Source organism: Aulonocara sp. 'chitande type north' Nkhata Bay, linkage group LG3 (assembly GCF_057382095.1).
Source record: "Aulonocara sp. 'chitande type north' Nkhata Bay isolate Kocher_YH1m ecotype deep benthic linkage group LG3, A_spYH_male_GT1.1, whole genome shotgun sequence".
Lineage (NCBI taxonomy): Eukaryota > Metazoa > Chordata > Actinopteri > Cichliformes > Cichlidae > Aulonocara > Aulonocara sp. 'chitande type north' Nkhata Bay.
The window spans coordinates 51,840,893-51,942,735 of record NC_141346.1 but is presented as its reverse complement, the minus strand read 5'-3'; the positions used below and the strand labels follow the sequence as shown (position 1 = coordinate 51,942,735).

Sequence of the window (101,843 nt, the reverse complement as noted above, 5' to 3'; positions counted from 1 at the left end):
GATATATTTAAATGTTTACAGTTGTGAACTCACAACGTATGAACCCTGCTTCTGGGTCCATTAAGGCTGTTGTGTTTTTAACATGTTTTAGTGCTTTGTATCTTGTTCTATTTAATCTGAACAACCCTAACAAAGAGCAGTGATCACTGTCAGTCCTCCTGTTTTTTATTACCACTAATTATTTTAAAGCTCAGTTTTTAAAACCTTACGATGTAGCTACAGCCCAGCCCATGCAGCAGTCTGTTAATGACTAACCTCATATTGTGGATAGATTATCTCAGTTGTTCTCCTGACTAAAGTTTTGTCCATTTACAGCATCCTGCCGTGTGATTGCATTTGTCCCTGACCATTGGGAACCCTCCTGTTAACTTTTATTGAGTGGAAAAAAGTTACATTCATCCTCCAGCTTAACTGTGTTTATATTATGCTAACCATAGCTGTGTAGCTAGCCAAAAAGTAGCACATCATTATATACCAGCTAGGCCAACTTCAGTAATCCTACAAACGTCACTGCTGTTTAGTTTTCTGTCTTCATTTATGTCGGAGGTGATAGCTAGCTGTACATTTTAATTTCTCAAAAATCCCTCAGTCAGAACATGGTATATCATCTTTAGATGGAAACTAGTGAGCTAACTCAATGCTAACCTCATAGATTCTGTTTTGGTAGAATCTAGTGGATGTTAAAATTAATTGTTACACCTGATAGAGCAGCCACACTGTTCATTTTATTACAGATGAAAGGATTTAGACAGTTTTTAACTCTCAGTGATGCCGCAGAGTTTGTTTGACTTTGGGACCTGAAGTGGAGTTTGGATCCAGAAACGGCTAATGATGTCAGACTTAAAGGCCGTATTTTCTTGACTCAGTTTTGTTCCACCTCTTTGCTCTCCGACTACCTACCTGGACTTGGTCAGGATTGAAGTCCATTTGTTGCATTCGGATGTTCAGGACTGAGGATTAACCTGTCAGAAATTTGAGCTAACATTAGGTCAACATTTGACACCAACCGAAAGGGTCATTGTAGATGATATCTGACTGCTTCATCTTCTTCGATCAGACAAATCACTGACATCACCTGCCTAATATTGTGGTAGTTCATCTTTTGCTGCCAACGAGTGAAATGGACATGCATGCAGAAGTCGCAGTAACCTACAGTACCAGTAGAAGGAGTTATTTTATTTCAACCACACAAGAAAAATAATCACGAGAAAGCAACACTGTTACAGCAGGAAATGCCGTTGTGTTTTATGGAAAGGACCCAAAATGCAGACACGGGAGAAATGAACTGGTGTCTAAACAAAAAAAAATTGCAGCTGATACAAAAAACAGAAAAACAAGGCAAAGCAAAACAAGGGTGAAACTAAACTGAAACTTAAATTGGGATAATGACGATGGGCAAGAACATGAAACTGGACAGTAACATGTGAGAACGTAACTATGAAACAAACCAAACACGAAACAGAACATTAACATTAACAAAAACTCTCAGACCTGACATGAAAACAAACAGATGACCCAACAAAGAACAGAAGGAGACAGAGGACTTAAATACACAGAAGGGTAATGAGGGAAGTGGAAACACCTGGAGAGACACAGCTGATACAAATGAACATGACGCCACAGGGGGAAGTAAAACAAAACACACTCAACATGGAAACACTGGTCTCTTCAGAATAAAACAGAAAACATGGAGAGACGTACAGGGAGTGCAGAATCATTAGGCAAGTTGTATTTTTGAGGAATAATGTTATTATTGAACAACAACCATGTTCTCAATGAACCCAAAAAACTCATTAATATCAAAGCTGAATGTTTTTGGAAGTAGTTTTTAGTTTGTTTTTAGTTTTAGCTATTTTAGGGGGATATCTGTGTGTGCAGGTGACTATTACTGTGCATAATTATTAGGCAACTTAACAAAAAACAAATGTATACCCATTTCAATTATTTATTTTTACTAGTGAAACCAATATAACATTTCCACATTCACAAATATACATTTCTGACATTCAAAAACAAAACAAAAACAAATCAGCGACCAATATAGCCACCTTTCTTTGCAAGGACACTCAAAAGCCTGCCATCCATGGATCCTGTCAGTGTTTTGATCTGTTCACCATCAACATTGCGTGCAGCAGCAACCACAGCCTCCCAGACACTGTTCAGAGAGGTGTACTGTTTTCCCTCCTTGTAAATCTCACATTTGATGATGGACCACAGGTTCTCAATGGGGTTCAGATCAGGTGAACAAGGAGGCCATGTCATTAGTTTGTCTTCTTTTATACCCTTTCTTGCCAGCCATGCTGTGGAGTACTTGGACGCGTGTGATGGAGCATTGTCCTGCATGAAAATCATGTTTTTCTTGAAGGATGCAGACTTCTTCCTGTACCACTGCTTGAAGAAGGTGTCTTCCAGAAACTGGCAGTAGGACTGGGAGTTGAGCTTGACTCCATCCTCAACCCGAAAAGGCCCCACAAGCTCATCTTTGATGATACCAGCCCAAACCAGTACTCCACCTCCACCTTGCTGGCGTCTGAGTTGGACTGGAGCTCTCTGCCCTTTGCCAATCCAGCCACGGGCCCATCCATCTGGCCCATCAAGACTCACTCTCATTTCATCAGTCCATAAAACCTTAGAAAAACCAGTCTTGAGATATTTCTTGGCCCAGTCTTGACGTTTCAGCTTGTGTGTCTTGTTCAGTGGTGGTCGTCTTTCAGCCTTTCTTACCTTGGCCATGTCTCTGAGTATGTCACGGCCCAGCGGCACGAGGGAACAGAGATGGACACAGGTGCAGAAACCAACCCGGAAGCGAGACAGTAAGGGAACAAAGGATTTATTTCCGCCCCCAGGCAAACACAAGCAAAACAAAAACGACGCCACCACACTAGTGGCGCGTAGGATAATCTAAGATAACTAAGGGTGACCTAGACACCTCTAGGAGACAGCTGAACAGCAGAGGCATCGGGGAGGTGGAAACAGGACTACGTAGGGGCCGGGGCATTGGTTTCAGGTGGAGGGGACAGGTGGAGCGGAAGGCCCGGAAGCGGTCGAGACGTGGGGAGGCAGGCAAGTGAGTGGTGGGCCGGCAGGCAACGTCGTATCAGCAGCAAGCGGCCCAGGTCCAGGAAAGCGGGAATGAGGGAGACAAGACCTCCACTCCAGGTGCTACCTATGGGGATAGCAGATGCTCAGGCGATGAACGGTTGAGTGCACAGGTCTGATATACTGCTGGAATAATTGCTCACAGGTGGTCAGCCAGGGAGGAGCAACCGAACTCCGCCCAAAGGAGGAGGAGTCGCCGTTGGAGACCTGCAGGTACCCACCCAGACCATGACAGAGTATTGCACACCTTGTGCTTTTGGGCACTCCAGTGATGTTGCAGCTCTGAAATATGACCAAACTGGTGGCAAGTGGCATCTTAGCAGCTGCACGCTTGACTTTTCTCAGTTCATGGGCAGTTATTTTGCGCCTTGGTTTTTCCACATGCTTCTTGCGACCCTGTTGACTATTTTGAATGAAACGCTTGATTGTTCGATGATCACGCTTCAGAAGCTTTGCAATTTTGAGACTGCTGCATCCCTCTGTAAGATATCTCACTATTTTTGACTTTTCTGAGCCTGTCAAGTCCTTCTTTTGACCCATTTTGCCAAAGGAAAGGACGTTGCCTAATAATTATGCACACCTGATATAGGGTGTTGATGTCATTAGACCACACCCCTTCTCATTACAGAGATGCACACCTAATATGCTTAATTGGTAGTAGGCTTTCGAGCCTATACAGCTTGGAGTAAGACAACATGCATGAAGAGGATGATGTGGACAAAATACTCATTTGCCTAATAATTCTGTACTCCCTGTAGACATGACACTCAAGCTTGACAACATGGACACAACACAGACATGAAACTCATGATAAACTGGAAAGGAAACATGACACATAAACCAAGGAGACATAGATGATAATATTGGCTAAACTAAAACTCAACTAGACCCTAAGTAAGAATAACACAAGAACTCACATACTAAACATAAGAAAATACAAAATACAAAACAAACTCAAAATGCTGGGTCACAGACCCAGCCCCTGACAAACACATTTACACGTAAATACATATTAGCCATCTAGCTTAAACATTTCTGGAACAGAAGGAACTTACACTTACTTTACACTTTTGCTGCTCATTAGCAACTTCTTGGCTGTGACCAAAAACTTAGCAAGAGGTCCTTTAAGCTCTGCCAGTTATGAAGTCTAGCCTCAATTAATCAGATTTATTTATCCAGCACATCCTACAGGTGTTTGATCGGCTTGAGATCTGGGGATTTTAAAGGTCAAGTCAACACCTCAAACTCGTTATTGTGCTACTCAAACTATTTCTGAACTATTTTGGCAGGGTACATTATCCTGCCGAAGTAGGCCACAGCCATCAGAGAATACAGTTTCCATGAAAGGATGTGTATGGTCTGCAACAATGCTTAGGAAGGTGGTACGTCTCAAAGCAACATCCACATTAATGACAGGACACAAGATTTCCCAGCAGAACATTGCCAAAGCATCACACTGCCTTCATTTGCTCTCTTCCTTCCCATAGTTCACCTGGTGACAGGCAGAGATGGGCAGTAACGCATTACTTGTAATGCGTTACTGTAATCTGATTACTTTTTTCAAGTAACGAGTAAAGTAAGGGATTACTATTGCAAAAACGGTAATTAGATTACCGTTACTTTCCCGCAGGAACGCTGCGTTACTGCGTTACTAAAACCGTGATGTTTTTGTGAGAATGTCTCATGACAGTGACGTAAGCGAGTGCGACGTTCGTGACAACAGCTGTGTGCAGATCAACAATGGATCATATATCGAGTGCGGGAGAGAGTATGAGCATGCAGTGTTTAAAGCGTGGAAGTACTGACCCTACTTTGAGTTTGATTCCATAAAAAATGACAAAAACATTAGTGTCCGTTGTGCGTGGGAAGAAAACTTATTTTTACAGCGGAAAAAACCCTAAACAAGCTCCGAGTGCACAACGACGTAATGGGAAACTCACAGAGAAACTCGCGGATTCTTCCACTGACCGCTGCGGCACACCTGCACCAGGGTAAACCTCCGCCTACTCTACTCCTGCTTTACAGGTGAAAATAGAGCAACAGGACCGCTAGTCTTTGATTTTATTTATTTTCTGCTGTGTTTTACTTGCATCTATTTGAAAGACTGAGTGTAAACACAAAAAATATTTTATTTTATGTGCTGGAATGTGCAGAAAATAGGTTTAAATGTTAAACTAATTTCTTCAAGTCAGAGAATGTTGCATATAATTAAATTTTTGCTTGATGCATAAAGTTAAAAGATTAAAACTGATAAAATAAGTTTAAAAAAAAGACACGTTTCCATTTGATTACATTTTGTATGATGAATTATGCAGAAAAAGTAGAATTGGGCTGAAAGATCTATCGCTTTATCACCTATTCATGTTGTAAATCGTGTTTTTAAAAAGTAACTAAGTAATTAATTACTTTTGAAAATAAGTAATCGGTAGAGTAACGGGATTACTTTTTTGGGGAAGTAATCACTAATTAGTTACTGATTACTTTTTTCAAGTAACTTGACCAACACTGGTGACAGGTGTTCTCCAGGTAAGCAAGGCACCACCTGGCTGTCCATGTGATATAATAGAAAATGTGATTCGTCAGACCAGACTGTGATTGTTTGCTTAGCCAAGGAGACTCAACATGCAAGGTTTCTTCAGAGTTTAAAGTCAAAATACACAAAGGATGTTTTACATTTAAGACACAAACCCTTCTTACATTGCTTCGTGGTCCAGTTCTGATAACCAGGATCAAGATGGCACCCTGACTGATCTGCGGCTATGCAGCCCCATACTCAAATGAATGTGATGCACTGTGAAATCAGACACATTTCTATCAGCACCCGGATTAGCAGTTTGAGGTACAGTAGGACATCTGTTGGATGGGACCAAAAGGACCAGCCTACACACCCCACATATATCAGTGTGCTTTGACCACCTGTGAATCGTGACAAGAGCTGCAGTTTTGCAGATGCTCTGACCCAGTTGTCTATCACAATTTGGCCCACAACTCAGACTCACTCAAATACTCACACTCGCCTATTTTTCTTGCTTCTAACACATCAACTTTGAGAACAAAGTGTTTACTTGCTCCCAAATATTGTGACACTCACACGTATCACTTCACCTGTTAGTACTTATAATATTATGCATGATCAGTGTATATTATTAATACAAATAGCAGACACTTCCATTTTCAATATGATGAATTATAAACAAATTATTATGTATGTTTTTTTTAGATGCAGATGTTTTATGCAGCCTCAAAGTTGATTTGAACCAGAGTTTTAAGTGAAAAATTTCATTTGAAAAGTGACGTTTTTATATGATACTGGGACAATCAGTGTGGAGGTTGAATGTTCTTCTTGTATTCATGTGTAGGGTAATAGATTAACTCTAGTTTATTTCTTTAATTTGGCACCAGAACAACTACATTTATTTATTATCTAGAGTTAAGCTGAATTCTCTGACACACACGATACTAACTGTCACTAACAGTCACTCGGGTTTGTGTTATCACTGGATTGAACGTGCACTCACATATAAAGTCAAGCTTTGAAGGTCTTTCAATTTTTATTGTGGTTTATCTTCAGTAACATATGATTTACAAAAAAATCTTATAGAACATTTTGTTGAGAGAAGAATTTAGAATACAGTAAAATTACAAAAATCATTTACCAGCAGAAAAATCAAAACAATGTTATTGTGATTATGACGCCCCCCCCCCCAACAAATAAAACAGAAACCACAAATGCAGGTATTATATTTTATCTGCACACCACAAACAGCACAAGTAATCTATGAAAGAAAGAAATGTTCAAATCTGAATTTTATTCTACAGTTAATCTCAAAAGAAGAAAATTGTGTCTTAATAACAAATGAAACACATCCAGTTTTACTGTTGTTTGTACCACTGTAGCTGCACACTGTAGTACGCACATTCACTCCAGGTCTGATCTCTCTGACTTGACCGGTTGTGCAGGTTGACAGTTGAAGAAGCAAAAATGAGCTTCTCTGTTTGAAAACCCTAAAAACAAGAAACGTATTAAAAAAAAAATATTTCCACTGATGGATTTTTCCTTAAGTAAAATCTAACTGAACAGTATTAACTCACCTTTGCATCTGCTCTGGAAGGGATTGCTTGAGGCTCTGCAGCATAGAAAAAAAAATATTAACATTCAAAGTTCTAGAAGAAGTTGTGAGCTAAAAACAAAACAGTTGTTACCTGAAGATTCACAGCCACAGTTATTGCTCATACACAGTAAGAAAGCCAGCAGTACACTCAGGATGGAGGTAAATGCAAAGGCGCCGCTCCAGAAAGTCCAGAAAGAAGCACGATTATCTGCATAAAGTGACACATCAGAAACAGATTTGCATCCATTAGTTTTTTTGGTTTTAGAAGTGTGAATTGGAACAACTTTCACTAAGCTCAGTCATAATGGTATTTACCTTCAAAGTCCAGTTTTGTCCCGCTTCCAAACAGTATGTGTCCACATGAGGCAACAGCACAGTAGTAGGTTCCAGCATGAGACACATTTATACTCTTCACTGGCAGGTTATAAGTGCAGTTGTATGTTTGTTCGTTCTTCTCACACTGATCGTTCCTGCCTCCATGGGTGTAAAGGAGTCCTGGGTAAAAATCTCCAGAGTCTTTGAACCAGTAAACACTATGATCTTCATCACAGGTCCCAGTGTAGACTGTACAGTTCAGAGTCACAGAGCCTCCTGGCTGGATGGTCTCAGATGCTGACTGCTGCACTAAAGCTTTGATGTTTAAACCTGAACCATTTACACTGACAGTAGTGCCTTCTGCAAATTCTAGGACTGAAGAAACCCACCTTGCACAGTAGTAAGAACCTGAGTCTGACTTCTGCAAGTTTGTTATATACAAGTGGTTTTTCCCTATTTCTGTATCCAGGGTGAAGCATGGATTGTTCTCGAATTCATCATGAAAAGTCCCATTTGCTTTAAATAAATACTGAGTAGAGATGGGCTTTGGTTTCTGTCCAAGACTCTGCTTGTACCAGTAGAACCTCGTTGCATCACTGGCTTCATAGAAACATTGTAAAGTCAAGTGTTCACCAACAATAGCTGATACAAACCGTCTCTCTTGCTTATGAGTTACGGAGAAATTCTGGTGAGTCAACTGAACTGATAGAGAATGAGACAACGCAGACACAGCATTAATTTTACAGGAAACATTTCATTAACACATGTGTATAGAGGAGCAGTCATAACCACTGATGGAATCAAAACAAATCATAACTCACCTAAATTTCCCAAGATCAGACATGTCACATAGAAAACAAATTTGGGAGGTGTCATCGTGTGCAAACCTCTGTGTTAAATGAAATGAACCTTGACTTTTTTCCACTCTTTAAAGACGAGACAGCTTTTGATTGGCCATTGCAAAGTCATGTGATCTGCCCCCAGGATGAAATATGTCTTCTGTGCATTTTACGCAGAGGGTTGTTTCCTTTGATATGATGATATAGCAACAGGTCCATAATGGTTGTGTCATGTTTGCTTTTTTAATATTTTCAGTCTAAAACTGATCATTATAAAGAGTGTAAACACAAGTGAGGACACACAGTGGAACTTATTTCTGTTCATCATTTACAGACTCAGTACATTTACAAAAGAGACAGACTAAGGCACCCGGCACTTGCTGGATGTTCGCATGATATCGATCTCTTTGTGACAGTATGACTGACACACTTCTCCTGCTGCCCAGAGGAGGCAGACAGTAACGAGGTCTGTATACACTTTTTTGATGCTGTGAAAACTAAAAAGAAATGTCCACTCACTTTCATTGTAGAAGTGAGAATAAAAGCAAAGGTAACATGGTAAGTTTGGACAGGCATTTGACCTTGCAATCCCCTCACTCTTTATGTTAACATGTAGCTTCTGGAATATGTTTTTTAGCTAATTATTTAGCTGCCTGAAATGGACTGTTGGTACAGCGCATTTCAGGTAACAGTATGAAAATAACTGTTACCTGGTATTTCTTTCAGGTAGCATCTATTTTTGGTCAAACACCCAAACATTATCCTAAAAACAACAACTGGCTACTTAAGGAGGCAGAAAATAAATAGCAAAGGGGTTGAGATGCTGTGTTTTTTCAGTAGTGCCTTGTGCATCAAAAATGAGCGAACATAAATTCAAAAGCAAGATCTTTCTGGAAGCTTGTGTCATGAAAGTTTTCCACAACTCCTTCAGTCCTCAGCCTGTTCTTATATTAATGTTTTGTGAGCTGAAAACCAGGGCGTCATTGCCTTTTAGGAGAAGGAGAGATTATAGGAGTGATCACGGAAAATCAGGATGCCTGTAACTTGTAACTGGCTTACTGTCTGCAGCACTTGCAGTGAAGCTAATGCCCAACATACTGCTTTGCTTTCCCTTGAAACACATCGGTGGATGACTGAGACCCTTATATTTAAAAGCCAGTCTAGGAAAGGCCCTCCAGAATGCTGTAGAATAGCATCAGACAGAATGGCCCATTGCATTAGTAGTAGTGACAAAGACACCCCCAACATAAAGAAAAAGAAAAAGCATGCAGCAGGCTAGTCCTCATTGCCTTAGTTTCATTTCAGCAATTCAAATGTTTCTCAGCACTTTGTATGGCCCTCATGTGCTTGTATGCATGCCTGAAAATTCTGGGCCATACTCCTGATGAGATGATGGATGATGTCCTTCTTCCAGATCACTGGGCTACCAGACTGTCTGTGGTGCAACCTGGTGGTGTCAAAAGTACTGAAACATAATGTTCAAGAGGATTGAGGTCAGGCAAGTGTTGGTGCCTGTCAGTGGTATCAATTCCTTCATTCTCCAGGAACTATCTGCACACTCTCACATTGTTGTGCACCAGGAGGAACCCAGGACCCACTGCACCAGTGTAAGGTCTAAGAATGAGTCAGAGTATTTCATCCCAATACCTAATGACAGTCAGGTATCCAAAGTAACTGGCTGTCTCCTCTAATCTCTTTCTTGCTCTTGAAACTGTGCTGGGAGTGAGCAAGTATTTATGTGCCATCCTGGAGGAATTGGACTAATTGTGCAATCTTTACAGTCCATGTATCACATCATGTTACCATTAGTATAGCATATACACTCAACAAAAATATAAACGCAACACCTTTGTTACTGCTCCCATTCCCCATGGGATGGACGTAGAGACCTAAAATTCATTCCAGATACACAATATAACCATCCCTCCCAAACAGTGGTCACAAATCATTCCAAATGTGTGGTAGTGGGCACATCTGTCATATTGAGATAATCCATCCCACCTCACAGGTGTGCCACATCAGGATGCTGATCTGACATCATGAGTAGTGCACAGGTGTACCTCAGACTGCCCACAACAAAAGGCCACCCTGGAATGTGCAGTTTTTTGCGCTATTGGGGGTCTGGGGACCCAGAACCGGTCAGTATCTGGTGTGACCACCATTTGCCTCATGCAGTGCAACACATCGTCGCATGGAGTCTATCAGATTGTCAATTGTGGCCTGTGGAATGTTGGTCCACTCCACTTCAATGGCTGTGCGAGGTTGTTGGATATTCGTGGGAACTGGTACACACTGTCGTATACGCCGGTCAAGCACATCCCGAACATGCTCAATGGGTGACATGTCCGGTGAGTATGCTGGCCATGCAAGAACTGGGACATTCTCAGCTGCCATCTGCCCTGAACAATGTGAACCATGATTCATCCGTGAAGCGCACACCTCTCCAACGTGCCAGACGCCATCGAATGTGAGCATTTGCCCACACAAGTCTGTTACGGCGACGAGCTGGAGTCAGGTCAAGACCCCGATGAGGACGACAGGCATGCAGTTGAGCGTCCCTGAGACGGTTTCTGACAGTTATTGCAGAAATTGTTTGGTTGTGCAAACCAATTGTTCCAGCAGCTGTCTGGGTGGCTGGTCTCAGACGATCTTGGAGGTGAACCTGCTGGATGTGGAGGTCCTGGGCTGGTGTGGTTACACGAGGTCTGCGGTTGTGAGGCCGGTTGGATGTGCTGCCATATTCTCTGAAACGCCTGTGGAGACGGCTTATGGTTGAGAAATGAACATTCAATGCACGGGCGACAGATCTGGTTGACATTCCTGCTGTCAGCATGCCAGTTGCACGCTCCCTCATTTCTTGTGGCATCTGTGGCATTTTGCTGTGAGACAAAACTGCACATTCCAGGGTGGCCTTTTGTTGTGGGCAGTCTGAGGTACACCTGTGCACTACTCATGATGTCAGATCAGCATCCTGATGTGGCACACCTGTGAGGTGGGATGGATTATCTCAATATGGCAGATGTGCCCACTACCACACATTTGGACTGATTTGTGACCACTGTTTGGGAGGGATGGTTATATTGTGTATCTGGAATGAATTTTAGGTCTCTACGTCCATCCCATGGGGAATGGGAGCAGTAACAAAGGTGTTGCGTTTATATTTTTGTTGAGTGTAACATTATGTATTACTGCTGAGCCTGGCCAAATGTAAAACTAGTGAAAAAACAGTCAGAAAAGATGAGGACATTGCATTAACTTGCTTGTTTGCACATTGTAGAGTAATCCCACCATGTGAATAGAAGCCGTCGGTTCAGCATACGGATGACAAATGGTAAGTAAATGATGTTTATTTTAGGGCAAGCAAATTGTTGTTTATAGTAACAATTGCAGGGCTGCACAGTTTGCAGTGCATTTACACGTTTTGCAGTTTTTAATGTATTCTTTGAAAAGAGAAATGCAGTTTTGCATGTATCGTCTAACATACATAGCTGTCAGTTTGTGCCATGTGTATGCCGATCTAACAATGTATGTTGACTGGACAGAACACCACCTTGCATGTGTCAGTTGTTTCCCAGGTAAGTGATGCATACACAATCTGCGTTATCACTGGATTGAGCTTGCACACACATATAGAGTCAAGGTTCGAAGGTTTTTAAATATTTTATTGTGGTTGAGCTTCAGTAACATCAGCTTTACAAAAAAACATTTTGTCGGGAGACAAATTAAAAATAAATTGAAGTTACAAAAAACATTACAAGTGAAATTAAAAAAAAAAAAAAAGACATTGTGAACATGACCCCACAGGAAAAACAAAACCCTAAAAGTAAGTAAGTAAGTAAAATTTATTTATATAGCACATTTCACAGATAAAAATCACAAAGTGCTTTACAATAAGATCAGACATACAAGTTAAAATTAAAAGCCTGTTTGTATAAAAATGTCTTCAGCTGCTTTTTAAAGGAGTCAGTAGAGTCTAGACAGCGTAAAGACAATGGCAGAGAGTTCCACAGCCTAGGTGCCAGTGCCTGAAAAGCCCGATCTAAACAGAAAAATGGTAAGAGGCCCTGTGTTGTCAGCATCTGAGCCCTGCCGAAAGGATCAATGTACAGTCCCAATCAAAAGTTTAAGACCACTTGAAAAATGGCAAAAAATCATATTTTTCATGGTTGGATCTTAATGAGGTTCCAAGTAGCCTGAAATTTATCAACAACACGCTCTGCTACCTCACTGTGTGGAGCTCTCCCGCTGCCAGTCGTACATATCACCAACAACAACAAACATGGGACCCAGTACAATATTTAAGTCATGATTGCAGATGCAGTGCCGGTGCATCCGCCTTCCCTGCACGGCACCGCATGGAACGCCCCACCACATATGTGTTAAAAAGACCATCTGGAGATAGTGTTACTAGTTGGATCATGGTATTTGAGTCTCTGTGGTTATGGATTTGACTGGGTGTACTGTATCTTTAATTATTATTTTTTTGACCAATAAGTTGCTCAGTACATTACAATGCAGTAACCTTAGTAAGTGACACTTCTGACAAAACATTATTCACTGTCTACAGGCCTCACTTCCACTAATTAGAGTTGCTGAATTAAACTTCTACAAACTGTGTTGCTGGGGGATTTTGGTGACCGTTTTATTTTTTTTACTCTTCTCCCTTTCTATTTTTTAATTATCTGATTAAAAAAAAAAAAGTGATCTGCTGTGTGGTACACTAGTTGATGATGATGTACATTCTATTTCCCTGTTGTTTAGCTATCTGTGCATTTTACCCTGACAGTTTTGAGAAAGAACTGGACCCCACACAGCATTCAGGTGACTGTTTTGGGTTTTTTTTTTTATTTAGTGCACAGAAATGTTCCTTTGTGGTTGGGCACAAATATCTTTTCCTGGCAGTCAGCTTTGCAGCTGACTAAACACTCGACATACCTTCATCTCAGGTCGCCAGCTTCACTAAAAGGAAGGAGGCCTTGCTAACACAATTATCTCCACCTGCCCCATCAGCGTACCTGGCACAGCCCCTGAGCCCACTGCAACACCTCTGCTCTGCAGCGGAGCTAGAGACCACACCTCTGCCACAAGTTTATCAATTACTAACCAAGCTTGTAACATGGCACCACTGTCTTTTGCAAATATGGTCACTGGCTTACAAAAAAAAAACATCCCTGCACTTCTAGAACTGCTATATGTTTAAGTGTCTGTGAAGGTTCTCAGTGATCCAGGTCGTCGTAGTCTATGGAGCTTCGAAAGAAAAGTGTATGGACTTGGCTTGAAAGGAGTGAAAGAAGCCATCAATATCCACTGTCAACGACCATCTTTGAACAGAGGTAGTGGTTTACGACACCAACCGTCTGCCATCTATAAACCAGTTAAAAGATCCCTTCCTAGACGCCTTAACACCCACTCACATCCCGGGCCTTTTGACCTCAGGAAATGACATGATAGGGTTGGACTAGGCTTCACAGCGGGTTCACCGGAAGCCTTGGCTGATTGTGACCTATATCCGTTTTCACACCTTGGCTCATGTGATTAGTTAGAGAGCTTTAATCTGGCACTCGCCACCAATTGACCCTAGAACTGAAGAACCTTCTTGAATGAGAGGTGAAACATATTCAGGCAACTTAAAGTCCAGACGCTTTTCTTTCCAAGCTCTTTAGACTAAATGTGTCACAGCCCAGTGGCACGAGGGAACAGAGATGGACACAGGTGCAGAAACCAACCCGAAGCGAGACGGTAAGGGAACAAAGGATTTATTTCCGCCCCCAGGCAAACACAAGCAAAACAAAAATGACGCCACCACACTAGTGGCGCGTAGGATAATCTAAGATAACTAAGGGTGACCTAGACACCTCTAGGAGACAGCTGAACAGCAGAGGCAGCAGGGAGGTGGAAACAGGACTACGTAGGGGCCGGGGCATTGGAATGAGAGGAGATCACGGTCAGTGGGATCCAGCAGACAACCAACGATCCTCCACAGTTAAACTAAGTTGCCTTACTTGGTTTCAGGTGGAGGAGACAGGTGGGGCGGAAGGCCCGGAAGCGGTCGAGACGTGGGGAGGCAGGCAAGTGAGTGGTGGGCCGGCAGGCAACGTCGTATCAGCAGCAAGCGGCCCAGGTCCAGGAAAGCAAGAATGAGGGAGACAAGACCTCCACTCCAGGTGCTACCTCTGAGAACAAGAAGAACAGGTAAGTCATCACACGGGTTCTGGACAGGGCAATAATGCTCCACTTGACTAACATGGGGATAGCAGATACTCAGGCGATGAACAGTTGAGTGCGCAGGTCTGATATACTGCTGGAATAATTGCTCACAGGTGGTCAGCCAGGGAGGAGCAACCGAACTCCGCCCAAAGGAGGAGGAGTCGCCGTTAGAGACCTGCAGGTACCCACCCAGACCATGACAAAATGTTTGAGTGTTTCTCTGCATTACTATTCAATACATGAATAAACACTTTTCACTCTTCAATTAGCACACCTGTAATATGATCAATATGACAGAACTGACCCAGGTAAGTAGTTGGATCTCTTGTAGCAAATATGATTTAGTCATAATTGAATTAAATTGAAATAATTGAATAGCTGTATTTCATCCTAGTTATAATAAAAGTGAATATTCTGTTTCCCCTGTAGGTAGGCTGTACACCAATGGTTAAAAGGCCTGATTTCTTTGTCAATTTACTTTACTGTCATTTGTGGATGGAGTAGGTGAATGGCATTTGTCCTCCAGTACGTATGTGTGACAAAGCCAGATAAAGCACAAACGGGCCAATTCCTCACACACATCCTCTCAAACTGGCAGTCAGTGCTGCTGCTGTCCTGCATCGCATGTTTGAATCTCTATATCAAACATTTTTGTAAGGAGTCGTTAGTTTGGGGCATCTGCTGCTGTAATAAATCTAATTTAAACCTGAGTTGTCTGACTGAAATAGATTTATGTGATTATCAATGGATGTGCTGGTTAATTACCTGAAAATCACAAAGGAAAAATAATTACCACTTTTTTGTCTTGTGAAATTTGTGGAATATTATCAATGAATCCACCCCACTAAAAAGTAGATGGGCTGGTAATTTCCACTCAAAGTGCATCTTTCTAGAAGTGTCACAGCCGGGCGCGCTGGTGTGTTTGTGGAGTGGACCCAAAAGCAGACACCGGAGAAATAACCTGATGTTTCAACAAAAAGCGACCCTTTATCACAGCTAATACAAGAAAAGAGAACAACAAGGCGAGGCGAAATAAGGGCGAAACTAAACCTAAACTGGGACTGAACACTGGCACAAATAATCATGACGCCACAGGGGAAGCAAAATTAAACACAATGAACATGGAAACAAGACTTTCAAAATAAAACAGGAAACAAGGAGAGACATGAACTAGGACACACAAGCTTGATACAAGAGACACGGAGAGGGAGAGGGACACAGAGGAGAGAGACACAAGGGAAACCTACAGAGACAAGGAGGTAACACATGGCAAACGGAAAAAGACTCAAAAACAAGGAGACATTGACAATAACCTAAACTAGACTAAACTTCAACTAAGATGAACTAATAAAAACCTCAGAACTTAACATTATCTCATAAGTAATCCAAAAAAACCAACAAAATACAAAATAACTCAAAAATGGTGGGTCAGAGACCCAGCCCCCTGACAAGAAGTCTTATACATTTAATGAAGCATATTCAGAGAACACTTTTATCTTCACTAAGGATTCTTCTAGTATTAACACTCTGTAACTCTGTCACACTGTGATGGATACATTGGAGGCAACTCATGGTTCAGTGTCATGGAGAAGGATGCTTCAGCATGTGGACAGGAATACCTGGGTAACTAATCTTTCAATTGGCCGACAAACCATTCTACCACCTGAGCCACAGCAGCAGAAAGAGCATACATTTACAGTATGCCATACAGGTGAAATCACAAATGCAGTTCCTAAGTGGGAATCGCTCCAATTTAACCAGTATGAAACTACAAAAACATCTATATAACAAGATAAGACTGCAGCCATTTCAAGGAGATTCAAAGAAATAACTACATGATTTACAAATGTCCATCTTTATTTTTTTATAGCCGAGTAAACACATTCATCGTCGGTGTTGTTTCTCTGTGTTCTTGATCTCTTGGGGATTTTAATGCTTAAAGCAGCATAATGAAGGCTGTCAGCATGCTGGAAACCCTGTTGAAAATGTGTACAAAGTAGATAAGAACATGATTTCAGATGTAAACAATGGCCATAAAACAGAAGACTGTAAAAGTTTGTTGAAGAGCGCTTTAAGAAGTCATTAAAAAACATATTCACCTCCGAACTTGTTGTTGCGGCGCTTGAAAATCTTGCTTGAGATTCTGTTTGTGAAACATTGATTTAATTGAAAAGCCAACTTTAGCTAAAACCGGTCTAAGATGTAACCTAAAAGACTCCACTTACCTGTCGATTGGTGTCTGTTTCTTTTGTTTGTCTTGTACAGCAAGTATCCCAGTAAAACACTGAGGATGGAGCTGAATGTCAAAGCTCCGCTCAAAAAATACACCAAGCCCTGAGAATTAAACGTGCCTGCAACACACCAAAAACAGAGCTTTTTCTTGTCTATATCTTTAAATATTGATAAAGTGAGCAACAGGTAGAAAAGGTTACTCACCTTTAGGCTCCAGCTTGGTCCCATTTCCAAATAGTATGCGTCCACATGAGGTAACAGCACAGTAGTAGGTCCCAGCATGAGAAACACTCAGGTTACTCATTGGCAAGCTGTAGACACAGGTGTGCGTTTGTTTGCTGGGTTTGTTATCACACTGATCATTTCTGCCCAAATGTGTGTAAATGAGTCCAGGATGGGATTCGCCTGAGTCTTTGAACCAGTAAACACTGTGCTCTCCATCACAGGTCCCAGTGTGTACTGTACAGTTCAGAGTCACGGAGCCTCCTGGCTGGATGGTCTCAGATGCTGACTGCTGGACCACAGCTTTGATGTTCACACCTGAACCTTTTACACTGATGATGATGTTTTCTAAAAAGGTTAAAGTGTATGAATACTGAACACAGTAGTAAGAAGCTGAGTCTGAAACTTGCAAATCTTTGATCGTCAAGTGATATTTGCCATCTTGTGTATCCAGTGTGAAGCGTGGGTTGTTCTTGAGCTCTTCACTAAAAGAGTTGTTCACATTATATTTGAAAAAGTGAGAGATAATCTTTGGTTTTTGTCCCAGATTTTGCTTAAACCAGAACACTCTTGCAGAAACGTGAGCATCATATAAACATTTTAATGTCACTTTTCCACCAACTTGAGCTGATATGAAACGAGACTCTTGATGTTCAGATGAGAACATTTGCGACTCTGTCATCTGAACTGTAGTGGAAACGAAGAAAAAAACAAATGCACTTTCAGTTAAACGTAAAAACCTAACAACACAAAAATCTGAATCCTTAGTAATGGAACTTACCCATTTTTCCGAATAACAGACACAGAAGACAGAAGAAAAACACTGAAGACACCATTGTGGTGAGATTCTCGTGTAAAATGAAGGTTACTGATAGCTGCTCCACTTTTGAGAGGCAACAATGTGTTTGATTGGCCAGCCAAAGGTGACACAGTATCTATTGTATGGAACTCACAATCACGCGTTTAGTGCCGCCTGTAGTGGAAAATACAGTGTGATATCTGAGAGGAATTATACGTTTTTTGGAATTACAAACAGATCTAAAAGTATTGAAAGTGGAGTTTGGTCTACATTAGGTTTGTTATACTATATAAATGGGATCAAAGCAGAAGCTGCTCTGATCCAGTTGCATTTGATTTTCAAGTTTAATAATGATGTGTTTTTCATTGTAATGATTGATTGTCATTTCTAGCATATCCCATGCTGTGAAACACTTTTCATTTAAAAGATGTGATGAGTAATAATTTGAGTATACAGAATTAGGATTCCAGCAGTGAGCTCATTGTGGATAACAGTAGGGCAAACCAGAAAACAGCAGCACATGGGCCCAGAAAGAGATCATTAGGAATATCAACATGAATACATTCACACAGGATTTTGGTATTTTATGTTCAGGATTATAATATCTTTGCTCTTAAGTTGCAGGAATGCAATGTAACATTTGTAATTTATGTTATTTTACTCTTTACTCTACTGCTGTTTGAATAATGATTATCATACATCATTTTCAATAATGGTTTTGCATTCCGGATAAAAAGTTTCTGAGCTCATGAGTTGCAGCATGAAATAAACAAGACCTGTGGAAAACTACAGTTTTTGGGTGTTTACAGCAAGTGGACCTTAGATCGTGATGTATGTGTTAGCGTAACAACACATCCTGCTGAAACCACAGAGGCCGTTGCACTGACACGTCTAAACAGAAAAATGGTAAAAGGCACTCTGTTTGACAGGATGCACCCACTTTTAGCTTTCTGTGCCTGTTTGTCATAGACTCAAATGTTTACAGCAAAGACTTTTTAAATTTGTGTCAAAGCTGTCTGTCAACGATGTTTTGCCAAAACAACATGACCATTGGGATGGGATTTACTTGTTGTCATCCTTCAATTGACAATAATTTGTCAGCTCTCCTTGTCCTATTTTAACTGACTCTGCTGTCAGACCACATGACTGAACTTGGGTCACCTTTTAAGGCTACAGGTTTGTTGCTTTTCTTCACACATCAGTATCCAGGCATTCCCCATCCTCTATTAGCCATAAACAGTTTAATCTTTTTTAACAGTCAAAGCACTTTAGACTATAAGTTACATTACTGGAAGTGCTTCACTCTTTTTTATGCAATTCCACCTCAACATGGACTTTCCCCCCCTAAATCCATGCTAATGGTCCTCACTCTCGACTAGCCCTACTTGAAAAATGTTGTCCCCTAATGCATCGTCCTATTCCCCAAGTTCTTGCCTCATAAACAAATCCTTCTCTGCCCAAACAAAGCAGTCATACCAATTCAATTCAATTTTATTTATTTATTATTATTTATTTATAAATTTATTTATTTATAGCGCCAAATCACAACAAAAGTTAAAGGTACAGGTACAGAGAAAAACCCAACAATCATATGACCCCCTATGAGCAAGCACTTTGGTGACAGTGGGAAGGAAAAACTCCCTTTTAACAGGAAGAAACCTCCAGCAGAACCAGGCTCAAGGAGGGGCGGGGCCATCTGCTGCGACCGGTTGATACCACTTCATAAGAATCTGGCTTTTTACCTGCCAGTAATAATAAGCATGTCGTTTCCCTAATGCAAAATTCCAATTTGATATCTGCAAATACTTGCAATCGACATAACTGGTAAATAGTTCACATTATTCGACTGGGTATATTCTTTTGCTGAAACAACCCCTCCTAATTTCAGCATATTACCCCTGATCATTTGTTCTGCAAGAGATTCAGTAGTGACCTCTCACATGGCATACCCTCCTAAATCTTGATGAGGATATCCTGCAGCAGCAGTGGCAGCAAAAAGTAGTTGTATTGACAACAAATATTTACCGTAATCCTCCTTTACACACCCAACCCAGTACAGGCTTCACTACGATTAAAATCAGTGAAGTTGAGAACAAGAGACTTGGTGTTAGTGAGAGTATTCACCATGAGATCTAGAGAAAAGGTTAGGTGCTATCTATTTAATTATTTTTGCAAGCTAAGTTGCAATCTAAAGCAAAATGGAGGAAAAACTGAAAATACAATGTAGTTGTACTTTAGGACTTATTAATATTAAACACAGCTCAGAGCTAGTTATTACTTTATGACGGGCATTTAAATTAACTATCCTACACGAAACATGTGCCGTGCTACGTATTGGCTGCATTTTGGGGGCAATAGTTGTATAGAACTTAAAATTTGAGCATAAGTTTTTAAAATTTAGATTTATATCAATTGTGCTAATACAGTATGTCAAAATGAAAAGAATAACAGCGGATTCAGACATGTGAGTTTGTGCTGAAAAGACTGATACCAAACAAGGGAATATAAATAGCTTTTAATGGTGAAAAATGAAGGTAAAATTAAAAGTAGTCAAAAATGGCCAATTATACCCTGGAACCCAATAAATCATGAAAAATTTGGTTTAAATTTTCGGTCAAAAATTTCTTCATGAAAGTGCAGATTTGTGCAATTTTTTGTAAATTATTTCTAAATTTAAAAAAAACTACACATCTGTATGTGTAAAGAAATGACTTTCATTTTGCCATCCCATTTGATTTCCCTGCCACTCTAAGAAAATTTCTCTAGATCCACTCCTGCTTGGGACCTTTTGTATTTAGGATAACAGATTAAGTCTAGTTTCTATACTTAATTTGGCAGCAGAATGACTGCATTTCATGATCCATTCTCTTGAAGAGACAAGCTTGGCTTAATTCTCTCATACACAATAATAATAATCACAATAATGAGACATGTTATCACTGAATTGAAATGGCACACAGATATTGTCTCAAGCTTGAAGGTCTTTTAGTCTTTATTATGTTTAATGAGCTTCAAAAACATTAAATTTACAAAAAAAAAAAAAAAAAATTAAAAGGCTGTTGGCAGAGAATGAGGATTAAAAAAGAAGTGAATACTGACATTTGTCTCTCATGATTCCTTCATTATTCCATCTTTATCTTCAAACTACACTGACGTTACAAATGTGATTAACTAGCAAAAAAAATTATATTGTGAACATGACCCAACATAAAAAAGAAATACTACATTTTTAAACACCGTGTCTTCTCTGCGTACTAATGCTTTACACTATAGTACACACATTCACTCCAGGTGTGATCCTTCTGACTTCTTGATCTGTTGCGCAGGTTGACAGTTGAAGATGGAAAATAGAGTCTTTCTGCCTCTTGGAAAGCCTGGCAACAAAATACTTATTAATAAAAATATGTCCACAGATTGACTTTTGCGTAGAAAAATGGTAACTGAATAGTTACTGGTAATACATCACCGTTGCATCTGCTTTGGGGAGACTTGCTTGAGATTCTACAAGAACAACAAAAGTTTCTTATATTTATAATTCTGGAATAATTGGCAGGTTAAAAAAACCCTAAAAATTAGTTACCAGGAGATTTGCAGATGCATTTCTTGCTGATCACACACACTGAGAAAGCCAGCAATACACTCAGGATGGAGGTGACTGCAAAGGTGCCGCTCCAGAAAACATTATCTGCATGAAGTCAGACAGTTTAGACAACTGGGTGGGATCTACTGTGATTTTAGTAAACTCAGTCTTAATGTTACTCACGTTCAAAGTCCAGTTTTGTTCCATTTCCAAACAGTATGTGTCCACATGAGGCGACAGCACAGTAGTAGGTCCCAGCATGAGACAGATTCAGGTTATTCATTGGCAAATTGTAGACACAGGTGTGTATTTGTGTCTTAGCTTCTTTCTCACACTGATCATTCCCACCCCAATGTGTGTAAATGAGTCCAGGATGGGACTGAGAATGGGATTCGTCTGAGTTTTGGAACCAGTACACACTGTGTTCTTCATCACAGGTCCCAGTGTGTACTGTACAGTTCAGAGTCACAGAGTCTCCTTGCTGGATGATCTCAGAAGCTGACTGTTGGACCACAGCTTGGACGTTTGACTCTGCATCGTTAACAATAACAGTAATGCTTTCTGAAAATGTTAATCTGTATAAATAAGAGGTCATACAGTAGTAAGTCGCTGAGTCTGAAATTTGTAAATCTCCGATCATCAAGTGGTTTTTGCCATTTTCAGTATCCAGTGAAAAGCGGTGATTATTCTTAAATTCGCCAAAAAATGTGTTATTTTTTTCATATATGTAGGAGTAAGAGATGAGCATTGGCTTCTGTCCAAGAGGTTGTTTATACCAGTAAAGCCTTGCAGCAACCTCACCTTCGTAGAAACATTTCAAAATCAAGTTGTCACTCGTTTTACGTGACACAAAAGCGCTCTTCTGATGACCAGATGAGGACAGCTCTAGATCAGTCAAATGAGCAGAATTGAAATATAAAATAAAGCAAATGTAAGGCAAAAGTGAAAGAATTCAATATTCTTAGAGAGGAGAAATGAACCTACAAGCACACAACTCACCCAGAGTCCTCGATAACAGTATTGCAAAATAAAAAGCCAGCAGTGAAAAAGCCATTGTGCAGAAAATTGCTGTGTGAAAAAAAGGAAGGAAAAAACCCTCTTTTCTACTCTTTATAGGCAGGACTGTGTTTGATTGGCCGACTAACTGTGACGCTGCGCTGTATGTCCTACTTAGGAAATGCAACGTGCTCACTGGAAACAATAGTATCACGTTTTGTTTTTTCTAATAATAAATACTGACATTGTGAGATGCCTATTAAGCACAACATTTTTAAAATGGGTGAAAGAGCATTGTAACTCTCATTTACGTTTTACAGCCTAGAATAGATTAATAAAAAAGTAAAGTGAAGGTGGTGGATTTTGCAAAAGTTGCCAAATTGAATTTAATGAAAATTGGTGGATTTTTTGGGACAATATCTGTATCACTATCAAACAGGCCATTGGCCTTGGGGAAGCATATCCTTAGGAAATTTATATACAAAAACGAATTACTCATATAGTGTAGTTTGCAGAATAAAACAAGTAGTTTGTTTAAAAACTCCAGAATTTGATGTTATACTGCTGACATAATAATCTAAATGTGAACTTATATTCACTTTATATACTGATGTTTATATTGCCGTTTTTGAGTGTTTCCTTGGTCATTTTTGTGTCTGCATAATACTTAACATCCTGTCAAAAACAGTAAATGGCTGTGCACTGACAAAGGAAAGAACGTATGATTTCAGTCAGTTTCTAAAAATTTTTTTTTTCTAAGTCAGAATCAGGTCATTTCCCGCTTGTAACCACAAAGATCACACAATAGATAATACAGCCAAGTAGTTACACAATACTAAAGCCTGTCTAAGCTTAAAGAGATCTTATCTTTAGACCGAAAACCGCGATTTAAAGACCAATATCAAAAGAATATTTCTAACTTCACAAAGCATCTTCAATGAGATTCTTAACAACAACAAAAAAACATAAAGCTCTGGTTTGAATCTTTGCGCTAAAATCCGATTAGTTGGATGACTTGAACTCAAAGCTACATTACAGAGGTTGTTTGAACTTTGACAAATAGTAACAGATATGTCTGAAAAAGAAAATAATATGTGCAATTTGTCTTGTATTGGGGAAAACCTGGGGTAGTCACACAACTCTTTTTAATCCCTTTTGAGTATCTCAAATCCAACCCGGTCTTCACAGCAAAACACACCGAACTAAGAGGGAATTCATTACAATGTTCCTTAAATGTGAAGCCTAGCGTTGGTCTTCTCTTGCAGCTGGTTCAGTGAATTTAGTTCAGAAAGTGATGAAACCAGCAGTTTATGAATCTGTGAGATTTCTGCTTTCAGCACCCTGACGCATGATCGTGTATCGTGGCATGATCGTGTGATTTGTGCTTTGTGTTTACATCCTTTTACCTGCTCTTTAACCATTTACTGTTTTACAGTAGCTGTGTTTTGTGATTTTTTTTTTAGCTTTTAGTTGAGATTCTGACGTTTCTGTGGATATCAAACAGCTATATTTAAATAACAGATCTGGTGGTACATTCCAGATGTTCTCCCTCTCTCCCCCATTACTGGGGGCATTGCGTTTCAATAGATTAAGTACAGAACTAAAGATGGAGTGAAATACAAAATAAGCTTTTATCACTGTCTGTTCAGGATAAACGTTCAGAATAATCCAAGGGAAAACAGAAAAAATACAAGGAAAAAACAATAAACACAAAGTAATGAGGTTAGGGGAAATAGGATGAATGCACAGCAGGGATAATGAGACATGGGAAGTTATTCAGTAGAAGGTACGTACGACTATCAAAATAAAACAGGAAGTAACCAACAAGGGAATATCTAACACAGAGGCTGAGATTTAATGGGAGAGGCAGGGAATCAAATAAAAAAACAAAACTCCAGGAATTATTACAATTACTTAAAAACCCATAATAGTAAGATACAAGAACTAAAGTAGCCACCCTTTGCTTTGTTGACAGCACTGAAAACCCTTGGCCTTATCTCAAATGGTTTCACTTCACATTTGTGCCTTGTCAGGGTTCATTTGTGAAATTTGTTGCCTTCTCAATGTTGTTGGGACCATCAGTTGTGTTGTACAGAAGTCAGGTTGGTACACAGCTGACATCCCTATTTGACAACTGTTAGAATTCATATTATGGCAAGAACTAATCAGACAAGTAAAGAGAAATGACAGTCCATTATTACTTTAAGAACCTAAATTTGGTCAGTCTGGAAAATTCCTAAAACTTTGAATGTGTCCCCAAGTGCAGTCGCAAAAACCATCAAGGGCTAGGATGAAACTGGCTCACATAGAGAGTCAGCCAGTTTCATCGTAGCCCTTGATGGTTTTTGCGAACTTGGTTCTATGATAGGTCTTAAAGGGTTAAAAGCAACTCATGTATGTATAGATATAGACATGCATACCAGGAGCCAAGCTATTGGAGAGATTAAAAATCAACTAATAGAACCTTAAACTCAACTCTGCATTTAACTGTCAGCCAATGTAAAAATGCAAATATCAGAGTAATACTCTCTCTCTCTCTTTTTGGTACCTGTCAGTAGCTGCAAGTACTTCTCTTGCAGCTGCAAGGTGGGATAGGCCATTCAGAATCAGAATACTTTATTAATCCCTATGGAAAGTATGTATTTACAGTTGCTCCAAGACAATAAGAACAGTAACATGCTGAACATGTGAGCATGCTAACTTAAATAATACAATATATTACAAGTTTACAAAATATAAGAACTAGCTATAATAAATAGAAATAGCTAAATTATAAATATCCAGAACATAGAGAGAAACGACATGTATATGATTGACATTTTACTTTAAAATGAGAACTTTGTTATTTGTTATTTTCACTGTAGAGACCTCAGTCGGCTTAGAAGATAGAGACGACTCTGGAATCCTGTCGAGCTTGATCAAAATCAGAGGTCAGATTTACTGAAAATCTAATGAACACAATAACTCATTTCTACTTAAATTCTTGGATGACTTTGAATATCTGTGAGGTCAGGGGGAATATGTTCTTAAATTCTTGTGAACACCATAAATTAAGAACTTAGGGTTTTCAAAGTGATAGCATACATTTATATTTTAGAATTCAGTGAGCTTGACCTACAGGTCAAGGTCAAAGATCAGGTTGGTTCTAAGTGTTGGGAATGTGACTCAAGAAGAATGTCACTTGATATTTTCAAATTTATACAACACATCTAGTAGGGGGCTGAGGGATTGCACTAGTAGCCACCAGTATATTTATTTTTAGAAAAAGGTGTATATAACCATTTTACTGGTTCATCTTCTATTTGATGTGACCTATCTCATGACAACGCTCTGCTATAGCTTCAAATTGATTGCAGCAAATTCCTAGATTGGCTCTGGTACTAATCTGTATAGTACCTGAAGTAGTCACACTGGCTCAAAACACAAGATCATTGATGTTGCACTGACAGAGATACAATGAAAAAGATCTGCAGCCATAGCCTAGCAGCTTTATTTAGTCACAGTGCTGGTTTTTTACTAAATGTGAATGCATAAACTCCAACAAAATGGTTCAAAAAAAGAGAATAAAACTGAAACCTTGCAATTTGTTTGTAGTCTGGCACGAAAACTTCATTCATGCAGTTTTTTTTTACAACCTTGAGATCAAATGTTTAGTAAAACGAATATATACTGTTCAGAAATGTATATGTATTTAAAAGTAATCATTCCTCAAGTAACAGCCAAAGAATCCTGTTGGAATATGGATGGGAGACAAGCAGGACATGCATTCGCCTGATTTTCCAGTTGCAATTGTGCTAGAATGTTAGTACTGGTCATAAATTGTATTGAACAGAATGTAGAATTGTTTTGTCTGCTCGACATTGAAATGTTGAAATGTCCATATTTACTGCTTTATGCTGGAGTACACACATTCACTCTTGGTGTTGTCTTTCTGTCTTCTTGACTTGTTAAGTTTCTTAGCACTTAAAGCTGCATAATGGAGGCTGTCTGCATCTTGACAAGCCTGTCAAGAGAATATGCAAAAGTCATTTGAGATATTTCCTTTACAGAAATTTAGCATTGTTTTATGAGTAAGTAACTGGGATTTGATTTACCTCTGAATTTGTTGTTGAAGGAGTTGGTAATCGTGCACGAGGCTCTAATAGTCAAAGACAAAAAAATACTCAGATCCAAAGGCTAAAAGATAAACGTAACAAATTTAAGCTATCAGGCACAAGCAGTACCACATACCTGGGCAAAGGCAGTTGTTTCTCTTCATTGTCTTGCATACTGAGAAAACCAGTAGGAGAACCAGGATGGTACTGAATGCCAAAGCTCCACTCAAGTAGTACACCAAGACAAGAAAGTCTGCCTCACCTGCAGTTAGCCAGTCATCGGAAAGAGGTTTTTAGCTTATATGTATCTTCTCACAAAAAGTGATCAGAATTGACTGTAAATGACTCTTCAGTACTCACGGCTGAGATCCAATCTGGTCCCGTTTCCAAACACTATGTGTCCACATGAATCAACAGCACAGTAGTAGGTCCCAGCATGAGACATGTTCAGATCCTTCATTGGCAGGTTGTAGACACAGGCGTCTGCTTGTGGGTTAGTTTTCGTCCTACAATAATCATTTTTGCCTCCATAAGTGTAAATCAGTCCTGGACGAGATGCTTCTGTTTCTTTGAACCAGTAAACACTGTGTTCTTCATCACAGGTCCCAGTGTGTACCGTGCAGTTCAAAGTTACGGAGCCTCCAGGCTGGATGGTCTCAGATGGTGACTGATGGACTAAAGCTGGGTTTTTCAAACCTGTCTCCCTTACTTTGACAATGGTACCCTCTGCAAAAGTTAACACAAATCTATAGCTGCATGCACAGTAGTAAGTAGCTGAGTCATTGATTTTCAAATCTGAAATGTTCAAGTTATTTCTTCCGTTTTCTGTATCCAGTGTGAACCGTGGGTTGTTCAGGAATTCATCATGAAAAGTGATTTTTGTATCGTACACATAGAACGTAGAGATTAGCCTCGGTTTCTGTCCCAGAGTTTGCTTATACCACAAGATCCATGCTGAATCGTCACCTTCATAGAAACAATGCAAACTAACATTTTCTCCAACATCAGCTAAGATAAAATCTTTTTCTTGATAAACAGATGCCTGTGGTTGCAGATGGGTCTTCTGGACTACAATAAAAATCAAAATAAAAGCAAATGAAAAGTCAGTTCAACATATTCATTTCCTTAAGAGGTGAAAACTTGAAGAGATGTTAAAAAGAACAGAAACACAACTTACCCATTTTCCCCAGGAACAAACATGTCAGATAAAAGACAAACTTTGCAGGTGTCATCGTGTTCAAATCGTTGTGTCAAATGAAAAGAATCTTGATGCTTTCTCCACTCTGAAGACCCAAGACTGATCTTGATTGGCCAGTCTACAGTGACACTGTACGTCCTACTGTGGAAACATAATCACATGTTCACAACCACCTATGGTGTAAAGTTCATAATATCATGAGTATATATGAAAAGCATTGAGGCTCTTGACTAGTGCAGTATATGTTCACTAAGGAAAATTACATTAATGTCATTAGTTTACAGCTTAGAGACTGGTGCCACCTTAGAGTGGATTCTGCTCAGTATTTGTCACTGAAACATGAATGTTTAGAGTGTGCATTGTAATTGTCCAAACGGCTTATTAAAGCAGAAAGACCAACATATTTGAAAATTTTAAATCACAAATTGAAATCATTGCATCCCAAATACTTTTCAAATTAATCTTTTATTTCACTTTTAAATTTTATGTGAAATTCAATAATTTTTATAGAAATGCTTTTTTTGAAATGTGTTGTTTTTTCTTTGCTTTGAGCAGCAGGGAACAAAAAGCTGTGTTAGGGTAGTAAGATAGTGGTACAAACACAACCCACACACAAAACCTCCAAATGTGCATAGGTATAATGGCAGTAGTCGTAATGGTAATGCAATTCAAGTGATGTGATTTCATCAGCTGAATAGTTTTAAATTATCTGCCAAGGAACTTGGATGTTATGTTCGATTTATTTTTGTTGGTTTTTTATTTTATTTTTGCTCATTGGAACACAAATACCCCTGTTCAACTAGTCTGTTCTCTTCACTGATGTAAATATTACTCTAAATATTTCACCCAAGTAGTATTACGATACCTGAAAATCCACCACTTTTGGTGGCATGTTTAAAGGTGCTAATGGTGTATTTATGTGGGTGTGGAACTACCTTTACATCCTGCACAAAAACCACACGAGCTGCTGCACAGACAGAGACAGACTTCTTCTTTTCTGCATTCACACTGATGCAAGTCAAAGCTTGTAGCTGTAGAGCACTTGACTATTATGGCTCATCTTAAATGCTATCCAAATTGAATGAGTAGATTTTATCTTGTGTTTCCTCAGCCCAGCAGCCAGAGCTGTGTGCCTTTGTTTGTCAGATTCTAGAGATTTAGTTATGGACACTTTGTTCTACTTCTTAAACACAGAGGATCCGTCTCTCATGAAACCCTTCTGCAGCCAGTAAACATCGTCCTGGGCTTCCAACCTTCTTTTTGAATGGAAGGTTCTCTTTACATGCTTTTTTAATCGTATACCCAAATGTTAATAGTATTAAGGTGCGACAGTGGCACGCTCAATGGTTTCTGTCATACTGGTACTGGGGATGATGAGTAGAGCTGTGTTAATGTCTGCAAGATTTTCTTCTGGTAGAAGTTTGTCAGTGAGACAGTTAAGTCTTGGACATTTCTGTAGAAGAAGCGTTATTTATAAGAGGTGGTTGGGTTTCATCTATATCAGGGGTCTCAAACTCAATTTAGCTGGCCCGCTGAAGGCACAGTCAGCTTGAGGCTGTGTTGCACAAGGTTTTCCACAAGAAAACTATTGTTAAAAAATTCCCATAGTCTCAAATCTATTATCTATAACACAAAAATAAATGAACAAATTAAGAGTTAATAAGTTGTGGTTTCTTCAGTCTTCTATATTTGCTGTATTCAGATTCAAATGTCTGTATTAACAGTTCTTTAACCTTTAACCTTCTTTTGAACATGAATGGAACAGTGAAGAACATGAGCTGTTCATCTGAACGTGTCTCGCCTACTCCTTGCAGCTAGAGACCTGGCAGGGCTTCCTTTCGCATAGCCCAGCCACATTTTCAATCAATCCATCAATCACCTTTATTTATAAAACACTTTAAACCAACCACAGCTGACACAAAGCGCTGTACATTGGAACCATAAAATAAAATTACAGAACATATAAATAAAAGCCAAATAAAACAAAGAAAAAATAATTAATTAAATAACTAATTTCATTTCAACTGAAAACTAAGTCTCACTGAGATTCAAAGCCAAAGAATAAAAGTGGGTTTTGAGACGCGATTTAAAAGTGGACAGTGAAGGGCCCTCTCTAACGTGCCAGGGCGAATTATTCCATAATTTTTGAGCCACGATAGAGAGTTTCCAGGATCTCAGTACCTCCAGGAGCAGCTGGTCAGCTGACCTGAGAGACCGACAGGGCCAACCAAGCTTTAATGTCATATAGGCATGTCATGAGAGGTTTGGCCTGAGGGAGGAAGCAGTTGAGATCCTCAGTATGTCTTAAAGATGTTCATCAGTAAGTCTGGTCTTGTACTTGGACTTATTGAAGTTCAAGGTGGAGAAGAGCTTTTCGCTGAAGTACATGCTTCTAAAAAGGCACATGGGCCGCTTGAACATTCAGGAAAGCCGAAGGAAGCTAGGGGTCAGTTCTCTCAAAAAATGCCCAAGCTAGTCGGCTTTTCCACTCACCTCCCTGATCTTCACTTTGAGTTGCACTGCAGTTTAATGAGCTTCATCTGAAGCACACAAGGGGCATCATCATCAAAGGAGATGGGGCTAGCAAAAATTTGAAATGTGACTCTGTGCGTCTTGAAGTCTGCAAATCTGTGATCAAAACCTCTTGTAGCCTCAAAATGACATCAACATACTTCTCACCACTGAATGGTGTGCCTGCATCCACAAGTGCCTTGCAATGCTGGGAAATGTCAGGAACGTCTGAGAGAGCTGGGTTTTCCAAAACACATGTTTTGTGGAGAATGCTTTCTTGTTGTCATAGGCAGCACTGACAAGTTGCCCCTGGCCTTGTAAGTTCTTGTTCAGTGCATTAAGCTTATATCTGATATCAACAAGAAAAGCTAAGTCCATGAGCCATTTGGGATCACTTAGCACAGGAAAAGCCACTCCATCTTTCTCCGTGAAGGCTTTCACTTCTGCTATCAACTCCAAAAAATCTTTTCAATACGTTTCCCCTGCTAAGCCAATGTGCTTCAGTGAAGTAGAGCACATCCTATATTGTGACTCCACTTCCTCTAAAAAAGCACGGAACCCTTCAGTGCTTTAAGCTCCTGGATCTGATTTGGTTGATGCATTTTGAAATGTTTACATCACTTTGTCAAACTTCAGGTGTTTGCTGCAAAGGACCTGATGATGGATAATGCAGTGCAGAGCAATAGCCTCCTCCACACCCTCCTTACCAGTCCATTTTTCCTCCCCGTCATTGATGGCGTTCCATCAGTTGTTATTCCAACAAACCTCTTCCATGGCATCACACAGCTTGTGACATATCTCCTGAGCGGTGGTCTGGCCATGCATTGGAATTGCTGTAAGCAAGTACTCCATCACCTCAAAGCAGTCAACAACACCTCGGACATACACTGCGAGCTGAGCAGTATCGGTGATATCTGTGGCCTCATCAAGAGCAACTGAAACACTGAAACATTTGGCTTTCTCGCACAGTTGCTCTTAAATGTCACTTGACAGGTCAGAAATGCTGATGTTGGCAGAAAGGCTGATGTTGCTAAACTGACCTTTCTTTTCTGGACAGACTATATTTGCAGCCTGCAATATGCACTTTTTGACAAATTCACCTTTGTGAATGGCTTTCCTGCTTTAGCAATCATCTCACTAACCACATAGCTAGCTTTCACTGCTGCATTATTCTTTTTGGTTGCTTTCTTGAAGAAATCTTGTAGCCTCAGTAGATGTTTTAAGATTGGCAACCTGGTTGGCTTTCTCGTCTCCCTGGTATTTTGCATACACCGCAGCATGTCTAGTTGTGTAATGACGATTCAAATTGTATTTCTTGTGCACTGCAACTTTCTCTGTGCAAATATGACACGCTGCTGTGCTCAACAAAGAAATATTGCATTTCTCACTTTTCCTGATATTGTCTGTGCTCATCACCAACCTTTTTCTTCACTGCAGGCTTTGAAAAAGAAATGTTTGGGGCTATGCAATATGTACGTAATTCTACTTGGTGTCATTGTCGCATTGAAGTTTCAATCCAATGTTTAGCCAAAGCACAGGAACGTCTAAATGCATAGAGAACGTAATTTCAGCGTCTTTTTCTTGTAACCGCAGCATGGCGATCGGCGGATTAAAGCCCGGTAGCAGTCTCCTTTGTTTTTACCCTCGATGTTCATATCTTTCAGGATGACATTAACACCATGGCAGTTGTAGATGGTAGAATGTAGAGGGTTAGCAAGAACAAAAAGGCGACTGTTCACGGACTGTTATCTGTCGTGCTGTTGTTACAGGGAAAAAAAGCAGAAATGACACCGTGCTGTTGTTGATGTCATTTTTTTTGACTACTTTTACAATATATATAAATATATGTAATGTACATTGTATGAGGACTTGTACCTATGCCACCGGCATGTTGGTTAGCACTGTTGCTTCACAGCTAGAAAGTCCTGAGTTCAATTCCACCATCAGACCAGGGTCTTTCTGTGTGGAGTTTGCATGTTCTCCTTGTGTTTCTGTGGGTTCTCTCTGGGTACTCCAGCTTTCTCCCACAGTCCTACAACTTAAGTAAGCTCCAAGACTCACAAAGAGCAATAGCTTGAAGCAAATGCTTTCTGTATCAGTCTCTCACACTGTTGTAGAGAAATTTTAGCTAACTCTTCCTTACAATTTTGCTTTAGTTCATCATAGTTTGGGGTATTTGGGCATGCACTTCTCTCTTGCAAAACCTTGATTCTTTTATCATTTAGCGGTTCCGCTGTAGATTTGCTATGTTTGGGTCACTGTCCTGTTGCATAATACAGTTAAAGCCAAGCTTTAGCTGTTGGACACGCCTGACATTGACACCCCCCCCCCTCCCCCTCTCCTCAAATAATCAACACCCCTTCGACTTGACAATTATTGCCAGGTGTTTTGTGCTGATGCTATGTTTGGTTTTCAATGACAGTGGTGTTGTGCCAAACATATCCATTTTGATTTACTCTGTCTAATAGACATTATTGAACAAGACATGTTGTTTATTCTAATGCAACTTCCCAAAAAATATCCCACGCTGATGGGTTCCTTTTAAAAAGGACTTTTTTCCTGGCAACCCTTCAAAAAACCTAAACTTGGTCTGTTTTTTGTGATCATGTTCTCAAGAACATTTCGTATGCTAACTGAAAGTTTTTGGCTTTGTAGAGGTGGTCACACTTACTGATCACCTAATGAAGTGTGTTTCACTGTCAGCACCTGGCAGCTACTTCCCCTTAGTTCCTATGAAGGCAAAATCCGAGACTAGTGATAATAACCTATAGAGAAACTAAATCTCAACAACAAACTTTTAATGTTTAAACTACATGCCCAGTATTTAGAGTTGTTAAAGTGTCAAAATAATTATTGGCAGCTTTTCTGGTCACAGCCACCTCCTAATTCCACTGCTGGTCTGGGATAAGTGAGGACTGTCACATGTACTGTACGATACACAGGGAGCAACCAGATACCCAAAAGAAGTAAACACGCATTTGCTCAAGTTCTTCATAATGACATTTACTTTATTTTGTGATTAAACACATGGCAAGAATTCCAGAGCATTAAACGAAATGCATCAAAATCAAGAAATATGTGATATATTTCATCTGTCAAGTCTATAAATCACTATAAAGGAATAATATTAGGATATCCATCATGAAATTCCAAACAAAAACAAACAAAAAAGACCCAGAAACCGTTTTTAAAATCAAAATTGTACAAGTACTTCTCTGTAACAACTATAAAGAAAGCAAAAGACAGTCATTGCTTTACACTGGAGTACACACATTCACTCATGGTGTCATCCTTAAGTCTTCTTGATTGTTTTCTCTGGTTTACACGTAAAGCGGCATAATGCAGGCTGTCTGCATCGTTGTAACCCTGCTAACAAAATAATATATTAATACATTGTAACTGCTTCTCATGTGCATTGTACTGGAAGATTTGTGCTTGTGAAAGTTACACTCCAGTGATATTTACCTCTGCATTGGTTGTGTGAGGAGATGACTGTCCTACATGAGACTCTGAAGGTAAAAGTTGAAGAAAAAGTTATTTTTTTACCAAAAAAGAAAATACAGATTAAGCTTTTAACAATGAAAATACACTGTACCTGAATATTGGCTGCAGTTTCTCCCATTCATCTTGCATATCAGGAAAGCCAGAAAGCCAGAAAGAATCATGACGAATATCAAAGCACCACCCAAAAAATACACCAAACCCAGTGAGTCCACGTCCCCTGTAAAACGTGAAAACAAGTTCACAACTTTTTTTACAAAGTTAAAATAAATACTATTGAGTAAAAACAGACCATTCCTGGTAGAAAATCTGCTCACTTTGAAAGTCCAACTTTGTCCCATTCCCTGTTGGGGAGGATCTACAGTATTTTTAGTAAGCTTAGCCTTGACGTTACTCACGTTCAAAGTCCAGTTTTGTCCCCTTTCCAAACAGTATGTGTCCACATGAGGCAACAGCACAGTAGTAGGTCCCAGCATGAGACAGATTCAGACCGTTCATCGGCAGGGTGTAGACGCAGGTGTTAGTTTGTGTTTTAGTTTTTCTCTCGCACTGATCATTCCCACCTCCATGGGTGTAAATAAGTCCTGTTTGTTGAGATTCTTCTGTTTTTCTGAACCAGTAAATGCTGCGTTCTCCATCACAGGTCCCAGTGTGTACTGTACAGTTTAGAGTCACAGAGCCTCCAGGCTGGATGGTTTCAGAAGCAGACTGCTGGACTAGAGCTTTGATGCTCAAACCTTGACTCTTTACAATGACTTTGGTACCCTCTCCAAATTCAAACACAAATGAAAGACCACTTGCACAGAAGTAAGTTGCTGTATCTGTGATTTGTACGTTGGAAATTTGTAAGTGATTTATACCCACATCAGTTTCCAATGTAAAGCGTGGATTGTCCTTGAACTCATCATAAAAAGTTCCATTTTTGTCAAATTTATAGGTATTGGAAATAAGCTGTAGCTTCTGTCCCAGTAGTTGCTTGTACCAGTAATACTTTGCAGCATCACTGTCATGAAAACATCGCAAAATCAACGAGTCTCCAACATTAGCAGATATCAATCCTTTCTCTTGATGTAAATTTCTGGGTTGTTTTAAATGATTCATCTGAGCTAAATGGGGTAAAGAGCAGAATTATTTTTAACCAGAATGATACATTTAAAACATAAATAGTTGTTCTTGTTTTTTAAATAAAATGCAACTTACTAAATTCCACCAAGAAGAGGCATGTCAGATAGAAGACAAGCTTCGGAGGTGTCATCTTGTTGAAATTGCCGTGTTGAGTGAAAAGCACTGCTCTACATCCTCACTCTCTTCAGAGACAAGACTGTTTTGATTGGCCAGGAGGGTAGATGATCACATCCACCTACAGAGGCAATCTTAGCTCTATGAGAAGAATCAGTTGGGTGAAACTATTTGACGTACTTTAAGGCTTCTGACACTTTTTCAAATCACTTATAAATAATTGAGCTTTATGCAACATATTAGAATAGAAAGCAGAGTTCTTTGGCACTAGAATTAACATCATATTTTTCTACAGAATAACTGCAGTCAGTAATTATATACATGGCTTATCCTGTGAAAGTATATTTCCGGACATCAGCAACACATTGAAAGGCATCAAACAACCCGTCTGTAAAAGTGAACTAAAAAAAACACAGTTTCCAGTTTTTCATAGATTTTATGTAAAATATTGATTTAGCTAGCGTGACATTATCCATTAGATAGCAAAGTCCTATTGTAAATTCTCAAGTTAAGTCTTCTAAACACACAACTGAGCCAAGAATTCTCCAGACTTCATGTAACAATGTAAACAATGGCTAGTTAGCTATCTTAGTTCTCACCAATTCCAAAACAAATTCACTAAACCAGCGGCAAAAGAAAACCACAAATGTGCTAAGACAGAAATTTGCTTACCGGACAGGTTTCCTCCGCTGTAACCAATAGCCGCTGTAGTTCTGGATAATGGCTGTGGTAACCAGTGTTGGTCAAGTTACTTGAAAAAAGTAATCAGTAACTAATTACTGATTACTTCCCCAAAAAGTAATCCCGTTACTTTACTGATTACTTAATTTCAAAAGTAATTAATTACTTAGTTACTTAGTTACTTTTTAAAAACACGATTTACAACCTGAAGAGGTGATAAAGCGATAGATCTTTCAGCCCAATTCTACTTTTTCTGCATAATCCATCATATAAAATGTAATCAAATGGAAAAGTCTCTTTTTTTAACTTGTTTTATGAGTTTTAATCTTTTAACTTTATGCATCAAGTAAAAATTAAACTATATGCAACATTCTCTGACTTGAATAAATTAGTTTAACATTTAAACCTATTTTCTACACATTCCAGCACATAAAATAAAATATTTTTTGTGTTTTCACTCACTCTTTCAAATAGATGCAAGTAAAACACAGCAGAAAATAAATAAAGTCAAAGACTCAGCGGTCCTGTTGCTCTATTTTCACCTGTAAAGCAGGACTGTGGTAGGCGGAGGTTTACCCTGGTGCAGGTGTGCCGCGGTCAATGGAAGAATCCGCGAGTTTCTCTGTGAATTTCCCATTACGTCATAGCTACTCGGTGCTTGCTCGGAAGTTTAGGGGTTTTTTCGCTGTAAAACGAAGTTTTCTTCCCACACACAACGGACGCTAATGTTTTTGTCACTTTTTATGGAATGAAACTCAAAGTAAGGTCAGTACTTCCACGCTTTAAACGCTGCACGCTCATACTCTCTCCCACACTCGATATGTGATCCATTGTTGATCTGCACACAGCTGTTGTCACTAACGGCGCACTCGCAGTAACGCAGCGTTCCTACGGGAAAGTAACGGTAATCTAATTACCGTTTTTGCAATAGTAATCCCTTACTTTACTCGTTACTTGAAAAAAGTAATCAGATTACAGTAACGCATTACTGCCCATCTCTGGTGGTAACACAATGCATCAGAGCAACTTCCATCAATAATCGCCATCTTAGGCCCAGTTAAGGACACGTGACTGGACAGATGCCGCGTGTCATAAATTTGGGGTCACGTAGGGTCTGGTCTTGCAACTTCTGGCATCATCAAAAGGTGTAAATCAAACAAATCGTCCAATAGAGGCCGAAGCTACAGCTCCTCAGAGTTTAAAGCACCAGAGGCTGTTTAACCTTCCCATGCGCATGGCAGAAAGGGCACGCTGCCTGTGAATGTGTGTTTAATTCTTCAAAAATATATTTTTTAAAAACAAACATTTTTAGGCATGTAAATGAAATTATATAATTTCTGCTGTTCCATACTTTTATACGGTATCCAAGGTGTGCCAAAATTGGTCAAACCAGGATGATGTTTATATGTTGATTGAGGTCTTCTGGAATCTGGTCCTTTGAAAACAGCAAACAATCTTTGTGTAATAATAATAATAATGAAATAATAATAATGCTGAGCATGAATGCTGTTTTTGGAGAAAACCCTTAGGAACTTTTCAAAAGTTATGACAATATCCTTTGTTAGGGAAATGCCATCAATTTCCAGCACTTTCTGGCAAATTTGAGTGATGTCTCAAACAGTCAGGTGACTTTCCCATCTCATGCAAACAATAAAAAGCAATGAGGAAATGCCAAAAACTTGAGGGTGTCTTCAAAAGTAGTCGATTTCTGTAGACTCCCTGTTAAAATGCCCAATTTAACTGATGTACAACATTTTAAAAAACAGTTTCATGGTACAAAACACTGCATTTTTTTCTCCTTAGATAATTTGCTGCTTTATAATAACTATATGGGGAAGACATTTGCTTACTTTTTAGGCCTAAAGTTTGGACAGATGCCCTAAGAGTGGCCAACAGGCCTCTGTAGTCTATACAAGGTCTCATCTCCACGTTTGTCAAAGAACTGCAAAGAATTCTATTGGCTGACATTTGACATAATGCCTTCTCTCTTTGGATTGTTTTATGGTCTATAAAGGTTTATTGGTTATTTGCATGTGGTCTTTAGGGCGTGCATTTTAACACCTCAGAGGTAAATTAGATAATATACCCACAAAGTCCATTTACTTTGTGGTTTAATGCAGTTTTCTTTAAGACTGACTCCCCACTAAAGTACTTACACCTCTTCATTCTTCTGAAACCCACAAAGACCACTACAGTTTAACTTGGCTAACATAAGTCTCACTGAAATGATTGCTTGAGTTTGACCTTGTGTTTACAGAAGAAACTATGACGGGGTGGAATTTTTTGTGAACACATTTTCTTAAGCATAATAAATCTATGCACATGTGTATGCATAAAAAGAGGTGTGACTATATTGAGTGACAGGTATTTATAGTTTTTTCTTGTTTAATGTTTACTTCAAGATTTTGGGTATTCAGTTTGTTCAACCCCTTAGACTTACTAAGCTGGTAACTCCTGTTAAGGTTCAAAATATTGGGGATGGAGACAAGAGAAAAAAACCACAATAACAACACTGGTCCGGCCGGGTTGAGTCAAACGATGATTTTAATGAACACACGCGTGGGAGATGGACACTGATGCAGACAGCCTCAAAATCTCAAAATGGTGGAGCATTGCTCAAACTTTTATAGCCTCTGGTGCCTCCACCTTATCATAAAAAGCCTAAACATTCACATGCTTTCTCTCACACAGCGCCTGAGCTACGACCTTGGCTCCCTGTTTATCTGCTCCTGCTGAAATGGGGCAGAAAACTCCAGCACACTCTGTTCTCTTCTACTCAGACAAATTAGACAATAACCTTCTGCGAACAGTATTTCTTATAACTCAGCAATATAATGCATCATAAAACAATATCATTCATTCACAACAAGTCAGCAATTTAATGTAATGCAAATCAGTTTAACTAATGTAATAGTTATCAGCTTCTTCTAATTCAGGAGAATAATGCAAACTAAAACTACATAATAATTCACAATCTTTAATTAGGGGTATAACATGGCATAAAATAATATTATAATCTAACAATTCCCCCTGATGAGGTCATTAGAATAATGACCTCACAAACACCCTTCAATTCAGTGTGGCCGGGTTCATCTCTTCTCACTCCTGAGGTCCTTTGTCCCCCTGAGGGGCGAACCATATGTGGGATGACCTCTGTGTTTGCGCAATTCAGATGCAAGAAAAACTATGATTCCAACAGTAGCAGGTCCAGATGACACTCTCCTTGTCTCCCACTGCTTTCAGCCTTTATTCTATTGCTGCAGCTACCAGTGTCGTCCAGTTGGGTGATCCTCTGCTCTTCATTCTTCAACCTTAGGGGTTAGACAACCCTTCAGTCGTAACACAGATCAGGGGATTATTCTGCCCCGATTTCAAACAACGATCTGTGTATTCTCCAGAAAAAGGAACAGGAAGGTGTCCCCTTTTTGCCCAAAAGCCTCTCGAACTTCGTTGGTCTGGTGTTCCCGGATTTCCGCCAAACCCTTCATGGTTATTGCTGTGTTTATGGGATCCATCCTTTTGTGGTGACTAGCTGGAGCCCAAACGCCATGACCCTTGGACCCAGTTAATGTCTCGGCAGTCACTGTGTCTGACTCTGCTACGGAGGATCCTCGCATCTCTGTGACCTCGTCTGGTGTCTGTTCCTTTCTCTGTAAGAGACAGAAAACCAAAACACCCCTCTTCCTAACCCTAATAATTGAATGTTGTTATCTACTGACCTTCTAGTGATTCAGAATTGGTCTAAACATTCAGAATGTCCCAGGGACTTATTCTAATCATATCTTATGTGTGTGTAAGCGTGTTTGCATTTAGCACTCTGCACTCAAGGCATTTCCTACACTTTATCAGTCCGGACAGTCACGCCGAACGAAGCTTCTGACCTTCAAAAGGCCGAGTGCCAACTCGTTATAAGCACATTTGCAAGGTGTGTCTGAAAATTATTGAAACCCCTCTTTTTAACAAAAGACAAAAAATTAACAAATCTTCTAAACGCTATTCAGTTCATTTCAATGAGTAATGATTAAACATGAAAGTGATAGTTTATGCTTTTTCACTGATTCTCTAAAAGGTCCGTCTTCTCGGACCGCTATTAGCTTAAGCTTTACCATTCCTAAGGTATTAAAGACACAAATGAAGTTATAAAATGTTCAAATAATCCTTGTTTGATGTTAAAGCTCAACCTTCCCCTCCTTTTTTGACACATTCCAATGTGTCAAATCAACGGAGCTAGAACATTCAAAAAAAAAAAGTTAGGCAGCTACAAAGTTTCCCAGACTCTTAAGGTGATCCGCGTGTAACGTTCTGACTCAGGTATTTAATATTTTAATAAATCTCGTTTAATTAACTGCCACTATTTAAACTAACTTTAAAGACATAATTTAAGAAAAGATCACAAAGAATAACATGATATCAGTGTTTTGTAAGCGCGTGCGGCCCTCCATGCTCGAAGCCTTTTCCCTCAAAAGCTCTACTCTCTGGTCTCTGGTCCAAATATGTGTTTTGATGTTTTAAAAAACATGGCAACATCCAAAATACCAAAGTAATCCACACAAGCCAGTGGGTAACATCACTGTAACACACAATCACTGCTTCTTAAACCAAGAAGTCTTGAGTTCTATGTCTTTGTTATACAAGATAAGATTTGTAAGTTATGTAGAATTTAAAAAAGACCATTTTGGTGTGTTTATGAGGACAGGCAGCTAATGGGGAAAAACTAAGATTTAAGACTTACCAAGTCTTGTATATCAGTTATTTCAGTCATATCAGGGTGGAGTGCTGAATTGCCAGCTAATGTTAGCAAGCTGTATTCATAAATTGTACAGGTGCAACACAAAGACACAGATATCTTCCAAACAGTCAGCAGGAAAGAAAATAACCCAAATAAGCATCTTGTATGGTGTGTAATATATTTTATTTGTCAGAAAATTCCATTAAAACCGTGCAAAATACACCAGCACAGCAAGAAGGCCCTTCATAGAGATCATGCTACTTTTGGCAGATCATTTATTCACAAGTAGGTAGCTCCATTTTAATTTTTTCTAACTTTTGCAATTTCAGAGAAATACTCCATTCATCTCTCCTCCTGGAATCGAACCGGAAATCTTTCACCCGTTGAACACGTAAACCACTACACTATGGAAAAATAGCCGTGCTGCAAACTTTCAGCAGAGTTAGTTCAAAAGTGCTAATTGCATTAACCTTGTTGTTTTAGCCAGTATACGGCTGCAATGGTGGAAAGGTAGTGGAGGCTTCCTGTTTGCAACTACACAGACACAAAAACAAAAGAGCAGATGGTTTGTTTTTGTTGTTTGTTTTATCTTTGAATTTGCTCACCCAGACATATAGAGATTTAACTTTATGACTTTTTTTAAACTTCAGACCTTAATCTAAGCTATAAAAAGATTCTTAAATATGTAACCACAATATGAAAAGATAAACAGATATTCCCCAGTAGAGAGCACTCATTACATTGTACATTGTATTTCTTGTGACATAAACTGGCTTATATTTATGGTGATGTGGCACAGTGTGTTATGCACATGTTCAGAAAGGTTGTCTTCGTAAAGTAACATGTTTTCTCACTGTTTTTCTTACCCCTGAGAATCAACAAGTATACTGATAATGGAAATGTAGCACCTTTGTAACCAAGGCTTTGTACTGATTATCTTCACAACAGATCTCAAAACACACGCTAACAAAACCACATCTTACGCTGAAACAAAGTCTAGATGAAACAGGTTCAAATCTGCTGCCTTACACTGGAGTACACACAGTGATTCATGGTGTCATTCATCTGCCTCCTTTGCCGGTTGGACTTTTGTGTCTGTACGGCAGCATAGTGAAGGTTGTCTGCATCTTGGTATCCCTGGTACAAAAATACACGAGTCAATAAATGTTACAGAAAAAAAATCAAGTGCTACAGTGTAATATATGTATTGGTAGCTGTTCAAAAGATAATTTGATATATATCAAAAAATATAGTCACCTCTGCATTAGCTGCATCTGAACATCTTGCTTGTGACTCTATTGTGAAACACAAAAAATATAAAAGCCTTTGTCTGTAAATACACGCTGTTCAAGAAAACAATATTATAGTTTGGTACTTATATAATGTGTATCCAGTCTTACTAACAAATCAAAGCACTTTACACTGTAAGCCGCATGTGCCCTTTCATACACCCTTGCAACTGTTTTTTGTGCACTATATCTAACCATGTTTGGACTGACTGCAAGTGTAAGTGACTGGTTACCTTTATTCATCTTCCACACTAGAAAACCCATTAAAAGACTCAAAGTGGTGGTGAATGCCAAGGCTCCACTTAAAACATGCACAAGAAAGTCAGGAAAGGTCACCTCATCTGTAGAGAACCAAACATCCATCAACCATCAGTGTTGTTAATATGTTTCCATTAAAAGCTGAATGAGAGAGTATTAAAGACTGTTTAGCAAATGTGAGACAGGCTACTAGAATGCCACTTACCCTCCGAGCCCAGCTTGGTCCCATTACCAAACAGTATGTGTCCACAAGAGGCAACAGCACAGTAATACATCCCATTATCCGACAAATTCAAGCTTTTTATTGGCAAATTGTAGACACACGTGTTCGTTTGTGTATTAGTTTTCCTCTCGCAGCGATTGTTCCTGCCCTCATGGGTGTAAATGAGTCCTAGATGGGATTTTTCTGAGCTTTTGAACCAGTAAACACTGTGTTCTTCATCACAAGTCCCAGTGTGGACTGTACAGTTCAGAGTCAAAGAGGCTCCTAGCTGGACGGTTGCAGAAGACAGCTGATGGACTGAAGTTTGAAGGTTCAAATCTGAACCCTTCACATGGATTGTGGCGCCCTCTGCAAATTCAAACTTGTAAGCATAGCAGCTTATGCAGTAATACGTTGCTGAGTCAGACATTTGTAAATTCGAGATTGTCAAGTGGTTCTTTCCATTTTTACTGTCCAAAGAAAATCGTGGATTGTTCTTGAAATCCTCGCTAAAAGTGCCATCTTTGTCATGTTTGTAGAAGCTAGAGATGAGCTTTGGCTTTTGTCCCAGGGTTTGTTTGTACCAGTAAAACATAGCTGCAACGTCACCTTCGTAGAAACATCGCAAAGTTACATTGTCCCCAACATTAGCTGATATAAAGCCGCTCTCTTGACGAACATTTGAGGAGAGCTGAATATTAGTTACCCGGTCTGTAAAGAGAACACCATGAATGTTTGCACTTAAAATCACAATAAAAGCCTAATCACTCTATAAGTGAGATTTAATTTATATTTTTAAGAATTTAAGGTATTCCCAACTTACCAATTTTCCAGAAGACCAGGCAAATCAAAGCAAAATTCAGAGATGTCATTGTGATCAAAAGGTCTTGACCAATGTAGAAAACCTCCATACGTCCTCTAGTCTTAGAGACAAGGCTCCGTTTGATTGGCTAACCAAAAGTGACTCTGAACTACTTTTGAAACAGGGTACAAAAGTTTAACGCCCCCTTCATTATGAATTTTGGTTCTCGCAGCAAGAGATATGGAAAACAATACCAGAGTTATAGTATTACATTATTTTAACCATTAAAACCCCAAAAATCAATAATGTGAGTGAGAGCAAACTTGGCCAAGGTTAGGATGTTTCCGGTTAGTGTGAAAATTAATTTAGCGCTACTTATTGTCTTAAGAACAGTGAAATGAACCAAGATCTGATTGAAAGACGCCACAGACATTAGTTATTGTAGTGACTGTGTGTATGCCATATCTGGTGATGCAAGTTTTCTTACTTCAGTGAGCCATATCCTTTTTAAATGCTCTATGAAAAGATCATATTGCTTATTTTTAACTTCCCGTCATTCATACATTTGGATATGTTTCAGTGTTTCTCTTGCTGGTCCCACCTTCACATTTCTAATTGTCTAGCATGCTTAGAGAGAAATGCTGCATCATCAAAATTCGATTTTCTAGGCTTCTGTTCTGTTAGTAGTTTATATACATCTTTTCATTGTCTTTTCGGTTGCAATAATATGAGTGGCCACTGGGGAAAATTAGGGCAATAATCGTAAATGGACTGGTTCTTGTATAGCGCTTTTCTACTCTTCTGGGCACTCAAAGTGCTTTACACAACTTGTGCTTTTACACCCATATTCGCACAAGCACATTTTCCTAGGTGCTTTCTAAGTAACATTCACACACACACTCATACTCTGATGCATGCAATTTGGTGTTAGTATCTTGCTCAAGGATATTTGGCATGCAGACTAGGGGAAGCCTTCTGATCAGTAGATGACCTGCTCTACCGCCTGAGCTACAGCCACCCCCACATGAGGGCATCATGTGACTTACTCACAATACAACCATCAATGTCCACCCAATGGGGGCCATAAATGGACTTGCTGCAATCGTTGAGATATATGAATCTGAATCAAAGTGGTGCGTTTGGTGATAAAAAAAAAAACTTAAATAACATGAAAAATCCAGAAAATTAATGGAAAATCTGTGAAAATCCAATTGCCCAGACCTGAAACTTGCTGTTTAAACATTAACAGCAATGTCATGAAAGTGACGCTATCCCACACTGAGAGCCATGAGTTGAAGCTTACATGTTGACTAGATGTAAATTAAATAATATCAAGCGTACATTCCTTGAAAAGACTCAAGGACTGAACATTGCGCGATAAAAAATTTAATTTTGAGTATAGGAGAGAAGGAAGTACTGCAGCTGCAAACAGATCTGCTTTCGTCCCCATCACTGACTTTTCCACCCTGGTGACACATTGGTAGGTGTAGTGGTTGGTAGTTCACTCTTGTTGTCTCTGACACAGCTGCCTCCTACAGCTACTGTCACTTTTATTGAACTCTCACTCACTAAGTCTCAGTCATTTATGTTAATTGGGATCATACTGGATCTCAATACAGTTCTTCTGGTTAAGGAGGTCAAAAACGTCCTGCATCCGTATTCACTGTCCTCTAGTAAAGGCTAAAAGCCAAAAAAAAGGATATTAAAAAAGCAGTGGGGCCATGGACATAACGGTTTTTGATATTTGGTTCATGTTTTAGCCATAAGGAAATGTTTATATTGCACCAAATTACATTTATTTTTATTTACATTTCATTTACATTTATTTTATTTTTCATGTCTGTCATAGAATTGTGTTAGTTAAAATGTGTGTGAACCTTACTGACTGAAAGGCCACAAGAGCTTGGGCTTCACTGGTTTTGTGTGGGTAAGAAGCAATATAGTTATAGAGTGCATCCTATTTGAATAAAATGAATAAAACAAAGACAATGTGATTGATTGCATTTTGATTTATTTTAGTATTTTGATGTAGTCTACTGAAGAAACTTGAGCATCATTAATACTGCATGGCTGCAGTCCATAAACACACTGCAGACACTTCCTGTCTGAAACCAGAAAGACAAAGTGAGCTAGGTGTTCTTCAAAGTACTTTGAAAGTCAGTCATTTGACTGTTGACCACACAGAAGCTACATACAGAGTCTCACTTCTCTGGTTTCAGGTGTGCAAACAACACCAAATGGAACAACATTCTGCAAATGCAGTTGTGAAAGATGTATGACATGTCTTAAATTATCAGAAGATTATCACTGATAAATTGTTTCCTGTCATGTTCAGCGTAACTGCATATTTAGAAGTTAAGTGCCTGCTTACCACAACACTGCTATGAGAAGGCACAGGCCTGCTGTTTCTGTGCGTGCAGTCTCATCTCTGAAGGCCACACTTAGAGACTGCAGAGACGTTCTGTTTATGATCCTTTTGCATTACTGAGTTTGTAATATTTGTAATATGAGCTTGCTAGCTTATGTTCCTCACAGTTCTACTGGCTTTTATGTAGCAATCTTTCTCTTTTACCTTTCTTTATCTCTGGCTTGTAGTTCTCTTCTTACCATACACAATATATTACAACAATGCTTCAACAATCAACAAATCGAAAAAACAAACAAAAAACAAATGCTTTAAAGACACAGTTTTTCTTACAGGACAACATGGCTACAAATGAAATTCCAGGTTTACTGTTTGACACTGGAGTACACACATTCGGTGTTTGTGTTGTCTCTTTGTCTCTTGGATCGGTTGACCTTGTGGTCCCTCAAAGCAGCATAATGGAGGTTGTCTGAATCTTGGTTACCCTGATAATAACATAACAATTTCAAATTAGTACTTTATTAATCTTTATTGCCACTACAACATAATGGCACATTGCTAAGGACATCTACACACCTGGAAGAATAAATGCATCATCAAATGTGCTGCTTTACATTCAGTAGCAGGCAGGTGCAGTTGATGGTGGGAATCTCACAGTTCATACCAGACTTCATTTGCAATATGTATACATTTATATTGTGTCTCACGTCTCCTTGTACCACAGAAATGTGTCAAAGTTGCCAACTCTCTGCTGACCTAATAACTGCAGAGTTTCAAACCTCCTCTGGTATTTACATCAACACAAAAACTGCACCGGGAGCTTCATGGCATGTTTTGTTATAGCCGAGCAGCTCTTCTGGTTCTAATGTTTAGATGGCCCAGTACTTTTGTCCATATACAGTATTACTGATATCTTCCACTTTGTCAAACTTGATAACTTCCAATGGTTGGTCATTATGTTGATGGAAGCCATAACTGTATCTACCAATGTTTCCTCTTATTTGTTTTTAAAGATTATTTTTAGTAAACATAGGTCCAAACATAATTTTCTGTTGCTTAAGATAGTAGAAATGCAAAGATTGCAACATCACAAACTAGAAAACTGGTGTACCCTACTTCTGTCTATCTACATACAGTTAGACTGGCAGATTAGTACTCACTTCTGTATTTGGAGTTGAGGCATTTGCAGATCTTGCTTGAGAGTCTGGTTATGAAGGTTGGAGACAAAGTTGCTTTTTAAGTCTTTATGACTGTATATGCTACCTAAACATGGGTGAAAAGTAACCACAGCCTACCTGAACTTTGGCGTTTCATTTTGATATTAATTCTCAGTGCTGCATATGACAGCATAAGCAGCAGGATAATGGTAAATATCAACGCTCCACTCAGGAAATACACCAAGACAACAGAGTGCTCATCTGCAAGTTAAGATGAGTAAAGCAAACATTTTTGAACATGCTTTGTGTGTAAAACAGTCACAGTCATGCAAATATGAAACGGATTTTGTATTGCTACTTACGCTCTAAGTGGAGCTCTTCCCGGTCTCCAAACAGTATGTGTCCACATGAGGCAACAGCACAGTAGCTCGAAGCATCAGAGAGATTAGGACTTTTCATGGGTAAGTTGTAGAAGCAGGTGTGTGTTTGTGTCGTAGGCCTCTTCTCATACTCATCACTCCTGACTCCGTTGGCATAAATGAGTCCAGGATGAGATTCGACAGAATCCTGGAACCAGTAAACTCTGTGGCCTCCATCATAGGTATGTTTGTGTATAATACAGTTCAGAGCAGAGCCTCCAGGCTCAATGGTTTCGGATGGAACCATCGTCTCAGACTGATGGAGCAAAGTTTGGATGTTTATCCCTGAACCCTCTACACTGACAGTAACACCTTCAGAAAATTCAAAATCGTATACATAGATACCAATGCAGTAATAAGTAGCTGAGTCCGAAATCTGTAGATCTGAAATGATCAAGTGATTGTTACCATTTCCAGTGTCTAGTGAGAAACGAGAATTGTTTTCAAACTCACTGTAAAACGTGCCATTTTTTTCATGTTTATAAAATTTAGACACAAGCTTTGGATTCTGTCCCAGAGATTGTTTATACCAGTAAAACATCACTGCGTCTTCTTCGTAGAAACATTGCAAAGTCACTTTGTCACCAACGCTAGGTGACACAAAACCACTTTCTTGACGCACATAAACTGAGGATTTCAGGTTAGTCTTCTGAGCTGAAGAGGAAAAAAAACACTGATTTTAAAAGATTGTGTATATCAGTATATATATGCGTTCTATACAGCTGTATTTAGAAGAGACAACTTACCTACACTACCCAGTGCCAGGCATGTTAGACACAAAGCAAACTTTAAAGGCATCATCGTGTCCACATCGTATCCTGTTGAATGTACTGACTCTCACCAAGCTCTTTATTCCTCTGAGTGGACTGCATTTGATTGGCTAACGAGAAGTAACGCCTAGGAGCATCAAGACTTGTGATGTTCCACACCGATTTCTGTCCCTTTAATTTCAACTTAAATGTAATCAGGTACACTATGACATTGCTTTAACTATTGTTACTTTCATTACTTGATGTTCTGTAAATTGCTGTTTTTGATCACAACATATCAGAAAATGACAAACTGTAACAATGAATGGTACGTTAACTATTTTCATGTATTGCACCTCTGCATAATTATACCCCTGCATTATCTTCTCCAGTAACAAAAAAAGTCTTGGTCCATAAAGAAAAATCTGATTTTATATTAAATGTATTAGCAACAGCTGGGTGTGTCTATGTTAGCTAATTGTGGGCAACACTTTCTTTTAATACTCTGCACAAGTGCCAGCGCTAACACAGACAGAAAACCTGAAGAGGTAACCAATGAGTCCTAGAAGAATATGGTAATATGAATATGAAAACCGTTATGTCAAGATAACATTAGTAAATATATAAAATATATATTTTTTACATTATGCAAATTTTACAGGGGTATTCACTGCTTCATATATGAAGGACTCATGTTTAAGAGCTGATATATGGGGCGGAGCACAAATAGATTTGCTGGGAGTCATTAAAAGAAGCTCAGGCTAATCTCTAAATAGCTGATATTTGCAGTTGGTGGTAATGTTTACTTATATTATACATGCACAGAGTGTGCAGTATGCACAAATGTTAGCTATTAAAATGACTATTAATAATATTAGCTATTTTATTAGTACAGGGCACTTGCTCATCAGGGAAACTGCAAACAAACTATTGTAATTACCAGATTGTTGTCTTTTTTTAACTACCTAAAAGAGTAATTGGTAAGCCGAGTTAAACTGTGTGGCTGCAATGTACAAAAACAATGCAGAGACTTCCTGTTTGAGACCACAAAGAGTGCAAAGGGTCCTACAGGAGTGCATGGCTGAAGTATACTGACAGCTATGTTTTTGCCTATCAACCACACAGACGCTAAAAAAAGACTCCCTCAGCTCTGCTGTGCGCAGACGACACATTTAGAGTAAACAACCTGCAAAGGCTTTCAGATGCCATCGATACATTTAGGGCAGATAATCTGGAAGATTTGTGTATGTCACATAATCATTTTAGACTTTGCAATAAGGCGGGATTTGTTGTTGTGAAATGGTTGCCGCTTTGTGTGAGCAACCTACCACACCTGGAAGAAGACTGTGTTGTATGCGTCACATCTGCAGTGCCATGCCGGTTGTTTCCTCCTGACTCAGATTGTGTTAATGAGAGTGTTTCATTCAAAAATAGATCTAGAATCAAATAATGTGTGTTGAACTAGAGGGTGAAGTGCTAATTATGCGCAGGCTTTGTGAAATATAGAGGGCTGTTCAGATCTTAAGCTCTGCAACACAAAGGTGCATTGTGTGCATACACACAACTGTGTGTATGTCGCTTGCTGTACATCGTGAATGCAATGTAAGTACAGCGACAATGGAAATATCACACCTTTGACAAAAGAACCTGGCTCAGCTGCAGTTAAGCAAACATGTCTGTTTATTTTGTAAGGCACAGATTTACATTTAGTTTAGGAGGAGAAAACCACACAAACAAAAAAGCAAAAAATGTGTAATTTTTCTCACAGAGACTACAAAGAAAACATGTCCAACTTTATTGCTTCACACTAGAATAAACACATTGGCTAAGGGTGTCCTCTTGCTGCCTTCTTGATCTGGTGGCCTTGTTTACCTTCAAAGCAGCATAATGGAGATGGTCTGCATCTTGAGATGCCTGTTTAGAAAAAAAGAAAGAAAAATGTTACCCTCAAACCAGCGAGCATAACCACTGGATGGCACATTAAAAGAAAACCTCACTTATAATAAAATTAATTTCAAAACAACAGAACTCCAAGTGAAAACTGGACATTGTGACCTTCGCAAGAATATGTAATACTGCAATGCATCGAATTGTTAAGGTGCTCTTCATTCTGTGTTTTTTTCCTTCCATTGTAAGGTCTCAAAAAACAGTTAATTTATTCACTGATATTTTTTTAAAAATTAGAACATTACACAAAACCTTACGTCTCCATTTGGATCCGAGGTCCCTGAAGACTCCGCGCGAGGGTCTGTTTATAAAAAAGAAAGAAAAAAATGATCATTCTTTTAACTCAGTTGGCGCAGTCACGACAAAATGACTCTCCATATGTAGTCAACACAGAATTGCAGAGGACACTTTAATATACTGAACAACTGAAGCACTAAGATTGTTTCAGTAAACCACCGATGACTTAATAATAAATTAGGTATGTCCTGAGCTAATTCATTTCATTCCAGTAAACAAAATAAATAAATAACTACATTTAAGAAATTTTTTTTACATCTTTGCAATTGACAATAAGAAAAGGTACAAATTGCATTTGTGTAGTAAACATATTTATGAAATGACTTTGTTAAAAAGAAAAATGAAAGAAAGAAATGTACTTGTTGTACACATTATCTGGACTTTAAGCGAGTCGACCAAAAATTTCAACCAAGTGTGCTGAAGAAACACCAGTTGATGTCTTCAGTTAATGTAACAATGAGCATTATGACTACTTAACAACTTATTAATGTCTTTCTTCCTTGTTATTGCATTCAGTAAAATGTAAAGAAGTCAGTTAACCCACCTGTGCATTTGCAGTTTTTTCTCTTGTACAAGGTATAGGCTGCATAAGCCAGGAAAACCAACAGACTTGAGTTGAACGCCAAAGCTCCGCTCAAGGCGTACACATAGATAAAAGATTCCCCCTCTTCTGTAGAGAACCAGACATTAAAAGACACCACATACATCATATTTGATTAGAAACTATTGTTACTGTTTAACAAAAGAGGCAGGAGCGGTAGCTACCCTCAATGTTCAGCTTGGCCCCATTTCCAAACAGTATATGTCCACATGAAGCCACGGCACAGTAGTAGGTCCCAGCATGAGACCGATTGAGACTCTCCATTCGCAGGTTGTACACACAGGTTTGGGTCTGTGAGCTGCGATTCCTCTCACATTGATCATTTCTGCCTCCGTGGGTGTAGATGAGTCCAGGGTGAGATTCTTCAGAGTTTTTGAACCAGTAAACACTGTGTTTTTCACTACAGGTTCCAGCGTGCACTGTACAGTTCAGCATCACAGAGCCTCCAGACTGGATGGTCTCAGGTGTTGATTGGTGAACTGAAGCTTGGAAAACCAAATCTGAATCCTTCACTTGGATGATAATCCCCTCCAAAAATTCATACACATATGAATAGCCACTTATGCAGTAGTAAGCAGCAGAGTCTGACATTTGTGCTTTTGAGATCTTCAAGTTGTTTTTATAGTTCATAGTTTCCAGTTCAAAGCGAGACTCATTCTTAAATTCATCAGTGAAAGTGCCATCTTTGTCATGCTTATAGAATTTCGACACCAGCTGTGGTTTCTGTCCCAGAGGTTGCTTATACCAGTAAAACATCACTGCAACAGTAGTTTGATTGAATGAACAGTTTAAAGTTAAATCCTGACCAGCTTTAACAAATGTAATATTGAATGATGGTGATAGCTTCAGAGCTGCCAAATGAACTGAAAATAAAAGAAAATACACAGTGAACTTAATATAATAACTGGATAAGTATTGGAATGTATGAGAGACATTGTGTAGCTGTCAACAAAATTATTTAAGTTGCAACTTACCTATTGATCCTGAGAGTAGATATGTCACATAGAAGGATAACAGCGGGGGTGTCATTTTGTTCAAATTGCTGTGGATCATTGAGAGAAGGTCTTTACGTTCTCTACTTATCAGAGACAAGACTGTTTTTGATTGGTCACTCAGAATGACTGAAAGATCACATGCTCAGTGCCCCCTGTAGGGTTCATTTAGGTCTATGAGACGATCTACAAAGGAGGTAATCAAAGCAGATTTGAAAAACTTTACTTCAAAGAGCAAGTTATGCAGATTTACTGAAGAAAATGCACATCCAGTTTACATTATGGCAGGCTCTGCCTGTACATGTGACCAATCACATGAGTACTACTGAATAATTTACTCATCACTCAATTAATGTTATTCTACCAGTAAAGGTGCTTTGCAAGCTGCAGCATATGTAAATGTTCACCATTAGCATTGGCTAGTTAACATTAGCATTCTTTGAAGGTCTGACTCTATTATGCATGTTTGGTAGCCAGGTCTCACCTCTTGAGTTTGTCACCGTAATGTTTATGAACAAGAATAAACTTGCAGACGGAGCCTTCACAGACTTTACAATAAACGTATCTTTGGTCATATTGTATAATGTTTAGATTGGTGTTTTTTTTGTGATTTTTTTCAGTGTTCATATGGATAAAAACTGAGAGATTTAGTGCTTTATTTTGTACAGCTTGTGTCGTTATGCAATGTCATGCAAACAAAACAGCATAAGGAGATCTATTTAATCATGGTAGAGGTGTTTTGTTTTTAATTAACACCATATGGTTCAACATGTAGAAAAGGAAGAGAAAGCATAACAGAAATGTTTCATGTGGTATTTTTAACATAGACTATATATGCATGTAACCACTGTGATGTCACCCACTGTACTACCAGAAATACACTGTCACATAGCTGACTGACACAAATCTCTGTCATGCGCATGTCCAGTCTTTTAAAATACAAACAACAACACAAAGATGCTTCATAGCAACTGTGTCTGTTATTAAACTGCAGGAACGTGCAGAAATAGAAGCTACAGTGAGACAACTCTGTTGATGACTGCATTGATTTTTTACTCTTTGAAGATCGGGCTCTGGCTCCTGGGCTGGCGTTGACATACATTCACTCTGGGTTCTTTGTTAGCTTTGTGTTAGCACGCTGTGTGTGCGGATACTTGCAAAGAGCCAGTGTAATGCCGGTGGCTGTTTCTGTTCTAGATGCAATGTGCACTTTACGTAGAAACTCGTGTCCTTTTGTGCAATAAAGATAAAAGTAATATCAATATCACCACTCCTCAAACGTTAGACTGGACCACCTTTTTCTGTCTCCCTGCACATAAACGCAGGATGAAAAATACACGTTTGATGTTTTTTCCCCCCTTACTATCTATTGATTGTGCAGATAATTGAAAAACCTAATCATATCATTCTTATTGTAACTTCCTATTTCTGAATTTAGTAGAGTAATCTGCATTATAATATATCACATTCTATTACTGTGTTAACAAAAAGTGTCATTTTTGACATAGTAACATATTATGTTATGGCACATTGCCTCCAAGTCTGTATACTATATATTTTCAGTGTTAGCAGTTTGAAAATATGGATGTTTTTTAAGTGATCACAACTGATTGTATATGGCTAAACTATATTACCATGCTTGGTTCATAAATTAGCATAAACCAGTAGAACAAAGAAACGTTGTAATTAGTAACACAAATAAGACAAAATAGCATCACTTTGCTCACAAAACTGAGGCCTAGCAGACAGCTATTAGCGGGTATTGGCTAGCACACCTATCAATCTACCGCGTGAGTGAGCCTAAATGACATTCAAACATCTTACTCATTTAAAAACAGATCATTTGTAATTATGGTAACAATTACCTATAATATCTCTGACAGAAGTTAGGTATTTCAAATTAGGAGACTATGGAAATGACTTCACTTTTGAAGTGGCCATGGAAGAATTGCATTATTTTGTTCTTTTTCTAAACTATTGAAAGTTGCTGCTTTATGTGGAAATACTATTTGTGAGGATTCTTGTCACAGTAACAAGGAGGTTGCTCGGTGCATGAATGGAAGCCCCCAGCAGACGAGGCCTACTTTAGAGTAACTAAAGGAGAGTTCAGGGTTACATGTTCCAGCTATATACTTTATCAAAAAGGAACATTTTAAGCCTAACCTTGAGAACCTAAAGTAGAGAGGTTGTCCCTCTCCTGAATCCAAAGTGGGAGCTGGTTCCACAGATGAGAGGCCTGTCCCAACAGCCCCAAGTGGTCACGGCAGATCACTAGCTGTCCCTGAGCCTGGTTCTATTGCGGGTTTCTTCTCATTAAAAGGAAGTTTGAGCACTTAGCAACAACTAAGTGCTTGTTCAAAGGTGGTTGTCGTTGGGGTTTTGTCTGTATTATTGCAGAGGCTTAGACCTTACAATAAAGGGCCTTGATGTGGCTGTTGTTGTGATTTGGCACTATATAAATAAAACTGAACTGATTTGAAAAAGTAAGCCTGCAGTCTGAGAGCAAACTGTTGTACTGGGTCGAGATGCTACTGTTACCCACCATTTAGTTTGAAATGTTAGAAACATAAAACATGTTTTTGTTTTGTTTTAATGAATGGATGCTCAGTTCATTGCAAATAATGCAGGGCCACAACTCTGGCTCTGGGTTTTATTTTTTAATATTTTATGTATTTTACAAAAACAACTAAGCAGCAGATAACTTTAAACTATAATGACTTTCCTAAAAAGTGAAGCTTTGGGTCAAGCTTCTGTACTTTTAGGGAACTGAAACTGTTCAGCAGTTATGGATGACTGCTGTTTTTACAAAGGAGCAGCTTCCTGTGCAGCAAGAAATGCATTCACACAGTTGAAGCTGAAGGTATGTAAAAGAAATCCATCTCCTTCAATCTTTTTTTCATAATCGTAGTTTATTGCCGATTGCTTTTAGTTTTTCACGTACACAGCAGGTCTTGTGAGAGTGGGCTTGCAAACATGAGAGGTTATGTGGCCAGGGGGCAACAGCCGGGTCTTCCTGTGTTTAAGCTCTCGTAGGACTTGTGTTTCCACCAGTGGAAACTTATACTCTGTCGCTCACATCACCTTGACCACAGAAGTGAAAGGTAAACAGTGAGAACTTACTGTAGCTGTGACCTGCATTTACGAAGGTATTAATAGATCGTGGGGGGGTTATATGCTTCTCTACACTACATTTGGGTTCAGTTTGATAGTCTATGTATAACAATGCTGAGCTATGTGATTTTGCTGAGCTCACAAAAGTCATTAGTCATCCAGCTGGTACATACAAAATATATTTTATTTTACATGATTTTACATTTGGCAGTGTGTATCTTTGCATCCATTCACACTTTTCTGCTCTTTACTCTAGAGTACACACAAATATTATCCAAGTTTTCTTCTTGACGATGTTGTTTACTGCTCCTCTTCAGACTCAGAGCTGCATAGTGGAGGCTGTCTGCATCTTGGCTCTGTTAGTGACGGACAAATGGGGGGATTGTGTTAAAATATAACTGGAAACATATCATATCTAATATAAATATAGCATCTGCTTCTATTAAAAACATGTGAGCAGATTATATAGGCTTTTTCACCTACCACTGCATCTGAGACTGTACAGGTTTGATGAGGAACAGCTCCTGCTAATCAAAGAAAGTAAATAAGCATGCTAGTCACATAGTTAGAGGATTATTATCATTAGAGATGGCAGAGACCTCACCTTTGCAGACAGAGCACAGGTTTTTCCTAAGCTTGTACATGATGAAAGCCAAGACAAAGAGCACAATAAAGGAACCTCCTAATGCCGCGCTCAGGAGATAAACTAAGACAGGGGAACCTAACACACACACAAAACAGATGTTACACAGTCGGTGTTTCACAGATTGCTTGAAACAGTAGTATGAAGTCACCCTCCTGCAGTATCACCTACCTGCAATCTCAACCTTTGTTCCATTTCCAAAAATAATCTCTCCACAGGAGGCCAAAGCACAGTAGTAGATCCCAGCATCAGCAGAGCTCACTGACTTTATTGCAAGATTTAAAGTGCAATTTCTCCTGTGAGGTGTTTCCTGTGAGATGTCTGCACACACGTGTCCCTCGCTGGGATACATGACTGTAGACTGAGAAGCTCCATGCCTGAACCAGTAAAGGTTCAGCTCTCCTGCACATGGTTCAGCTTCCACTGTACAGGTCAAGTTCAAAGAGTCCCCCAAGCGAAGCGGCTTCAACGTTGGCTGGTCTATTGCAGATCCAATGCTGGTCGCTGGTGATTTGACATGAAGGAAAACTCCTTGTCCAAATTCAATAGCGTTAAAGACTAAAACCCCACAGTAATACGTCCCTGAATCTGACAGGCTGAGGTTTGTGATTTTGAGATATTCTTTTTTACCTTCTACAAGGACTTTAAACCTGTCTTTATACTGTGCATAGATATCAGCTTCTGGGCTGTGCTTCATCCGAGTTGATATGATGTTAGGTTTGCCACCCAGGCTTTGCTGGTACCAAGAAAGGAAAGTTACAGCATCATCTTGACAAACGCATGTTATTGTTACATTCTCCCCGACTTTAGCAATCTTGATTCCACTCTCCTGAATTACACTTGAGGTCTTGTGAGCAGCTAGCACCTGACCTGGACAGAAGTGCATACAATTGTTTTAATTATATCTTTAACATCTCATCAGTCTCTTTAGAATTTACATCCTTGAAAAAAGAAACTGTGAAAAAAATGCAAAATACTCACAGATTTTATAGAGAATTGCAAGAAAAACACAAAGAGGCATCATCTCTGAAGCTCTGCAGTATGTATCGTGTGCCTTTACGGACGCACCCAACTCTTATAGGAGACGAAGACTGATCGTGATTGGCTAAGCTCAATGGTTGGTTTTCAATTCAGAACTACAGTTTGTTTCTTTCCAAAAGATCAGACTGATCAGGTGACTGGAGGTGTGATTGGGGTCAAGTCTTTTTTGGTGACATCATTGTTGCTGTGTTTGTATTTGTTCTGCAACACATCTAGGGTGTTTTTTAATATCTGATCTATAGATGTATTTTTAAGTCACAACACAATTTTTCATAGTTGCATGAATTTGTATGGGGAGGTGTGTTTAAACAGTTACGTGGGTTAAGAGGGAGTGTTAGTGGGGGGAGACAGAAAGTAACGCAGAAATCAGGTCAAGAAGTTTAAACCATCTAAAGCGAATATTGACATGTTATGGTTAATGGCAAAATTGTCTATGCTGTGATCCACTTAATGAGCATAAGGGCGGAATTCACATTTGTTCCTGTACTTGTAGACATTTTAAAAATCTCAGATTTATATGGTCATATGTGAAGAAATTGGTGTACAGATGTTTTCCGGATTGACAATGGTTGGAGTGTTTGGCGATAATTTGTGGACAACCTGAAAAATGAAGCTAACTTGGAAGTGACAAAAACTGCAGTTCCCCTGGGAACCATCTGAGGCTGTCTGAAAGTATTTCAAATTGAAAAGTGATTAAAAATGACTTTTAGGTTGCTCCTGGGTCTCCAACTCAGCATTTTGAGTTTGTTCTGGACTTTTTAGCTACATCGTAGTTCTTGTTATATTCTTATTTATAGTTCTTGGTTTCTTGTCTCATTATGTTAGTTCCCTTTTGTGTCCAGTTTGTGCTAGTTTCATCTCTGTGACTTGTAATCAGCGTCTCCTGTGTGAGTCAGTGTTGTCTCCATGTTTGTTACTGTTTTTAGCTCACCAGTTGTGACCCCGTGTCTGTCTGGCCTCTCTGTGCCCTGTCTTTGTGGTTGTCTGGTTTTCCCTGTTCTTTCTGTCAAGTTCATAAATATTTAATCTTGGTTCCTGTGTTAATCTCTTCCTGTTCCTGTAGTCATCTCTTTGTGTTTCGTCCTTTTGTGTCCTCTTGAAGTTTGTCATCTCTACATGTTTGTTTACATCTTGTCAGCTAGTACCTACCCTGCTCTATCAGTTTTTCTTTTCCTGTTTGTTTTCTGCCAGTTGCCAGCTAATAAAGCTGAGCTTTGAGTTTAATTCTGCCTGCTGAGACCTACATCTGGGTCTGATCTTAGTCAGCCACATGCCTGTTTCATAACACTTGGATTTGACTTGGACTTGTCTGCCCACACAAAGAAAGGTATTCCTAAACTATATTGATGAAAGTATTCCCTCACCCACTCAGAACATTAAATTCAGGTGTTCCAATCACTTCCATGGCTACAGGTGTATAAAATCGAGAACCTATACATGCAAAATGTTTCTACAATCATTTATGAAAGAACTGGTCGTTCTCAGATTTCCAGCATGGTACAGTGATAGAATATCGGCAACAAGACCAGTCATGAAATGTCTTTGCTACAGTAAAGTGTTTTAAAAAAGCAGGACTGGTTGGGAATGAAAGCAACTCATAAATGAAGTGTTAGGTCACATAAAACCACAGAGTTGAGTAGGCGCATAGTGCGCAAATGTCACCAACTCTCTGTAGAGTCAATCACTACAGACCTCCAAGCTCCACGTGGCCTTCAGATTAGCTCAAGAACTGTGCATAGAGAGCTTCATGGAATGGGTTTTCATGGTCAAGCTTCATCCAAGACTTACATTACAAAGCAAAACTCAAAGTGTCCGATGCAGCACTGGACTCTAGAGCACTGAAGCCGTGTTCTCATGCTTGTCTGTCTGGCAATCCAATGGGCGAGTTTGGGTTTGGTGGTTGCCAGGAGAACAGCGCTTGTCCAACTGTACTGTGCTAAGTGTAAAGCTTGGTGGAAAGGGGATTATGGTGTGGGTTGTATTTCAGGAGTTGGGCTTGGCCCCTTAGTTCCAGTGAAAGAAACTCATGGTGGTTCAGCATACCAAGACACTTTGGACAATTTCATGCTCCCAACTTTGTGGGAAGTTTGGTGTGGAAGAACTTAAGTGGGCTGAGTCCCTACCTCAACCTGATGGTTGGTTTGATTACACAGCGAGGTTTAACGTAACATTGCTTTTGCAACGCTTGTTTATTTCCTGTAGTTTCACAGGTTCTGTGCACATATGTTTGGTCAAAGATCGCACTCTGTGGGTGGACAGGGCAGTGACAACTGGAGGAGAGACAGATGCTGCTGTGTTTTTCTTTTCTTTTTCTTTTTTTTGCTGACAGATGTTGATTTCACTTCATGCCACTGCAATAAAATGAACTAGAAATTCATAGAAAATTGCAGGAAATGTGCATTATTCAACCCTCCACCCATCCATCCACTCACCCACCCGCCCACACACACACACACACACACCATTGTTCTCTTCTTTTTTCTGGGTTGTTTCAGTTTTGTAATGAGTGGCAATGTACTTTCAAAAGGTGACAAAATATTCTGGTCCATTCCCACAAATGTTTTGGATGTCAACGTAAATGCACATGACTGCGAAGTCCAGACATTTCACCAGTAACTGGCAAGAGTACATTGAAGGTTCACTCTGACAAAAATGACTCAGGGTGCCAGATTAGAGCCCCTGGTAAAAGATTCCAATGCACACTTACATGCACTTACATGTTTTTGGTGGTGAAAAGGGAACAATCTTGACTGTTGTCAGGTATTTTTATCCATTTTCATACTTTTAGCTAACGTAGCATTTTCATTGGCTCCTTTCAGCTTCGCACTTGTCACATTTAGTTGCATTAGAACTTCACCAGGCAGAAGTAGACTACTGCGTGTGAATCATATAAGTCTTTTTGATCTTTGTGGTCAGGTACTGTTTTAAGAAAGCTGCGGTGAAACTTCTACGACTGTTGACTCAGAACAGATGCTGCTTTACTGACCAACAGTCTTCTCACTTTAACCCACACTTCCTGAGTAGTGCAAAGTGACAGTAAGCTGTGCAATGCTCACGGCTTCTTTGACAAGCCAGAGCTACAATGGAAACATTTTGTTGTCGTTCTTTTACGAACAGTTGAGAGGAAGTCGTGTTGCAGGTTAAAAGCGACAACTTAAGGACCACTGGTAATGAAGAGAAAAGGTGTTTAGGTAATTTTGGCTTGGTGGACAAGACTTTTTCTTTCTCTCAGTTGTCATTTTATTGTCTTCTGTTCTCATGTTGAACTTCTCCAAAAAGCATGGCCAGATGACATTTTTCCACTTGGGTCATCTGGCCATGAAGTCTTTATTTTTCCAGTCAGTTCACAAAAAATCCAAAGCAGCATACTTTATTTAAATAAACTGCAAACATGTTATTATGTATTTTCCAATTCCTTTCACTTAGAGTGAGCAGGGTTAAAACAGAGATATTAAGAAGTTGCTCTTTGAAGCTATAGGTTTAGACGGCCAATGCAGTAAGAAAAAAGAAATGAGCGGATGTTTTGTGTATTTGGCTCTTCCGTGTTCAAATCATAAAAACCAAAGTGTAGCTGATGTAATTATGCTTATTCTTTGCCTTCAGTTTTAAAGGGTGCATGTAAATAGATGAACATGTGCAGTTTAAAAGCTCCAATTTTTTATTGGGACTGTGTTAAAGTAGCTTTGTGTGAATATACTTTAAAATTATTGAATACTGAGCTTTGGTGAGACCACCCTCAGTTCATCCTCTGGTAGAAACAAGCTGTTTTAGCTCCTCCCGCTTTAGGGGTACCCGCCCTTTAAACAAACTCTTCTGATTGGCAGCCTGTTGAGCAGCATGTAGGTGGTGCTTCTGCGCTTGCAGCCAGAGATGTGTGGCTGAGATGACCATATAAAGAATAATCTCTCACAGTCACTCTCACTTGCTGTACACAGATAGAAGAGTAGAAAAACACAACAGTAATGGATTGTTTTGTTTCGTGACTTTAAACTTTGGCTGTGTTGAAATCCTCGTATAAGCATGTCTTGCCACTTGGTAGTTATTGTGAAACAATTTGGTATTTTTTTAAAGCCTTGAATTCTGATGGTCATTTGAATATAAAAATCATATAGCATCGTCAGTCAAACCGGATTTTAAAAAGTATTAATGACACAACAGAATATAGGGGAAAGCACCGTAGGTACATGAGGCTTGGTCAGCAAACGTACTTTGTAGTTTTTTGTTCATATATTTGCAGTACTTGCAGAGTTTCAGTAGACCCAGAGAAAGCTAGAAGCTATCGTGGTTTCCTAAAACAATATTAACTCATCATTTACCAAAATGTTTTAAAACCATCAAAAACTATGAATGTAGACTGAATCCATATTCCAAATAGGTCAAAAACACTGTGAACACCACAATGGGGAGGAGTATGTATGTTTTTCCACTGTGCTTCAAGAAGTAAATTCAGGTCACTCTGGGGCATTTCCATTATCACAGTACATATGCGTGCCTGCAGTGCTGGGCAAATATCTCATTTAGTGGCCCACACTTGAAGCACTTTGCTTAAATTAGTTTATGAAAATGGATCAAAAACAGGAATATAGTAGCAACTTAAAACCAAATGAAATGTTTTTTGCAAAATAAATTAAAATAATTATAAAAAAAAACATGGTAACAGAGAACAGAAAGTAGAGCCAGGCCCCTACAAACCTTATCATATTGCTCCTCCTCCTTCCTCTATATATTCAAACAGGTTCAGCTCTGCATCACTTCACTACTGTTTTTTCTTTGTGACTTGACTGTGGGGAGGTTTTGAACTTATTAATAGACATAAGTGTCAAAGCATACGTGAGAAGGAGAAGTGACAGGTCACAACTGTTACTGTGAAGCAACTGGAACAAACAAACAGCATAAAAAAACAACCACATAGACATCCTGTCAGGACGGAGGAGCGGTGGGTTGTTTGTGTGGGGGGACTGGTGAAAAAACCGCTGGGCTTAAACTCGCTGTTAGATAGGTTGACCACAGTGGGAACTCAGTAGCGAGATGTGTTTTTGCATTTCTTATTACTCAGCCGGCTGAAAAACACATCCGTCTCAATAGGAAACAAGACCAAAGTTGAACAAACATCCACTCCTTACGACCCTCTGTTTGTTTGTTTGTTTGTTTGTTCTTTCTGGATAAATAACATGATGTCAAATGAAGTCATGACAGTCATATTTCATCATGGCACCAGGTTAAAAGCATAACTTCCTGACTTACTCACTTATGAAATTCCATAATTTCAGAAAAAAAGTAGCACTGTGCTCCAGCAGATTGCTCCACTGCTTCTTTGCTACCTTTCTTACACAATAAAGAAGAAAAGTGTTTGTTTTAAGACATCAGACGTTGTCATGATCGTGGGGTTTCGGGGGGTTGAACAAAGGGGGCAGCGAGTAGCTTTTTATGTCAGTCAACCACAACAACACATCTAAACACCTCACTGTGTGGGTGGATTGCTTTGTGTTTTGAACAAGACACGTCTCACAAACATCAGTCTTTGATATGTGGAGACAAGTATCTTGCCTTTGTGGTGAGCTTACCTGAAATAACATATATCTCACCACTTAGCTATCTAGTGGTCACGGCCACATCTAAGCGTTGTGTGATCGCTTGAGCAAAATGTTGATCTTTTCACAAGTTTACCAAAGCATAATAATGGTGGGCTACTGCCCTCTGCTGGTCTAAAGCGTAACTGATATTAAATTGCAGGGTCCACCCAGTTTACATATTAGTTTCTATCTGATATGTAAACTTTAAACTGATCTGTACTTCCATCCATTGTTTTAACATTTATTATGTGACTTTTGTTGCCATGATGCCAGGTCTCTCTTGGAAATGAGATTTTTAATCTCAGTGAGATTTTTACCTGGATAAATAAAGGACTAATAAATTAACCATTTTGTGCAAAAATAGTTTATATAGTTTTAATGGTTTAACAACTTTAATCTTTTATTATGCATTGCTGTGCTTTGATCTTAGCATATATATAGATTTAGATTCACAAATGCAAAGTTAGGTAAGGGTTAAAAGAACAAGAAAAAATAAAAAAGATTTAAAAAATTTTTTAAAAATAGATAAAATAAGGATAAAAAATTAAAAATAATAATTAAAAAAGTACAAATAGGTAAGTGAAGACAAGTGTGGTATGCAGATGCCGATGTAGAGTCTGATAGCAGTGGGGACGAAGGAGTTGTTGAGTCGGGATGTTCTAGATTTCACACTTCTGAACCTTGGTCTATGAAGGTGTAACCTATGTTGGGGGTGTGTGGGTTCTTTGAGGATGGAGGCAGCTCTCCTCTGCTCTGCAGAGAGGGCAGCGGAGTCCTGATAATCTTCTCCACAGTTGTTATCACTCCCTGCAGGCGTTTGCGGTCCATAGCAGTAGTGCTGCTGTATCATGAAGTGATGCAGCTGGTCAATGTGCTCTCCACAGTGCAGCTGTAGAAGCTGCAGAGGATCTTGGCCGACATACCAAATTGCCTCAGCCTGCTAAGGAAATACAGCCGATGTTCACCTTCAAATCAAAAGGTTTGCCTTTCTACTGAAACCAACATGGTTCATAGGGTGACACTTTCACTTTGAAGGTGAAATTCACTTGTCTGGTTTCAGCTTGGTGGTAAGCTAGTGAGTGGTGTTCAGTGTCCAGGTGAGGTCCTCACTGATGTGGATTCCCAGATATCAAAAGCTGCTCACCCTTTCCACTTCACGCTCCCGGATAAACAGCGGCTGGTGAGGCCTCCTCTTCTTCCTTGTGTCCACTATCATCTCCTTTGTCTTATCAGTGTGGAGGTTAAGGTTGTTGTCCTCACACCATGACCCCAGACCGGCCACCTCTCTCTTGTAGGCCACCTTGTCCCGTCCCGTGATGCGCCCGATCACTGCAGTGTCATCAGCAAATTTCAGTATGATGTTATCTTTGTTGGAGGCGACACAGTCGTGGGTGAACAGGTTACAGAGGTTGGGGCTGAGGAGGCAACCCTGTTGGACACCAATGTTTGTGGTAACACTGGCTGAAGTCTTGTTGCCAGCCAAGAAAGTCTAAAAATTCTTTCCACACTATGCAGGAACTGAGTCCCTGTTGTCATGAGAAGAAGGGTTGGGGCCTAAACGCAAATCTCTCAGACAGACTAGCTGAGAAAGAGGAAAACAAACCCAAGAAAGGATTTAAAATAAAGTCTTAAGGCTTCAGCAACGGTCGGCAGAGGTTTTATGTAAGACACCAACACGTCTGAAAGGACTCACTAGCTTACCACCAAGCTGAAACCAGACAAGTAGAATGTTCACCTTTAAAGTGAAAGTTTCACCCTATGAACCATGTTGGTTTCAGTAGAAAGGCAAACCTTTTGATTTGAAGGTGAACATTCTCAGTTTTCAGTTTGTGGCACACTTTTCACTCTTTCTCTACTGATTAAGAAACTAGTTGGCAAGTGTTTGCAACCAAGTCAGCGTCTACTGTGCACACTAAGAGCAACTGTTTCTGCTTGTGACCATAGGTAGGTTAAAGTGCAGCACCATATACTTCCTGGCAATCATGAGGTCACTGGCAGACTGTAAATTTGGATCTCTGTGCTTTAGAAAATGAGGTCCCAGTGACTGCCAGCAACTACATACAGGATTCCAAAACACTGAAACATGTCTTTAGGGCTTTGTAACTGGGGCCAAAGAATCAACAGGGAGCACAGGGTGAACAGGACACTCCAACATACCGAGTGCCAATCACTGGAGGTTTTGGAAGGGAAATGTGGAACATAATCAGAGTAACTAAAATCAGACAAAAAGCCCACAATAAACAAGACATGAGTGTCAATAACTAACAAAATAACCACACAAATATGCTTATAAAGTGATAAAAAGTCATAGTGAGAAGAAATGTGATCCCCTAATAATCCTCTGATAATTGTGATAATTTTGTCATTCTTTTTCTAATCCTTTATGTGTAGAGTGCTACTTAAAAAAAGTAAAAGTAAAAGAGGAAGTCCAAAAAAAGTTTAACTTAAAAAAAAACAAAAACAAATTTAATCACTCAGATGGTCTAAAATTGAAAGTGATTCACATAAAAATAGCTGTTTCCTGTGGCACATGACGGAAACCCACATCCGTACGTGATTCTCGCCCAGAGATCATATTCAGCGAGTGTGTATTTTTTCTGTTTTTCTAACAGTCACTGTATAAAGGCCTGCATGTGTTGCGTTTAGGCAGGGGTGTCAAACATAAGGCCCGGGGGCAGGAATCAGCCTAGTAAAGACACCAATCTGTGCCACTGGATAGCTTCAGAAAATGTGAAGGCGTACACAGATTTAAAATGTCAAAACATTTTTACTAATTTAACAGCTTTATCCATATCAGTAACATTACATTCAGTGGTCGAATGTTTGTGGATGCTGGAGGCATTTCCGCTCTTTGTTTTGATCATTGCTGAGGTCATTACTCAAAACTTAAAAAGTAATGCATTACATTACTTAATTACACGCAGGAGAAAGATGTTCTTTATGCTACTCGATAAGTTGCTTTCATGTTACTGTGTAAAATTATCTGAGAGTGTAAGAACCAAGAAGCAGGATCGATATGCAGGCAGACTAAGGATTCTGGGGAATTGGACTACTGGGAACCAGTTCTCTACAAGAACCGGTTCTCGATTCCCATCTCTTTTCATACTGCATACCAAGTAATTAACTAAAACAGAAACAATTAAAAGACAGATTTATTTATTTTTATTAAAAAACAAACACATAGAAAGCACACATTTAACATGTAGTTTTACTGTTTGGGTTGCTTAATGTCAAAAATGGGCTGTATGTGGCCCACGATGTAAAATGAGTTTTACATCCCTGCATTTGGAGGACATTTGTCACATTTTTCTAATAGGGGTAATTCACAAGTACAATAAATATGGGGATTCAGCCAGTAGATAACTGACTTACCAACTTTTACTTAGCTATTATTAATATCTGGTTTTCTTCCACACTATGAATATCTCCTGTCTTCCTCTCCACACCCCAACGTGACAGATGTCTGCCACTCTTTTAGCCTGGTTCTGCTGGAGGTTTCTTCCTGTTAAAAGGGAGTTTTTCCTTCCTACTGCTGCCAAAGCGCTTGTTTATAGGGAGTTGTCTGATCGTTGGGGTTGTCTCTGTATTAATTTAGGGTCTTTACCTTCCAATATAAAGCACTTTTTCTCTTTTTGCTTGCCTGCCATTAACTCTGCTCCCTTAGCTGAACAATAATGGAAAGTTAAACTTAATATTTCCCTGACACACATATGCAATGTGGAGCAAAGCCTCACAAAGTAAAAGAACAGATAAATTTAGAATAAAAACAAAGACACAAGACAAGCACCACAAAACCCTCAAACAAAATCTCTAGACCCTGGAATCTAGTAAGGTTTGTTTCAACATCAAGACTGTTTCTCTTAGTTTAGAAAAATAAAGTTCATATATACACTACAAGTCAAAAGTTTGGACACACCTTCTCATTTAATGGTTTTTCTTTTTTCTTTTTTTCCCTTTTTTCACTGAAGGCACACTGAAGCAGCATGGCTACCACAGCATCCTGCAGCGATATGACATTTCATCTAGTTTGTGTTTAGCTGGACGATCATTTATTTTTCAACATGACAGTGATCCCAAACATACCTCCAGGCTGTGTGAGGGCTATTTGACCAAGAAGGAGAGTCAGTGCTGCGTCAGATGGCCTGGTCTCCACAGTCACATGACCTAAACCCAGTTGAGATGGTTTGGGATGAGATGTGAGAATGAAGGCAAAATAGCCAACAAGTGCTCAGCATCTCTGGGAACTCCTTCAAGACTGTTGGAAAAACATTTCAGGTGACGACCTCATGAAGCTCATAGAGAGAATGACAAGTGTGCAAAGCAGTAATCAAAGCAAGGGGTGGCTATTTTAAAGAATCTAAAATACAAAACATGTTTTGAGTTATTTCAAACTTTTTTTTTTACTTGTCCAACCTCTGGTAAAAAATTTATGCACAGCTTAAATGCTCACAAACAACTCAAACCCACAGGAAAAGTTTTAGAAGTGAAATTTAGTTGGGTCACCAAATGTAGGCTCATAAATTTTAACGTATATGCTGAGTTTCAGTAGAGTTAAGAGTTGAGTTAAGCTAGATTCCACTGTGATTTCACTCAGTGTGCACAAATGAATACTGTCTGAAAGTAGTTTTGTTCCAAAGACATGAAAGAGTGTACATCAAAATGTGTTTCCTGTAATAACTTTTTTCCTCTTTAAAATAGGCCAGGAACACTGAGTTGGCTACTCGTTCACCACTTTGGGCAGCAGTGGCATTGTGTGGTGAAACTGGGCGGTTTTGTTTTGGGGGTTTTTTTCCACTGTGTTATGAAAAAGTGAATTTAGGTCACTCAGCCACAAACAGTCCTGCCCCTAATGTCTGCACTGTTGCACTGTTGATCAAATAACTCATTTAGGTGCATTGCATTGGAAACATTTTTGCAATCCACCCACCCAACCCTCCATCCATCAGTACATCTTGAAATTTATTCCACTTGGAGCCTAATCCTCTTTTTTTTTTAAATAAACAACCAAAACTAATCGAACAACCTTCTTTGAGAAGTTAATATTAACCAACATCACAGATGTAGGAGAGACAGTGGCCATAATTTTGACTTGACTGAACAAAATCACTCCACGTGAGACGTTCTAATTGCAGAGTAGATTGGGTCGTTGACTGTGTCCTTTCTTTGTCTCCTACTTGTCTCAATCTTTTTCTTGAAATTCACAGTTGCATACTGCACAACAGCACAGTCTTCATTCTGTGGGAAATACAAAAGCCATATGATAGAATTTGTCCATATACAGTGCAATGCAAAAGTCTTCATCCACCCCTCATTTTTTATATTTTACTAGGAAAATGTGAAATGTGTGGAAATACAGTTTAAAAGACAACGGCAGGCTTTGCACAGTTCCAACAAGTTTGAACATTTTTGTATGGACACTCTAACCCTGTTCAACACAGCCTTAACTCTTAATCTTTTTTTGTAATTTATTTAGTAGTCTTCAGGAATAGTTCTCCAGAACTGAAGAACACAAAGCTCTTCTTTGAACGTTGGCTGGTTTTTATTCTGTTCTCTGTCAGGATGATCGGGGCTCTGGGGCCAGTTCATGACTGATAGTGTTCTACTGTTTCTTTTTCTATACATATAGGCTTTTACTGGACTAGCAGCATGTTTGGGATCATTATTATTAAAAATGAAATGGATTAAAATCTCAATCTACCTCTTTATTCAATCAATTTTGACAAAATGCGCAACATCATTGGCTAAATGCAGCCCCAAACCATGACAGAATCTCCTCTGTGGTTGATAGATGGCTGTAGACATTCACTGTCATGTTTCTATCCTGACCTCCTCCATACATACTAACGATGATGTGAACTGACATTTTCTCATTTTGATTTTTCACTCCATAAAACCTGCTGCCAGTGGTATACTTCAGGTTTTTCTCATCTGATGGATTAACTGAAAGACCGGATGCATCTCTCAGGAGCTGTGTCAGGTCTTTGCTGGTGATTTTCTTATTTCTTAAGAACACGATTCTCATTTCCTACTCATGCATGCAAATATTTATAGACACGCTGTATTGAGATATACCAAGTATTTGGCTCACAGATCCTTTTGTCTTGTTGGTGCAAAGTTGCTATTTTATTTCTGTCACGCTGTGCTATCTTTGGCATATTTGGAAGCTTCAGCTAAAGAAATAGGAAGAAATTATGTGCTGTGCCTAAAGATACAATTTAATATTAGTTCATTGTCAGTTTTGGGGAGTAACGGAAATACAAGATATGAGTAACTATTCCGTTACAGTTACCGTTTAAAAAGGTGGTATTCAGAATGCAGTTACTTTGTTGAAATAAATAGATTATACGGAGGTCTTTTCCTGTTTCATATGTTAGGCTATGCTCTCTCTATTTTTGGTAATTCCACGTCGGTGGAAACCAAAACAAAACACGCATTAAGTGGCTCTAATGCTTGTGTCTCAGTCTCGCGGCCCATGTCAACTCTCGCATAATGACGTGAATAAATATTTTTAAAAAATATTATTAAAAAAATGATTTAATATGAAGGCAATAGGTATAGTGTTACAGGCACAGCCCTAAACAGTGTAGCCTCATGGGCAGTGTAGTCCGTGCTGCTGGGAGAATGGACTGCTATACCCGTTATGTGTCTGTGAGCGAGGGAGCGAGAAAAAGGAAAACTACGAGCTGTCACCAACCAGAAAAGTGAGATGGAAGTGTGTAAATATAATAATAACCACTGCAGCCAAAAAGAGTGCCTGACGAGCCCAGTTGTAAGTAAGCTATTAAGACTCGACTGTACACTGTGTTTGTGTTTTCCTCCGAAACAACAAGTTCCGTTGGTGCAGCCTTTCAACACCACTCTCTGTCTCAAACTTGACCCAGACAACAAAGTAAAGCTAGTTTTCGGTTACGAGCCCGACACGAAACCCGACATATTAGCTAGAGGTCCCTTTACTACGGTTCGGAGCCGCAGACCTGTTTTATATACGCGCGGAATAGTTTCTATCCGGGATCGCTGCAAAAAGTTCAGCCTCATCTAATACCCACCCTACTGTCAGTGGCGGTCCTAGCCTGTTTGGCGCCCTAGGCGAACACTCCCTCTGGCGCCCCTCCCCACACACACACATAAAACCATAAAACCATACCGAACTTCACCAGAGAAATATACACACACATATGAAGAGAGAGAGAGTATGCATAGTATGCAAACGGCTACCAAACAGCCATCATAATTCGTCATACAATGAGAACAGGAGAAATCAACAATTGACAATGACTAATTAATATTAAAATATGTAACATAATGTATTGTTTGGAGTTTAGTCTGTTACTGTTACCGTTTTTACCATTTCGTTTTGGAGCAACTGTAACCCACATTATTTCCTTAAGGATTTATAAAGTATTCTGACTCTGATTGTTTCAGGATGACCTGCCATTATCCAATGACACATCTGCTTACCTGTATCCTTTGCTCGTTTCTCCTCCTCTTCTTTTCTCTTTTTCCTAAACTGAGCACCTGATGGCTTTGAACTTTTCTTGTCCATCTTCCATTGGTTTTAATTTTGCACTCCAGTATGAACACCCATCCCCCAACTCGAGGATCACCACAACATAACCTAACAGGCCTACACCTTAGTTCACAGATTTGCTTTGTCTAAGGTGTATTTCTGGGATTTCACACAACCCAGGATTCAAATAATGAATACATAATGGTCTTGGAATTACATCATTATGAATGAAATGTGCTCTATTTGGAAGCAGCCGGCCCCCCTCCCCTTTCCACAGGTTGTGTGTGAGACTTTAAATCATCAAACTGTAAATTATAAATTGTTATTGATCCCTTTACCCCTAGTTTATTGTTTGTTTACTTGCACTGCTGTAACTGGAGCCTCGTCGTCTCGTCTCTCTAATTACTGGACTGTATGTAGCAGAGATGACAATAAAGTTTACTTTGACTTCAGCAGCAAGCAGGCGCCCCGAGGGCTCTCGCACTCACTTTACGTGTATAGAATTTCGAAAAAACATCGATGCAAATAAGTCTGCATCAGGATGTCTGGTGTTTTCGTGTTTGTTGGTTTGTTTTTATTTTGTTTTAATTTGGTTATTGGTTATTAGATGCTGCTCCAACCAGCCAGAGAATCCCCCGCCGCCCCGCCCTCTCCTCCCTGTGGAGCAAGCAGCAGGCGCACCTCGCAAACGGAGGGCGCCCTTACTCCCAGCAAATGGGCGGTAGAAAACCGATCGGTGCCTATGCCATTCCCAATATGCGCTGGCATGACGTCGGGGCAGCATGAATACGAGTAATTTTTTTTTATTTGTTTTGTTTTTTTGGGGTTGTTTTGCCGATGCCCATGATGTTGCCCCCCACCCAGGCAACCGCCCATGTCGCCCGTATCAAAAACCGCTACTGCCTACTGTTACTCATTTTACATTAAGATTTCAAAATCTAGTTGTTATTGGTATGGCGAGTATTCTTCAGTAATAGTAATAAATCACACAACAATAGGACATTCATGTAGTTGTAAAAAGCATGATAATATATTAAGTAATCCAAAGTACATTTTGGGGCATGTATTCTGTATTCTGTAGTGGAATACATTTTAAAAGAGACCTTCCCAGCACTGTTCATTGTTAAGTTGCGTGTTATGTGTTGATACAGCACTGGTTCATCCCTTGATAATTATTCCCCACAGTGATCAGGCACTGGACTGAAAATGACTGAAAAAGCCATTCAAGTCCAAAGAAAAACTCTTGAGAAAGCCTGAAGAACTATTGCTCAAGACCATTTAACAAATGACCACAAAGTCTAGCTGCTTTGAAAATGTAATGTGAAAATGTAAGAAATCAGAGGTGTTTCAAGACTTACTGTACTGTGCTTTTTCTCATTTACTAACCTCACAGTTCGCAGTGTATTCTGAAGTATTAGGCTGTTGAAGTGACCCTTATGAAAGAAATAGAAAGGAAAGAGAAATTTAACTGCTGACATGTTTTATAGTCATCAGAGTGCTTTTATGATAGGCAATAGTTACCTTTAGAAGGACACTTTTTTCTCTGGACTATTTTGCAGAGGGTACCACAGAAGATTACATTGAAAATAACTGAGACAACCAGAGCTGCAACCACAGTCTTAACCAAGACGGGGACAGCTTTGTCCTGTTTCACTGCAAAGACATAGAAAGCAACGTAGAGTAAGCAAAAGAGGAAAATAAGAGGGTGAAAGAAACTATAATAGGTTTCAGTTTTAACACATATGTTCCTCACCTACGACATCCAGCCTCGTGCCTTTCCCAACAAGCACCTCGCTGCATGAAGCCACAGCACAGTAGTACGTCCCGACATCAGACCGGCTCACGTTCTTCTTTGTGAAGCTGTAAACGCATCTCTGTGCAGAGCACCTGGACTCAGACCTCTTCGCACACTGGCTGCTGCTATTTGTGTGGCTGTACATGATTCCCAAGTGAGAATCTACTGTATCCTTTTTGAACCAGTAAACGTTGTCTTCTTCGGCACTGGATCCTTTGAGCAGCGTGCAGTTCAGTGTCACCGAGTCTCCTTGTTGCACAGAGTTTGATTCTGGCTGCTTTAGGAAAGTCCTGTGACTGGGCTCTGAAAAAGTGTTAAAACACATGTTAAAATAGGAAGTGCAAGAAAAAAAAGCAGATTTGTTTTTATATTGTTAATATTCCCAAATCTTAAAAACTTTCCACATTACCTCTCAGGACCAAAAACGTTCCGTCGTCAAATTTAGTGACTGAGATGCTGGTCTGTCCACAGTAGTACATGGCCGAGTCAGAATCCTGAACATTAAAAATGTTCAGACGATAGAAATCTTCTCCACTATCAACTGAAATGCGTTGATTGTTTTTAAACCCGGGGTGGAAGCTGTTGGAGTTGAGTAAATGTTTGTAGAAAGAGGATATGACTCGAGGTGACTCTCCTATGACTTGCTTGTACCAGGAGAGATATTTGGCCCTGGAGGCAAAGGAGCAATGAAAAGTCACATTATCTCCAAGGTTAGCGTAGAGGAGCGCACCATCTGGAACACAAATCAAGATTAGTTAGAGACTCCACAAACACAAGATAGAGAGATTTAAGACAATTGCAACTCATTTACAGCATAAATGAATAAAAAGTGAGTGTGAAGGACTTACAGGCTCTAAAGAGAGGAACCAGGAGCACGTAAAACCTGAGCATCCTTTACTCTCACTTCACTGTTCAACCTCTTCCAGCACGAGTGCAGTTTGAACAAAGGAGCCACAGAGAGAAGTTACAACCTCAGCAGAAAAGGTGTAGCCGTAACAGAGGTGTGGGTGTCAGTGCTCATCCACAGAAGGAAGTCAAAAACTCTGAGCTGACCTTTTTCTTAATGAGAAATAAAAGTACATGCATATATCCATATGCGTTGTGTACATACTTAATTCACACATCCTGAATCCAAACTGCACTTTTATCAGCTTCTCCATCAAACACCTGCTTCTGCTTGAACTGCGTTGCTGTCTTTATGGTGTAGATGGTTTTTCACAGCTATAGAAGCACACAAAGCCCACTGCAGTGACGTTTGTGTGCTTTGACTTTGCATCCCCGTGTGATGCATTTGATGCTTCTTCTTCCTTTGATGACTGCTCTGCATTTGACCTGAAGAGGGCAGCAAAGAACTGTATTATCCTCACTGCTGATGTTTCCCCCCCACACACATGATCTAAGATTTCTTGATGAGTCACTTTGTTTGTATTCTGGTTCTCAAACTTTTAAGTGGTTCACAAAGTGAAACAGTGATTCAAAGCAAAAAATATCTAACTCTCAAGATTAGTTAGAGGTTGAGAGAAAGTGCACAACGTTTCAAACATTCCTAAATGCATTTTATTTGCATTTTACAGATGTGGAATATCAGCATTATATTTGTTTTCATTTCTAAGTCCCCCTGAGATGTAAGTCATCTAATTTTTAGTGTTTTAAAGCAGCGGTCCCCAACCCCCAGAAAAAAAAAAGGTTGGAAGCTGCTGTTTTAAAGAACGAAAAAGGATTATTAATTATTATTGCATATTTTATTTATGTTGATGACTGACTCAGATTACCTATTTTAAAGAAAACTGTATTTATTATAGTGAGTGACAATAAGGGAGCAATGTAACAGACTGATATTACACCCACACACAGCAGTAGTAAAACTGTTGCTGTCAGAGCACAGATCCTAAACAAAAAGAGGTCAGAGCAGGTCTGGAGCTTTGGGGGGGATTCCACTGGTCTTTTTCCTTGGTTGCACAGATCAGACAAGAGGAAGCAGTCTGCTTTCAAAAAGAGGAAGGTGAGCATGCATTTGCATTGGGGCATTAGATATGTACATGTAAATGTATGTGGAGATAAGCGCAGATGTGCTATTTTGGGTAAATGTCAGGTCATCAAGTGTGTTATACTGACAGATAATGCAAACATAGTAAACAAAGCAGTTTTCTCTGATCAGAGAGCTTTCTTGGGTGTTTTATGATTTGACAGATGAATCTTGGTTGATGTCATATGCTAGTATTTTATATTTTAAGATTTAGCGCTGTTCAGAACTACTTCAGTAAATGTGTTGCTCAGTCGGGTGTGGTCAGGGTGGTATGGCTATAAGCTAGGCTTACTGGTTCCCTCAGCTGGTGTCTCATCTAAGTACTAACCAGATCTGACACTGCTTAGCTGGAAAGATCACATGAAACCAGGCGAGTCAGACTGTCAATCAGTCCATGTAAGTGGTGTGAAGAATCTGTCTGTCTGATCAGTTGTAAACTCTTATCTGATTCAGATTTGGTGTATTGCAGAAGACCTCAATAAGTGCAGTCTCAGGTTGTTTGTTGCATGAGCAGCTATGGTATTTTGTCTAAAGTCACATCTGTGGGTGACTATGCCCGGTCCACTCCCCGGGTGGGGAGGATTGCACAAACACACACATAGAGTAGTTTGGCTATCTTTGTGAGGACACTGATGAATTTAAAAGCCTCTTTCTAATAATTAATCCTTAACCCAGCCTCATCATACCAGAAGGCTTCAATCATTCACTCATGTTCTTTGGATAAGTGGTTCTGGAGAAGACTGCAACCCCACACCCTGTTACTGTTTAAAATGCAGTGAGTGTGTGCTTGTAGCTGTCATCGTTTCCCACAGTAACCTAATAACTGCTATGTTTACTCAACACCTCTAAATTATAGTCTCTCGCAAACAGGAAGCATACCAATCATTTGAATACAGAGATGAAGCTGTAAAGTCTTAAATGAATTCAAATCTATTTATTTTGTCTTTTGAACAAGCTCCAGAGAAACTTGTGTGACAAATGACTAACCTCAGAAAAGGTTTGCCAAGATGTTATTTGCTGAAGCAAGCATGCAGAGGAAAGTACAACAACAGCTCTAGAGATTCACACTTCACTGCAGAGTGAGGGAAAACAATCGTAGTTGTAAATGACTTGTCAGCGACGTGCAGTCAACTATTTTTTTTTCTGTCTTGTCACTGTATAATTTTCACGTCAAGAAACGTAGACCATGCCCTGTGCTCTCTCCTTATCACCCACCAAATATAGAAAGACAAAAAGCAGAAGTTATAACTCAGCACTTCATTTGTCACCATATTAAAAACATGTTTGCTTTGTAATTGAGAAAACTCCCTGTGATAAAGTCTGTAATTAGGAAATTTGTATTATGTTCCCGATCAGTTATCATGCATAGGTTTGATAAAATTGAGCAACTTTAAGGGGCTTTCTTGGAGGGACGACATTATCATTGGCCAGCAGGTGTCAGTGTAGACCCAGTGCACTTATAGAGGAGGGCTGGATTCACACTTTCAGGTACTTTGTACTTGGTGACAGTGGGGCAAACGAACTCCCTTCTGTCAAAGGCCTCGTCTGGTTAAGGAGAGAGCAGAAGGTGAGCAGTAAGAAAAACAGCACACAGTAATAACGAGAGGTTGGTTGCACAAGTGAGATGTTCAAGTCCAGAGCTAGAGAGAGAGACAGAGAGAAGGCACTGAGGACAAAACACAATATATGGGTGAGAGAAACGATCCAAATTTAACAGCATGCATGAGACTCGGTGTTAACCAAACAGGATGTTTACCAGAACTGGCTGAAATGCTCTCATTTTCTCCAATGTTTTCATCCCCAAGATCTGAGTCTACGATTAACACGGGCTCATCAAAACTGGACAAAAAATGTCACTCGGTCTGATGAGTCTCATGTTCTGCTGAAACATTTGGTTGGTAGGGTGAGAATTTGTGATAAATGACATAAAAGCATGGATCCATCCTGCCTTGTATTGAAACTCAAGCAGATCGTGGTGTAACGGCGTGGGGGATATTTGCGTGGCACGTTCTGTGTCCCTTAGTACCAACTGAGCACCGTTTAAACACCACGGTCTACCTGAGTACTGTTGTTGCTCATGTCCGTTCCTTCATGACTACAGTGTACCATCTTCTGATGGCTACAATAATGCACCAGGCCAAAAAGCTTGAATCGTCTCAAACTGGTTTCTTGAACATGACAGTGACTGTACTCAAATTGAGTCACCAGATTTCAGTCTAATAGAGCACCTCTGAATAGTGGTGTAACGCGAGATTTGAATCACAGATAGGCAGTCGACGATTCTGCACCAATTGTGTGATGTTATCTTCTCAACTCTGCGCTAACAAAATGTACTTGATATAGTGGCCAGTTGGTATTTATATATTTTAAAACAGTGACCAGTGACTTTTTGAACATTTTAGCAGATAAAAATACGTGAGATTACAGGATATATATCACACAGGAAATGCATTAAAAGCAGATTCTGTGTGATATCGTGTCAGTTATTTGAGTCTTCAACAGCTGTAATGTCTGCAAAAATGAAAGCAATGCTGTGTGAATGCTTGTAGATGTCAGTGATAGCGTCTGGCCTTTTTCCTGTAACTCAAATGATACTGTGGTAGTCTATACTGACTTTATATACTGGCAGTGTATCAATCTAAAAATGACTATCTTCATTTAGTTACAGACTGGTGACTTTATGTGTCTGAACAGCTTGGGCCTCTTTAGAAACTGGTGTCTGGTTTGACACTTGGCTATAGTCTACTTCAATCTTGTGAAGACTTTAGGTTGATTCTGAGGTTTGTGACTTCCTACTTCACAGTACTTATACATCCATGAGGCTAGTGCTGTCTAGTGTCATCTAGTAACACAGCACGACAGAGACCACATCAGACCTGCTGCAGGCAAAACAGAAACAAAACGAACCGGTAAGAATTTTGTTGTTGCATTTTGTGAATCCATTGTCCAGTTTCACTTTCAAAGAGCAGGTTTTGATGACTCAGATCCATATTCCCTGGAATCATGAAATGTACTGGAAATGGGTAATATCTTGCCAGTTTAATATGAGCATGAATGATGTGGCTTGTAATATATCTTTCAGATAAAGACTTACTTTAATAAAAGCTGCAAAACTACTTTTGATAGAATTTTTAGAAGATTTTGGCACAGTTTCCATCAGCAGCAACACAGTAACCAAATAAATCAATGAATGACAAAATATATATATTCCAAATTGTTCATGCCAGTCCTCCTTCCTAATTTAGTGCTTTTAGGTGTTATAGCTGTCTTTGTTGTGATGTAATAATGTTAGCCGTTGAGTTAATTAATGTCATATTTAATTCATTGTATATGTGTGTGCTACATCATTAGGTCATGTTACACATCTGCAGTTGAAGTTGTGTATAGAGGATGTGGGGAACAAGAGCAATAAGTGTGAAAGACAAAGAGATGCAGAGATACTGCCAACAAAATTATTCAGCTTTCAGCTATCAAGCTGCTTTCAAATAATGCTGTTTTGTTCTGCAGTGTCACTCTAAATATGCATGCTGGAGGTGCAGAATAAAAGCGTTGTTCTTCTTCTTCTTCTTCTTCTTCTTCTTTTTTTTTGGGGGGGGGGGGGGGGGGGGGGGGGCAGTAGTGTTGATGACCACTAACTGTGAAAACTCACACAGGCAGGCTGACCAGAATGACAAACAAAAGAAAGAGAAGAAAAGAATAGAAAAGGCAGCAATAAGAGCAGCCAGTTTGGCAAAGACAAACAGAAACGCTGTTGACAGAACCATAATTAACATGACTATTTACATCACTGTTTACAAGTTTATACCAATGTGGTTTCTTAAAATAGGACTTTATGGCAAGCCTGGAAGTTTCCCACACAAATGTACATGTGTGTGTAGTGTATCTGTATGCAACTGCTGACATTTCTTCTTTTCTTGTTTTTATGATATTATTGTAGAGTATCTACCTTAAAATGTAAAGTGCTTTGAGGTGACTGGTGTTGAATTAAACTCACTTGAATTGAAATGGATTGAATTATAGTTTATATCACCAGATGCCCTGGTTACAAGTGTTTGGCCTAATTCATACTTTAAATCCAGAGTTTTTGTGCAGCTATGCCCTCATAAGTTGAGCCCTTTTTTTCTCCACGTTGACATATGCACTGTTGCGTCTTGTGAGTTTACATAAATGTATGACGACTGCCGCAGTGTGTAACAGTCTTCTGTATGAGTGAGAGTAGCTGTGCCCTGTAAACTCTAATGATGTGGATTCTGCTTTTTTAGCCTGTAATTTCACTCTTTTGCGACTGAGTGTGTTTATCTCTTTTTCCCTCCTTTCATCACTGTGTTCTCCAGTCAGACAGGCTTTATCGCAGGTGGGTATCAAATGTAATAGTGCATTATAGACCAAATATGGTGCGTGTGAACTGTTGTCTGTTTTATCTTCTGGACTCTGATAGGGACTAAATGCCTTCATTGTTTTTGTTTGTCCCTGTTGTTGTACCTCGTTCCCTACTAGTCTCCACTTGCCCATTACTATGGGCAGAAACTCCTCTTGGTCCTTTGTCAGAGCATCTGTGATTCTCCCCTAATGTACTCTCAGTTTTCCCCGGATTTCTCTGATTCCTGATGCCTGGATTACGAAGCTAACTTCAGGATAAACACTGGGTTTGCTGAACTACAGAAGTGATTCACTTCTTAAAGGAACATATCACCATGGTAACTTGTGCCGTGAAGCAGATTAGATATCAACAGGTATGAAATCAATACTTCAGAAAATAGCGTCGCCATTCCTGGTTCTTTACTTTTTTTTGTTTGTTTGCTTTCTGTGGTCAGTGAAAGAACTTTACAGCAGTGTTATTATTCTAAACATTATTCTCTGCAGACACTGCAGTTTAATTTTTACTCTCAAACCCTTAAACTGCACCGAGTTTGCAGCTCAGAGAAGAACAGGGAGCAGCTGATGTTTCAAAGTTTAGTTTAAAAACGCCACATTTTTTTGTTCAGCATTATTAAAGTGCATTACTGATTCTCTGCTGGGTCAACGCGTTTCATAGGTGCAAGTTGTTAAAGCGAACGTACTAAAACCACTGACTGAAGCGCAAACTATGCATCACATTCTTACAGGAATTACACACATTCAGTTGGTGATGCAGAAAGTGTGCAAATGTTGCACGCTTGATTCTAATCTGCTGATAGGTCTCTTTTACACTACTGGAACTGCAAAAACTAGAACATAGAGCACACTCTTAGACTACCTGTTCAGTCAGGGGAATAACTTCACTTGATCTGCAGACAGACTGCAGCAGCTCCTTGACCATGGTGCATGGGCATAAGCTTTAATGCATAAGTTTATAGTTTTTTTTTCCTTAGAAAAGTTCAATTTTTTGTCTTCTTCTTTTATGTTGATAACCATTTTATCAGCATCTGATAGAGTCTCTCGAGTAGGTGACGCTCATAGAGAGTCGTGTGACCAGTGAACCGGTCAGATGATACCCAAACCATACCTACTTCCTGTGAACATGCAGGGGAAAACCCTGGTTTAATTTAGCAAGTTTGTAACCAGCTTCGTATGACTGCTAATCCTGACTGTCAGCGGTCTGACGGACAGATGGCCTGAGTATGCTCAACTCGCGTTGTAGTGCAGGGCCCTGCAGTTCGAGCTTACTCTCTTCACCTTCACCTTAAGCTGAAAGCGCCCATGTAAACACAGGCACAGTTACAACCCCTTAGATTGCAGTCTTGTGTACACTTTTTTGTTGTTGTTGTTGTTTTGTTTTGTTTTGTTAAAAACACTGTCTGTGATTGACACAGGAAACTGACTTAAGGGTGTAACAGCTGTTGAAAAAACTAAACGAGGAACAAGGTAGGCCTACTTTAGAAAGTTTAACTTGTTTGGTGTCATACTATCAGAAACGAATATTCTGAGACACAACAACCTGTAGTCTCCTAATTACCCACTGTGGAGAAGCTGACAGCAATCTATGTTGACATATATTCCACTTCTTTTTTTTTTTTTGCTGGGGAGGGGGGGGGGGGGGGGGGGGGGGTGTGATTGTGAAATTATTTCAATTGCCCTTCATTCTGTCTATTGAACCATTTACTCACTATTAGGCCAACCATAAGCCAAATCATACTGCTAAGCCTAGATCAGGGATGTCAAACATAAGGCCCAGGGGCCAGAATCGGCACAGCAGAGAGACCCAATCTAGCCCGCTGGACAGCTTTGGAAAATATGATGGAAGGCATACAGTTTTGGCATTTTAAATGAATGTATTATTTATTTATAGCTTTTCAGCTTATTAAACTCCCCAAAGCCAGTTACACTACACTAAAGTAGTTAAGTATGTCAAGGCTGCGGCAGCAGTGTGTGTGATGTGTGGGAAAGTGGACTCAAATGCAGGCACTTACTAAGATGCAAGTGAGGTTTATTGTAAATAACAGAACACAAGGCAGGGATGGCAAAAACAAAACTAAAGAAAACCTGAACTGGGAAAAACTATTGCATTTTTTAAATCTTATATTAACATATGCCAGGGATTAAATGTGTAGTTAAATGTCCTTACACTGAAATTATTCCAAAGGTTCTTCAGTTATCTGCGTGCTGGGCGGAGACAAACAAACAAACAAACAACAAATGCAACTCAGTCCTACAGCAAAGTGTGAAATAGGCACTCCTGTCCACTGTGTTCATCATGCTTTTCTCCTTCCTAGTGTAAAATGGGCACACATGTAGAAGCTGCATCACCAGCAGGAGGAGACTTTTAAAGCCGCGAAGTCATAGTGAGAGGCAAACGTGAAATGGACACAGTGGACTGGCGTGTCTATTACATGATACTGGGTTGAAAAACGTGTCTTTTTCTTTCGGCACATTTGTGCTACAATCAACTGACTGTAGTTCATATGCATGGAGAGGGACAATGGTGGAGGTGTATACAACTTCTGAGAAGTGGAGATAAGAATACTCCAATGGCCCAAAACAACAAGGTAAATTGGTCAAGTGCAAAGTTTAGGACAGAAGTAAGTACAAATGATTAACATGACATCAACTCTTTGCAAGCATCTCCACAAGCATGCTAACACAATGTGAAGAACCCAGACTGATGTTAAACCTGAGTGTGCAGTCAGTCTCGCAGCCAAGGTTTCTTCCTGTGTGGTTTTACAGTATAATCACTGTGGCAATCACTTTGAAGTCTCTTTGAACCAGTTTTCAGAAAAGAATGATGACTTCTACTCACGTGTGGCAAAAGATTTATACTGTTAACTGGTAATTGGCAGCGGAGTTTAAGTAATAATTTAGTTTCTCTGTGGGGGTACTCAAGTACTGTTCAGCATTACAGCATTAAGAAATGTAACAAGTAACAAACCCAATATTGACCAGTTTCTGGGCAATGTCTTTGTAAGCCACTTGAAATGTACAGTACCTATGGAATCATCCCTAACTCCCTAACTGTGTGCACATAACAGAAAACGTATTAAAGAACTCATTTTCCTTCACAAAAGTATAGAATTTTTTCCCATTTCAAATAACTACTTCAGCAACTATCAAATATAACACAGTTTGAGAGGCATAAAATGGTATTTTTGCACCAACAATGTGATTCCTAATGAGTCATTAGTCAAAAAATGGCATATCTCAGGATGGTGTGCAGTGTGTCCTTAAAGAAAACTGGGCCAAATTGATAAGTGAACGACAAAAGCAGTGGCAGACCAAGATAAAAATGATCTGCAGCAGATGAAAAGTATCTCCAAGTCATGATCAGAAAATGGTCTCAGCGGTTGTGTATTTTGGCATATATCAGCTCCATCCTGAAGAATGCTTTTTTTCACAAGTACTGGACTGAAAAGAAGTGACAACATGTCCTATAAAGTGATAAATCCAAATTTGAAATCATCATCAGCACACAGCAGCTTGCCCAACCTCAGCATTACCGAAGCAGTTTGAAATTATAACAGACAATGGAATAAAAACCAATCAACATCCAAAGAAAAGCTTTGATTGTCCCCCAGGAACCCTGGAGAACTGTTGAAGTTGAAGACTACTCAAAGAAATGACAAGAAAGCTTACCTAAGAGAGTTCAGACTGTGAAAAATAAGGATACCAAATAAAATAAATGTACCAGATCTGTATTTCCAATTTTACTAGAAAACAAGAAAGAAATAAGGGGTGGTTCAACACTTTCATACAGTGGCTGTAGCTCAGGAGGTAGAGCAGGTTGTCTACTGATCGGAAGGTTGGTGGTTGGTGGCTCACCCTAGTTTGCATGCAAAATATCCTTGTGGCAGGATATCTCTGATGCATCCATCGGAGTGTGAATGGTAGTTAGAAAGCACTTCAAAGCATAGAATGTGTGTGAATCTGGCATGTTGAATATAGCGTAGAAATATACGAATCACTCCATTTACTGTAGCTATACTAAATAGACCAGTAGCCATATACTATTACTGAACAAGAACAGACAAATCAGATTTGTGCTGAGCCATTCCTCGTAAAGTAACCACATTTAAACAATAACAACAAAATGTTTTCTTAAAAAAAAAAAAAAAATTAGATATGACTTTTCTCTTTCATAACAGATTCCACTAACTGAACTGTTTGATTTTACATGTTATCATCTCTTTCTCTTTCAGCTGTGAAGCACGTCATCTGAACTGCAACCACCCGACACGACGACAAGAAATCTTTCATCCAAGATGACTGAAAATAGCAACCATAATGTATCCAGCCACCCTGTAGGGTCCCATTCTTTGAATGTTTTTACCATTACCCTCCATGGCATTTTCTCTACAATTGGCATCGTGGAAAACCTCCTCATCGTTGCAGTGGTGGGCTTCCATGTCCGTCGCTCCATCATTAGCATCTGGATCCTGAACCTCGCAGTCTCTGACCTTCTAGCCACTTCTTCACTGCCCTTCTTCACCCTGTACATGGCCCGGGGCAAAACCTGGACACTGGGGACAACTTTCTGCCGCATCCATTCCTCCATCTTTTTTCTCAACATGTTCGTCAGTGGCTTCCTACTGGCGGCCATTTCTCTGGACCGCTGCTTGGTGGTGCTGAAACCTGTCTGGGCCCAAAACCACAGAAACATCCAACTAGTTAAGAAGATATGTGGGGTAATCTGGGCCATGGCTCTGATCTGCACTATCCCCTTCTTCCTGTTTCGTGACGTCATCCCTGTAGAACATGGCCGGAATCTCTGTTACTATGATTATGCACGATTCCTGCCTGAACCAAAGAATCAGACAAATAATAAACCTATAATTAAACAACGGAAAGAAGGACTGGCAATAATGAAGCTGTTTTTTGCCTTCTTAATCCCTTTGGTCATCATCATAGTGAGCTATGCTGTTGTACACTCCATAATAGCAAACAGATGTAACCGTCGCCCTTTCCGTTTTGTTCGGCTTGTAGTGTCTGTGGTGGTGAGCTTTGTACTCTGCTGGGCACCCTACCACATATTCATCGTCATGGAAGTGATGGCTCCAAACTCTCAGTCTGTTCAGGATTTTATAAGACAGGCCCTCCCAGTTGCAGCGACGATTGGCTTCCTCAACAGCGTCCTCAATCCTGTTCTGTATGTGTTCAGCTGCCCTGACCTGTGCAATAAGATCCGACATTCTCTCGGTGCAGTGATGGAGTCTGTTCTGGCTGAGGATCTTGCAGAGTTCGCCCGGCGCCGCAGCACAGCTCAGAGCTCTATCGGCAACTCTGAGATAATGACGAGAAAGAAGCATTCCCTTGCAACTCAGGAAGAAAGTATGAGTACTTCAGTTTAGAAGTAAAACATACCATCTCTTCTTTAGTAAGTGCAAAGAAGGTTTTATTTACCTCAACTGCACATAAAAAAGTTCCCTGTTGTCTAACACATATCACTCAGGCAATACTTTTTCACAAGAAGCTTACCTGTTTTGCTATAGCATTGTATTCTCCATCCATCAATCAAGTTATTAGTGCCCCATCTAGGATTAAGAATATGTTTTAGTATAAATGAACATCATCGGGAGTTCATGTTTGGAACATGTGGATAGACTAAAATCCAACCTTAATCCTGACACTGGATGGAGCACTTGTGACCTGATGGATATTATGAGGTTTCTGTTGTTTTCATATGCTTCTTCTTTGTTTTGTTTTGTTTTTTTGTTTGTTTGTTTTTTTGCCTGTCCCGTTTGGCTCTTTTGCCATCAGAATTGTTGTCTAAAGGCAAAGAAAGATGCCCAACGGATTTACTTTACCAAATTGACCATCCCAGCCTTGCCGTAATGGTCCATTTGATTCACCTTTTATTGTTTATTTTATTTTCACTTACTGAATACGGGACAGACTTGACTGGGGGAAAGAAGGGGAGAAAGAAAGAGGGAAAGAGAAGCAGCTGAGAAGAGGGATGGGGGAGAAGGGCAAAAAACAAAAACCAACAGAATGGGCAGCAAAAAAAAAAAAAGAAAGAAAAGAAAAAAAAATGCATATATCAATCACCTGGATCACCTGTTGAGAAAGAAAAAAGAAAACAAGCAGAAGAGAACAAGAGTAATAGAATAAACAACATCACAATGATATATGGGAATATGACAGTAAATACAAAAAATTAAACATTATTGTGCAGCACATAAGATCAACAGAACACAGTGTGCTTTGAGGTAGGAGCCAAAAAGGGTGTAGTTTGTGGGTGTGATCACCCGTGTGTACACCTGTGAGCATGGACGCGCTTGTTTTTTTGTTTTTTTTGTTTTTTTTAAAAGGTTCCTTCATGTAATGATCTGCTAGAGGGTGTGGGGGGGCCACAGCCCCGTCCTCCAGGGCATGAAGCAGGTATGGAGGAGATCAAAACTCCAGACATCCAGAGGCCCCCAGAACACAAGAGACCAAGGAAGACCAACAGAGGGGCAGCCGCGCCACTGTCCCAGAAAGAGCTGAGGAGAGTCCCAGATGAGGGCTCACTCAGCAGCCGCGGAGCAGAAGCCAGGGGGAGTTGCAGTGACGCGCCCATGAGTTCCGCTGGCAGCCAGCCGTGCCTGAGTGACCGAGCCCCAGGCCGAGAGGCCGGGGGCACCCCACCTCCGAAGTGGCCCAAGCGAGCCCCAGGCTCCAGGCCCCGATAAGCGGCCGCCAAGGAGTGAGCCGGTGTGTACCTGGACGCCCACCCCCGGACACAAAGAACCACCAACGCACCGATGTCTGAGGGAGTCCGCCACTGGCAGGGTTTCATATGCTTCTTCATGTATTTAGACAATGACAGCAGACATTTGTCTTCAAAATAATTAAATTTTAGAAATGGCCTTTCTTTTTCATAACACAAAGAGCAAAGTTCACTCCATGTCCTTTTACAAACTTTCTTTGCTTCTTAATGGTATCTTTTCAGATTAAAGACATCCAGTAATTGGTCTAATCTGCTGCAGACGTGTAATCTAAAACTTTTGCATATTCTTAGTGAAATTATGTGTGGGGATGATTGTGAAATAAGTATTGCAATGCCAATACAACACTTGTTACAAAATATCCATCCGTCCCTGTTTCAGTAAAAATATCTATCAGTGCTTCCCTGTGCTTGACATAGAGATATTGCATAAAAATAGAGAAAGATAGCTTTATCATTTAATTTTAGCTTTTCAGTACAAAGTCCTAGACTCATTTGTATTCCTTATATTTAGCGAATTATATGTGATGTAATTTCTGTACTCTAGCAAGAAAAAACAGTTTAGTTAGCATTATTATACAGTCATGTGCAGTATGTCACTAAATTTGCAAAAACTTCCCCATTCTATGTACCTCTCTTGTTTTGAGGGTGTTTGATGAAAATGTCAATTTAGTTTAAAGTAATACACGCTTTTTTGCTTTGTAAATAACCGAGCCTTAGACTTTTTAAGAAATGTGTAATGTGTTTCTCACTAGATGTTATCACCAGCTGTAAGTGCCTACACCAGCGTTCTTTTTTCAGATGCAAAACATTCGGTTTCCTTTTATGATGAAATTGCTCAAGCTGTTTATGAGAAAAAGTGTATTGCACGTTTACTTTAGCGCTCACTCATATGCTGTCAATACCTTTTAGCAGTAAAATGACATTTTAGAAAATGAATAAAAGAAAAGAAAAGCATTCCTGGCACCTTCGTATGACTAGTTGCTTACCGTTATATAACCACAATCTTGTGTTTCCATAGTGATTCACACCTTCTCTATTTTTAAAATTACTGACAGCACACGTGTGATTAAATGCAGTTTTTAATGATCGTAAACTGAGCAGCAGAAAACAATTGCTTCATAAACTCACAGTAGTTATGGATGTGCGCTTTTGACAAATATGAAACTGAATTTCCATATTTCAGCTGAGTTACATGTAAGCTGAAGTCACTGTTTGCGCAAAAATATCTTTTTTCTCTCCTACCTTTAAGCAGTATCTAGATGAGAAACTGTGAATGCCCAAATAATTCTTTAGATGAAAAGGTGGAAACACTGCGAGGCATAAACTCAACATATGTCTTCCCACTGGGTGGTGCAATTGCTTTGATTGTGGTCAAGTCCAAACTATATTGCTAGAAGGTTACTCTGTCTATTTTCACTCACCCTCTTGGTGTCTGGGTGAGCTCTGGTACTAAGAGTCATGCTTTTGCTTGGGTTTTGCCCTCTTCCCAAACAGGGCAGGGACCTTTGCAGCTCTAGCCGAGCATCAGGGCAGAGGAAGATGTAGAAGAGGGGATCCAGCAAAGTGTTCAGACTGGTCAAACCATAGCACAGGCGATAGATGAGGAAAAGTGAATGCTCCAGTTCACATGGATCATCAGTCAGCAGCAAGGATACAAACCTGTATCCACCTACTAGGTGGTAGGGTCCAAAGACAACAATGAAGTTGACAGTAATCACGACCAGAATTCCTACGATTTTGTGCCGTTCATGGGCGGAGAGGGATGGAGATTGCCTGAGTGTCACCCCAATGTGGGCTGAGGTGTAGCTGAGGGAGGAAACAGATTTGGAGATCAGAAACCAGCCTTTAATCTAATATACAAAACGTTCCAAAAGAACAGGGAAATATCCGATTTATCTAGAAAACATTAAATCAGAAACATATGTGCACATGTAGATTTTGGTATTAACTCACCCTAGGATGGCACATGGCAACAAGAAGCCTAGAACCACAGTGGCAATCTTAAATTGAGCATATCGGCGGCTGACGGGGTACTGCTCCAAGCACAGCAGTCTGTCAGAGTTGAACACAGATGGCAGCAGCCCACTCAGACAGAACAGGAAGGTTAGGATCCACACCGCTACACCTGACACTGCTGCTACTCTGACTGTTCGCACCCTGCGGCTGCTGAATGGGTAAACAATAGCCAGGCAGCGGTCTGTAGCTATCAGACACAGGAACATGACACTTGCATAGACGTTCACGTAAAACACGTAGCCAACTAGCTCACAGGTTAGCTGGCCATAGGGCCACTGGTGTGGACCCTGGAGGTAAAGAATCCATAAGGGCAGTGTGAGCAGTTGGAGGAAGTCTGACAGCAGCAGGTTGAGGATGTAGACCAGCTGACAGCCTCCGCCACCTGAGCGCCCCAGGTGGTACAATCCCCAAAGAGACAGCAGGTTGCTGGGGAGACCCAGAGTGAAGATGAGGCCATAAATACAGGTCAGTCCAAATATGTCCGTGTCTAAGGGGAGGTTGCAGGTATCGTTGGACATGTCTCTGAGGGTAAAACACGTCACATGGGAAACTTGAGGTGATCTCAATCAGACGTTGATTCACACTCACAGAACAGTGAGTTAATATAGGAAAGCCCATCCATTCACTCAAGGCAGAGAGGAAGAAAGGAAGACTCTGTTCTCAGGTGCATTCTTCCTAATCACACGTGTCCACTCTGCAAGATTCATAAAGCCACTCTGCTGTGGAAAAAATCACCCTCATTTTTGAAGCTGTCACTCAACCAGGCTTCAGAGCATCCCAGATCCATTGGTGGAAATGAAAACCTGCAAAACAGATGCCATGAGTTTTTAAGTGCATGAAGACTGAACCCATAAAAAAGCTTAAATCCTTTGTACTCACCCCTCAGAGCTTTGAGACTGACTTTATTCCACAAATAGTGTGCAGCCCAGTCTGCAGCCGGGTGACCTGTGCTCAAGCAATGTTGGGAACACGTTGCCTCGACCCAGCCTTGTCTATTCTGTGATCGTTTCCTCCACAGGAAACCCACTTCTTCAGCTTTAAAGGCAACATCCTGAGGCAGGAGAACGCCTTTCTGTCCCAGAACAAAAACAAACTCCCACTTTTTCTGAGCCTCTGTCTTTCTTGCTTCTACAGCAGCCACAAAGATTAGGCATGGACAGGCACAGTGAGTGCAGGGATCGATGTGTCCGCTGATGGGAATTCCCAAAGAATTCTTTAGATTGTAGCTGGTCTCCAGCTACAATCCATCAATCATGTTAACCCATATGCTGTGATACCTCTAAACATGCTGTTAAACAACACCGAACGAACTATTAGGTATGTCGTGTGGAATTGTATTCATTAGCTACAGTTCTTTTTCATGCCTTAAAAGAGTTAAACTCTTCTCTTATCAAAGCACCACGTTTTGTGGTTTTAGATAACGTTTAGGGTGATTTTAGATCATTTATAACTGATCAGTTAAGGAAATTTTGGTTGAGGTTAGTGTTTATCTAAGTCTTCAGGAAATGAATGAAAGCCAACATATGTCCTCTAAAGACATGAAAATATAACTGTGCGTGTATGAACTTACTTCTGCTATTGTGAGGGCCAGAACGTTTTAAACTAGAGACGATATCTAAGCTCTCATTTTTGGACTCACTTTTAAAAGGTTAATTAAGTGTTAAGACTTGATGTGATGTCTAAGACTGGAATTACTATAGGGCTGGAATAGAAATAGGAATAGAAAGTTAGAGTGAAGAGAAATGTTCTCACAAATATAGTCAAAACAGTAAGTGTGCGTAGGTTTGTGTATTCTGTGTAGGTTAGAGAGAGAAGGTTGAAACCACAGCAAAAAAGGTGCAGATAGACAAACCTACCAAACCAAACACAATACTGTGGTAAAATTTATTGCAGGGTAAAAGAAGAATAAGCTTCTTCCCCAACTGATTTAATTAATAATTTGTAGTCAGTAAATGTTTTACACTTTGGCTCCGAGGAACTTTTTTCATACAGTGCAGACCGAAAAAAAAGAGTACACAATTGAAATTGTTTGACTGAAGAATGGGCGTATTGAAACAATAGGTATTACTCGGTATTTTTACCACATGGGTTCAGAGGGAGGGGAGCCTAATCACTCACTTTTGTTTCTTTTAAATGTCACAAAACTTTGATTCATCAGATAACACAAGTTTGTTATTTATAAATTAGAAAGTACATAGGTTCTCCAGAGCTCCAAATAAAGATCTTCATATTTCTTTGTACATGACTGGCCATAAAGACAGATGGGAGCCATGTACTGTACAGATTGTAAGTCAGAAGCAGTCACTCTAAATAGTCCTCCATAAACCCTGGTAGGCTGTGTATTTCTGCCAATCAGAGCACTCAAAGTGCTTTTTGATACAATTTGTCACATTCACCTATTCACACACACACACACATGAACACACATAGTATGGTCTTGCTATCCTTGTGGGGACATCTCATTGACATAATGCTTTCCCTAGCTGCTTATCCTAACCCTAACCATCAAAAATGAATGCTTAACCCTAACCGTTACCCTAAACCTAACCATAACCCAATTGTAACCCTGACACTAAAACCACATTCTGAGTGTGAAAAATGCCTTCAACCCCATGGGGACCTGGATTTTGGTCCCCACAAGGGCTGTTGGTCCCCACCAGTATAGTAAATTTCAGATTTTGTTCCCCACCAAGATAGGAAGAACCAGAACACACACACACACACACACACACACACACATATTAATATTGTGTTTTAATCTTTGGTTTTCAGGTATTTTTATCACGTATACACTTACATGCCACTGCATGCATTAGGGGAGATTGTTTGCTCAGTAGCTTGCCTGAGAATACTTGGACATTAGGGCCGGAGAAGAGAAGCCACTGATCTTCCAACTAACAGAGTATCTCTGGGCAAGATACTTATACCAGGTTGCTCCTGATGTGGTGATCAGCATGTGAATGTCAGATAGATCACTTAGTCATTGTATGAATGTGTCTGAATGGGTGAATGATGCGCGTTGTATAAATTGGTTTAAGTGGTGAAGTAGAGTACAAAATAACTACCGTAACTGTCGGGCTATAAGCCGCTACTTTTTGCACAAGCTTTGAACCCTGCGGCTTTTAGTAAGGTGCGGCTTTTCTATGGATTGTCCATGATTTTTGTCATATCGTAAGACGATTTGTTTTATTTGTTCCGCTGTTGTACAGCTCTGTGGTGGCCATCTTGTTTTCCCAGTAAAGAGGAGGCCTGCCTCAATTGCAGCTCTTTTATAGGCCAGTCTGTATTAAGAAGGCGTGTCTTTAGAGTATTTAAAGGGAGCAGGAAATGGATTGGGAGTCATTTTGAGAAGTTGCTGTCTGTATGTGCATGATGTTGGCAAGAGACAATAAAACAATTACTTCAATTAAGATTGAGTGAAGTCTGATGTTTCCCTCACCGCTCCTCGCGGCATAACAATTGGTATAAGTACAGTAGAGGCCCATAAAGTGTTGCAGAACAGTTTAACAGCATATGTTGGAACATGTTCTCCTCTATCGAGCAGTGTCTCTACCTGACTTGGTCTGAGGGTATTTCCAAATTTAGAATCTCAAAGAAAAAACTCAACAGACATTGATACAGTTGTCTCACTGAAAAAAACAATACTACAAGTACTATACTACAATCTGATTACGTATAATATAAGTGTAGTATTTTGACTGTTAATATAAGTTGCTTACATTTGTCAACATGATGATGGCGTTATGATAGTGTAACTCATATTGAATCTGAAACCCTGCCTGTGTGTCTGCATTTGTCTGAGATGTGACTCAAAGAGAGAGTATGAATTTCACACCAACTGCTGCCACATGTAACGCTCTCACGTACACTGCAGTTTGCAGTCCTCTAAACTTCAGCCTAAAACTATGCAAAGAGCACAACTATGTCAAAAAGCTCCTTTTCACAAAAGCTTAAAGCTTGGAAAGAGTTCATCTTGTTTGCTTTCATTGTTTAACCCTTTAAGACCTACCATAGAACCAAGTCCACCAGAGCTTATCTTTATATTTTTACATGCTGTAGTGCCATTTTTGGGAGCATTTCAAGTTGCTATACATCAATACAACCGTTATAGCCCAAATTTTAATAATATCTATGCATTAAGTCCATAGAAACTACATAAATTGCAAAAAAAAAGTGCAATAAACTACAAAAAAATTGAAAATCTTTTTTTTTTTTTCACATATATTTCTAGTTAGAGAAATTTAAGAGGTTTATCCCTCAAAACTGTTAATACAGAAAAGTTGCAGAAAATAGTTTCCAACCACAGGAAATTGATTTTGAGTGTCTCCATAGTTTCATTTTTATATACTGCAGGAAAAACAAAAATAAATATTATAATGCAAATGTGCAAAAACAACAGCATGTGAATCAAAATAAACTATTACCAGCAGTGCAATTTGAGTTCTAAGCATCCCAGAAACTATTCAGAAAAGCATAAAGTCAAACATGACTTTTAAAAACACCAGTATAGGCTTATAAGGCCCTGAAGGTAAAAAAAAATAAAAAATACATTTTCCGCAAAAATGACGTCATTTCTGGTTTCGGCCAGGTAATGGCAGACATACAATAGTTCGCACTGACGTCTATTCCAGCGTGGGAAGTGTGGTGAACAGCTGATCGGATCGGCAAAGCGTGTTTCTGGAATATTATTTTTTTTGTTGCTGCAAGTGCTTTTTATGCAATTTTTGCAAAGCTATATGTGGAAGGAAACGGTGACCTAGGACAAGCTAATGGCATAACATGTAAGTACAACTCCTCCGGTTTATATGCAAAAAAATGATTGCGCTAGCTTACGTGGTTCCAGTTCAACAGGGATTCAAAAATAGTTACGCAAAACGGAGCGTTCCCGCTCCGACCGGTTTTAAAGGGTTAAACCCTCTGTTTATGAGGGGCAGCCAATCAGAATGAATTTGGCCTAAAGGGAGTGAAAGAAAGACAAGAGTCAAGTTAGTGAGTGGCACCCTTGAAAAATTTGCCAAATTTCCTCTGCTGGTCAATCAAGATGTATTGAGAAGTTTAGGTTTAGGGAGGTTTAGGTCCCCTTTAAGTTTTGAGGATATCTTTGGATATAAAAAGATATCCTATGATGTAAAGTAAAAGTATTCACCCTAAATGACAAATTTCCGTGGGGGTAATTCAAATCTTCGCTGTTCTAAACTGTTTGTAAATTTCTGGCAAATGCAGTTTTAGTCAAAGCAAAAATTTAAGGGAGAAATTATTGTAAAGACTAATCATGTGACACTGACTCTGTCAAGCTAAACGTTGCAAAGACTGCATCATGTTTGGCTCATTTACTCTGGTTTCATTTTTCTCTTTGACCTCCGGCAGCAGAGGAGCCTACAGACAAAGACCACAGCCCAGATGAAAATTCCAGTTATGGCTATGGTTAAAGCAGCCACATCCAGACAGAAGTAGGAATACCAAGGCAGATGAAAACCTGCTGACTGTAGGTGAGGTGCTCCTTTGTTCCTGATGACATATTCAATCCAAAAGATGGCAGTGTCCATTGGAGTCATTGGTTTGTCACGGTGTAGCTGGGACAGATGCTGCATGTTAGTGTGGAAAGAGGGATTCTCAAGAACATCCTTGAGAGCGCCCAGGAAGTCTTCTTTGGTCAGTGAGTAGGCCTCCAAAACCCGAGCTGCACCACGCACCTTCAGCCGGAGTAAGTTGTCAAACTGGTCAAAGAGGAGGGGGAGGCCCACAACAGGAACACTGTGGTAGATGGCTTCATACAAGCCATTGGTGCCTCCATGGGCCACAAAGGCACGAGTCTTGGGGTGTCCCAGGAGGTCGCTCTGAGGTAGCCACTCCAACAGCAGGGTGTTGTTTCCGAGAGATGAAGGTTTTTCACCCACAAAACGCCAAATCACCTTGTGAGGGAGCTCAGCAAAAGCAGCAGCGATGGCCTCTGTGACCTTCCGAGGTAGGGCTGATATAAATGTCCCCAGAGACATGAAAACCACCCCGTGATCTCCGGAGCTTTGCATGAATGCTTCCAGCTTAGCGGGGAGTGGCTGGGCCTTTTTGCAGTGGAAGCCCCCTATATATACTACATTTGGTATTGTGGGCCGAGGGAACTCAAAGACAGAATCTGCCCTGAACAGCCAGATATCAGCTCTACGCTGTAAAGACAGCAAATCAGTACCTGGAGGGAAGTGTCGTTGGAGCAGGTCTGAGTAGGCAGGATTTATGATCAAGTGCTGTTCAATGACATTATAAAGATAATGCAGCATATTTTTGATTCTTTCCAGAAAGTCCATCTGATCATGGAGCTCACTTCCTGGCACAGGGACATATGAGATAGGAGAGGGAGCTATGGTGAAAAGACCTTCTCCAGTATTAATCCAGCGCACATTAAAAACTATAGGCAGCTCGAGGTAAGTTGCAAGAAGCATCCCTATTGTCATAGCAGGGTCAGTTAACATTAAATCAAACTTGGTATCCTGTAGCTTCTGAATAAATACTGTGTCTTCTATTATTGTAGCAACTGATCTGGCAAAGATCTTGTGAACCTGATCAAACAAGGGTGTGATCAAGTACTGTTGGCAGAGCGTGCGTATAAATGTAGGATAAGTGCGACATTCCATAACATCTTGTAACATTTTGCTGTAGTAGTTAATGTCTGTCTCATCCACAATCGTGCTTATATTAATAGAAGTATAAATGGAAGAGTTATTAGGGATGTACCAGCTCTTTGCAGAGCGCAGAACTGTGATGTTGTGGCCCCTGGAGTGTAACTGTTCAAGGATAAGTTTCATGTTTATCCAGTGGCTACCATCGACAGGGACTACCAGAATGTTGCTGCTGCTACATGGAGGGGGGCTGAGAAGCAGGAAGCAGAGCACTGTCACAAACAGAGGGATGGAAAGACCGGACATTTCCTGGAAGAAATAATAGAAACAAAGAATCAGACTTGTGACCTCAGTAACTTATAACCTTTTAGCATTCACTAAAAGGTTATTTATCCATCTGATAACCAGCAGACACCTGGATGAAGGAGAAGAAAAACAATAATATGTGACATATTTAAAGCACAACCACAGAACTCAGAGTTACCTCTCGTCTCCATACTGACTTGACCTGGCCTGTCTGTTTAAAAGGTACAGGAAAAAACTGAGTCACTGGTGAAGGACCTAAGATTCAGACTGGTTTTTGTTTGAACCCCACATTCAATAAGCAAATGTTCGTAAAGTAATTAGAAGCTGATTATCCGCTCAGTTTACCTATAGTGCAATATAATATAATTATATAATTACTCCAAGAGTCTATCCAGGTCCCAGTTAAGGTTCATGACTTACCAAGTCACTGGTGAAGCATCTAAGATTCAAAATGGGTTTTTTGTTGTTGTTTTTTAGCAATATGCTAAATAAGCATATGTTCAGAAACTAACTAGGGCCAATAATTGAAACTTTGTCATGTCCTTTAATAGGCTGTTCATGCTCAAAAGCCATCCAATGTGGCTGAATTAAAACAGTTTGGTAGAAATGGGTTTGCTACTTTAGCAATTTACCATTATTATGCCATTTTTGTTGCATCCAGGGTCCTCAGTTTAAAAAGAACTCTGCAGGAGACCCAGGTGGAAGCTTTAGAATCCTTTACTTTGGCAGAGTCACCATAGGCCAGTCATATTATTATAGTAATTCTGAAGCAACTCTTTTACTCTCAGGATTTTTATACTTAAGATAAATATTCTGTTCATCCCTGCACTCACGTAAGATACTTAGTCATATTTTGCCTATTACTCAGCTTTCTGACTTTCTCATGGATGAAGAAACAATAAACAGACATACATGTCCGTGACAGGCTCTGAAGCTACTCGTCATGTTACAGATCAGAGTTTCTGAGTTTGGGGCTGTTGGGATCTTTCCAAGACAAAAGAAAATATTGTATGTAAAAAAAAAAAAAAAAAGATAGATCAATGCAACTTTCTCCTCAGAAGTTGTTCCATTTTCCAACTTCGTCAGAAGTGGCTCATGTGAGCTTTTTGCTACACAAGTGTGCAGCGTAAAGGCACCTTTGATTTTTTTTTTCATGCAGATAATTGAGGAGCTTACTCTGTGTAAAACAAGTAACACATTATTAGTTACCTGTGATCAGTAATGCATTAGATTACAGCGGTACAGAAAAAGTTCCTGCAAGTAGTTTGAGATGTGTTACATCAAGGGATGGGAATCAAGACCAGGTTTGCAGTAGTCCAGTTCCTTGGAACTGTAAGCCTGCCTGTCTGCTGATCGGACATATTGGTCCCCCTTGTATTTTTGCTACAATCAGATTTCAGTTTGTGTACTTAGGAGGAAAGTAATGACAGAGTCTGCAGCATGGATATTACTTTTGTTTTTGCCCGTGTATTCTGTGTTCCTTTATAATCTGAATCATAGTTTAGTTTAGCATTTTGTACAACTCAGGCTTGTTAGAGTACAGCCAAAAAGCTGCCTTCCTGTGTTACGCCTCGCCTCTAGAGCTCTGAATTTTGAGTCCATTGCCTACCACACAGCAGCATCATGAAATCTTTTCAAATCCCATTCCTAGTTATTCCTGACACTAATGTCCATATAGCAAAATGAGTATTCAATCATATAAGACATTAATATTAAACAGTTTATTAAAGGCGCTATTAGGGGGCTATACAAATATATAGTCCCTCAGACTTCACTTTTCCAACAGTCTATAATCGGTGGCTGGAATTCTTCACACATCCACCCTCTAATCTTTAAACATATTTCAAATAGTTGCGTTCACCTTTGTGCATTACACTGTATAAAATCCCCACTGACAGTGACATGTAAAGCGCTAAAATAATACACAAATAAAGTTGTATTATGGCTGACATATTGTTAAATTATAATAGAACTTACCTATTTCTTCCAAAAGTTTGACTTCCAAAAACACGTTGTACCTTTTAAACAAACAGGCCAGGTCAATTCAGTATATAGCCGAGAGGTAACTCGGAGTTCTGTGGTTGTGCTTTAAATATGTCACATATTATCGTTTTTCTTCTCCTTCATCCAGGTGTCTGCTGGTTATCAGATGGAATTTTGTTTGGTTTAGTACAAAATTACCCCTCACCTTCTCTCCTGATTTGCTCAACATTATTAATCATTTTCTAGAGGACGGTTTAGTGACAGTCTTATCCATGTGAGAGCCCAATTCAACAGGTTTCTATTCTGATTCTCAAAGTCTACTGAGCAAAATTAACTTTTTGTACAAAACTCTAGTCACTTATGAGACAGGAGTTAGGTCAGTAGTAAGACATTTTTTTAACTGTCCTAATGGAATTGGGTTGCCATTTAATTAGTGCATTCTGAACTTACTGACCAGTCAAAACACTGGCAAAAAGCTTTGCTCTTCAAATTACACAGAGAGTTGGGGAAACCTGCAACAAACCTTATAAACAGTACATTTGCACTGAATGAATGTTTGAACCCCACATTCAATAACAACCACAGAACTCAGAGTTACCTCTCGTATCCATACTGACTTGACCTGGCCTGTCTGTTTAAAAGGTACAGGAAAAAACTGAGTCACTGGTGAAGGACCTAAGATTCAGACTGGTTTTTGTTTGAACCCCACATTCAATAAGCAAATGTTCGTAAAGTAATTAGAAGCTGATTATCCGCTCAGTTTACCTATAGTGCAATATAATATAATTATATAATTACTCCAAGAGTCTATCCAGGTCCCAGTTAAGGTTCATGACTTAGCCAAGTCACTGGTGAAGCATCTAAGATTCAAAATGGGTTTTTTGTTGTTGTTTTTTAGCAATATGCTAAATAAGCATATGTTCAGAAACTAACTAGGGCCAATAATTGAAACTTTGTCATGTCCTTTAATAGGCTGTTCATGCTCAAAAGCCATCCAATGTGGCTGAATTAAAACAGTTTGGTAGAAATGGGTTTGCTACTTTAGCAATTTACCATTATTATGCCATTTTTGTTGCATCCAGGGTCCTCAGTTTAAAAAGAACTCTGCAGGAGACCCAGGTGGAAGCTTTAGAATCCTTTACTTTGGCAGAGTCACCATAGGCCAGTAGAGGTCATATTATTATAGTAATTCTGAAGCAACTCTTTTACTCTCAGGATTTTTATACTTAAGATAAATATTCTGTTCATCCCTGCACTCACGTAAGATACTTAGTCATATTTTGCCTATTACTCAGCTTTCTGACTTTCTCATGGATGAAGAAACAATAAACAGACATACATGTCAGTGACAGGCTCTGAAGCTACTCGTCATGTTACAGATCAGAGTTTCTGAGTTTGGGGCTGTTGGGATCTTTCCAAGACAAAAGAAAATATTGTATGTAAAAAAAAAAAAAAAAAGATAGATCAATGCAACTTTCTCCTCAGAAGTTGTTCCATTTTCCAACTTCGTCAGAAGTGGCTCATGTGAGCTTTTTGCTACACAAGTGTGCAGCGTAAAGGCACCTTTGATTTTTTTTTTCATGCAGATAATTGAGGAGCTTACTCTGTGTAAAACAAGTAACACATTATTAGTTACCTGTGATCAGTAATGCATTAGATTACAGCGGTACAGAAAAAGTTCCTGCAAGTAGTTTGAGATGTGTTACATCAAGGGATGGGAATCAAGACCAGGTTTGCAGTAGTCCAGTTCCTTGGAACTGTAAGCCTGCCTGTCTGCTGATCGGACATATTGGTCCCCCTTGTATTTTTGCTACAATCAGATTTCAGTTTGTGTACTTAGGAGGAAAGTAATGACAGAGTCTGCAGCATGGATATTACTTTTGTTTTTGCCTGTGTATTCTGTGTTCCTTTATAATCTGAATCATAGTTTAGTTTAGCATTTTGTACAACTCAGGCTTGTTAGAGTACAGCCAAAAAGCTGCCTTCCTGTGTTACGCCTCGCCTCTAGAGCTCTGAATTTTGAGTCCATTGCCTACCACACAGCAGCATCATGAAATCTTTTCAAATCCCATTCCTAGTTATTCCTGACACTAATGTCCATATAGCAAAATGAGTATTCAATCATATAAGACATTAATATTAAACAGTTTATTAAAGGCGCTATTAGGGGGCTATACAAATATATAGTCCCTCAGACTTCACTTTTCCAACAGTCTATAATCGGTGGCTGGAATTCTTCACACATCCACCTCTTCACACATCCACCCTCTAATCTTTAAACATATTTCAAATAGTTGCGTTCACCTTTGTGCATTACACTGTATAAAATCCCCACTGACAGTGACATGTAAAGCGCTAAAATAATACACAAATAAAGTTGTATTATGGCTGACATATTGTTAAATTATAATAGAACTTACCTATTTCTTCCAAAAGTTTGACTTCCAAAAAGTGTTACTCAAACCGAGATACTGTGTGATATATTTTTTCCTGTACCTTTTAAACAGACAGGCCAGGTCAAGCCAGTATATAGCCGAGAGGTAACTCGGAGTTCTGTGGTTGTGCTTTAAATATGTCACATATTATCGTTTTTCTTCTCCTTCATCCAGGTGTCTGCTGGTTATCAGATGGAATTTTGTTTGGTTTAGTACAAAATTACCCCTCACCTTCTCTCCTGATTTGCTCAACATTATTAATCATTTTCTAGAGGACGGTTTAGTGACAGTCTTATCCATGTGAGAGCCCAATTCAACAGGTTTCTATTCTGATTCTCAAAGTCTACTGAGCAAAATTAACTTTTTGTACAAAACTCTAGTCACTTATGAGACAGGAGTTAGGTCAGTAGTAAGACATTTTTTTAACTGTCCTAATGGAATTGGGTTGCCATTTAATTAGTGCATTCTGAACTTACTGACCAGTCAAAACACTGGCAAAAAGCTTTGCTCTTCAAATTACACAGAGAGTTGGGGAAACCTGCAACAAACCTTATAAACAGTACATTTGCACTGAATGAATGTTTGAACCCCACATTCAATAACAACCACAGAACTCAGAGTTACCTCTCGTATCCATACTGACTTGACCTGGCCTGTCTGTTTAAAAGGTACAGGAAAAAACTGAGTCACTGGTGAAGGACCTAAGATTCAGACTGGTTTTTGTTTGAACCCCACATTCAATAAGCAAATGTTCGTAAAGTAATTAGAAGCTGATTATCCGCTCAGTTTACCTATAGTGCAATATAATATAATTATATAATTACTCCAAGAGTCTATCCAGGTCCCAGTTAAGGTTCATGACTTAGCCAAGTCACTGGTGAAGCATCTAAGATTCAAAATGGGTTTTTTGTTGTTGTTTTTTAGCAATATGCTAAATAAGCATATGTTCAGAAACTAACTAGGGCCAATAATTGAAACTTTGTCATGTCCTTTAATAGGCTGTTCATGCTCAAAAGCCATCCAATGTGGCTGAATTAAAACAGTTTGGTAGAAATGGGTTTGCTACTTTAGCAATTTACCATTATTATGCCATTTTTGTTGCATCCAGGGTCCTCAGTTTAAAAAGAACTCTGCAGGAGACCCAGGTGGAAGCTTTAGAATCCTTTACTTTGGCAGAGTCACCATAGGCCAGTAGAGGTCATATTATTATAGTAATTCTGAAGCAACTCTTTTACTCTCAGGATTTTTATACTTAAGATAAATATTCTGTTCATCCCTGCACTCACGTAAGATACTTAGTCATATTTTGCCTATTACTCAGCTTTCTGACTTTCTCATGGATGAAGAAACAATAAACAGACATACATGTCAGTGACAGGCTCTGAAGCTACTCGTCATGTTACAGATCAGAGTTTCTGAGTTTGGGGCTGTTGGGATCTTTCCAAGACAAAAGAAAATATTGTATGTAAAAAAAAAAAAAAAAGATAGATCAATGCAACTTTCTCCTCAGAAGTTGTTCCATTTTCCAACTTCGTCAGAAGTGGCTCATGTGAGCTTTTTGCTACACAAGTGTGCAGCGTAAAGGCACCTTTGATTTTTTTTTTCATGCAGATAATTGAGGAGCTTACTCTGTGTAAAACAAGTAACACATTATTAGTTACCTGTGATCAGTAATGCATTAGATTACAGCGGTACAGAAAAAGTTCCTGCAAGTAGTTTGAGATGTGTTACATCAAGGGATGGGAATCAAGACCAGGTTTGCAGTAGTCCAGTTCCTTGGAACTGTAAGCCTGCCTGTCTGCTGATCGGACATATTGGTCCCCCTTGTATTTTTGCTACAATCAGATTTCAGTTTGTGTACTTAGGAGGAAAGTAATGACAGAGTCTGCAGCATGGATATTACTTTTGTTTTTGCCCGTGTATTCTGTGTTCCTTTATAATCTGAATCATAGTTTAGTTTAGCATTTTGTACAACTCAGGCTTGTTAGAGTACAGCCAAAAAGCTGCCTTCCTGTGTTACGCCTCGCCTCTAGAGCTCTGAATTTTGAGTCCATTGCCTACCACACAGCAGCATCATGAAATCTTTTCAAATCCCATTCCTAGTTATTCCTGACACTAATGTCCATATAGCAAAATGAGTATTCAATCATATAAGACATTAATATTAAACAGTTTATTAAAGGCGCTATTAGGGGGCTATACAAATATATAGTCCCTCAGACTTCACTTTTCCAACAGTCTATAATCGGTGGCTGGAATTCTTCACACATCCACCCTCTAATCTTTAAACATATTTCAAATAGTTGCGTTCACCTTTGTGCATTACACTGTATAAAATCCCCACTGACAGTGACATGTAAAGCGCTAAAATAATACACAAATAAAGTTGTATTATGGCTGACATATTGTTAAATTATAATAGAACTTACCTATTTCTTCCAAAAGTTTGACTTCCAAAAACACGTTGTACCTTTTAAACAAACAGGCCGGGTCAATTCAGTATATAGCCGAGAGGTAACTCTGGTTATCAGATGGAATTTTGTTTGGTTTAGTACAAAATTACCCCTCACCTTCTCTCCTGATTTGCTCAACATTATTAATCATTTTCTAGAGGACGGTTTAGTGACAGTCTTATCCATGTGAGAGCCCAATTCAACAGGTTTCTATTCTGATTCTCAAAGTCTACTGAGCAAAATTAACTTTTTGTACAAAACTCTAGTCACTTATGAGACAGGAGTTAGGTCAGTAGTAAGACATTTTTTTAACTGTCCTAATGGAATTGGGTTGCCATTTAATTAGTGCATTCTGAACTTACTGACCAGTCAAAACACTGGCAAAAAGCTTTGCTCTTCAAATCACACAGAGAGTTGGGGAAACCTGCAACAAACCTTATAAACAGTACATTTGCACAATCACTGAATGAATGCTCAATGGTCAATGGTAACTTTATTGTCTCTAACGGGAAACTGATTTGCAGTATGTCCATACAGAAATATAAAAAACACAAACAAACAAACACATCACATACACACAAAAAAATAATATAAGCCCTGAGAAAATAACCTAAATTTTATCATCAAAAAAGTGCAATGTGCAATGGCAACAACACTTACGGTTTAGTGCTATTAACCATGATAATAGCAGTAGGGGCTTTAATCAATGTTTGTTTTTACAGTGCCATGACCGTATGATGAAACTCTATATAATGCAACTATAGACCAGTTTTTTTTTAAATTGTATTGACTTACCAAGTAAAACAAGGGTTATGATAAATAATTTACGTGATGCATTTTCCTGAATACTGTTAGGCAAGTAAACAGTTTTTAATGGTGAAAGAAAGAAAAAGAAAGAAATAAAGAAAAAAATCAAAAGTGGTCAAAAATGGCCAATTATATCCTGGAACCCAGAGGTTTTCAGTGCACTAACTGTCACGGTCTGGCTGTCAGACCGTGGGGATATGGGGGAACAGTGCACTTTATTTACAGTGAAGGCTGTAAACACAATAACTCCCCGTTGCACCCTTGAATCCCGTGTGTGTGTGCTCCCCGCTGTTGTGTTCTAGCACACCTTGTGCGTGCTGCTGTTCTGGTCCACTCTTCCACTTGGGGGGAAAACCACAAAAACAGCCATCAACACCAACTCTGGCGGGCATACACAAACTGCACCGTCGTACGCTGACACACACTAACTTGGGTAGACAACTCAATGATCCCGTGCCGGTGGGAGCTCCAACACTCTCCTAAGTAGCTCCCCCGACAAGCCCTGATCACCAACAGGTGTGTGGCAGGAACTTCACGTGTGGCCAGTCCTCCTGCAGGGCCACACCCATCAGGCCTGAATGTGGCTGTTCTCCATCCTCCAGCCACACATGTACACACCCACACCCTGCCTATACATATAATGAGTGGAACACAGACTAACAGAGCATTGTGCAGAAAGACACACACATCACCAAATAATAACGATAATAATAATAACAACAACAGTCAAAACTGCTCACGGACCCCCAGTCCTCCAGAGCTGGGTCCGTGACACTAACTTGTCATCATTAAGCAGCTTTTAAGCAGTCTGTGTCTTTTGTCCAATGTATGAGCTCTCAGAAACTGCCTTTCTTAGTACTTAATTGCAATTATTTCTATATTGGCTGAAAGATCAAGAAAGAAATATCAGTTCCTTAAAGTGAGATTGAATGGTAATTATGTGAGAAGCTCACATAGGCTCACATAAGCTCAATGGAGCTCCAGT

The 101,843-nt window shown here is 39.5% G+C and overlaps 12 protein-coding genes and 1 pseudogene across 24 annotated transcripts; 1 reads left to right on the top strand and 12 right to left on the bottom strand.

Annotated features, from left to right (window-relative positions):
- Positions 1-6,899: 6,899 nt before the first annotated feature.
- On the bottom strand, positions 6,900-8,402 carry LOC147336114 (immunoglobulin kappa light chain-like). Its single transcript, XM_086285179.1, has 5 exons — positions 8,348-8,402; positions 7,527-8,228; positions 7,303-7,419; positions 7,192-7,226; positions 6,900-7,104 (listed from the first exon to the last, which is right to left on the bottom strand). Exons 1-5 carry the CDS (start codon positions 8,400-8,402, stop codon positions 6,973-6,975), a joined length of 1,041 nt encoding a protein of 346 aa, XP_086141305.1. The 3' UTR covers positions 6,900-6,972.
- Positions 8,403-16,422: 8,020 nt separating this feature from the next.
- LOC147336113 (immunoglobulin kappa light chain-like) lies at positions 16,423-17,862 on the bottom strand. 2 transcript variants are annotated; one of them, XM_086287623.1, is made up of 5 exons: positions 17,808-17,862; positions 17,009-17,713; positions 16,798-16,923; positions 16,672-16,715; positions 16,423-16,548 (listed from the first exon to the last, which is right to left on the bottom strand). In XM_086287623.1, the coding sequence occupies exons 1-5, from the start codon at positions 17,860-17,862 to the stop codon at positions 16,429-16,431; spliced, it is 1,050 nt and encodes a 349-aa protein (XP_086143749.1). In that variant the 3' UTR covers positions 16,423-16,428. The 2 variants fall into 2 exon arrangements, with proteins under 2 accessions (XP_086143749.1, XP_086143748.1); XM_086287622.1 differs by having other exon boundaries at positions 16,429-16,715.
- Positions 17,863-20,351: 2,489 nt separating this feature from the next.
- LOC147336112 (uncharacterized) lies at positions 20,352-22,472 on the bottom strand. 2 transcript variants are annotated; one of them, XM_086287621.1, is made up of 6 exons: positions 22,405-22,472; positions 22,207-22,290; positions 21,589-21,936; positions 21,406-21,510; positions 21,292-21,326; positions 20,352-21,199 (listed from the first exon to the last, which is right to left on the bottom strand). In XM_086287621.1, the coding sequence occupies exons 1-6, from the start codon at positions 22,457-22,459 to the stop codon at positions 21,080-21,082; spliced, it is 747 nt and encodes a 248-aa protein (XP_086143747.1). In that variant the 5' UTR covers positions 22,460-22,472; the 3' UTR covers positions 20,352-21,079. The 2 variants fall into 2 exon arrangements, with proteins under 2 accessions (XP_086143747.1, XP_086143746.1); XM_086287620.1 differs by having other exon boundaries at positions 21,589-22,290.
- Positions 22,473-25,779: 3,307 nt separating this feature from the next.
- On the bottom strand, positions 25,780-27,760 carry LOC147336111 (uncharacterized). The gene is made up of 5 exons (XM_086287619.1): positions 27,673-27,760; positions 26,856-27,563; positions 26,632-26,757; positions 26,496-26,539; positions 25,780-26,404 (listed from the first exon to the last, which is right to left on the bottom strand). Exons 1-5 carry the CDS (start codon positions 27,725-27,727, stop codon positions 26,285-26,287), a joined length of 1,053 nt encoding a protein of 350 aa, XP_086143745.1. The 5' UTR covers positions 27,728-27,760; the 3' UTR covers positions 25,780-26,284.
- A 5,455-nt stretch (positions 27,761-33,215) lies between these two features.
- LOC147336110 (uncharacterized) lies at positions 33,216-34,960 on the bottom strand. 2 transcript variants are annotated; one of them, XM_086287618.1, is made up of 5 exons: positions 34,906-34,960; positions 34,104-34,811; positions 33,800-33,925; positions 33,670-33,713; positions 33,216-33,570 (listed from the first exon to the last, which is right to left on the bottom strand). In XM_086287618.1, exons 1-5 carry the CDS (start codon positions 34,958-34,960, stop codon positions 33,451-33,453), a joined length of 1,053 nt encoding a protein of 350 aa, XP_086143744.1. In that variant the 3' UTR covers positions 33,216-33,450. The 2 variants fall into 2 exon arrangements, 1 of the variants encoding a protein (XP_086143744.1); XR_015128630.1 differs by lacking the exons at positions 33,216-33,570; positions 33,670-33,713 and having other exon boundaries at positions 33,998-34,923.
- Positions 34,961-41,365: 6,405 nt separating this feature from the next.
- Positions 41,366-43,014, bottom strand: LOC147336109 (uncharacterized). The gene is made up of 5 exons (XM_086287616.1): positions 42,927-43,014; positions 42,107-42,814; positions 41,877-41,984; positions 41,612-41,649; positions 41,366-41,491 (listed from the first exon to the last, which is right to left on the bottom strand). Exons 1-5 carry the CDS (start codon positions 43,012-43,014, stop codon positions 41,366-41,368), a joined length of 1,068 nt encoding a protein of 355 aa, XP_086143742.1.
- Positions 43,015-45,055: 2,041 nt separating this feature from the next.
- LOC147336108 (uncharacterized) lies at positions 45,056-47,653 on the bottom strand. 3 transcript variants are annotated; one of them, XM_086287613.1, is made up of 5 exons: positions 47,593-47,653; positions 46,790-47,500; positions 46,566-46,688; positions 46,431-46,474; positions 45,056-45,755 (listed from the first exon to the last, which is right to left on the bottom strand). In XM_086287613.1, the coding sequence occupies exons 1-5, from the start codon at positions 47,645-47,647 to the stop codon at positions 45,636-45,638; spliced, it is 1,053 nt and encodes a 350-aa protein (XP_086143739.1). In that variant the 5' UTR covers positions 47,648-47,653; the 3' UTR covers positions 45,056-45,635. The 3 variants fall into 3 exon arrangements, with proteins under 3 accessions (XP_086143739.1, XP_086143741.1, XP_086143740.1); XM_086287615.1 differs by having other exon boundaries at positions 46,572-46,688; XM_086287614.1 differs by having other exon boundaries at positions 46,790-47,492; positions 47,570-47,647.
- Positions 47,654-49,389: 1,736 nt separating this feature from the next.
- LOC147336107 (uncharacterized) lies at positions 49,390-51,493 on the bottom strand. The gene is made up of 5 exons (XM_086287612.1): positions 51,415-51,493; positions 50,605-51,303; positions 50,384-50,509; positions 49,788-49,843; positions 49,390-49,509 (listed from the first exon to the last, which is right to left on the bottom strand). The coding sequence occupies exons 1-5, from the start codon at positions 51,491-51,493 to the stop codon at positions 49,390-49,392; spliced, it is 1,080 nt and encodes a 359-aa protein (XP_086143738.1).
- Positions 51,494-54,773: 3,280 nt separating this feature from the next.
- Positions 54,774-56,072, bottom strand: LOC147336106 (protein amalgam-like). Its single transcript, XM_086286140.1, has 4 exons — positions 55,358-56,072; positions 55,148-55,264; positions 55,027-55,067; positions 54,774-54,899 (listed from the first exon to the last, which is right to left on the bottom strand). The coding sequence occupies exons 1-4, from the start codon at positions 56,070-56,072 to the stop codon at positions 54,774-54,776; spliced, it is 999 nt and encodes a 332-aa protein (XP_086142266.1).
- Positions 56,073-66,903: 10,831 nt separating this feature from the next.
- On the bottom strand, positions 66,904-71,427 carry LOC147336105 (uncharacterized). Its single transcript, XM_086285162.1, has 4 exons — positions 71,061-71,427; positions 70,829-70,960; positions 70,694-70,740; positions 66,904-67,035 (listed from the first exon to the last, which is right to left on the bottom strand). Exons 1-4 carry the CDS (start codon positions 71,425-71,427, stop codon positions 66,904-66,906), a joined length of 678 nt encoding a protein of 225 aa, XP_086141288.1.
- LOC147336104 (prostaglandin D2 receptor 2-like) lies at positions 68,446-83,448 on the top strand. Of its 2 annotated transcripts, none has more exons than XM_086285159.1 (2): positions 68,446-68,569; positions 81,738-83,448. In XM_086285159.1, exon 2 carries the CDS (start codon positions 81,801-81,803, stop codon positions 82,884-82,886), a length of 1,086 nt encoding a protein of 361 aa, XP_086141285.1. In that variant the 5' UTR covers positions 68,446-68,569; positions 81,738-81,800; the 3' UTR covers positions 82,887-83,448. The 2 variants fall into 2 exon arrangements, with proteins under 2 accessions (XP_086141285.1, XP_086141286.1); XM_086285160.1 differs by having other exon boundaries at positions 68,547-68,573.
- LOC147336103 (G protein-coupled receptor 4) lies at positions 79,518-87,991 on the bottom strand. Of its 4 annotated transcripts, XR_015127952.1 has the most exons (4): positions 86,198-87,991; positions 83,152-86,050; positions 83,014-83,069; positions 79,518-82,818 (listed from the first exon to the last, which is right to left on the bottom strand). XR_015127952.1 is itself a non-coding variant. In XM_086285161.1 (2 exons), the coding sequence occupies exons 1-2, from the start codon at positions 86,776-86,778 to the stop codon at positions 85,627-85,629; spliced, it is 1,005 nt and encodes a 334-aa protein (XP_086141287.1). In that variant the 5' UTR covers positions 86,779-87,991; the 3' UTR covers positions 79,518-85,626. The 4 variants fall into 4 exon arrangements, 1 of the variants encoding a protein (XP_086141287.1); XR_015127940.1 differs by having other exon boundaries at positions 83,014-86,050; XR_015127946.1 differs by having other exon boundaries at positions 79,518-83,069.
- A 139-nt stretch (positions 87,992-88,130) lies between these two features.
- On the bottom strand, positions 88,131-100,123 carry LOC147336102 (UDP-glucuronosyltransferase 2C1 pseudogene; annotated as a pseudogene). 3 transcript variants are annotated; one of them, XR_015127897.1, is made up of 2 exons: positions 100,028-100,123; positions 88,131-93,183 (listed from the first exon to the last, which is right to left on the bottom strand). The product of XR_015127897.1 is annotated as a UDP-glucuronosyltransferase 2C1 pseudogene, transcript variant X3 (transcript). The 3 variants fall into 3 exon arrangements; XR_015127886.1 differs by lacking the exon at positions 100,028-100,123 and adding an exon at positions 97,584-97,760; XR_015127875.1 differs by lacking the exon at positions 100,028-100,123 and adding an exon at positions 95,158-95,304.
- Positions 100,124-101,843: the final 1,720 nt, after the last annotated feature.

Bases quoted from the DNA above. Each gene is read 5' to 3' on its own strand.
- LOC147336105 (XM_086285162.1), bottom strand. From the start codon at position 71,427: ATGTGTTTTAACACTTTTTCAGAGCCCAGTCACAGGACTTTCCTAAAG. The intron at 70,961-71,060 runs GTGAGGAACATA...ATGTCTTTGCAG, and splicing joins CACGAGGCTGGATGTCGTAG to TGAAACAGGACAAAGCTGTC. The intron at 67,036-70,693 runs GTTAGTAAATGA...TATTTCCCACAG, and splicing joins AATACACTGCGAACTGTGAG to AATGAAGACTGTGCTGTTGT.
- LOC147336113 (XM_086287622.1), bottom strand. From the start codon at position 17,862: ATGGTGTCTTCAGTGTTTTTCTTCTGTCTTCTGTGTCTGTTATTCGGA. The intron at 17,714-17,807 runs GTAAGTTCCATT...TTTCCACTACAG, and splicing joins TCTGTTATTCGGAAAAATGG to TTCAGATGACAGAGTCGCAA. The intron at 16,924-17,008 runs GTGAGTAACCTT...GGTGTGTTGCAG, and splicing joins GACCAAGCTGGAGCCTAAAG to GCACGTTTAATTCTCAGGGC.
- LOC147336104 (XM_086285159.1), top strand. From the start codon at position 81,801: ATGACTGAAAATAGCAACCATAATGTATCCAGCCACCCTGTAGGGTCC.
- LOC147336109 (XM_086287616.1), bottom strand. From the start codon at position 43,014: ATGGAGGTTTTCTACATTGGTCAAGACCTTTTGATCACAATGACATCT. The intron at 41,650-41,876 runs GTAACCAGTCAC...GTTTCACAATAG, and splicing joins AGTGTGGAAGATGAATAAAG to AGTCACAAGCAAGATGTTCA. The intron at 41,492-41,611 runs GTGACTATATTT...TTTTTGTACCAG, and splicing joins CAGATGCAGCTAATGCAGAG to GGATACCAAGATGCAGACAA.
- LOC147336110 (XM_086287618.1), bottom strand. From the start codon at position 34,960: ATGACACCTCCGAAGCTTGTCTTCTATCTGACATGCCTCTTCTTGGTG. The intron at 34,812-34,905 runs GTAAGTTGCATT...TACCCCATTTAG, and splicing joins CCTCTTCTTGGTGGAATTTA to CTCAGATGAATCATTTAAAA. The intron at 33,714-33,799 runs GTACAGTGTATT...TTTTACCTTCAG, and splicing joins AAACTGCAGCCAATATTCAG to AGTCTCATGTAGGACAGTCA.
- LOC147336111 (XM_086287619.1), bottom strand. From the start codon at position 27,727: ATGACACCTGCAAAGTTTGTCTTTTATCTGACATGTTTGTTCCTGGGG. The intron at 26,758-26,855 runs GTGAGTACTGAA...GGCTAACTGCAG, and splicing joins GACCAGATTGGATCTCAGCC to GTGAGGCAGACTTTCTTGTC. The intron at 26,405-26,495 runs GTAAATCAAATC...TTCTCTTGACAG, and splicing joins CTTCAACAACAAATTCAGAG to GCTTGTCAAGATGCAGACAG.
- LOC147336114 (XM_086285179.1), bottom strand. From the start codon at position 8,402: ATGACACCTCCCAAATTTGTTTTCTATGTGACATGTCTGATCTTGGGA. The intron at 7,420-7,526 runs GTAAATACCATT...CACTTTATGCAG, and splicing joins GACAAAACTGGACTTTGAAG to ATAATCGTGCTTCTTTCTGG. The intron at 7,227-7,302 runs GTAACAACTGTT...TCTATGCTGCAG, and splicing joins CTGTGGCTGTGAATCTTCAG to AGCCTCAAGCAATCCCTTCC.
- LOC147336112 (XM_086287620.1), bottom strand. From the start codon at position 22,459: ATGGCTTTTTCACTGCTGGCTTTTTATTTTGCAATACTGTTATCGAGG. The intron at 22,291-22,404 runs GTGAGTTGTGTG...TGACTGATCTAG, and splicing joins ACTGTTATCGAGGACTCTGG to AGCTGTCCTCATCTGGTCAT. The intron at 21,511-21,588 runs GTGAGTAACATT...GACTTCATGCAG, and splicing joins AACAAAACTGGACTTTGAAC to ATAATGTTTTCTGGAGCGGC.
- LOC147336103 (XM_086285161.1), bottom strand. From the start codon at position 86,778: ATGTCCAACGATACCTGCAACCTCCCCTTAGACACGGACATATTTGGA. The intron at 86,051-86,197 runs GTGAGTTAATAC...TTCCTCCCTCAG, and splicing joins TTGCCATGTGCCATCCTAGG to CTACACCTCAGCCCACATTG.
- LOC147336106 (XM_086286140.1), bottom strand. From the start codon at position 56,072: ATGCACTTCTGTCCAGGTCAGGTGCTAGCTGCTCACAAGACCTCAAGT. The intron at 55,265-55,357 runs GTAGGTGATACT...TGTGTGTGTTAG, and splicing joins AACAAAGGTTGAGATTGCAG to GTTCCCCTGTCTTAGTTTAT. The intron at 54,900-55,026 runs GTAGGTGAAAAA...CGTCACTAACAG, and splicing joins GTACAGTCTCAGATGCAGTG to AGCCAAGATGCAGACAGCCT.
- LOC147336108 (XM_086287614.1), bottom strand. From the start codon at position 47,647: ATGATGCCTTTAAAGTTTGCTTTGTGTCTAACATGCCTGGCACTGGGT. The intron at 46,689-46,789 runs GTAAGTAGCAAT...CTTAACTTGCAG, and splicing joins GGAAGAGCTCCACTTAGAGC to ATGAGCACTCTGTTGTCTTG. The intron at 45,756-46,430 runs GTGAGTACTAAT...TGTTATTATCAG, and splicing joins CCTCAACTCCAAATACAGAA to GGTAACCAAGATTCAGACAA.
- LOC147336107 (XM_086287612.1), bottom strand. From the start codon at position 51,493: ATGATCCACAGCAATTTGAACAAAATGACACCCCCGCTGTTATCCTTC. The intron at 49,844-50,383 runs GTGGGTTAACTG...TTTTATAAACAG, and splicing joins AAAAAACTGCAAATGCACAG to ACCCTCGCGCGGAGTCTTCA. The intron at 49,510-49,787 runs GTAATGTTCTAA...TTTTCTAAACAG, and splicing joins ATGGAGACGTAAGGTTTTGT to GCATCTCAAGATGCAGACCA.